The 115,584-nt window shown below is 37.6% G+C and overlaps 2 protein-coding genes across 4 annotated transcripts; both read left to right on the top strand.

The window, feature by feature from the left end:
• Positions 1-40,760: 40,760 nt before the first annotated feature.
• Positions 40,761-46,353, top strand: slc35g2a (solute carrier family 35 member G2a). Of its 2 annotated transcripts, none has more exons than XM_066708900.1 (2): positions 40,761-41,020; positions 44,533-46,353. In XM_066708900.1, the coding sequence occupies exon 2, from the start codon at positions 44,570-44,572 to the stop codon at positions 45,821-45,823; it is 1,254 nt and encodes a 417-aa protein (XP_066564997.1). In that variant the 5' UTR covers positions 40,761-41,020; positions 44,533-44,569; the 3' UTR covers positions 45,824-46,353. The 2 variants fall into 2 exon arrangements, with proteins under 2 accessions (XP_066564997.1, XP_066564998.1); XM_066708901.1 differs by lacking the exon at positions 40,761-41,020 and adding an exon at positions 41,829-41,889.
• Positions 46,354-54,099: 7,746 nt separating this feature from the next.
• Positions 54,100-115,255, top strand: LOC136753077 (SH2/SH3 adapter protein Nck1). 2 transcript variants are annotated; one of them, XM_066708898.1, is made up of 5 exons: positions 54,100-54,303; positions 85,607-85,657; positions 91,059-91,302; positions 109,916-110,634; positions 111,487-115,255. In XM_066708898.1, the coding sequence occupies exons 3-5, from the start codon at positions 91,077-91,079 to the stop codon at positions 111,679-111,681; spliced, it is 1,140 nt and encodes a 379-aa protein (XP_066564995.1). In that variant the 5' UTR covers positions 54,100-54,303; positions 85,607-85,657; positions 91,059-91,076; the 3' UTR covers positions 111,682-115,255. The 2 variants fall into 2 exon arrangements, with proteins under 2 accessions (XP_066564995.1, XP_066564996.1); XM_066708899.1 differs by lacking the exons at positions 54,100-54,303; positions 85,607-85,657; positions 91,059-91,302 and adding an exon at positions 98,266-98,374.
• Positions 115,256-115,584: the final 329 nt, after the last annotated feature.

Genomic DNA, 115,584 nt, shown 5'->3' with positions numbered 1-115,584 from the left:
TAAGCTGACATTAAATAGACACATACATTTTACATATGGCTTCCGAAATGAAAACACTTGCTTTTTTGTAAAAGGGGTAGGGGTGGGGGGTTAAAATATACTTATTTACTTTTGTGTGTATGTTCTGATAACCCCTTGCCTTGTAAAGTAGGCCTCAAGTTGAATAGGAGCCAAGATTGAGCGTATTCATGAGCAGGCCCCTATAGGTTTCCTTGGTTACCAGGCTATCAGGCTAGGCTTTAGGCTGCAAGCTTCCTTTTCTTGGTAGTTCCTGGAAACCTGAGCCTCTGATTGTTTTCCCCAGCAGGCTCTAGGGACAATAATGGTCTGATATAAACAGCATCCCATTATCTATTTGTGTACCCAAAGCCCTAGTATGCTTACTTTTAGCAAGATGGAAATGGTGTTTGAAGAACTCAGTGATAAAAGGTTGAACACCATTAGGTTTAATTAAGCTTTATTTATTTTAATGCACTCATGATCTTCAGAAATATTAGTTGCCTTAATACATTATGTCAAATTAACACACAGGACATATCAAATGCAAATAAAGGCAGGGATTAGGTCAAAATGAATAAATTGTACTTTAAAAAAAAAACAGTTGTATCAGTCATCATTTTGTGATACAGTGCATGTTTACTTGAATAGCCAGGAAAGATCCCCCCACAAATTAGTTTTTCTGACTTGCTTCCTCACCCCTTTTTTTCAAATTCAGAGATGTTCAATGGCACATGTAGCTTGCATGTGAGTTCCTAGTGAGAGCTGGGTAGTGTGTGCTGTCATTTCCAATCTCCTGCCCAACTCACTCCAGAGTGTGGGGGCATGTTGAGTCATCGGGACAGGTGTGGAGCTGAATAGCAATCCAGGCTCACAGACACACTGCAGTCTGGCCATCTCCCTCCACCCTCCTCCTCCTCCGCCTGCTGTTGCAGCTACACAAGGGACAGCAGTCGGAGGCCATTGAATGGCAGCCACTCTGCCATCCATCACAAACAGTTTTTGGCTTCCTTTCTCTCCTGTTCACATATGCACAGGTGATGGCCACTTTAGTACAACAAAGGGCAGACACCCTTTTTGGGTGACAGGGAGGGATTTTGTTATATAATGATGTCTAGTGACCGGTACAAGCACCAGATGACTCAGGCTTTGAGAAAAGAAAGGTCAAGGAAACTTTTTTAGAGGGCAAACAGCCCCAGAACAGTTTGTTTCCTTGAAATTAACCAACACATCATTTATTGTGGAGGAACCCTGAATTAAATGGTATTTAGAGATCTCCCTGTAGGCTTCCGTACATCTTTTGTCCTGTACAAATTGCTGTAACACAATGCTGCACTTAACATCTTTCTAAACATTTTATTAGTTTATGTCCCTTTAAAGCTCTTTTTATATTAACTTAGCAGGTACCGTTTTATTACAGCTGTATGTTCAGAGTTTCATTTGCTTGTAAAGATCTGTCGAAAACACGTTAGAATAAAGCATTTAAACAGAAACGGGAATTTCAGAGTCATACTAATGTGTTTATCTTTCTACAACAATTAATTGAAAACAACACATTGTACAGTGACAGTTTGCATCTTGTTGTTTTCTGTTTTCTGAATGCTATAGAGAGAAATGAGAAAAATGTTAGGGAACATTATATGAGCCAGACACTTGTCTAGAAATAGCAGGAAAACCTGTCTCTCTGTGGTCTTTGTCTATTCCGATGTGCTGTTGTAAAAGAGTAGTGTCTCAGTGGGGGGTGGGGGGACAGACATTGATCAGCATCACAAAGACTCACAGTCAGATAACAGGAAGCACAAGAGTCAAAACATTTGCATGCTCTGCTGCCCTGAGCACAACACTTGGGGACATACAATAAAAGCAAGAAGAAAGGAAAAAAAAAAATATATATATATATATATATATATATATATATCTACTCCTTTTGATTTTCTCCTCTAAATTCCAAGAAGATAATTTATTACAAATTAAAGATCAATATTAATTTTAAATAAAATTCCTCACATGCAGTGTTTTATTAGGAAATGATCCACAGTTGTTTGAACCACGATCATGATATGAATTGATTCTCTTTTTTTCTCTTTGATTTCGAAGCCTAAGCTGTCTTCTTTTTGTCACTGGGTTTTGTGACCCAAGCTCCATTAAAAAAAAAAAAAAAAAAAACAACAACAACAATGATACACATATACATCCATCTGGTCATGTTCCCAATTAAATATAATATTCTGGATAACAATGTATTATATTGGCTTACCTATTTATTTTTCCCACAAATGCCGAATCCCCATCTACATTCATTGCTTTCTTAAACCACCTGCCTGTTCTCTCCTCGTGCCTTGTGAAGTGTTGTGTTCAATTTAGTGCCTGCAGCCATTGGCCATGGTTGATAATAATGCAATTCCAGCATGTGACTGATCGCGTTTTAACACCTGGAGTTTGACACATGCAGGCACAGTTTATGAATGGGAAAGCCATTTTAAGGAGGCATTTTGTTTTAGTGTAGAAGACTAGAAGAGTTGTATGTCTGTTTGGTGTGTGTGTTGGGGGGGGGTTACGGTTACCACAAGAGGGCCTTAAGGTTTCTAATCTGACATGTCAGTTATGAGCTGCAAGTCTCAATGAGGCATAGCATCTGCAGGCTTTCTTTCATCAGCATGAATTGCACTTCCTGTATTAATATTATGGTACATTAGAAACAACAAGAATTAATTTTTATTTACTAATAGTGATGGTGATGATTCAACTTTGCTGTCTTTTACACTACATTAGATTGTGGTAGGACCCTGGTGTTCACTTCAGCAGTCCCATTATCAGGAAATGTGCACTTCGGGCAGGGTAACACATTTAATTATTTCATTTAACTTACTGTGCTACTTGAAAAAGCTGAACTGTTCAGCTGGTATAATTCTGTGAAAGGGAACATGACCTGTTCATAATGCAGATTTTCGGCTTCAACACAGAAATTAGGATACATATTTCTAGGGACAATTTTGTTTCACAAGTTTTGAGTCATCCATTCAAGTCATGAACATAGCACAATCTAAGAAAATTATTTAATAAATATACAAAATACATGTAATTGCTTAGAAGTAAATTATTTGTCCCCTGTGGGTCCTAATTACAACACTGCTATTTTTGAAAGTCAGTATATATTTGAGTTACTATTATGACACTGGTCCAACAGCTTAATTATGGAAGAGCAGGCAGGGATAAACACTACTTGCTAATGTATCTTTCACATACAGGATGCTGCAGTAAAACCTGACATTATCAGATAGGTTGACTGTCCCCAAATGCAATGTAAGCAGCTGCATTTGTTTGCTTGGTGTACAGTGGAGACAGCTGCCTGTAGAGAGGGAGGTAATTGAGAAAATTCAAACCTTGATTTTTTCTACTGAGGCACTGACAGAGGCAACTGGATTATATTAACATTACAACCAAACAAACAAAAGGAGCACCCCCCCACCCCCAATTCCCGGACAAATTTGTTCATCAAGACAAAGCCACTGACGTCTTTCCTCTCCACAGCTGCAAAAGGGCAGTGACTCACTCCTGCTACCTGATGTGTGCAATGTGCTCACTAGAATTATGAACTATAATAATTCATAATTAAACCATTGGCGAAAGCATGCAGATCCATTTTTTCCCCATGAGAAAGCAACAATAAAATTCAAAACCATATGCCAGTGAGAAAAAGGTGTGACAACAGCATCTTTTGACACCTAATGTGCATCATACAGCCTTAGTTGGTAAAGCTGCCTGATAACGCAGATTTCTATTGCTGTTTTGTTTGTATGTAAAAGAACATTCAGGAAGCATGTTAAAACAGTACATGATATGTCCAACTGATTGTTTCAGTAGTATATTATTATTACTTGATTTCTTAGCAGACACCCTTATCTAGGGTGACTTACAATTGTTACAATATATCACATTATTTTTTACATTTATACTGCTGGGCATTAACTGGAGTAAAGTACCTTGCTCAAGGGTACAACAGCAGTGCCTCCACCTGGGATCAAACCCATACCCCTGTACTCTGGAGTCCAGAGCCCTAACCACTACTACACAGTATATTATGGACCTCTGTGTCCCTGGGTACATGAATTTTCATCTTTAGGATTACATAATACCAAGTATATTGTATCACACAGACTGGAAGGTCAGTTATTTTTAACTACATTTACAAAGATTTCCTTCTGGGTTTATTTGTTTGTTTATTTTCTGTCCTATATTTGCTATGGTTTTAGAGCCAGACCTCAACTGACTTGCTTTTCTGTGACTGCTTGGGGCAATTCACTTTCAGTCAGCATTAACTTTACAAAGCCCATTGGCAGTGGGCATGAGTTGATTGCTTTCAGCACTGTGAAGCAATGGAGACAAGCTCAATGTATGACTGGGCAGACAAATGACACTGCTCTCCTGCTGTGCTTTAGCATTGAATCAAACTATTGGGCAGCAAGGTGAAGTAGTGCTTAGTGCTTCAGACTTGAAACTGGAAGAGTGAGTTCATTTCTCTGAGCTACTATTTTGTTTCCTGGTATTATGAAACCTGGACACTACACACATTATATTTGAAATACACAAACACACATATATACAGTATATACAGCATATGCCCTTGTACTGGAAATTAATTATCTCAGTATTTTGTTTTTGGTATTATAGAAGAATGTTTTGAAACATTTGCAAAAGGAAAACTAAATAAAAAAACACAATTTCTGTCTTCACAAAAAGCCTAGGAAAGTTTCACTTCACTTACTGTGAAGTGAAATCGTAGCCAGGATGTCTGTACATGACAAAGTGTGCTTTTAACATATTGGGCTCTACCATGCATTGGTGTTACCAATGAGGCATAGCATCTGCAGGCTTTCTTTCATCAGCATGAATTGCACTTCCTGTATTAATATTATGGTACATTAGAAACAACAGGAATTCATTTTTATTTACTAATAGTGATGGTGATGCTTCAACTTTCCTGTCTTTTACACTACATTAGATTGTGGCAGGACCCTGGTGTTCACTGTGCTGATGTCTTCAGCAGTCCCATTATCAGGAAATGTGCACTTCGGGCAGGGTAACACACTTAATTGTTTTATTTAACTGACTGTGCTACTTGAAAAAGCTGAACTGTTCAGCTGGTATAATTCTGTGAAAGGGAACATGACCTGTTCATAATGCAGAAATTGGCATACGTATTTCCAGGGACAGTTTTGTTTCACAGGTTTTGAGTAATTAATTCAAGTCATGAACATATTTTCAAGCATATTTAGACATTGACATTAGTCTAGATTACCTGGAGCTTATAATATTAACTTGACCTGAATTTCTGTCATCATAAAAAGCCTAGGAAAGAAGTCGTAGCCATGATGGTACATGACAAAGTGTGCTGTTAACATATTGGGCTGTACCATACATTGGTGTTATCCAGGGGCATGTTAGCACTTAACGTACGCAGATCAAAGTACAAAAGATGGTGCAAATGTGATTCACCATGTGGGGCGGCAAAGCTGTGTGTATCATTCCAACATAAACAAAGAGGGATTAGTTTCCCAGAGACAGGGAAAGTGGAGGGCCGCCCAGAAGGCATTAGTATGAAATGAAGGCCATTCTCCACCAAACTGTGGGAAGGAGAGATTACTGCACACACAATACCAAAAAAAAATGTCCACCTGATTTCTGGTCTTACTGTACCCATTGCATTTCCACACAACTATAGAGACAGTCTACCAGCTTTAAACCTGGACAAAGGGGAAACAAAGGTTTTTTCAGCGTTGGGATCAACTCTTCCTCTGCAATGTATCTCAAAGTGTTAAAATCTTAATATTGTTCATACCTCACATTGAGTTAATCACTCTCACCAGTGGTAAGCTACCTCTCATTTACAATACAGAAGCAACCAATCAGCAACTTATAATACTAGTTCAAATGTTTAAAAAAATCATTATGAAGAGACAAATTTATGTTGTGCATAAAAATCTTTAAATTAATCTCAGACGATGTGTTAATATAGATATCTTGCTAATTGACATCATCAGTCAACTATTTAACAGCGCCGGAGGTCTATCTATCATTTCCTCCTCCTCAAATCAAGGATTTTACTTTCACATAACAATCTTTATTGAAAATCAAAGGATTTTTCTCCTCAGATACACACACTTCAAATTCAGAAATTCATGTGAACCACCTGAGTAAATCACTTTTTAAACACTGAATAATCTTGGTTTGGGTTCAAATGCAACATTATATATTTTCTGCCATTTCTGAACACCTTACATCCCTATTCCTTCGAGGACTGTTTCACTTCATAGCCCAGTTTGGAACTTCTTCTTTCCATGCAGAGCTGTGGATAACATGCTGATGGCTGCAAGTTTTTTTTCTTCTATTTCTTTTTTCTTTTGGATGGGAGCTCATCTAAGTAGGAAGCCGTGAAGTAGAAGGAAAAAAAAGAGCAAATCAGGTTCGTTATTGTTATCAGTTGAGCCCAGACTGCGCTCAGAGGCAGCTTAGCAGAAGTAGTATATATCTCCACCTCCTCGGCTTTAATTAACAAGCATTTCGCACACTGCCAGAGAGATGAAATGCTTTATCAAGGCAGAGAGAGAGAGAGAGACAGAGAGAGAGAGAGAGAGAGAGAGAGAGAGAGAGACAGCTTTATATTTTCTGTCTCAAAATATTATTCCTTTATTTTTTGTGTGTGTGGCTATTTCTAATTGTAAACTCCAATACTTGAAAGAGGACAGTGCATTCAGGATACAGTACTGCACGCCCTCTGCAGAACATGACATGAGCACATACTTTTGCTTTCTAAGCTCATAGAATTGCCCAGTGTAAGTATTAGTTTAATAAGTATTTTAATTTTATTTTCTGATGCTGTGCATTAATGTGTGGAGTAGTGGTAATGGGCCCAATCCCTAGGGGTGCACTGGTTGTCGTACCCTTGAGCAAGGTACCTAGATTGCTCCAGTAAATGATCACCTGTAAAAATAATGTGATATGTTGTAACAATTGTAAGTTACCCTGGATAAGGGTATCTGCTAAGAAATCAAGTATTCATTTATAAGTATTCATTCTTAGAGGGAGTGGGAATGTTTAAATGTAATTTTGTATTATATCCTTTTTGTATTAGTAAATGTTATGGGGCAAGATTCCCCTTGTCAGGAATGGATTGAACCAGAGGTCATATTCTATGCAGATGTTGTTTTTGTAAACCATTGGTATCTGTTGAGGATATTTTGGACAAGGGTGTTTTAATTTTAGGATGCTGATTTGTACACCTACCAACAAAAAAGCTCCATATCAGAATCAATCACCCCAAATACCTCTTGGATGAAGTAGCTCAACAAATCAATCATAGATCTCAAAGACCAGCTTCTCTCTATGCTTTGGAAGTAGTAGAACAGTATCACTATCAAATAGATAGAAAACAGCACTCATTAAGAGAAGGTCTACACACCCAATTAAATAGATTGTCAACAACTATCGTTTGGTATTATATTTACTTATATTTTTACACAACAATTATGAAAGTACATACATACATTTATACATACATACATACATAACACTATTATAAAAATATAATATAATATAATATAATATAATATAATATAATATAACAATAAGGCAGTTTACTTCACCGCTTGGGAATATTCTGTGTGATTTTCAAAAAAGGGTAAAGTTGGCTACATATAATGTCTAAAACATAATTCTGATCACTTTATAAACTGATTTCAAATCATTTATTAAAGGTATATCCTTCACTTTAGCGCCTGTAAAAAATATAAATGAAGCAATTCACTACAAGGCATCAAAATTCACTTTCCACCCAACGCCTTTGTTTGTCTCTTTTGACAATCATGCTGATAATGTCAAAGTGGTGATCACAGTACTTTAAGTGGATGAGTCATGGATGATATAGTCAATATGCTCAACGCGTCAGAGGCCATCAACTCTCAAGCATGGCTTCAGGCACAAAATAGCTTTTATACTAGTTCTGACGTATTGGAGAGCTCCAAGAGATTAAACACGTCAACATAATCTCACTCACTTAAGCTCACTTAAAATTCTTGCACAGAAAGAATAAAATTTCCTAAAGAAAATGGAGCTTTGGCAGATTTAGCAGTATGTTACACAACTAGGTTGATAAACCAGATGACAGTCTTGTATGTTCTGTATGGTTTGGCAATGTGACTATAGCAAGAATACCCCTGCATAATATAGACACTGTAATGGTTTTTTGGGATAAGCATACAACGGTAGCACGTCAGTTAGTTCCTGACAATTCATCCCTGTGACAATTGGTGCCCACAACAATTCGTCATGGACCCCATACAACAGCAACACATATATTATACAGAATATCTTATTTGTTCTAAGCAAAATGCAATGCAATGCATCTCACAAAGTGTTCATTACCATTAGCATGCAAAATGCCCTGGGCTTATGGATTGTATAAAATAACATTACCTCTGAGAAAATAAGTTGTAGAGACTGGTGCAGTGTCCAGGGTAAACTTCTCCTAGTAACATTTCATTTTGTCTTTGACATTAAGCCCCACGCCCCTTGTTCACATCCACTTTTGTTTTTGTGTGTGTGTGTGTGTGTGTTTTGTTTTGTTTTTTCGCATAGACCAATGTTGAGAAATAAGATTTATACTTTTTGTTATTCCTGACACACATGTTCTTGGCGTGACAAATTACAGGTAAATGAGGCCATAGTTTCAGCCTGGAGATCATTGTATGAGCCAATTCCTGAATGTTTGGTGATTTACAATGGAGAGTGTTGCACACTGTTATGGTCATCAATTGATTTATTTATAGGTGCGTCTTTTGTAATATTAGAGAAAAAACATTTCATTGTTACCTGTTTTGTGCTACATTGCATCCTTTGTTTGAGGTGTTGAAAAATGTGTTCTTAGGGTTGAACATAACAATGTGATATTAAAGGCATTTGACATGTAATTGTTAATTATTGAATAAAGAAGATTAAAATCTAAATCTATCAATCTATCTATCAAATATATTCATTAATTTATTCAGGGATAGCAGTCTAAAAGACTAAAGAATGAGATCATGTTTGAGCTATTTATGTATTTATAAAATATATTGAAAATAAACAGGAAAAACATTTGGCAGAAATTTTGGTAGTGTATAAGTTGTACACACCTGACATTGCCTAGATTCTCAACACAGAGATGTGTCCAATGTGGATTTGGACAAAGTCCTGTAGATCAAATATTTATTTATTTTATGCAAAAACCTGTACAAAATGTCTTATACACTATTTGTGTTGTACAATAAACAATGAGATAAAATATTAATTATGCTTTATAATAAGCTTTCTATATGCCAAGCATTAATCTTCAGGCCTTTTTTCCTCAGAGGCCATAATGGCTGTTAAAATTGATTGCTGTTCAGCTGTCTCCATGGCAACCTGACATCCCCCACTGAAGGATATAATTACAGCCACGAATTGTCCATTTAAAAAAAATGCCTTTGAACTTGTTTTTATTTTGGGGGGACACACTTTACCTGAAGTAAAAGCAGGCACTTAACTTTCAATTTAATATCAACTGCAGTGCAAACAGAAGCTCACAAACAGATAAATACACACACACACACACACACACACACACGTATGTATATTTATTTTTCTTTGTTTATTTATTCAATGGATCCCAAGAGGTTACAATCAACTAAGAAGGAGATCACATGAAATACGTGAACACAAGATCAGAAGCTTTGCTGGAATAACCTGAAAAAAAGAGACACAAGAACACAAGGAAAACTCTTCGGGTGGCTTTATCTAGCAGTGGATCAACAAAGACTGATGATGAAGATGATGTTGATGATAAATATGTTATTAACACATGGTGAATGGTATTACATTGTAAGGAACAATTGTATCATATGAACAGAATCCTCCTGAGTAAAAAACAATCAAACACATTTTATATTTCTTATGGTGTTTGTAGTGCACCAATAGATTTAATAGTGAACCACCGCGGCTTTTTGACACAATAACAGGCATTTGCTTGGCTTGCTTTACTGCTTTAAATCATTACCAGAAAGCTCAGTTGTACATAGACATCTACCTCTGGGAAATGTTTGTAAAATAGACACTTGTCCAAAAAAAGCATGATCAAGGCTCTGATTATGCAGCTTCTAAAATTTCAGGTCAGGGACAGCAGAACAAAAGCTTGCACGCTGTTTGCAGAACACCAGGGGCTAAGAACATTTGTTCATTTAAAAGAAAAGAAAAAAATACCCAATACCACACTTCCAGCAAATGTGTGAGGTATTAGTTTGCATCTATTGTAGTTTGAATTAATATGACGCTTTGCAGAAACGTGTTACCCTACCACACAGTGGTTTTGAAATGATTCACGGAATGTGTTAATCCAATGTTCTTTAATTGTTGCACAGTAACAGTAAACACAATTGTATATTTTGGCATGTGTGTATATACTGTATATTTTGTTTAAATATAATTTGAATAAACTTTTCATTTTCTGTTTTTTGATAATTGTATATTTATAAATTGAATCCTGTAATGGTTTGACAATATCCCCTGGAGTCTAAATCCTTGTGTTGCCACATCATTATATTGCACTACAGATATTTTTGGAAGGGCCTCAGAGCAGGTTGAGAACCAGCAGGCTGTAACAAAGCCCTGAAGACCAAAACAGAAAAGGAACAAAATTAAGGCCTGTATTCAACAGTGGAGTGTCTGAATGAATGGTGCCTCACATTTCTCCCATCCTTCCATGTGGAATAGAGAGTCTCCTTATTACCTGTTCCTTGTTTTCGTTTCCTGTATGGTTTTATGCTCTGTATACAGACATGCTCTGTATGTCTGATTAGAAGTAGCAGCCGTTGTGTAACTTTCACCAGATGGAGAATAGCCACAGATGTGCTTTTATGCACTCTTACCACAGTGAAAGCAACTAATTTGCTTTATTAAACAAGACATGTTATCTCTTTTTCCACTCTGAAGGGACAAAATGGAAATTGTATTACCTTTTCCATTTCATATCCTGCTTGAGTAGGTGTTATTAATACAATTATTTAAAGAAGATACTCCAGTGGCAGTGGCAATTTTGGGATTCAAAATTGAGTCTTACCCCTCTATTCCACACACCCTTGGCTATCCATATTGGAATACTGATACATAATTAGCTCACAGTGTGGCTACTCTGCTATTCATTCATTGATTGACTTCAATAGCTTGTTCATATATTTGTAGTACCAAAATAATAATAGTGTTTGCTCGCTTTGCCACTAAATTGCAAATTTCAGTTATTTCACCCGTGTGCTTTTGAGTTTATCCAAGGTAACGAAACATGTAATTCTGTTTTTACAGTCCAGTGGCTCCTTTCTATGTGGCTTTAAGGGACATTAAGGCTTTCATATGTGCGGTAGAGAGACTGTTTGGTGCAGTGAATCAGATTAACTCAGCTTTCAGATCAAAGTTTCATGAGGAGAATGGCTTTGTGTGATTGTGTGTGTGTGGCGAATACATGTACATCACCTTAGTCCTCACAAAACTGCAACCCTGCAGTGCTGTATTTTAAATATTTTATGACCCGGAGGGTACACTAAATGTATAAATAGTAATATAATATAAACTTAAATATTCAATGTCATATTTGAGGATGCTCATACTCTAAATCCATGGAATATATTTGTTGTTATATTTATCTATAGATACAGTTAGGTCCATAAATATTTGGACAGTGACACAATTGTCATCTTGTTGGCTCTGTACACCACCACAATGGATTGGAAAGGAAGCAATCAAGTGCAGACTTTCATCTTTAATTTGAGGGTAGTTGCATCCAAATTGGGTGAATGGTGTAGGAATTACACCCATTTTTAAATGTGGTCCCCCCAGTTTTAGGGGCTCAAAAATAATTGGACAAACTAACATAATCATGAATTAAATTGTGAGTTTCATTACTTGTTTGCAATTCCTTTGCAGTCAATGACTGCCTGAAGTCTGGAACCCATAGACGTCACCAGATGCTGGGTTTCTTCCCTGGTGATGCTCTGCCAGGCCTGTACTGCAGCTGGCTTTCGTTCCTGTTTGTTCTTGGGGCGTTTTGCCTTCAGTTTTGCCTTCAGTTGCCTTCAGGCACTGGTCTACAGAGATGTGGAAAAAAGTGATATGGTCAGATGAGTCATCCTTCACCATATTCTCAACAAGTGTGTGAGTGCATGTGTGGTGTACACCAAGAGAACGGTACAGGCCTGACTGCTTGACCCCTACAGTGAGCAGGTCTGGAGGCTCTGTTATGCTGTTGGGGGCATTTTCCTGGCATGGTCTGGGTCCACTTGTCCCCTTAGAGGGAAGGGTCACTGCAAATCATTACAAAGTTATTCTGAGTGATCACTATGGGAAACATTTCTATCCTGATGGGAGTGGTCTCTTCCAGGATGACAATGCCCTCATCCACAGGGCACGAGGGGTCACTGATTGGTTTGATGAGTATGAAAATTATGTGATTCATGTGTTATGGCCTTTGCCATCACCAGATCTCAACCCAATTGAACACCTATGGGAGATTTTGGACTAACGTATTAGACAGCGCTCTCCACCACCATCATCAAAACACCAAATGTGGGAATATCTTTTGGGAGAATGGTATTCCATCCCTCCAGTAGAGTTCAGAGACTTGTAGAACCTGTGCCAAGAGCATTGAAGCTGTTCTGGCAGCTCGTGGTGCCCAACACCTTACTGAGACACTTTATGTTGGTTTTTCCTTTAATTTGTCACTCGATTGTAGATTAATAGATTTGATAGATATCAGGTTAGATACCAATATGTATTAAAATCACCATCAGATTTATTAATTGTTAAATGCTGTAAAAATACCCCACCCCCTCTCTTTCTCTTTCTCTTTCTCTTTCTCTTTCTCTCTCTCTCTCTCTCTCTCTCTCTTTATATACACTCACCTAAAGGATTATTAGGAACACCTGTTCAATTTCTCATTAATGCAATTATCTAACCAACCAATCACATGGCAGTTGCTTCAATGCATTTAGGGGTGTGGTCCTGGTCAAGACAATCTCCTGAACTCCAAACTGAATGTCTGAATGGGAAAGAAAGGTGATTTAAGCAATTTTGAGCGTGGCATGGTTGTTGGTGCCAGACGGGCCGGTCTGAGTATTTCACAATCTGCTCAGTTACTGGGATTTTCACGCACAACCATTTCTAGGGTTTACAAAGAATGGTGTGAAAAGGGAAAAACATCCAGTATGCGGCAGTCCTGTGGGCGAAAATGCCTTGTTGATGCTAGAGGTCAGAGGAGAATGGGCCGACTGATTCAAGCTGATAGAAGAGCAACTTTGACTGAAATAACCACTCGTTACAACCGAGGTATGCAGCAAAGCATTTGTGAAGCCACAACACGTACAACCTTGAGGCGGATGGGCTACAACAGCAGAAGACCCCACCGGGTACCACTCATCTCCACTACAAATAGGAAAAAGAGGCTACAATTTGCACAAGCTCACCAAAATTGGACAGTTGAAGACTGGAAAAATGTTGCCTGGTCTGATGAGTCTCGATTTCTGTTGAGACATTCAGATGGTAGAGTCAGAATTTGGCATAAACAGAATGAGAACATGGATCCATCATGCCTTGTTACCACTGTGCAGGCTGGTGGTGGTGGTGTAACGGTGTGGGGGATGTTTTCTTGGCACACTTTAGGCCCCTTAGTGCCAATTGGGCATCGTTTAAATGCCACGGCCTACCTGAGCATTGTTTCTGACCATGTCCATCCCTTTATGACCACCATGTACCCATCCTCTGATGGCTACTTCCAGCAGGATAATGCACCATGTCACAAAGGTCGAATCATTTCAAATTGGTTTCTTGAACATGACAATGAGTTCACTGTACTAAACTGGCCCCCACAGTCACCAGATCTCAACCCAATAGAGCCTCTTTGGGATGTGGTGGAACGGGAGCTTCGTGCCCTGGATGTGCATCCCACAAATCTCCATCAACTGCAAGATGCTATCCTATCAATATGGCCCAACATTTCTAAAGAATGCTTTCAGCACCTTGTTGAATCAATGCCACGTAGAATTAAGGCAGTTCTGAAGGTGAAAGGGGGTCAAACACAGTATTAGTATGGTGTTCCTAATAATCCTTTAGGTGAGATATATATATATATATATATACACTCACCTAAAGGATTATTAGGAACACCATACTAATACTGTGTTTGACCCCCTTTCGCCTTCAGAACTGCCTTAATTCTACGTGGCATTGATTCAACAAGGTGCTGAAAGCATTCTTTAGAAATGTTGGCCCATATTGATAGGATAGCATCTTGCAGTTGATGGAGATTTGTGGGATGCACATCCAGGGCACGAAGCTCCCGTTCCACCACATCCCAAAGATGCTCTATTGGGTTGAGATCTGGTGACTGTGGGGGCCAGTTTAGTACAGTGAACTCATTGTCATGTTCAAGAAACCAATTTGAAATGATTCGACCTTTGTGACATGGTGCATTATCCTGCTGGAAGTAGCCATCAGAGGATGGGTACATGGTGGTCATAAAGGGATGGACATGGTCAGAAACAATGCTCAGGTAGGCCGTGGCATTTAAACGATGCCCAATTGGCACTAAGGGGCCTAAAGTGTGCCAAGAAAACATCCCCCACACCATTACACCACCACCACCAGCCTGCACAGTGGTAACAAGGCATGATGGATCCATGTTCTCATTCTGTTTACGCCAAATTCTGACTCTACCATCTGAATGTCTCAACAGAAATCGAGACTCATCAGACCAGGCAACATTTTTCCAGTCTTCAACTGTCCAATTTTGGTGAGCTTGTGCAAATTGTAGCCTCTTTTTCCTATTTGTAGTGGAGATGAGTGGTACCCGGTGGGGTCTTCTGCTGTTGTAGCCCATCCGCCTCAAGGTTGTACGTGTTGTGGCTTCACAAATGCTTTGCTGCATACCTCGGTTGTAACGAGTGGTTATTTCAGTCAAAGTTGCTCTTCTATCAGCTTGAATCAGTCGGCCCATTCTCCTCTGACCTCTAGCATCAACAAGGCATTTTCGCCCACAGGACTGCCACATACTGGATGTTTTTCCCTTTTCACACCATTCTTTGTAAACCCTAGAAATGGTTGTGCGTGAAAATCCCAGTAACTGAGCAGATTGTGAAATACTCAGACCGGCCCGTCTGGCACCAACAACCATGCCACGCTCAAAATTGCTTAAATCACCTTTCTTTCCCATTCAGACATTCAGTTTGGAGTTCAGGAGATTGTCTTGACCAGGACCACACCCCTAAATGCATTGAAGCAACTGCCATGTGATTGGTTGGTTAGATAATTGCATTAATGAGAAACTGAACAGGTGTTCCTAATAATCCTTTAGGTGAGTGTATATATATATATATATATATATATATATATATATATATATAGATAGATAGATAGATAGATAGATAGATAGATACAGTCCATTTATTATGTGTTGCAGAAAACATATGTTTAAATACATAATCATAAGATTGCCTTTATCCATTGGAAGAAAGGTTCTGTTAACAGTTTCAAGGTTACATTCCAGGGTGGTTAGTAATATATTTTGCCACATTTGTCATATGCTGCACATAGGAAATCTAATGTTACAGCTTGCATGCCTCTGTGTTTAGCAGTGTTTTGATGTCACTTTAGAGCGACACTTCCAGACTGAATCATAATATCTTGAGAACTGCCTATGGTACACAGACAGGTTCAGCTTCCCTCACACACCAGCCACTGACAATCCCAGCAGAGCAAAGTGAAATACATAAATAATACTTGTTGATGTTGAGTTACACAGCCCTGTGATTCAAGTGTACATTTAGAGCACTCTGCAGCCTGTCTTGTCATGTTAGTCACTGCTGTGGTAAGAGACAATTCTCTCTCCACTAGTAAACATACTAGATCTTCCATTTACCATTTTATTATATTTTTCAGTTCTATCTAAGGATATAATGTTGAAATTCAAAATCTCAAGTACCTTGGTTTAATTTCTATTTCTACTTGCATTCTATTCAAGCCACTATATTTCTTTAATAGTATTGACATTCACATTTTGAATTACGCTTTTAAGAATGAAAGCATATATAGCAATCAATAATGATCAGCATTTCTAATTGAATCTACACTGTATGTAAAGCCAATATACTCCACTCCTGTTCATTTAAAGCCAAAGGGTATTCTAATCTATTGATGACTTAACTGAATCAATTAATTTTTAAATTATCTAATTTAAATCTAAATTACCACAATTTTAACCATGATGGATTTTAAGATACCTGTAAAACCTCCAAGGGTGACTCTCCAATACTAGGAGTGAGAATCCTGGTTAAATAGTTATATTACCATGAATAACAGTCGTGATCTAAGGTCCTGTCTCCAAGTGGCTACAATTTGCCTGGCCTAGAGCTTTCTTACAATCACAATAAAGACACTGCAACAGTGTCTCTGTTTGGATGCTCCTGTCACAGCCCATTATACCCAGAGAACTCACGTCAGAGCACATTTAAGAGGTGATGTCAGTTATAATAATAAGAACACATGTCTTGAAATGGCCACTGAATTTGGAAGGTTAACTGATAAATCCCTTTTTCTTACTCACTCACTCAGACACTCATACTCTGATGTTTCTCATTCTTTGGCATTTTCCTCATAACTTACTGCTGTATCTTCAGTTCGGATCTTTACAGGAGGAATGATTTTCAAAACATGATTGTGGGGCAGATTTTCATAAGACGTAGCAACCTTTTTTCCTGGTCCAAAACCATGAAAACAATCTAATGATAATTAAAATCCGACTTGAGACCTTCAGGACCTGTTAGCATTTCATTTTGGCCAGGTGAAAACTGTGGGAGCCTATATGTAATGTCGTGTGGTTAAGTCTCCCTCCATTTTTTTGAATGAAAACATATAATTAATCAAGACAGCAGTGAGTCATCCACTGTTAATATCTCTCCCCATGTCTTATCCCTTCTCTTGCAAAAACAGACATTTGGGAACGAATCGTGTTCATTTTCCACTGGGACAGCATCATAAAACACAGAATTTCTGTGCAAAGCATGTCTGTTTTGTTATGTTTGTGTTTGCTTAATTTTCCATTAAACAAATTGCTCTTTGGCCCAGAGTGAAAATCGTTATTATTAGTAGTACTTGCTTTCCAACATACTTTCACTCAGAAAGAACACAGATAATCACTAGTGCTGAGTGACTGAACCCTGGCAAAAATAAACTGGACAAGACATCCAGCTTTGAAAGCTCTGTCAATGCAAAGAAAAGTGATTTATTTTTAATGGTGTGACTCTCATAATATTTTGCATGTCTCCTAAATGTCCTTAGCACTGTAACTAATGTTATTAAACTGTGGAGGTAGAATACAAAAATGTGTGTGATTAATACAAATTTTCAACAATAAATATACCAGATGAAGAAAAACAAAAATGCTGTTATGAGCTATAGGTGCATTGTCATTGCACAAAACCACCATGTGTGTGCATGGCAGTTCAATTTTACTGCAATTTAAAGAAGCAGCACTGATTTTTCCTTCTTCTTGAGGTTACTTTACCAACAGATAATTTGGCTTCAGCCCAATTTGATTAAAGCTGCCCAGACATATGAATGAACAGCAGGAAATCCCCCGAGAGAAAGATCTGGGAGTCGGAGGAGAGGAATGTTCTCTCCAAAAATCTGGCATAGCCTGCAAGATAGAATTTTCTACCTGGAACGCAAATAGCCAAACAGCGAATCGTATGGCTGCAACTCAATATATAAAGCATGCAGAACATTTCAAGAGGTTTAGTTGTTGTTCGACCCAAGATTAGAATGGGGAAGACATGTGACTTTGACCATGGTATGATTATTGTTGCCAGACGTGGTAGTTCCAGCATCTCAGAAACAGGGGACCTCCCGGGATTTTCACAGACAGTCACAGTTTACAGAGCATGGTGCGATAAACAAAAAACATCCAGTGAGCGGGAATTCTGTGGGCAAAAACACCTAATTAATGAGAGAGTTCAGAGGAGAATGACCAGACTCATTCAAGCTAACAGAAAGGCCACAAATACTCAAATAACCACTCTTTACAACAGTGGTGTTATAATAACTTATAATAGTTATGTTAGACACAACTAACTGATCACTTTTTGATAATCAATGGCAGAGTTTACATGTGTGTTTTTAACTTATTCGAGACAATAAGCTTGAGTCAAAGATAAAATGAACCTTTCAGGGTTTAAAGTTTAGTGCACTGCTGTTCATCCGACATCATGCAAATTAGGGGCAAAGGAGTGAATTAATATGAAAATTATCTATACGTATAGTTCTCGTGCTGTTCTTGCAGAAATACATGTGTGTGGAGAACAATACCAGAGAGAACAATACTCGAGAAAAAAGCATTGCCGTTACCTGACATACACCATTGCTGATCATGAAACTTCCATCATCAACTTACTTTACCTTTAAACCCACAATAAACTGACTGGTTATCTTGCACTTTTAAAATATGATTAATTAAGGATATGTACAATTATCACAGTTGAATTTACACATTAAACGAAGGTTTATATTTGGAGATATGCACGGTATGTAATCATATAATCGGGTATTTGGGATTGACCCCGTCCTTCACTGTAGCCCTTTTTTGGCAACAAACCTGACTGTCCCGAGTTTTTGGGATTAACGTGCACATGCATCATCACTTCACGAGTTAAAAACACTGCATGTAAACTCCCTATGACTGTAATCAGTGGGAAATATTACATTATTTAAAAGTATATGCTATGTAACCTAGCAGTAATGTTCTACTGCAAATACTACCACTACTACTAATAAAAACAATGCATTGGTTAAAATAAAATGTTGGCCTTTGCTTGAGGATTTGGCATACTAGTAACAGCAAACCATGTGTTAACTGAGCCTCTTTACATTTGCAGAGTCTTTCTATTATATTCACAGGAAGTGAATTCTACAGAAGACTAGAACACAAATGACTCTGCACTGTGCGCTGTAAAAACTGTCATTTGTGTGAGAAAATGTATCAAAGGACTTTTTTAATAGCGAACCCTGTGTCATAGGACAAATACAGTTAAAAGATATTCGGGAGTAAACGGCTTTATTAATGCATTTAAATACCATAATACAGTTGCAATAACTGCAATGTCCTGTGTTAAAACATAATCATTAATCATCTGTTGGTTTGGTTGTTGTGGTCTAGAAGATATGTCTTTGCGATAAGAGATAATTAGCTCACCCTGAGTTCAGAGAATCTCCCAGGCAATGTATTGACTCTGGCTGGGAAAGCAGAACTGCTAAGATGGCACTATAAATGAGTCACAGAGACTTACTATTTGTCGCTTGTCAATGCTACAGAGAGGGCTGGCTATTATGTTGAGTTGGCAAGAAACAACAACAAAAAACAGGTTAATAAAAGTATGTGTTTATTTATTGTGCAAATTAAATAACTTATTTTACTGTTGATGCATCATGGGTAAATAAAGCTTTACATTATCTCAGGGGAAGATTAACACATTTGAACGGTATGTGATTTTTTTTTTCAGACACTGTTTTTGTAAAAGCACATTAGATTTATGCAAATTATAACAAATTCTGAACAAGATGCATAGTTTAGAACAAAGTTTACAAACGAGAGGAGGCCATTCGACCCATTGTGTTCATTTGGTGTCCATTAATAACTAAGTGATCCAAGGATCACGTGCAGTCTATTTTTGAATGTTCCCACATTGTCAGCTTCAACCACATCGCTGGGGAGTTTGTTCCAGATTGTAACATCTATCTGTGTGAAGAAGTGTCTGCTGTTTTCTGTCTTGAATACCTTTAAGACCAGTTTCCATTTGCGCCATTTCTCTGCTGATTTGGAAAAGCTCCTCTGGTTTGATGTGGTCGATGCCTTTCATGATTTTGAAGACTTCAATCAAGTCCCCACGTTGTCTTCTCTGTGAAAAGGTTCAGTTCCCTCAGTCTCTCAGTAGGACATTCCTTTCATACCTGGAATAAGTCTGGTTGCTCTCCTCTGATCTGCCTCTATAGCAGTGATATCTTTCTTGAAGTGTGGAGCCCAGAACTGTACACAGTATTCCAGATGAGGTCTAACTAACATTGTTTGGATGGGGAAAATTATGAGTCCACATTAACTCCTAGATCTTTCTCATGCGTTACTTCTTCCAATTCTATTCCTCCCATAGTGTAATTATAGTGGACATTTTTGTTACTGCATGTAATTCCTTGCACTTGTCCACATTGAATTTCATCTGCCAGGTGTCAGCCCACAACTGAATATTATCTAAGTCCCTTTGAATAACCTGTGCTGCCGAGATTGTATCTGCTGAGCCACCTATTTTGGTATTGCTAAATATTCCAGTGTCCAGATCACAATCACAAAAAAGCACAAGCCCTAATAATGATCCTTGTGGAACAACCTCCTCTGATTGACACCCTCTGTTTCCTATACATCAACCAGTTCATAATCCATCTACTTACATTACCCTGAATACCTACAGTTTCCAATTTTATATATTAAGTTTGGACACATTATTATAATGAGAGTTCAACAGTGAAAAACAATACAAAATTATAAATGTATGCTTTAAAAAAAAGAAAATTTGTCATCAAGGAATGTATTTTGTCATAATTATGTATTTTGTAAAATAAAAAGTGATGCCCTTAGGAAAAACTAATAACATCAAAATATTTAATAGATAGTTATATCAAAACCAGTTACAGGTGTTTATGTATTTATTACTTATTTATTTATTTACAATTTCTTTATTAAATTGGAAACCTAATCAAAAGGTCCAAATGTATTTAATATGGAATACCTTTTCCTAGAAAGGCTGGCTTTTTAATGAGGACATCAATAACATAGTGATGAGAGGAGGTATATACATAATGGGCCATATATTATTTGAAGAGAGAATTTTGTGGTCACATTAACATTCATCCCACCCTTAATGGCAATGTTTCAGGTGTGCCACCCACAATTAATTAAAGCACTCTATCCAATCACTCCTTTCCTAATTGACAAGAGAGTGCACATACCTAGTTATATCTAAATCTAAAGCAGCCCATACAAAGTAAGGGCACTCACACAATGCTAGTGTTGTAATGTTTTGAACTGGAATTGGAAAGCTGCTGGTTAGCTTTAGAGCTTGACAATAATATTTTCTCTATATTCATACATTGCAAAATTCCTGATTGTTTTTTATCTTCACAAAGCAACTTATTGGTCAAGCAATATAGTTTTCCATAACACAGTACTATTAGTAATTTATCAGAGGTATTATATTGTAGGCAATGCACAAAGAACAGTGTATTTTATTCTGGACTATATATATATATATATATATATATATATATATATATATATATATATATATATATATATATATATATAATGTGCAAGTTAGGAATTAATAAATAAATACAAATATTGATATTTTGTAATACAGAGCTCAGTTCACTGTAGTACTGCTGACTGTTCGGGAGTTTTTGTTTTTGTTATTTTTGTAATATTGTAAATGTGTTTTTATGTAAAACTGTGTTAGTAATTGTTAACTCATTTGTGCTGCATTGCATAAAGTTGTCTATCAATGTAATCAAAATAATAATGTATTATACATGATCAATTAATGTTTCTATTGATAAGGCATGTGTAAAGTGGGTTTAAAGGTTGGCTTTTCCACTTTCTGATATCCTGCTGATTTGATTGATGACTTCTGCAGCGGGGTTTGTTTTTAGTATCATGGCGTCACTGCTGTGTGTCATATCTGCCATTAAATGTAAATTAATTGTATTATTTAATTATTATTCCTTAACTGGTTCTTCTTCTATTTGGAACACTACTGATATATTTCATGTTTCTATAATTCATACAGAGATAAAAACTAATGGACTAGAAAAGGCAGCCCCATTAATCTTTTTTCTCCGTGTGCGCTGATGTGTGACAGCATCGTCTTCTGCTTAGCTCGGGTAATGAAAGACCTGAGTAGCTGTCAAAGGTCACACCTTTCACATATCTTGCCAATACCGCATCCATTGAAAAAGGTAATCGTGATCAAGAAAGCGAGGGCTCGGATATCTGCACTGTATCATCTTGTATATAAATAGCATATGGAATTCAATAATTCTGCAACCAGATTCATTATATTATAGTTTGCTACCGGGACAAATTGGAACTACAAATTGTAGCACTCTTTTAACAAAGGAAGGACAAATATTTAATGCAAATATATTACAGAAAAAATAAATGGCTCCCAGCTCCTCATTTTGTGTCAAGCGATATATGGAATATTCAATGAAGAGCCACCTTCTTAGATATCTACCATAAATAATACATACATAAACAAATAACTTATAACCCTCACTCCACCAATGAATACAAATTACCTGTTTTGACATGATTGGTTGCAATCTACTTCTGAGTATCATTCGAATTGCAATAAATTGAACAGTGTTTACAAAGACAGCAGGTTGATTAGTAAAACCACCACCACTGCATATAAACATCTTTATACACCTAACTGACTGTTATTGTTCTGTTTGTCTGTTACAAGCAGAATACAGGATTAATTTGGTTTCAGCCCGGCATAATATTTTATGACCTAAAGCACTTTTATTATTACCTTTTAAATAATAATGGACTGTACTTGGCTACATCTTTGATAACTGCAGGAGAAAATGGACATTTATCATCTTCTAGATTCAAACACAGCCTTGTGTGTTATGATAATTTTGGCTGTGGAATGTATTTTTTGCAGATCTGCAAGAAAGTGTCTCTTCGTTAGTCACACTTTCATTTGTGAGTCCTTAGAGAGCGAGAAATGTAACAGTTACTGCATTGTGTACTGCAGGAATACCAGATAAATACACACACACACACACACTAAAACAGACGTTGCAAATTGTACTTCCCAAAGCCTAAAGCAATTCAGTTGACCTTTTCTGCAGATTTTTTTAACCAAACAATTAATATATGGCCAGCTAATGTCAACTGAATGTGTGTAAATCAGACAAGCAGTAAAAGGAGAATAGGTTATTGATCTGTTAATACAAAGCAGAACATCCCCTGTGCATTTAATCTTTTCCTATCCAATGTCTATTTTTCTTTTCTTTTCTTGTCCCTTTTTCTTCTTCTCCTCCTTCTTCTTCCTCTTCTTCTTCTTTCTTTTGAAACATCTTCAGATCCTCCACACATTCTCTAGAGATACAGAGCTGTGGTATTGTTGTGGAGACACTCATATTCCTGGAGGTGTTATTTCTGTGATAGCTGTATAGCAAACTAGAACAAACATTTTAAAACAAAAGATCTCTAAGAAACCCACAAAATGATTTGTTATAAAACCTCACATCACATCCACAGTTATACAGCATTTAACAGGAGTGGGGGAAGATGTACTGTGAAGCAGAATTGATGGAAACCTTTACTAGATTCACTTTATTTAATATGGAATGCATGTGCATAGTTGCTGCAACAAATATCCTTAGGCTCCCTTTTTTGTTTGCATCAGTCACATTCCACCAGCAAATGACGGATTGTAAACCCTGAGTGAAAGAATAATATCACTCATGAGAGACATTCAGACGGATTGCTCTGGCTCTAAATAATTTCAGTTTCAGCTGTCAGGATGTATTACGATTGACATTATATTAAATAGGGAAGCATCAGAAGTATTTTTAAAAATATATGGCTCGATCTTTTGGGAGTATTTAAGGAACCAGTGGATTTGGAATGTGTCAGGTACATTTTATGTACTCTGATATAATTCTTTAACCTCCAGTTTTTCATTTTTTCTTTCCCATGATCATATACATTTTATTGATAAGGAGTCCCAGTTCAAATAAAATACCAAAGTGACTGAAGTGACTTCAAAAGGATCTTGCAATAAACTGAGCCAGCTCAGTAATCATTTTCTAAACACTGTTTAATGGCATGCAATGTGATTTATACGATGGCTTAAGACACTTGGACAAATCTATATTCTGGCTTGCCCATCTATCTACATTAGCTTGTTACTCCATAGGGAAGCATTTTGCTATCTAGAATTGAAAGGATCTGTGATTTGTACAGTCTGGTGTGACCACCCCAATGATCATGGCGTTGATGTTGACAACTGAAACACATGGCAGGGTAGAAAATGCAGGGTTAAAGGTACAGGAGCATGGGTCACTTCCCAACAAAATCAGGAAGAATGATGCAAACATAATGTGCTGTACAGAATAGCAGTTAATCATCTATTAGTGTGCAGATACACAGTATTAAACCCATGCTGAGTAAAACATTGTCCAGAGTAACACTTTGCACAGAGATGAATAGTGCCAGTATCTTTAAAATTCTGCTTTCTTCCTTCATTGTTTGGTTAAGACAGAATCTAGGAGAAATGACAGTCTATGAAAGGAATTTGAATTGGCTGAGAAATAAGTGAGTAGGTATTTAACAGGAAAGGCTTGCTCACCTTGAGCAATGGAAAATTAATCAATCTTTATACCTTTCCAGATGAAAAATAAACAAATCTCTGAAACCAATACACATGCATTCAAGCAGTAAAATGGTATTTTGTCATAGAAACAACCACACCAGCATTTTCTAATTAATCAACCGGTCAATAGCCAGAATGTGTCAGATAGCATTTATAGTAACATTTCCCAGAAACACCTCCACATTTCTTGATGGAAAACAAAATAACAGCATGTATTGTTACACTGTGCATTTTGCAAATATGATCTGCATGGATAGACATTTTACATTATACATGTTTTCTGTTGTGAAAGGGAAACAAAAGTAGTGGTGTTTCTTCTTATGGCAAAACATATATTAATATGGTCTGGTTTGATTGTATTACTGAGGATTTAGAAGTTACAGGGAAACTATACAAGGAAAGGTTAAAAGGGCAAATGGATGACACTAGGTGTCTGTTCAAATGTTTATATCTAAAATGTATAATCTAAAGCTCATTTTTGTGTGTGTGTACAAAACATGAGAAGCATAGACATTTTCTATAAACAGATTTGATAATAAATAAGTAAAGATTAAATCACATACAGGGATTATTTTTCACTTAAATTTGGACGGAAGTATTGGGATGTTTTTCTGTAAATGTTTTACAATGTTAAAGCGTAAAAAGTAAAAAGTATCAGTTACTTAAAAAAATGCAAAAAGTGGCATTTTTTTCATTTACTTTATTCTTTTAGAATTATTCAATTAGCCTCCACTGTTCTATAAAGTAGTGGAACAGAGATTATACACAGTAAACCAGCTGAGCCAACAGACTTTGAAAGAAAGCAAACAATCAAACACATCTACAGAATCATGTTTTCATGACTCACTGCTTCAATTAATAGGAAAACACAAGGAAACTGTCTGGAAAGTATGTTCTAATTACCAAGCCAGATGTTCTTTGATTAAAAAAAAAGTCATTTAAGATTTACTAATGTTCTTAAGCATTTTGAACAATCTTATAACCATTTTGCCATATATGTTGTAGCCGAATCACTTATTTAAAAAGAGGGAGGTGAATAGGGCACAGAAGAACACCATGGGTGTAAAAAGGAACAATTGACACTGACTGGGAGTAAACATAGAGTCTCGACAGGTCCCTCTCAGTGATAGAGGCTGTACTGGAGTGCTGTCCTCATGAAACCCTAGCTCTTTAGGGAGCTTTAGGGGCATTGTAGCTCAAATGTATCCCCTTGCTCATTACGCAAAGAGCCGAGCTGACTCCATACACAGCCATGGTTATAAATCATGCCAGCACACTGCTCCAGGCATGACTCATCATGCACAATGTGTGGTTGCTTGGAAACTTTTATTGGAAAAAGATACAAAAAATGACCAGTCCAGTGGTGTGAAAAGGCCAGGAGCATACACATCGGGCAGCTGTGTGTATTTACAACAGATCATCTGAATAACACTGTTATATATCGGCCCAGGACTCTTTTATGCCATTATTAAATGCATATTGAATGAAAAAAAAACATGCTTGGAAACATACACTCACCTAAAGGATTATTAGGAACACCATACTAATACTGTGTTTGACCCCCTTTCGCCTTCAGAACTGCCTTAATTCTACGTGGCATTGATTCAACAAGGTGCTGAAAGCATTCTTTAGAAATGTTGGCCCATATTGATAGGATAGCATCTTGCAATTGATGGAGATTTGTGGGATGCACATCCAGGGCACGAAGCTCCCGTTCCACCACATCCCAAAGATGCTCTATTGGGTTGAGATCTGGTGACTGTGGGGGCCAGTTTAGTACAGTGAACTCATTGTCATGTTCAAGAAACCAATTTGAAATGATTCGACCTTTGTGACATGGTGCATTATCCCGCTGGAAGTAGCCATCAGAGGATGGGTACATGGTGGTCATAAAGGGATGGACATGGTCAGAAACAATGCTCAGGTAGGCCGTGGCATTTAAACGATGCCCAATTGGCACTAAGGGGCCTAAAGTGTGCCAAGAAAACATCCCCCACACCATTACACCACCACCACCAGCCTGCACAGTGGTAACAAGGCATGATGGATCCATGTTCTCATTCTGTTTACGCCAAATTCTGACTCTACCATCTGAATGTCTCAACAGAAATCGAGACTCATCAGACCAGGCAACATTTTTCCAGTCTTCAACTGTCCAATTTTGGTGAGCTTGTGCAAATTGTAGCCTCTTTTTCCTATTTGTAGTGGAGATGAGTGGTACCCGGTGGGGTCTTCTGCTGTTGTAGCCCATCCGCCTCAAGGTTGTACGTGTTGTGGCTTCACAAATGCTTTGCTGCATACCTCGGTTGTAACGAGTGGTTATTTCAGTCAAAGTTGCTCTTCTATCAGCTTGAATCAGTCGGCCCATTCTCCTCTGACCTCTAGCATCAACAAGGCATTTTCGCCCACAGGACTGCCGCATACTGGATGTTTTTCCCTTTTCACACCATTCTTTGTAAACCCTAGAAATGGTTGTGCGTGAAAATCCCAGTAACTGAGCAGATTGTGAAATACTCAGACCGGCCCGTCTGGCACCAACAACCATGCCACGCTCAAAATTGCTTAAATCACCTTTCTTTCCCATTCAGACATTCAGTTTGGAGTTCAGGAGATTGTCTTGACCAGGACCACACCCCTAAATGCATTGAAGCAACTGCCATGTGATTGGTTGGTTAGATAATTGCATTAAGAGAAATTGAACAGGTGTTCCTAATAATCCTTTAGGTGAGTGTATATACAATAACAACACATTCCATAAAACAAACCATCATACTAGCAACCACATTTCAGTACAGTTTCAGTCTTTAAAAAAATTATCATAATAAAATGGTGATGAGGGGGTCACTGGTGATTCGTGATGAGACATGGCAAAAGACATTCATCATCCATTTACAGTATGTCTCCCTTTAATAGCAGAGCAATGTCTTTATTGATGCAGAGAAACAGGACTATATACCTCAGGGGGAAATAGTGCCTGAGAAGCTCATTAGTTTGCAGTTGCATCTTATGTCTCTCAGTCTCAAGTGAGGCCTTTAATGCAGCTACTGTATATGTATATCTTTGTTAAAACTGATCTACTTTCATGTCCAATGTCCAGACTGTAGAGTTCAGTACTTCTAATTGAATTATTATTCTTACAGTCTACTCAGTTTCCAGCAAACTATAAAGGCTGTTGAAAGATTTTTCCATTTAACATACATCAGACCAAACTGTATGCTACTTCCCTGTGGAAAAAGTATTATTTGCTTTTCTTTTTCCTTTTTGTAAATGTCACCACTTCTCATATTGTGTCTTCATATATAACAAGGTCAATCCTTTAGCCCGTTTTTAAAACTCCTGTTATAGTCTGATTACTTGGTTTATTGTGTATGTAAGTATGACAGAATCGGTCACCAATATTTGCAGTTAAAAAGGCTTACTGCTACTGTATAAACAACACTGGACACTGGTTTAAACGTTATTACTGTTATTGTGTGTGCATTTCATATATCCTTCAAATTGATTGAAATATTGTTTTCGATTTAATTTGTATTTTTACTATAGAGCTGTTAGAACTGCTGTACATGACAGCTTTAGGTACTGAAACTGCACTCTCTCAGTGTGTGACTGCAAGTAGGGAACTTTTTCCAGAGCAGACATGACACTGTTAATTTTAGCTCTCCAGCCAGACACATTTGCCTATTTATAAATCATTCAAAACTTGTTCCCCAAAGCACAATATTTTACACACAGGGGCACAATGAACACACATAGAACCTCACATATTAGTACAAAAGTGGTATATTTTGAGTAGAGACAGTAGCAGGACTTTAATACCTCAGAGATTTTCTGGACCTAATTCAATTAAAGTAAGCGTGGGTTCAGTGCAATGCTGATGAATGGTCACCATTGTCTCCATACTCAAACACTGAGACATTTGTTAACTTCATGTTGTCAGCTGTGAGGCAGCAGGTGTCTTAGAACCAGACCTCTACTCCCACGACCTGTGGTGTCTCTAATTGGAATTTAATACCAATATACCACATTGGAAAGGCTATGGCATGATGGTAGGCCCTCCGGTAAGAGGGGAGAATTAAATTAAAGTGCAGTTATATCATTCACGGCTAACAGTTCTTGTATGTTTAGTTTATATATATATATATATATATATATATATATATATATATATATATATATATATATATATATACATTTTTTAGCAGGTTTTCCCATTTGTATAAGATATTTCCACATAAAGCACTACAATAAATCTGAGCATTGACTTTACATTTTTACTAAAATAATAATCTCTTACTTTTAGTAAGAAGATTAGGAGGGTCTGTTTTGCTTTTTCCCACAAGTCCACAACCTAAATTGTTAACAATTAATGTTTCCAAAAACGTAATAAGTCCCGTATTTTCAGAGAGAAAATTGTAAAATGTGCATTTTAAGTTGCTACATCATATGACAATCTGAAATATTATTGCCTAGGTCAGATGGGCCAGATTAAATCAAAACTTTGACCACCAGCTAATAGAAAACTACAGAACTGTACTCAGTTGCGGCTTCATTTTAGTGAGCTGACACTTTCTTCTAATCAGAAATGTAAGCACTATGATGTACAGGTTTGTAGTTTTCTACTAGCGGGTGGGTCAAAGTTTTGATTTAATCTGGTCCTATGTCTAGTTCTTCTTTGAAGATAACAGGGGTCCCTTTTTTCTATCTCATGAATAATACTCTTCACAATTACTTAGCAGGAGAGATGCAAAACAGATCCATTCTTGTTTTCTCCAGCGGGACTTCCTCGTTAATTGAAGCAAAGCTGGGGTAATTCTGTAAGCTGCGATGGATCTACCTGATCTCACTGAGGCAGGAAATTGTATTACAGTTTTACTTTCTTCAGTTTTAATTTAAAAGGTTGTAAACTGGATTTTAAAGCTTATCATTGTCCTCAGTCAGATACTGCAAAATCCATAACTTTAGTTTTTTGGAAGATTTGGAAGGCTTGATTGTTATTAAAAAAAAATCATCATATGGAGGTAATTTGATATGAGTGCGTATGAACTTAAGGAAGAAAAAAATGGCAATTATACATGTAAATGTATAATTTAATTTGATTGTTAAGACATTATTATAATAGGGCATTTGAATTTCCAAAATCCCTTGCAAAAAATATAGCAAGAAATGGTTGTCCTTTTTAAAGCAATGCATATGATTGGTAGCTAATTTTAGTGAGATGCAGAATATACCAGCCTATTTATATAATTTCATGCTGCTTTACATTATAAAATCAGAACACTTTAGAGTCTGCTCCTGCATAGTGCTATGATGGCTGTATTATGTCAGCAAATCCACATTTTCTTCTATGAAACTGTCATTTCCATGGAAGAACAAAATTTGAGTGAATCACATTGGCTTTCTCATCTAAGCATACTAAACTAAGCTATTCTAAGCCAAGTACTCAACTAAAGCTATTTACAGTTATGCAGACAGGTCACAGCCCACAGAAATATATATGCTTCAGTATGAAGGACCTCTCAGAATAATGATTACTGTCTCCAGTATTCTTTGAAATGGCACCTTATTTCACATTTTTTTCAATTTTTTAAAATATATTTTAAAAGTACTTAAATCGTGTCTACTTATCTACTGTACTTATACACCAATCAGCCATAACATTATGACCACCTGCCTAATATTGTATAGGTCCCCCTTTTGCCACCAAAACAGCCCTGATCTGTCGTGGCATGGACTCCACTAGACCTCTGAAGGTGTGCTGTGGTATCTGGCACCAAGACGTTAGCAACAGATCCTTTAAGTCCGAGGTGGGGACTCCATGGATCGGACTTGTTTGTCCAGCACATCCCACAGATGCTCGATTGGATTGAGATCTGGGGAATTTGGAGGCCAAGTCAACACCTTGAACTCGTGATTCATCAGACCAGGCCACCTTCCTCCATTGATCCGTGGTCCAGTTCTGATGCTCACATGCCCATTGTAGGCACTTTCAGCAGTGGACAGGGGTCAGCATGGGCACCATGACTGGTCTGCGGCTATGCAGCCAGATACACAACAAACTGCGATGTACTGTGTGTTCTGACACCTTTCTATCAGAACCAGCATTAACTTTTTCAGCAATTTGAGCTACAGTAGCTCGTCTGTTGGATCGGACCACATGGGCCAGCCTTCACTCCCCACGTGCATCAATGAGGCTTGGCCACCCATGACCCTGTCGCCGGTTCACCGCTTTTCCTTCCTTGGACCACTTTTGATAGGTACTGACCACTGCAGACCGGGAACACCCCACAAGAACTGCAGTTTTGGAGATGCTCCGGCCCAGTCGTCTAGCCATCACAATTTGGCCCTTGTCAAAGTCACTCAGATCCTTACGCTTGCCCATTTTTCCTGCTTCAAACACATCAACTTTGAGGACAAAATGTTCACTTGCTGCCTAATATATCCCATCCACTGACAGGTGCCACGATAACGAGATTATCAGTGTTATTCACTTCACCTGTCAGTGGTCATAACGTTATGGCTGATCGGTGTATATCTATCTATCTATCTATTATGGTGGAAAAAGAAAAATGCAATTGCAAAAACAAAAACAGAATTGCAAAAAGAAAAACACAAATGCAAACAAGAAACACAAATGCAAAAAGAAAAACACAAAAACAAAAAGGAGAATGCAAATGCAAAGGAAGAATGCAAATGCAAAACGAGAAACACAGAAACAAAAAGAATGCAAATGCAAAACGAGAAACACAAAAACAAAACGAGAAACACAAAAACAAGAAGATTTTTTTGTAGTTGCTTCATCTACCAGCCACATTATTTCGAAGGCCACTGCTGTTATGGGCAAGCTACATGCCCACACTGGACTGAAGCGCTGCTATTGGTCAGTGTCTCTGTTCTCTGCTCTATGCACGAGAGAAATGCTCGATTTCAAGTATAAGTGTTGATGCAGGTTATATACAAAGGTTAGAAAGTGATGTTAACCTAGTTAAGTTTTTCTTAACAACTAAACACAGATGTTTAGCTTTATTAGTTGAACACTAAACCATTACAGTTCACACAATTCTGTCTGTGTGTATGTGAGTCTCTGCGTGTGTGCGCACGTACATTTAATACATATGAGGACAGTGTTCACTGCAAACACTACAGGGAACACACACATAATTGGTGCAATGAATGTGAGTTAAGCTCTCTGTTTACACAGTGTTTAATTCTGATATTACAGTTTTTTACGATTGCTTACACACTAAAATTAAAAATATCGCACAATTAGTGAAACCAGACACTCAAGAAGCAAAACCTCAGCCCAGATCTATAAGCACATTCTCAGCCTCACACTTTTTGCAAAACACTACACATAGTGTTTTGCAAAACACTGAACACTTCTCTACATTAGACACAGAAATTTAACATTCATCAATCAGGTGTTAGTACTATAAAAAGGCAACAGGTGAGTTTACCTGTCTTCAACAAAAATGGAAGTTAATGTTGCAGTAAGAGGAAGAGGAAGAGGGAGAATGAGGATGAGAGGGGGAGCCCGCGGAGGAAGAGGGGTAGGGAGAGGAAGAAGTAGAGGTAGACCTGGAGGAGGACGTGGACAAAGAAGACAAGGACCACATTTATCAGATGAGATTTGAGCAACATTGGTTGACCATGTTGTAAACCATGGGTTGACATTGAGAGAGGCTGGACAGAGAGTTCAGCCCAATCTCAGCAGATATACTGTTGCAACAGTAATTCTGACATTTCAACAAGAGCACAGATGAAAAACAGCTTTTCTCTATTGTCTACAGTAAAATCAGTACAATATAGCCTACTATATGCACTACATCGGTACTTTGTGGTACCCATTCACTGCATTCCATGTTTGAAACAATGCCTTGTACGCTGTCCTGTGACAGTTTACATGTATTTTGATTGGTCTGCATAGGATTGAGGGTTGAGAATGTCAAGGAGGAAGGGGCCCCATATTCCCAGAGGAACAAAAGAGAGCTATCGTAAACATGATTTTGGCCAATAATGTGATACGACTCAGACAAATAAATTCAAACAAACATCCTCAATGACCACGGAGTTTTCAATAATGTCCATCAGGTCTCTCTATCAACACTGGGGCAAATCCTTAAAAAGCATCACATACAGATGAAACAACTCTACCGAGTGCCATTTGAAAGACATTGTGAGAGAGTAAAAGACCTGTGGCATGAATATGTGGAGGTAAGTAATGTACACTTCAGTATTGTACACTGCACACAGAACCTTTTTACATATAAATTTATGGTAGGCCTATACTGAACTACACACATGTTGTATTTTTTTCCAGAGAGTTTTGCTAATGGATGCTGATGCACTCCCGCATGAATGTATCTTCATAGATGAGGCTGGGTTTAACCTGACAAAAGTAAGAAGAAGAGGGAGAAACATCATTGGCCACAGAGCTATTTTGAATGTCCCGGGCCAACATGGTGGTAACATCACAATGTGTGCTGCAATCACGCAGAATGGGGTCCTCCACCGCCATGCCAACTTACAACACAGCCCACATACTCACATTTTTAGACAGACTACACAACATGGTCACAGCAGAAGACCAAATGGATGCAGAGCAGATGAGATACACTGTCATACCTCCCACCATACTCTCCCTTCCTTAACCCCATTGAGGAGTTTTTTTCCGGCATGGCGGTGGAAGGTTTACGATCTCCAGACCTACGTCAGGATACCCCTCATTCAAGCCATGGAGGAGGCCTGCAACCAATTTGATGCAGGGTCTGTGCAAGGATGCATTTGCCATTCAAGAAGATTCTTCCATCGCGAGAGAGGACATAGCCTGTGATGTGGACAAAGTGCTATGGCCAGATCCAACTAGGCGAAATTGTTCAATTGTGTTTTTCTTTTTGCATTTATGTTTCTCTATTTGCAAATGCGTTTTTCTTTTTGTTTTGCACTTCAGGGCCACCGTAATTTATCTATCTATATCTATCTGTCTATATTTCTGTGTGTGTCTGTAATGTAAAAGAAGCCTATTTTAATTCCAAAACAGAACATTTCCATTAAAATTTATTCCATAAAAAGTGTTCTTGAGCAACAAGTTATGAAGAGACTAATAAACAAAATTTTCATAAAATAAATTGATGCACGGCAAGTAAATAACCCAGTCTAAATATTGTTTTTGATGGCAGCTTAGATCCTTTCTACTGTTCTGTTATGAAACTCTGGGTTTGTTATTTGTATTTTTGATTTAATCTAGGCCTGATTCATTCCTGTCAAGCAAAATATATACACCATTCCATACCTGCTGTCTTTTTCATTTAAGCTAATGCTCTTTTCCTTTTGCATGAAGCCATTGGTAATGAATAAATCTTGGGATATGAAATTTGATTACTTAAGTAGGACTTCATCAAACACAATCTAAGGCCTCCCATAGTTTACACTGAGAGCTGCTGGAGCAAATAACACCAGTCTGTATGCAGCCCACAATAATCACTGAAGCACAGGAGCTGAACAACAGGAACAATAATTAGATTGCTTTGTGGCTCAGTTAACAATATATTCGTTGGAAAAACACAAAATAAAGGAAAGATAAGGTAACAGTAGCACACAGTGTTTTTTGCCTTTGATACGCTTGTGAAATAAGAACATTTTGAGTGGGGTTTAAGTGACAATGGTCAAATGTAACTAAAAGCAATGTTTATGTCTTCTTCCAAGTGAACATACCAAAATATATAGTATGAATATTACAAAATGCCCACAGCTCTAATAATGTCACTGTGGAGAACAACAATCCAATATATATGTATATATATTTAAATGTGCCTTGCTGGCAGAAAAAGTCTCTTTGAATAAATAAAGTGGTATTGATTCCCTAGGGAATCACGGCATTATGTTCTTCATGAAACCAGCAGCTTTTTAACTATGTTGCATTATTTACACCAGGGTTCAAACACAGGCAATGCTAGCTGTGACTGGGCCTCCTTCAGAAGTGAAGTCCTGAAGTTATCTGATTAAAATAAGGGATCAGCTTATATGTCTGATATGGTTTACCAGATAAGCCTTCTTACTTAGCAAGATAATGTAGCAAAGGAATTGCAGGGATAAGGTGTGAATGTAGAACTAAATGTCCAACTATGGCAGTTGTGATCTGAGACTATTGGTTGGTTCAGAAAAAGTGTGTACGACTGGCCTAAAATGGATTTAAACAATAAAGGCACAGTTAAAGCAATACATAATTAAATGCATCATCATAAACACTTTTTTAAACAATAAAAGATGTGAAAACTGCAAGTGAACTGCATAACTATTTCCATGAATTACCACTGTATTGGTCTGAGAACGGAGAATGGTCTTGAGTTCTCATTAGGTGTTTTAATTCACTGCACAGCCTGGTCCCTAAACGCATCAGTGCATGAGTAAGTGTGTAACGTGTATAATGGAGCTTATTAACCTGAACGCGTATTCCCAAAGAGGGAGCACAGGCACGAGGCATGAGCTTGCATAGTAAGAATAAGAGTAAGAGTCAGTCAGATTAGTAAGGCTGTCTCGTCCAAAGAGAAACATTAAAGATTAGAAAAACATTGGTAACAACACAAAAGACAAAAGACCAAAACGTGGCACAGTTTTATATACTGCACCATTTAGATAGGTACTTTTTGGTTTAAACATTATATCATGACACCAGCTGGCCTCCTCCTGTGCCACATTACAATTACAAATGTGTCTCAGTGCCTTTTTTTAATCCCAGGATTACACAGTGCACACAGTGAGAGAATTTAAAGGTGGAACACACAGCAAATTTGGAAGAGAAATTGGTGTTTTCAGCTTCCAGATATAGTTACTTTTTCTCATTTTGACATGACAGTGGTCTTGGTAATCGAACACTGATTGTTAATTTCAGTAGTCCCCTAGTTACCATGAGGATGAGGACAGCTATTTGTTTTGGGGAAGAAATATTAAATGTTTGTGGAAATGCAGCATGTTGAGATGAGATCCTTCTCATACAAATACAGCAAAACAATCTAGTCATACCACACAAAATCTAGCCAAACTTTTAAAATAACAGCCCAGGACTGAGCTCTCTTCTGTGTTCCTTTCTAGATTTCAAGAGTTACCATAGAAACTGGTTCTGCACATTTCCAAAACCTCAAACCTCCAACCCCCAACCCCAATAAAGTCCCTTCCCCGCCTATGCACCCTACTAATGGACGTGTGTGTTTAGAACAGGGCTGTTAACGAATGGTGCACTGATAATCATAATGTAATCAGCTTTTGGAACTAAAATACAGCAGTAAATATTGAAGTATGATGTCTTTCACCATGATGGGTGGTGGGAGGAAAACAAAACGTCCTGATTTTAACTTCAGCCTAGTGTCAAGAAAAGATGTACAAATTATTAAAACTTCATGTCTAGTTTTTCTGGCCAGTTGTATTTCTGGACAGTGGTATTTAAATCATAAATCTGCTCCTGCTGTCTCAAACCATAAATCATGATATGCGTGTGGCTAATACAAGGCATGGAAATACAGAACAATACATGGTTGATTCCACTCACTTTAGTGTGTTACTTCCAGGAAGTGAATCTGTGTTTAATGGTGTCTGTATTGATCAAGGCAGTATGACTCCAGGTCTCTTATGAGCAAACTATGCTACATTAGAGAAAGCTTAGCTGCATTTATGCATTGAAAATCTTCCTGGTGAAAACTGTAGGTTGCCCTCACTAAGGGCATCTGCTAATACATAAATAAGTACTTTTACGCACTACCTTGCTGTCAGCTTGAGTGAATGTTAGACCCAAAAATGCCAAATTCAAACAGCACCCAGGCAAACAAGTAGATTATCTTGGTGTATTGAATCAAAGGAGAGAGAGAGAGAGAGAGAGAGAGAGAGAGAGAGAGAGAGAGAGAGAGAGAGAGAGAGAGAGAGAGAAAGAGATACTTAAATCCCTTCTGCTAATATCACTTAAATATATTCACAAATTAAATAACATTCATGAAGGAACAATTTATGATCATGTCCTAAGGAACTAGTCAATTGTACCATACTGCACACAAACATACTGTGTATTATGTGATCAAACTTACGCCACACTCAATTATGTGTTTAAAATTCAGATATTGGTAATAATGGAAGACAATATATGGGAAGTGACTATAGTAGAATAGTGGTTAGGGCTCTGTCCTCCTGATTGAGGGGTCATGGGTTCAATCTCAGGTTTTGGACATTGTGGTTGTACCCTTGAGCAAAGTACTTTACCTAGATTGCTCCAGTAAAAACTCAGTTATATACATGGATAATTGTATGTAAAAATAATGTGATATATTGAAAATTGCGTGAATAAATGCTGTAAAGTAAGAATGCTTAAATCAAATCCATATTTGGTGTGACCACCCTTTGACTTAAAAACAGCAAGTATAGTGTAAGAATTGTTGCTGTTTTGAAGGCAAAGGGTGGTCACGCCAAATATGGATTTGATGTAGATTTTTCTTCTGTTCACTCACTTTGCATTTAGTTAATTGATAAATATAATCTATTAACATGTCTATTTTTGAAAGCATTCTTACTTTACAGCATTTTTTCACACCTGCCTAAAATTTTTGCACAGCACTGTATATCATAATATTAAATTATGCCTTTTCTCTTGCTGTAACAGATTGAACAGATCAGTGCTTTGACCATTAAATTACTTGTCTCTTGTCACCTACATTTCCAGAAGCAGTTTAACAGGAATGCTTCAGATGTTCGGCATGTTGTAGTTCTTTGCTCAGTAGATGCTGAGCTCCAGGATGTAATAAAGCTAACAAAGAACATATAATCCTATTACCAACAAGGAAATAGACTGATTAGTATGTCTGATACAAATCTCCTACCAATGTCAAAGAACGTAGAATTAACATTGATGTGATTTCCTTTTTCTGCAGTGAAACCATGAAGCAATGCTACATTACATGCTACGTTACATTGGGTTCTTCCTGTTGTGAAAATATTAAATAAAGAAGAAAAGAAAGAACAAAAATAGCATCAATTATGGGTTATTATCCTCTGTCATGGAACAGAAACAGAAAAAGGATGCAGAAGACCTAGTGTAATGCTGTGGTGTAAGCAAATACTATTAAAATAATTTCTAAAATATGTGAAAGCTGCAGTCTAATGAAAAGACAAGCTTGTACACTGTACTTAACAACTAAAGAGCAGAGCATTAAGATAATGAATATCTGAAATATCATCTCACATTTGCTTATTACCATTTTCTGTTAGCATGTTACTTATGAATCTCCCTTCCAATGCAACACAGTGATGAGTCATTTCTTCAATTTTCAAATGTAAGGTTTGAGCAGAAAACAGTTATCTTTTCTGCAGAGTTGGAAGACACTTTTGTGTCTTGATCTGACAGACATTCATGATTAATAACTTCCCCAGAGTCTCACTATAACTAGAATTTCTTGACTGTAATTTAACAGTCAGAGAAATTGCAAATACTATCAAAGAAGTTATAGTAAAATGTATTAATTTATTAATGTGATTTCTCTATCAATGTCTTAAAGAGGAACTATCACAGTCCCTAAAATGATTGGTTTATACACTCACCTAAAGGATTATTAGGAACACCATACTAATACTGTGTTTGACCCCCTTTCGCCTTCAGAACTGCCTTAATTCTACGTGGCATTGATTCAACAAGGTGCTGAAAGCATTCTTTAGAAATGTTGGCCCATATTGATAGGATAGCATCTTGCAGTTGATGGAGATTTGTGGGATGCACATCCAGGGCACGAAGCTCCCGTTCCACCACATCCCAAAGATGCTCTATTGGGTTGAGATCTGGTGACTGTGTGGGGCCAGTTTAGTACAGTGAACTCATTGTCACGTTCAAGAAACCAATTTGAAATGATTCGACCTTTGTGACATGGTGCATTATCCTGCTGGAAGTAGCCATCAGAGGATGGGTACATGGTGGTCATAAAGGGATGGACATGGTCAGAAACAATGCTCAGGTAGGCCGTGGCATTTAAACGATGCCCAATTGGCACTAAGGGGCCTAAAGTGTGCCAAGAAAACATCCCCCACACCATTACACCACCACCACCAGCCTGCACAGTGGTAACAAGGCATGATGGATCCATGTTCTCATTCTGTTTATGCCAAATTCTGACTCTAACATCTGAATGTCTCAACAGAAATCGAGACTCATCAGACCAGGCAACATTTTTCCAGTCTTCAACTGTCCAATTTTGGTGAGCTTGTGCAAATTGTAGCCTCTTTTTCCTATTTGTAGTGGAGATGAGTGGTACCCGGTGGGGTCTTCTGCTGTTGTAGCCCATCCGCCTCAAGGTTGTACGTGTTGTGGCTTCACAAATGCTTTGCTGCATACCTCGGTTGTAACGAGTGGTTATTTCAGTCAAAGTTGCTCTTCTATCAGCTTGAATCAGTCGGCCCATTCTCCTCTGACCTCTAGCATCAACAAGGCATTTTCGCCCACAGGACTCCCGCATACTGGATGTTTTTCCCTTTTCACACCATTCTTTGTAAACCCTAGAAATGGTTGTGCGTGAAAATGCCAGTAACTGAGCAGATTGTGAAATACTCAGACCGGCCCGTCTGGCACCAACAACCATGCCACGCTCAAAATTGCTTAAATCACCTTTCTTTCCCATTCAGACATTCAGTTTGGAGTTCAGGAGATTGTCTTGACCAGGACCACACCCCTAAATGCATTGAAGCAACTGCCATGTGATTGGTTGGTTAGATAATTGCATTAATGAGAAATTGAACAGGTGTTCCTAATAATCCTTTAGGTGAGTGTATGTGCTCATGTGTTAGAAGGAGTATATTAGTAAAGTATCAGTGATTTCTCTGTTTAATCCTATAATTTTAGTAACTTTTAAGTTTTACACGCAACCAAAAAGTGTCATACATCACATGCATCATAGGTGACCAAATAAAGCCAAGAGTATCAGGCATAATCTGCAGGTTGGATGAGGTGTGAGGTGATACTGTGTTAATTCAGTAGTGTTTTATCAATCATGCCTATGACTCCAAGCAAGTTTAACTCACAAGTGAATCTAATTTTGAGGGTTCTTTATTAGCCCCCACTTAATATGAATTAAGCCCTCAGAATTAACCAGGTAATCCAGTCTCCCTCTGGGGCTGTTGTTTTAGGGACAGAAAAGGCTGGGCTTGGAGACACATCTGTGTTCTCAGCTCCGGCAATTCAGTTTTGAAGGATATATTTATTGACAGGACAGTAACAGGAAGTTTGATCATTAACAAACAGTATTCCAACTATTAATTTGATCTTGAATTCAGTTTAATGCATATTGTTAATTTAACTATAGTAATTAGATTTATTCAGAGTTTTTGAACACAGATTCAGCCTAGTGAAAACTCTGAAAATTCCATACAGTTCAAGTGAGCAATGGGTGTGTAAACCTTTGCCTGCCCCACCATTGTATTTATTTAACAATGGATTGCAAAGAAAGTTTGTTGAACACTTTCAGCTATAACTTTGCATACTTACATATATTCTTAATTATGATTATATCACATCTACATATTTATGAGTGACTGGTAGCCAAATGAATCCTCATTTATGCCACGTAGACACCTAGTGTCCCTATGTATGTTTATAGTCTAATCTGACATTAGTCCAGGCACTTTCAGCACTAAATCAATTATACATGTATTGTACTGGAATCACATGTAAGGGAAATGGTTCATCCTGCTTTCTAAAATTAGTGCTGAAAGGAATTACCAATCCAAAATAGAATATAAAAGCGGTCAGGGAAAATAAGATACAAGACAAAGCAGGATGGGGTGCTAAATTAACTTTTTATTTCTAAAGATGGGGGGATGGGGTAAGATGTATGCTCTATCATCTACCATTTTAAGAATATATTATTGTTCATGGTTTAAGTTGTTAGGAATTAAATGTAACCCATAATAATAATCATAGTCATAATCATCATCATCATCATCATCATCATAATGGTATCGTTGGTCTTGCTTTGTTTATGGTCCTGTACAGTTTAGGCAGTTATATATATTCTTTCTTTGTTCTTTGTTTTTTTTAATGCCCGAGGAACAGAACTGAACTTATTTTACATTCAGCAAGGTGACAGATGCTAGCATGCGTTAAAAGAAGGGGGGGGGGAAATGACTCGGGGCGCATGCTCAGAAGGAAGAGCATCTTTGTCACCCCCCTCCGTGTGGCACATTTGAATTTGAGGTTGGGAAGAATGAGAAGGCAGGGGTGAAACCTGAGCATCGGCTGCTTTTCCCCACCAACTGGGCACACGCAGAAGCTAGGGGGCTTTGTGGCCATAGCACATTTTCCTCTGTCTTGGAGACGCTGACTATAAATCAGTCGACGAAAAGATGGGGAAAAGGCAGACGGAATTCCCTATATCTGGAAAAGAATATTTTGGCATCTTTCATTGATGATATAATATTTTACCCTTTTTCCCACACTGGAGGACTGTTTTGTTCTGGAACAATAGGTGAGAATTGTATATGTTTCTATGTGTTTAATTATTGTATGGAAATGCAATTGAGGTTGTTGGTGTAGATTGGGGAGATGTTGGTCACATTAATAAAACACAGCAGGACGACTGCATACACCTGGACAAATCTGGGCTCTTACGCACTGACGGTCTAATGGATGGGGCTTTATACTAACGCACCTGTCTGAACAATGTAGCTTATATTCTTTTCTATGTCATATGGTGGACAAACACACACACACACACACACACACACACACACACACACACACACACATATATATATATATATATATATATATATATATATATATAAGCAGACCGTTACCAATGCTGTTTAACTAGTCACGTGTTTGACGGGCTAAATTCAATGTTTGCTAATGTCCAAAATTAGGCTATACTAACACCTATTAATAAACATTGTATGGCGATGACAGCTCGATTACTTTATTCATCGATTTAATTGCGCGAGTGATATATATCACCAGGAGACAAAGATGCAAAACCAAGGCATCTATTAAGGGATATGATTGTGACATTTCTTAATCAGTCTTCAGTGCTGTAGGTATCTGTCAACTAAATGGTCTGTTACATGACCTTTTTATAGTTTTCTATGGGGAACGTAATTGGGTCTTTTGGAGACTTAATTAAAAAACTGAGTTCATTGTCAATCTTAATAATAATAAGAATTATTATTATTATTATTATTATTATTATTATTATTATTATTATTATTATTATCTGGCTATAACTGACTGTGTGTTTGTGCACTGTATCTCAGAAAGTCTCTATTGATTGCATTGACAGAACGATGATGAAAACATAAGGATCTATCCAACAACCAACATTAAGACTGTGTAAAGCAGGTGAACATTTTGTTATTTATTGTGACAAACATTAACAACGGAAACAATTCCATGTGTTAGAAAAACTTTAAAATATAACCATATTGAAATGCTTCTGTGTTTATGTCATTATTAGTGCAATCTGATATTTATATGTGCAACCAAATGAAAAAACTAATAAATTGGAATCCACTTATTACTGCCCTCTTGTGGCTTTCTATATATAACCAATTTATTTTAAATATTTAGTAAAATTCTGTTGTGAAACTGTATTACTTAATATCTCATAAGCATGTAATAAGTAAATCAAACATTTTAATTATATTGTTAAGATGTACCAGCTGATTGTTTTAATTTCCTGTAAAATAAAATATTCAGCTTGGTACAGAACTAAGATGATTAATTTAGTGTGAATCTCAGTTGTTGAATTGGTAATTGTAGAAGAATAATGGTGATCTGATATGTGCTAGTAAAAATGTTCTTAGCAGTGCCTCAGATTTCAGTTCACAATATCGGATATTCCACAAGAAGCCAATGTAACACAATTTCTTCAACATGTAGTTCACCATATTCTTTGCCTCCATCATCAGACAGATGTTGAATTCAGACACTGTTTGTGACCTGTACATCTTAGCTTTGTTAGAGGGGCTTGTTTGTTGCATAACATCTAACAGCGGAACGGTGACAGACAGCCAGACAGATGCAGTGTGTCACGTCACCTTGCAGTCCTGTGCTCGCACTAGTGATGGGAGAACATTTGAGGTTGGGCTCTGGTGGACATGATGCAGAATTCAGAATGTGTTTTCTGGCATGTGCTCCAAGCAGGCTGCACATGAATGAATTGCTCTGATTTAATATTATTATCGTATACCTTTTAGTTTTTTTGTAGATGATCATCCCCTTGACTACAGTCTTGTTTCAGAATTAAATGTATTGGATGCAGGTAATTTAACCTGTTAAGATATAACACACTCTGTCGGAAGTGGTGATTTAGTTTGGTTACGTGACAGCTGCTCAGATCTGCAGAACACAGCTCCTAATTCTGCCATCTGCAGTTCACAGACCTTAGCTACGTACACTGCAGCTTGGAGCAATTACCTGCTGCAGCTAGGGCACTTACTGTAGCTCTGCTGCTTACCAATCTTAGGGGCACTTAACCTTTTTATACTGCTGGTACAGCTGGGAATGACTGACTGTCTTCTACAACTTTTAAGAGTTTGTTGCCTGTGGCTCAGAGCACTCAAAATGTGTTGCCTATAACTGGAGGAACTCTGTCACACCTTTCACTTTAATTGCTACATAAACGTGGGGCAGATCTTCCAGTTTTTCACTGAGAATATGATTTGAGGTACTGGAAAACATACCCTTTCATTCGTCAGATTCATGAAGGTGGTTATAAAAAAGGTTTTTGAATTTATGTAAAGAATTAATAAAACATTGAGAGTTTCCTTCAATGTCTTATTGTAAATGCCATACAACAGTATTTAAGTGATTCTTTAATTTACCATGCCAATTTCTGTTTTACATTATTATCACATATTTAAAAACATTTTTATAAAATAATGTTAGTTATTTTTATTGTTCAACCTTCAATTGAAAATACCATTGTATTCCATTAGCTGTGTACTAAGCTTGATGCCATTAAGTGACCTGTAACTGTATGGAAATAGAAAAATACAAAACAATTCTGAAAGGACACATTGATTAGAACCATTGATTCATTATGTTGTCTGTAAAAAACAAAACATGTATTTTAAGGCTGAAGTTAAATACCAGATTTTGCATATTTTACTTTGATTGAAATTGATTGAATTGATTTTAAATACTCACAATTATTTATTTAAAAGAAAACATTGGGCAGTATAAATATCAATATTATTTCCTGCAATATTTTACATATATTGTTGCTATAATGCAGTGTAGTGCAATATGAATATGCCCAAAACACTGCATGACACTGCAGAAATTGAGCTATTTAACATTACTTCTATTAAACATTTAGTTTATCTTCAGTGTGCGATTTTCCAGCCCAGTTCTCTAGTTATGGGCATATCCAATTGGATCAGTTGTCATAGTGTTGGCTCTTGTGCACTTGCAGAGGAGACAACGTAACTGTAGAGATTGTGTAATACATCTCAGAACTTTCAGTGTGGCAGTAACCATTTAATTATGTAACAGCTACATCCATATTTGACCCAATGTATTTTATTTTGTCACTTGAGTAGACCAAACTTTACTGTCTCTTTTTGATATTACTGTCATCTATTCAAATATTTTTTTTTCACACTGCATTTTTCTTTCAGTGAATAACAAAATTGATTTTGATACTTGGGTTCATCTTATTATCTTATCTTGCCATTACTGTATATTAATACTTTGCATTTTACTTAATGCATGTCAATGCAAGACTTACTTGTTTTACAGAGTACTTACATTATTGTAAATCATGTTTCTGTGTGATTTACATTGCTAGTTTTAATCAATTAAAATAAAAAAATAATAGATAAAATACCATATTGGGAAATGGATGGGATTTTCAATACCACTGTTCGTAAATTGATTAATTGAGGAAACCACAGTAAAATGGCTTTTGTTGAATGCTCTTTGATCATGGATGTGTTATGAAACCTGTAAAATCTAACTATGATCTGTGATTCTTTCTAGATCTTTCTCTCACTTGAAGAGTGAAAAATAAATAAAAATGGATACATCTCCTTCGAAGCAGCAGTACGGTCCAAAGAAGCGTGTTAAAATCCATCCCAATACTGTCACAGTCAAGTACACCACTCATTACCCCCAGCCGGGAGATGAAGGCTATGACGACGCTCCTTCTTTCGAAGACTTTGGACAGTTTGTTGATGATAACCCCAATAAGAAACTGTTGACTGACAGCAAGAAATATGGGCAAACGTTCTTCGGTACCATGGACGCTCGCAGTAGGCCTTCAACCGGGGCAAAGGACAACGGAGTGGGTGAGCAGCTCCAGAGCTTTGCAGATTCGTCCGTATTCACCTCCAGGGTGACCTGGGCAGCACTTTTTGGTGCAGCTTTGGCCCACGGGTGTGTGGCACTGATCACCAGACTGGCAGCTGATCGCTCCAAAGTGCCCTCCTTGGAACTCCTCTTCATCCGCTCCGTCATCCAGGTGCTGTCTGTGGTGGTGGTGTACTACTACCAGGAGCCCCCATTCGGGCCTAAGGGATACAGGTTGCGTCTATTCTTCTACGGAGTGTGCAACGTCATCTCCATCACCTGCGCTTACACCTCATTCGCCATCGTGCCCCCCAGTAATGGGACCATCATGTGGAGAGCCACCACCACGGTTTTCAGTGCCATCCTGGCATTCCTCCTCATCGATGAGCGGCTGGCCTACACAGACATTGTGACCGTAGTGACCAGCGTCTTCGGCCTGTGTTTGGTCATGATCCCCAACATCGTGGGTGAGGACAAGACTCTGCTGGGCTTCTGGAAGGAGGCCTTTGGTTACACCATGACGGTGATGGCTGGCTTAACTGCTGCCCTCTCCATGATCGTTTACCGAGCCATCAAGGAGAAGGTCAGCATGTGGACTGCACTCTTCACCTTTGGCTGGACAGGCACCATCTGGGGAGCTTCCACTATGTTCGTCCTGCAAGAGCCCATCATTCCCCTGGATGGGGAAACCTGGGGCTATCTCATTGGCATCTGCATTTGCTCAACAGTGGCATTCTTAGGTGTATACTATGCTTTAAACAAGTTCCACCCAGCTCTGGTCAGCACGGTCCAGCATTTAGAAATTGTTGTTGCCATGATCCTCCAGCTTCTAGTGTTACGTATGATGCCATCTGTCTATGATGTAATTGGTGGCTTGATCATTATTGTCAGTGTTTTTGTTCTTACGGCAGTTAAGCTTTACTGGGTGGGGAGGGGGAGAAGGCAAGACTATCAAGAGATTCTAGACTCACCCATTAAATGAGTGTTAGGTTTCAGTGTACAGTATTCTAAGTCCCTGATGTGCAATTGAACAGTCTTATGAATGTCTGAATCAAGATCTATTTATTTTGTATTGTGTTGTTGAAAGTGTGCCAATTGTGTTATGTCTTTGCTAACTATGATGTGTTAAGTAATAACAACAACAATAATAGTAATAATAATTATAGTAATTATAATACATTATAATAAAACAGTCGGCATTGGTTTGCTCTCAGACAAAATTGGTTTTTAAATTGATTCTACTGAATACCAACAAAGCAGCTTAATTTTTTCTGTCGACTTCTGTTGGGTCATGTTTAGATTTGGGGTTAAAGAAATGCCACTTGAATGCCACTGTTACTTTACTGTGTTCTACATAAATGCAAGAATTGTGCACAAATAAGCCAGATTCTGTAAGAAACACAAGAATTTCAGATTATGGTGTAAAACGTATTATTTTAATCAAGCTTTTCTTGTGGCTAGATTAATTCTTACTGAAAAGAATGATTAAAAAAATATGACTTATGAAGTAAATCTGGCTCCACTGCTGTGTCTTTGTGTTGGCTTGGCTTGGAGTACTGATCAATACTTCTCAGTTACTGTCATCAAGAGGTAGAAAGATAGGTCACTGAAAAGATTGGCTTACCTGAAGCTCCATTCACTGTTCCCCGCTTTCCACTTGGACGGGTACCAAAAGTTGTCTTTCTCTTGCCCTCTGAAGACTCTGGGAAGTGAAGGGAAGCCAATCACATTTCAAACAAAAAGAAGAACATGAAAAATTGTAGGTAGGTGTTTCCTTCTGACAATGACATATCCTTTGAGAGGCTCCAGTGATAGAGTGAAACTGATTTGGTCTGCCTCCAGTATAGTTACAACAGATGGCTAAAATAAAAGAATATTTATGCAGTGTGTTGGTGAAGTGTGCCAAAATATGATGTGGAATCCTAATCTCCAGAGAACTTCAGAACTACTGTAAGAAATGTAAACCTCACTGCCAGACTGTTCAGGTGAGTCTCAAGGTTACAGAAAGGATGAACTGTCCTAATAAAAGGTAAATAAACAACTGAATAACACATGGAATGGACTACTCTCAATATAGCCTACAGAACACATTAATTTAATATGTGTGGGTTCACACAAATGTAACAGGGCTCATAGCGTATAATATGGGCCTGGTGACACCATTCTCTCTAAACTTGGGAGAGCATTTGAATGCTCCAGTGGGGCTGCGAGGACCAGGTGCTCAGGGATGTGCCTGAGATTGCAGTTTGAATCCAAGCAAGGGTGGGACCAGTACGGACTTGTTGCCTCAACATAGTTACAGACAAGACATCACTCTAGGAGGGCTGCCAATGAAAATTACAGTATAAGAATTCAAATCAGGATTAGAGTGTTTATCTTTCAATAGCAAAACATAAAATGCTTTTGATTCTCATTGTATTTTTTAAGTGTCTTAGCATTTATTGATTTATTATTTACTTATTACTCACAATGGCAAAATCCTACTGCACATCCTACTACTTAAAATGGCATGTGTTGTTATCATTTAAGTACAATTGACAGCAAGCTGCACTTTAATAAGGCCAGTCCAAACATACATCAGATTATATTTGGAATATGTCATTGATTATTTTTTTTCAATTGACTCTTCTGCAGTTGTCTGCTGATACGTGGCATTGACACTTCTCCACATCTGTTCCCTTCCCAACCCTTTTCATGGTTTCTCCCACTGTAATAGATCCCTCTATTAAACTGAGAAGCAGGCACTTTATTGTGTGGTAAAATGACTGACTATGTTAACTTTCCAAATCAGATTGTTAACTATGTATACATCAATGCAAGTTACAGAAAATGAACTTTGTTTGGCACATCACCGTCCTGTCACTCAGTGTAAGTGAATAATTTACGAAGCTGCCACAGGGGGGCGATCTTGATTAACAACCTATGCTACTTGATAGGTTCTGTATCAGAAAATAAAATAAAAAGTCTTAGTATAAACAAATGTAAAAGCATGAAATGACAAGACAAATATAAAATATCTGAATTATTGTTGTTTATTTCAGCCAATATTACTATAATATCACTATACAGAGACTGATGATTGACAGTTTCTCCATGCAGCCTGTGGTACTGAGGCAAAATTACAAGCTTCCCACACACCTATGATACATGCTTAAAAGTGTATTTTATAAATGCTATAGGGCCAGTTTATGTGCTATCATGTAAATATAACATTTAGTTGTTCTTTTCTAATTAACTGCTTTACTACTTTTATTAAAAACAATCTTTATTTTCTGCACTAGGTGGCAGGCTGTTACCATCCATCTCCTTTATTACAGTATTTGAGTGTGCGCCAAAGTTTTAAATGGTTTTAAAGATTAAACATAGTAAATAATTGTTATGAAATATGTAATGTTTCTGTTGACAATATTTGACTTTTCTTCCATTTCAAATTAGTCCTTATTTCATTCAGGTTATGTTATGCGTGTTTTCCATGCAGAATTCGTTTTTTGTTGCTTTGTTTTCAGCTTAATTGATTAATTAATTAATGTTTGCATGCATTCATTCATTGGGAGGGGGGTCTCAGGCATTACCATTATATAAAGGTTTGTGACCACAGATACATACCATTGCAATTTGTTCACAGTGTCATGAATATGGTACATAGAAAGGCACTCCCCTGGCCTGAAAGACTGTTGCAATTGTTTTGATACGAATGGTAGCTTTGCTAACTATATTCCATTTCTGTCTCCTTTACTTTACTCAGTCACATATTGGATGTTTGCCTGTGACCCTAAGGTACATATCCAAGTACTAATAGACTGTCTTCACTGATTCCATTAGCTCTGGACCATAAATATAATGGACATATTTTGCTGGTGTAACAGTATTACTATTATACTTACTAAAGAATAAGTAAGAAAACAAGTTTATGTCAGTGAGGATTGGATTTTTTTGACTTCTTGTAAACAGGGAATCAAGTTTGTCATAATATCCTCTTAAAATGCAAATGTATTCTACAAATAAATCAACCAACAAACAAACAAACACACAGCAAGGGTACACATTGCACTATTACTCTTGAGTTTCTCTCTACTTAAATAATACATTTTCCACCAAAAATGAAATAAAAAACATGTTTACCTTTGTGTTTGTGGTTCCACATGAGTATATTTCTGTGTGTGTTTACGTCTCGTTAGCCATGCGTGTAGATTAAAGAGAGGGGAAACAGGCGCTTGGATGAGTGTGTGCATCTGCTTGTACAGGAAACAGATTGTATCCTGCAGCTCTCCATCGCCATTCCAGAGGGGCTGCTCTCTGTGGTCTCACAGCACCAACCCGCAGGCTGATTCCCAGGAAAACCATCACATCCTGTCCCCAAGAAGACACAGAGGAATACAAGCAAGCTAGCTAGGTCCCCTGTCTCTCTGACCTGAACCACTGAACCTGGGAAATTATGTAACATTCTATTAGATAAACATATAGACTGCTGTGTATTTGGTGAGAACTGTATTGTTGTGTAGTTTAATGAACAAAGAAAACATAATAACTTTAAAGGTTTGGCTCTCCTTGCTCATGTGGTTTCTGGAGTCTAATTGTTCCCAGGATGTCATCCAGCTGTTTCTAGTAGGAACCCAGATTGTCACCTTCAACTGTCCAACTGGGTAGTTTGTTCCAGAGCCCCACAACTCTTTGTGTAAAGAAATGTCTCCTGCTTTAAGTCCTGTTCTTCCTTTCTAAGTCCCATTATTTTAATACATTTTTGTAGGACATGGCTTTGGGAGCAGGAATTATGCTAGTGAATCTTCTGTGCTCTTTGGACTTCAAGGCAGATTATCCAATTGTACATTAATTAAGTTCTCTAGGATATCTTTTCCATACATTTGGGAATACGTGACATTTTCTCAGTGGATTATCTTTTAAAGTGTTAATGACTTAAAACTACAGCATGGTAAATGTACCTTCTCACAAATCACACACAGCTGGGTAAGTCCTGGGCATTCTGCCTAATCAAACACTTATAGGTAAACTTAGTACTATTACTATATATAATATGCCGGGCTCCCTACAGAATAATGTTCCTGATTTGCTATATTGATATGACATTTACTGCTCACAGTTTCTTTGACAATAAAGCTACAGTTGAGTGAAATCTTAATAAATGTATTCTCTGATGTCTTTCTGCTAGCTTTGTTTTTAAAGTGGTGAGTTGGGATTTAAACGCATGCTTCTCATTTATAGGATCGCAAGTTTCAGAGCCTGTGTTTTTTATGTGTTTTTCTAAATGAAACTTCAGAAATACACGGCATCATTATTCCCAGGGCAAGAGCAAATCATTACAAAAAGTCCTACCAGCATAACTCAAAACTATCTGAATAAGTTAAAATAACAATTAAAGATCACAATGAGACATTGCTCACTAAAGGGGATGTAAGGTATTGTATTCAATGGTGCAAGATGATCAATGTTTCAGGTCACCTACTATCATGGTTGTTGATTTCTGTAGCACAAAAATACAGAAGGGACTGCAACATAATATTAAAGGTAATATGTTGCATTATATGATTTTTGAACCCCCCTTATAGCAGCATATATTTCTATATGGTTGAATTACACATTGGAAAATACAAATATTTGAAAAATCCAGGATTGTGTCCAAATTGATCATGAAAATGGGGACAGAGCACTTTACAGAGCTGTATAGTTGGGTGGAAAGCCATTATTCTCTTTGGGTAGAATTAAAATAACCTTATTGCAAACTGTATCCACATTTTAAATATGAATATACAGACATGCTCAAATTTGTTGGTACCCTTACAGCTCATTGAAATAATGCTTCATTCCTCCTGAAATGTGATGAAATTAAAAGCTATTCCATCATGTATACTTGAATGCCTTTGGTACGTCATAGAATAAAGCAAAGAAGCTGTGAAAAGAGATTAATTACTGCTCATTCTACAAAGATATTCTAAAATGACCTGGACACATTTGTTGGTACCCCTTAGAAAAGATAATACATTGGATTATAGTGATATTCCAAACTAATCAGTTTCTTTAATTAGTATCACACATGTCTCCAATCTTGTAATCAGTCATTCAGCCTATTTAAATGGAAGAAAGTAGTCACTGTGCTGTTTGGTATCATTGTGTGCACCACACTGAACATGGACCAGAGAAAACAAAGGAGAGAGCTATCTGAGGAGATCAGAAAGAAAATAATAGACAAGCATGGTACAGGTAAAGGCTACAAGGCCATCTCCAAGCAGCTTGATGTTCCTGTGACAACAGTTGCAAATATTATGAAGAAGTTCAAGGTCCATGGAACTGTAGCCAACCTCTCTGGGCGTGGCCGCAAGAGGCAAATCAGCCCCAGATTGAACAGAAGGATAGTGTGAATGGCAGAAAAAGAACCAAGGATAACTTCCAAACAGATACAAGCTGAACTCCAAGGTGAAGTTTCTGATCACACCATCCGTCACCTTTTGATCGAAAGTGGTCTTCATGGAAGAAGACCCAGGAGGACTCCACTTTTGAAAGAAAAATGTAAAAAAGCCAGCCTGGAATTTGCTAAAATGCATATTGACAAACCACAATCCTTCTGGGAGAATGTCCTTTGGACAGATGAGTCAAAACTGGAACTTTTTGGCAAGTCATATCAGTCTTGTTTGCAGATGAAAAAATGAAGGTTTCAAAGAAAAGAACACCATACCTACAGTGAAACATGAAGGAAGCTCGGTTATGTTGTGGGGCTGCTTTGCTGCGCCTGGCACAGGGTGCCTTGAATCTGTGCAGGACACAATGAAATCAAGACTATCAAGGCATTCTGGAGTGAAACGTACTGCCCAGTGTCCGAAAGCTCTGTCTCAGTTGCAGGTCAGGGGTCCTCCAACAGGATAATGAGCCAAAACACACCGCTAACAGCACCCATGAATGGATAAGAATAAAATATCGGACTGTTCTGAAGTGGCCTTCTATGATTCCTGATCTGAATCCTGATCTGAATCCTACTGAATATCTATGGAAAGAGCTGAAACTTGCAGTCAGGAGAAGGCACCCATCAAACCTGAGACCGCTGGAGCAGTTTACTCCGCAAGAGTGGGCCAAACTACCTGTTAACAGGTGTAGAAGTCTCATTGAGAGCTTCAGAAACCATTTGATTGCAGTGATTGCCTCTAAAGGTTGTGCAACAAAGTATAAGGTTGAGGATCCCATTTTTGTCCATGCCATTTTAATTTGTTTTATTATTTACAATATTATGTTGAAAAGCAAAAGCAAAATCTGATTTTAGAGGAAATTGTGCATTCTTAGTATTTTTTTTGTGGAGGGGTACCAACAAAATTGTGCACGTCTGTATCTTTAAATTTGCAACTTTTGTTTAAAATGAAGGTATATATGAATTTCAATTTAAGTGTTTTAGATAGGAGCTGATTCAGGGCAAGGGTTGTCTTTTCCTTTAAGGAGCGGCCTTCTTAATTAACGATTTTAAAAAGGAAGTACTTTTTTGCCATTCATTAGTGGTAGAGTAGAAGCCAAAAACCATTTTACAATGAAAGGCGTCATTATCATTGGACAAAATTCTATGGGACAGAAATAGTCCACAGATCTTAACTATGATTTTAAGGTAGCTATTAAATCCCACCACAACATCAGACCAAATAAACTAAGCTGTATTTATAGATTAAATTTTGCCTGTTTTTTTGTTTTGTTTTTACATTCAAAGAAAATGTATTCCCACATCACTGATTTCAATAAAATTAGTATAATGTAGATGCTACTTTTTAATGCAGACCATGAGGATTTACTTTAAAGGCATTGGAGGAGTAAAGGAGTTGTGAAGGGGGTTCTTTCATGATATGTGCTGTTTACCTCCTATTCATAACTTAATTGGCGTTTTAAGTAAGTAAAAGAGAACACACCAGACGCACATAAGTTTGCAGTCTTTATTAGTCCATATTTCATATTGTCATGATCATGGATTAAAGGTTTAGGTAGTTTTCTGTCCTGTTCATTGGCTGCTTTCTTTTGCTGTTGCAACTAGATTTCAATAGCGTGACTGACAGGACCTCCATCTGAACAAACATAAATAATCACTTAAACCATTAGGTTTTCACATTGGTTACATACAGAGGAACGCTTCATAGACAACAACATGCCATTTACACAGATAACTTTCCACAAAACTAAAAAGAAAGAACAAAAATAAGTGAAATCAAATAAAAACACATTTGTTTTCCCCTTTCTGGTAACAATTAGAATATTTGGAAAAATGTGCCTCATTTCTATATACTGTTTTCCAACTAAGAAATGGTGCATCTGAAATAGTCCTTAACCATCTCAAAAGAAAATGCACTAAAGCACATTTCACATTTTCCCTATTGTTAACAAAAACAGCTTAACCAATGTAAAACAATGTTTGTCCATTTAGCCCAAATGCTGTTTTTCTGTCAAGGTCATCCTACTCAGGCTGGAGAATCGGGGAGGCCCATATACCAGTTTCCAAACTTTCTTTCTGTCTAATTAAGATTTTTGACTTCAAGAAATCAAAACTTTTGATCCACCTGCTTCTAGCAAACGCCAAACATACTTGATAGCTGTTAAATTAAAGAGCAGAACATATATCCCCTCCAGAAAAAAACGTTGTGTACTGAAGTGCAGTAGTTATTCCTGCTTGCCGTCGGCTGTGTATAAAAGGACAAAAGAACCAGAAGCCAGTTGCATACAGAACCAAAGGGAGGGGACCCCCAGGCTGGTTTAATCATTCAACTTAGTGAATGATTAAAAGAACAAGGAAGGAACAAGGAATCATACTACAGAAGAATTTCCTATAGAATCACCGTAAGGCACTTCAAGTTTGGTCCAAACTATTTTATCAATCAAATGTATTGCTTGGGATTTCCCTAAACTGATCCATCCTAATCTCATGGACTTCTACATTTTGTCCAGTATATTTGTACAGCTGAAGTAATTCAGATCCTCTTTTTTATGAATGAATTTTCTGAATGTCCCAGCAATATAGCAATGATCTCAGTCCCAGTACAGGACAAAGTGCAGCCAGGCAGAAAGATGAGTTTAAAAATAACACAAACGATCCAGCAATATATAATGAACAATTATCCGTGATGCCTTTTCAAAGTTGGTCTGTAAATCTTGACTTGTTCACCAGACTCTTTAAGTGCTGCCCCTTGTGCAGTCGACCCACACAACGGGGGTACCCTTGACGGACGGAGACTTTGTCAAATGAAAAGAGGAAGTTGGCTCACGAACAGCCAATCGAAGCAAACCAGGGAAGGCCTCTGGAAACAAGTTAGATTGTAGAGAACATTTAATGTTGCAAGGAGTTAGCCAATTGCAAGACACACTGGTGGAAAACAGAAAGGGTCGTATCACTTGTATATTTTTGTCAGCTTTGGCAACGCTTTCGAGAGAACATTTTGTTTTTGTATTTTCCGAAAGCGGGAGCTGCTTTTCAACATCAGTGCTCAGGTAGGAAGATGCAGTGCCCGTTTGTGTCTTTGTTCGTGCTGAGGCAGCGGCCAGCGATGCGCGGTGTGCAATGGAAACGCTGCTCCTGGAGATGGCAAAGTGTTACAAATGGAAACTTGGGGGAACTTACACGAATCAGTTCGGGGTTGCATTCAAAATCAGTCCCAATATAACCAGGTTCATCATTTCATTCGCATTTCGCGTCGGTTCGGCGTATCTCCCCGCTGCATTTTTCTCCGTTAAAGATTCTGTTGTACAAGTTTGGATGTTTTATTTGCTTTAACGGATTTGCAACTAACGTTGGCGGATTTATTTGGATGCAAACCGGCTGAAACACAATACTTGCCGTTTGAGCAAGCTTTCGTTGGAGAACGGCGCATTTGGGCAGTTGCTTTTGTTTCTCTGTGAAATATAACGAAATTTATTTGAATCCAAGGTGTTTTTTTATTTTTTATTGTATTACCCAGAGATGACGTTAGAGTTTGAGTGGCTTTCGGGAAAAAAAAATAACAGTCCCGTGTGAAGCTTGTTGCGTCTCCCACGTCCCCGTCACGCACGCTGTCCAGTGGAATTGGAGGCTGTGCACTATAGCCGTCGTTACTACAAGCATTTCTTCTTAAAGAATACAAACTATTTTAAATACGTTTCGGCGAAGAAGATAGGTTATCTTTTAGTACGTGAATCGTTAAGTTTATTTTGTCTTTTCCATGGCCTTGTCTTTTTTGTTGTTGTTGTTGGTGAGGAAAAGTACATTGGTCGTCTTATATATTGAACGCAGGCCATCAACACAATGCATTGAACGGCGGTTTTAATAGTGGTGATTTCTAGGAGAATAACGGATTCAGTTATTTTTACTTTTTTGTTATTAATAATGTAATCAGGAGCACACGTTGGCAGTTATAACTCGAATACACTGAATCAAAGCGCTTAAAAAAAGGCCCTATTGTACTGAAACTGTGATTGACTCTAGCTGATGTGAAAAGGCAGGAAGGACTAAGGTCTTTTGCCCTGACTATACTCATGTGTTTGTAAAACAAGCCAAAAAGCTAAGCTAGGCCACCAGCCTCCTTCTCTTCAGTCAGATGGTGTAAACAGGAAACAAATGTGGGAATTGTAGGGAGAAGGGAGGAGACCTCTTTCGTGCCTCCTAAATTTTGCATTTTCTGATTAATAGCTTGAGGTACAGAGAAGTGAGCTTCATGCTACCATGCAGGAAAGGTAGAATTTGATTGAAACTGATCTTCAGTCCAGTGAGATCAGACAATGGCGAACCAAACGTGATTGCCTGGTTGCAAGAAAAACAAACTGTCAAAACTGCTTCAGTTACAGAAATTACTTGATGTAGTTTGCATTCCTCCTAGTAAATACACACACGAAAGAAACTGCAACAATAAAGCACTAACATAAAAGTTTTTCTTATTTGTGATGTCACATTAATATAGAATTGTTAGTGTTTTATTGTTCCACAGGGCTTATTTTGTAACGGTGTCAGCAGGGATTGCAGTATGGGTTTCTTGACTGGAACGTGGATGTCAGAATGGGAGTGGTTGAGCTGTTGTGGTATGAAAACATCCCTCACAGCTCACACTGTAATGCACTCTTCATTAGAGTGCCAGTGGTCTAAGAGGCCAGGAGGAGCAGTAGTTCATAATTACGAGGTTTCACTCCCACTGCAGATGAAGCCTTCTCAATAGTGAGAGTCCATTTGTGAAACCTACTAGCCAGCTTTAGAAAAAATCTATTTGAAATCAAAACAAATCCCCAAAACAACAATCTTAATAGTTTTGAGTAGAAAGGGTGGGCTGGATGTTCTTGACTCACCTGCGGATTGTGTATTACAAACGCAATGACTGATCGGTGGGTTCCAGTTCAGTGGAAGAGAGATGCCCCAGACAAACAAAAAAACTACCATCAATTAAAGGTTATACAATTTGTGGTTGGAGGGCAGTTCAAAGGTTTCATTTAATCTGGGCATTTTTTTAAACAAATCTATTATAGTTGAATGCACTTATCAATAGGTTAAAGAGCAATTTGAGTCAAGGCCTACCTATGCTACCAGCTATCTACTAAAAAAAAAGGCCACCTCTGAGGTTGAATACAGTACCTGTTTTGTTTCCCAAGACCTTGCAAAAGCTAATTACACTATAAGTATAGCTCAGATGATTAGTTGGTCATGAAACCTATTTTTAATCTGAAATGAAGGAGAAAGTGCAGATCTTTATAACCAGTATTGTATGTGGACATATTAGTAGGGTTAACACCCATGTTCTTTTAAAATAATCCATGATATGTTTGCTTCTGAAAAGATTGAACCTCCTTTAAGGTCTCATGTGAAAGATGGGGGTGGGGGGAAACGACTGGGAGCAGGAGAAAATGGCGGTATTTGCATGGGCAAGTAATGATGGTTTTTCTCATGATTTCTTGGCCATACATTTAAGGAAATGCTTTGCTCTGAATTCCAAATTATGAAGAAAAAACATACTAATACAATTTGTCAATTCATAGTAATATACAAGAGGGCTTATTGAAATGTCTGTGACTTCCTACTAATATACGAAGGAATGAGCTTCCTGCATTCTCATGAAGAATCCAACATTTTCTAGTTTCTTATGTGTGGCTTTGCTATGACTTTTGTGCTTGAGATTACATGGCAGGTAAATGGAATCTTGACCTCTGAAGTCTTGTAAAATCCAAACTCGGTTCCAGCTCTGGTCTACAAGCTACAACTGACCCTGCCCTTTAAGACGTTCCACATAAGTGATTTGCTTTTGTTTTATCTTGAGGAAAGTGTGACAGTGTGCATGCTATGTCAAAAAGATGTGACTGGAGGCGATTTTAATTTCCATATTAACCCAGCCAATGATTATAAGTTGTAATTGCTTGCTGTCAGTTTAATAAAAACAACAACAAAAATGAGCCTTGAAAATTGTTCTGCCTTGTGATTTCTATTGGCCTTGAAAATAACTTACAAATTCAATGCATTGCGAAGGTCTGTGTGACTCCAAAATGTTGCAACCTGTCAGATTATTTGTCGAATGAGCACTGCCTGTGGCAGTGCACTGAAGCTTAAGATTTTATATGTTCATTAGTTTTTCTAAGGAGTTACTTTTTCTGGACGGAATTTACCTCCAACTGACAGTCACCCTGTCATGGGCATTAAGGAACGAGGAGGGGGCAAACCACTAGGAAATTCTCAAAGTGCTTTACTACTAGAAGGGGATTTTCTTTGGAATTTTATTTTACCCAAAAAGCTACATTGAAGGAAATGTCTGTTAAAGCATAATGGAGTCAGATAAGGACATATTCCTCCACATGATTAGCAGTTACAAATGTTGACCCAATGTCTCTTTTTCTTTTAATTGGGCTGTGGGAGTGAAAGTGGAAACGGAGTATCTTATGAAGAGGCCTTTAACGATTTGGGTTCCTAAGACCTTGCCTTTTTTCTTTTGCTAAAGCAGGCTGTGCTCAGCTTAAATACCTTTGGTGGTCTCATTTCTTTGCTGAAAGTTCACTGTTTACATGGCCGAGAAAGCAACCAAATATTCTGACTTTTACACAATTGACAAGCAAGTTCTGATCAAAGTTAAGTGGAGGTAACAATGTCTGGAAACGTTTTTGTAAACCTTTTTACATTGTCAGAGGAGACATTCCCCTCAGTAAAGCATGTGGTTTATGGAGTTTGTTTTAATTTTGACTGTTATTTTCTTTCCCCCCTGAAGTCAATAAACACAATTTTATATCAACAAACTTCACTTAAATTTGCCATGAAGTTCCCTTGCTGTCTTTAAAAGCCCTTATTACAAAAGGTCTGGGTGCTCTGGAGAGGAGTCAGTTTGTTGCTGCTGAGATACTGGTGTATACCAGTGTCTTTCCTCCCCTACATTTGCATTCCAGTCGCAAAATGCAAAAATATCTTGTGACTGTTCTAATGCTTGAGATTTGTCTATCCAGAATTGGTTAGTTTTCAGTAAAAGGAGAAGCAATTGGAGAAGCTGAATTTGTTGGGGAAAAAGTCACTGCTGGATCATTTTGGTTTGAATGCACTATGTCAATTATTGAAGATGTCATCTTAATTGTTGAATGCATCATACTGCAACTTAAGGTTTTACAAAGCAGAGGTGCTAATGAGTGGAAGGTTGTGGGCTTGAAATAGGATTCGTTTCTCACTTACAGCTTTTCTGGTTAGAAAATAACGACAAGTTTTAAGCCATTACACTACAGTTATTCATCTGTACTTCCTGTAGGTTTTATATCTTACTTTAATTCTCTATTAGAATCCAAATATGTAATTGGTTGAGACATGTACTGATACTTTCAGGAAAACTTGGCTTTGTAACTATAATGTTCCTTCGTCTCTTTGAATATTTTATTTGCCCAGTGTAAGTCAAGAAATGTAGCTAAGACTTTGTTGTTAATGATAGTCATCCTCAAAAGGCCTTTAATTGTGAACTCCAGCACAAACAATGTAGGTAGACCTTTGTTTTGAGGTAAAGGTGAATGAAAAGTGTATAGTATGGTTTTCCCAGTTTAAGGAAAGAGAAAACAAAGCTTGAAAGTGTGTTATGAGTTCTGGGTGAATTAAAAATAATACTTTCCCTTATTCGTATCTGTACACTACCTAAAGTATAAGTGAACAAAATCCATCACCCATAATTAACCAGAGTTTTCTTACTATAGTTTTCTTGCTATAGTTGATTTCGATCAGGGATGTTGGGCGGCAGTATTCAGGGTAACACTGTCTGAAAGTAAAACCTGACTAATAGGGGACTATTAAAGGGCCCCTGCACTAGTCTGGAAAATGGAAAGGCTGAATGTCATGCATTTGGGAAAAAAAAATAAAAAAAATCCATCCATTCTTCCCCCTCGTTTGTTTAGTTGACAGCAGGAGTGGATAAGGTATAATTGTAGTGGAATGGGCAGTCTGCCTTTATTTTTAGGCAGAATGTGCCATTTATGTTGAATCCTGGAGTTGACTGTACACAATAATTTTCTTGCTAGTCAGGGTCTTGCTGTGCTCCCTATGAATCACTAAATTACACCCCCCCCTTGGCCTCTGTTGTGGTGAAGAGGCTTTCTTTTCTGTTGTGTTTTCAGTCTCCTTCTTGTGCAAGCATGTTCAGGATTAGCTTTGTAGTGCAGAGCCTTCCCTCGCACCAGACTAGGGAATAATGACCTGAAATTGTTTTTGTTTTTTTCAAATTACAGGGATTAATACCTGCAGTAATTTGAGGCCTCGTCACTTCGAAAACGTCAGGAATGAGATTTCTGCTTCAGTGGAAACTGCAGGCAGTGTTGATAAATAATAATTTGTATATTATGGCATGCAAAAGTAGTGTGGATTTGATGAGTGATTGCAGTGGTGGAGATTCTATAAGATTGTGTCAATAACAGTCCTTCCTTAAGAAAGTTTGAGGTGGAGAGGCATTTCAATTTGTAGTGCACTCTTACCAAGAAAGGAGAGAGTGGTAGGGGCATTGGTAATTATAAAGCATAATTTCCTTTGAGAGTTGAAGTCAGCATGCTTGCCTGAGCACGATTTATCAGCTTTAAAGAATGGGGCCAACAATGCTGTGGAGTAGTCTGATCCTAACACCTTCTTCTCCTTCCATGGAAACCTTCCTTGGACCCTGTTGTTAAAACTCCCAGGCTGCAGTTACAGGGTCCTGTCTGAAGTGTTGGGAGTGTCATTAGGAAGAAATTGAGTACTGCGGTATATTTGGTTCACAGTATTCTTTCTTGGAATCTGGTATGTGATCACCTAGATGGTGAAAGTATTAGGCAGAACAAAAAAAAGACTGGGTGTGTTAGTGGTGCAGTTTTCAAAACCGTTAGGCCTACAAAATCAAACTAGGTAATGAAAGGGGTCATGTGGTTGTTGGGGTGTGTTTTCATAAGATGCAACATTGCTGAAAGCCAAATTCCCCCTCACCACTCTCGTGTATCCTTCCTCCACTGATTAACTGCAGGTTGTGGTTTCCCTTTATCAGTCTGATTGACCTGCAGATCTTTAGTCGAGTCAGGCTTGTGGTTTATTTCACCCTCCTATATTCAGCGAGGCTGTTTTTTCTTGCCTGAACTCATTTGGATGACATGTTTAAGGAAAATGTCAAATCCTGGCTGATTTCAGTACAGTGAGAGCGGCTCAATATTTAAGTTTGTGACCAGTTTTCTGTGCCTGAATTAGATCCAGGATGCAGGATCCCAAAATGTTTTCATGTTTTGCACTCATTTTCATTGTAGATAAAGGTCAGAATTGCTTGAAGGCATAGTCTCAACACTGAGAGCTATTAAGTTAAATTCAGCTGTAGCACCACCCCCAAGCAGTAGAACATTGAAGCTGTCAGAATGGTGTACGTTAAAATGGAGCTTGAGTAATGCATTTACAAAGCTGAGGCTTGGCGGTTTTTGAGTTAAGAGAACTCGATTTAAGTGGATTTGAGAGCTATGTGTAGTGGTTTATCACGTTGTCTATACAATCATAATATAAATCGGTTTAAAATGGCTACCTGTAGAATTGTATTCCTTGCAAATGAGCTCAGTTAGGATCAAGTCATTTTAAAAAGGTAAATAATTAGTCATCTTTGTTTGGAAGCACAGATGGGCCAAGTTATTTTCTGTGAAATGATGATGCATGTGCACATTTGAGAGACCCACGAGGCCCTTTTCAGTTTCAGAAATCAACGGCCCAAGAGAGAGTAAACCTCATGGTGTGAGTTTGAAATCCAAAACGTGAAATCCACATACATTTTTTTTATTTGTTTTTGCTACACCATTTCAGTTTGGAATCTCTGAATGTCAGTCACCTCGGCTCACCTGCTATGCCTCCTGTACTGTTGTGGTAGAGAGGTGAGCAGCTTGCACTTGTCTTCCTTTATGTGCATCATCAAATGCAAACCAGTTTACTTTTTTCTTTTTTTTTGTAAACTGTGAGTCCACAGCACAGCTTTTGATTGATGCACAATATTCAAACTGAGGGCTCACAGGTGCTTTGTAAGCTTCAGGAGTCACTATTGAATAGCAAGCAGGGCCCTGATGAAGGCAAGCCCACCTTACCCTGACAGTTCTGTGCTGCCCTTTGGGGAATCCTGATTCATTACAGTGATGTCTGGCTCTGCCTGCTCTCCCATACTAATGGATAACTAATCATTTTTTTCTTAAAGATTCCATTGTGAAAACTCATATGTGAAAGATGCATGAAATGTCGGAATAAATGTTGCAGAATTAAGGTCATATACAGTAATGTCTCCAAACTGCAATGCCTGTACCCAGTTCAAGCAAGCGGTGGAGTGCACATGGAATGTACTGAAAATGTTACATCTTTTGATGGTTTTTCCGCCCTGCTAATATGAGAGACCTGAAGTAAATGAGCTCAAATGTTACATGTTACCTACGACTTGTCCTCCACCATAATGTTTTAAGAACGCACTATAACATATTCAACACTTATATCCCAGGTTTTCGAACTCTGTGACCTGATCGGTGAGATTGTCATGTTTAAAAATGTTCTGTGCTAATTTAAACACGCATCCATGCATAACCTTTTCCATAATTAAAAGACCTTCTGAGAAAAGCATTTGATAGCAGGGCAAATAAGCTACTGCTATAGAAAAGGGAAGATCTGTCAAAAAAAATATATATAATCCATGTGAAAACAAATGCAGTCTTAAAGAAGGGACCAGACAAGTTTCCCCCCCCCACTCTCATGCTCTAGTATTTTTTTTTTTTTTTCCCTTTCTCATGTCACTTGATCCAGTGACAAAATCAGAAAGGGCATTTACATTTTTATTCAGTCTCTCCCATTCACAGTTCCCCTTTTCCATTTGTCTTAGTTGTTCAGTCAAATAATTGGTGATTGTTTGTGATTTCAATAGTTGGTTTAAAGCCTTGGAGTCAACGACTTCTGTTAAAATACATTGTCACTACTCTGCTGTTACCAGGGTTACCTGTCATGGATGACACAATTTTAAATGCCCGTGACCTGAATGTAAAATATATACCATAAGCCTTTAAGTTCTGGTATAGACATAATTGGTCAGGGGTAGATTTAAACCATTTAGACCGCAGATCACAAACTGGTTACCACTCTTTCTGAAAATATCAATTTTTACCTACAACGTCTTATTATACAGTGAGGGGAAAAACGTATTTGATTCCCTGCTGATTTTGTACGTTTGCCCACTGACAAAGAAATGATCAGTCTATAATTTTAATGGTAGGTGTATTTTAACAGTGAGAGACAGAATAACAACCCAAAAAATCCGGAAAAACACATTTCAAAAAAGTTATACATTGATTTGCATGTTAATGAGGGAAATAAGTATTTGACCCCTTCGACTTAGTACTTGGTGGCAAAACCCTTGTTGGCAATCACAGAGGTCAGATGTTTCTTGTAGTTGGCCACCAGGTTTGCACACATCTCAGGAGGGATTTTGTCCCACTCCTCTTTGCAGATCCTCTCCAAGTCATTAAGGTTTCGAGGCTGACGTTTGGCAACTCGAACCTTCAGCTCCCTCCACATATTTTCTATGGGATGAAGATCTGGAGACTGGCTAGGCCACTCCAGGACCTTAATGTGCTTCTTCTTGAGCCACTCCTTTGTTGCCTTGGCTGTGTGTTTTGGGTCATTATCATGCTGGAATACCCATTCACGACCCATTTTCAATGCCCTGGCTGAGGGAAGGAGGTTCTCACCCAAGATTTGACGGTACATGACCCCGTCCATCATCCCTTTGATGTGGTGCAGTTGTCCAGTCCCCTTAGCAGAAAAACACCCCCAAAGCATAATGTTTCCACCTCCATGTTTGACGGTGGGGATGGTGTTCTAGGGGTCATTCCTCCTCCTCCAAACACGGCGAGTTGAGTTGATGCCAAAGAGCTCGATATTGGTCTCATCTGACCACAACACTTTCACCCAGTTCTCCTCTGAATCATTCAGATGTTCATTGGCAAACTTCAGACGAGCCTGTACATGTGCTTTCTTGAGCAGGGGGACCTTGCGGGCGCTGCAGGATTTCAATCCTTCACAGCGTAGTGTGTTACCAATTGTTTGCTTGGTGACTATGGTCCCAGCTGCTTTGAGATAATTAACAAGATCCTCCCGTGTAGTTCTGGGCTGATTCCTCACCGTTCTCATGATCATTGAAACTCCACGAGGTGAGATCTTGCATGGAGCCCCAGACCGAGGGAGACTGACAGTTATTTTATGTTTCTTCCATTTGTGAATAATCGCACCAACTGTTGTCACCTTCTCACCAAGCTGCTTGGCGATGGTCTTGTAGCCCATTCCAGCCTTGTGTAGGTAACATGCAAATCAATTTATAACTTTTTTTGAAATGTGTTTTTCTGGATTTTTGTTGTTGTTATTCTGTCTCTCACTGTTAAAATACACCTACCATTCAAATTATAGACTGATCATTTCTTTGTCAGTGGGCAAACGTACAAAATCAGCAGGGGATCAAATACTTTTTTCCCTCACTGTACCTCCCCAGTAAATCTGAAATTGTCTTTTAACGTGTCTTTATTTCATTATCAGGTTAAAGGACATATTCAAATAAAATGCATTGCAGCGCTCGTATGTCACAGAATTATGAAATGTATATTTTGGGGTTTACACGTTGACCTATTTGGAAGGTAATCTGCTTTTTGCTGCAGTTTAGTTGTGCCAAAATATACAGTAGATGTTAGTATTTCCAGCCTATATTTGAAATGTTATTCATGCTTTCTTTGTTTAGTTTAACAAATATTGTTTGTTAATGTATACTTGTGTATGAAATCTTCTAATACACTAATACACTGTAATACACTGTAATTCAGCCTAGAGAAAACTACAGATTCCAGTTCATTGAACCAAGATTAGAACAGGGTGAACTTCAGTCAGCCACTCAATGGTAATCTGTTCAATCAGCTGTAATCTTTATGGTCTTCCCATAGGGTGAATTGAAGCAAACTTAAACTATATGATACAATATGAACTGTATTAAACTAAATTAATTGCAAAATAACTATTTCAAGTGAGAGATGTAACTCTACCAAAGTTAGTGTCAAACAGATCTTTAACTTACCCAAGTGTAGTATCACTCTTATTTCTTCAGCATGTACTTTAGTCTATATTAAAATAGAGAAATCAAATGCCATCACTGATGGAAATTCCTCAAAGTTTTCCCTTCATTGTTATTCTCTTAGGTTTTAATAATGAAACCATATCAATTTAATTTACTTCCCTTTTGAAAAAAATATAGTATACATTTACTGAAATTAAATATTTAGTGTTTCTATAAACTGAAGTCTCTTATGTTGCAACTTTCACCAGAACAGAAAGAGGATGTAACCTTATATAAGTTTTCTCTTTTTATAAAACAATGTAATAAGAAATGTTGAATGCATTTGTTCTCTATTTCCCCTTTTTTATTTCGAAGACCACTTTCTTGTTCTGTTTAGTTAGCTTTAAAGACTAGGGCTAGAGCTTATCCTAAGGTTTATGGTTATATTTAAACTTTAAGGTTAATGAATATCAATAATCTGGAAACAGAGTAATTCATTGCAATACATTTATGTGCTTCCAGTTTTTTATTATTCTTTTTTGTAGTGTTTACTTTTTTTTTTTTTTAAGCTTTGTTTAATGTACTTTTTTGAAGCTGTCAGCTTGGTGCTAGTGGATGTTACTATATACTTTCTGAAACTCCACTCCCTGCACTTTAAGGCTTGGTTAAGGGTAGGGTCAGGTTTAGGATTAAGGCTAGATTTTGGATTGGAGTCAAAGCAAGGGTTACCGCTAAGCATAGTTTTAGGGGAAGGATTACAGTTAAGACTGGTAAGAGTAATTTGTAGGTTTATGGCTACTATAAGGTTCAGTTTTCACAAAACATTTCACTTAATTTTCAGATGTCTGTGCTGTTCTTGTTAGTGATTTCTTACAAAAAATATATATTTACAGTTTCAAATTATGGTAAAATCTATAACCTGCATTAGAAAATCTAGAAGAATTAGTGAAAATACAATTGAATACCATAAGAAATCCAATATTGGTGTAATAGAACTAAATAAACTTAAAAATAATGAGGAAAGAGCAATGAGAATGATTGCATTTTATTTAAAAAAAAAAAAATGTCCGGCAATTCCAAAGTCACTCTACCGGCTGGCAATCATTAAAACAAGCTGGCAGTATACTAACACATAGTGTAGTGTTATAATAAGGAAGTTATTTGGACCGCACTGTTATAAGAAAGGGAAGAGTGTGACAGTTTTTTCATAATAGCTTTTGTAATCAAACTAATGAAATGATATAAGTAGAAGTTACCATCCACTTTATATTTATTTTAGTTTCAAGTATCCGATTTAATACAGTATCATTTCAGCATTTCCCTTATCTATTTACTACTTTGTAATAAGTACAGCGCTGGACTAAAACTATTTGCACCCTTGGTAGTTTAAATATGGGTAAACATTGTATATTTTTCTGGTTTAATAACTTGTCTTGCTCTTCTTGATTTCCACTGTGCAGTTCAACATATCAACGTGCAATTACAATTTGTAGAAGTAGATTGAAAGATGTGTAATTAGAATTGTAGCCAAAGCATAATTATAACTGATTGTAATTCAACACAGTATAATTGTACATTTCCAATTTGTATTTTTAATTTTAGTTTTAATGGACTCCAGGATGCCAGTGTAGTATGAGAAATTGGTGCTTTGCTTGGTAACTAAGAGGAGGATGTCTGTATAACTGGGTTTAGATTTTTGTAAATGTGAAGAAAGAAAGGCCTAGGCACAGACAATGTGTGCTGGTGCATGGCTGGCTGTCTACTTTAGTTTACAGTCTGCTCTTCACATTGCCCTCAAAGTGAAAAGCAGTGAACACTGTTTTCATTGCCTGAAGTGGTGCTTACCACAGAACAGGTGCGGATCTCTTAAAGGATCTGTTTCCCTTCAATGAAACTTCTTTGCAACTTTTTTATTTTCTTTCTTTCTGCTGCTGTTGAATTTGTGCAGCATTATGTAACTGTTGGAATGTATCCCTGCCTTCTACAAGTTTCAGCACATCTTACAGTAAATTAGATCTGGTTCTATGTGTATTATTGAACGCCTTTGCGGATACTTACAATCTATTGCCCCTCTATGGTGGTTTCAGTGTCGGAGGTCTGTACTTGCATCTTTATTTGCTTTTTTCAATAGACAGCGCTACTCATGGTGCTGTCTGTCTGGGACAAAGATTATCTGGTGTGTCGACTGCTGTATTGATGTGCCTAGGCACTGTTAGGTAGCGAGGCTAAATAAATGTGACCTGATACGTGTATCGCCAAACTCAAGGTTATTGGTGTGTCATCACCATCTTTCCACCTACATGCACTGGGACAGTTCCTTTGCAGTCTTCCTAGGAGTCCGATTGAACTGTAAAAGATCGTTCTTAACGCTGTCTTTAAATTCTAATTTTAAATGTTAGGAATCTATGCATTGAGAATTACATTACATGTTAAGCCTTGGTTATTGGTGTTTCTTTTATCAATCCCATAATTCTACACTCAACTGAATTTCAGACAAGGAAAAGGGGGGGGGTGGGGTGTCTTTTATGTAGTAATCGCCACATTTAGCCATAATCGGGGCATATTATTTGAACATGTTTAAGACTGCACATCAAATGCAGCCTTACACTTCCACCACATGAAGCCTTTAATTAAGAGCTCAAAAGCAAAAATTAAATGAAAGGGTCTTATTATTTTAGCACTGCTTAAGACCCATAAAAAAAAGAAAAGCGAGAGAATATCTGTGAAGTTTCCTGAAAAGAATCTCAGCTTGTAGCCTGGAAAGATTCATTAATGAAACGGTAATTGATGTAACCCTGTGCATCTGCTCCTCAGTCCTGGTTAGTGCTGTAAGCTACAAAACAGAAACTGATTAAAAAAAAAAAAAAAAAAAAAAAAAGAGGGGGAGGTGCTTTAAAAGAAAAGATGAAAATCTCCCTTGATAGATGAAATGCTAAGAACATCAAAATTAGATTGCTTTTCTTTTCACCATCACTGGATGAATTTGATTTTGATTTTGGTTTTGATCAGTGAAAAGAGAGCTGCACAAATGATTGCCGGGAATATTTCTCAGGAAGGACATGGGGAATACTGTCATTCTGAATTGTTTCTTTCTCTCTCTCTCTCGCCCCCCCATCCTTTTTCTTTTTTTCTTTCGATGAAAGACTGTTAACAGTGTGATGAGTTGGCATTCTCATCTGAATCCCAAGGGGCATGCTAATGTGAAAACCCCCTTCCTGCTTGCGTCTGAATGGCAGTTGTCAAAAGGTACATGAAGAGGATTTTGGCTACTGTTCATGTTCTGGAAATTCCTGGGGCTCTTTCTATGTACAGCACTACCATGCATGACCCAAGATCGGCAGACATTTAAGTGTTAAGTCTTTAACCTCTGATCTTATTCAACATTGATAGCTGTTGGTAAGCAGGGCTCAAATACTCACTATGACCTACTGAGGGCGTTTATACCAAATTGTTGGAAAAGAGTCACAGGATCTGTGTTTGTAGACCTTTTACAAGATGGCAGAATAATGTGTGCAATTCATCCAGTAGAGACGTTGCTAGTCTAGTAATAGATTCCAGTTTGTCCAAGATTTTTTTTTTTGTTTGATTAGTATTTAACCTCTTCAACTCCAGAATATAAACCCTTCCCAGGTACCAGATTTTGAAAATAATGGTAATGTTTTAATACCTGAAATTGCTTTAAAATATTAATAAGATGAATGAAATACAAAACTAAAAATATCCAAAATGTTTTTTCATTAACCCTTTACGCTCCCGTGTACTACATATCATTTTCAGTAAATTTGATCAATGAAAATAATGCAATATAAATTACTTTTTAGTTTAGATTTATAATTTATAATAATGAAGTTTTGTAGTAATTAAAAACTATAAACGGTGCACTAAAGTGCAAATAATATAAACAAAACACTGAAACCCAAATACAAATAATATGCAATACACTGGAACTCTTATGAAAATAATAACCTAAACAATAGACTGAAATGCAAATGATACACTGAAATGCTATAATAAACAATGAACTGTAATTATAAATAAAAACTGTCACTATCAAAATATGTGCCATCACTGTTTTGCTCTTTGCCATTTATTTAAATGTACTATTCAGTAAGCTACTCTGCACAGCATTGTGATGTATCTGGCAGCTGCAGACGCTGCTTCATTGCCTTGTATTCAGCACTGTTTTCTGAATGTATCTCGTCACAGCACTATGTACTTTTTAGGAAAAGCTATACAAACTGCAACTAAACCAGTACAACTAACAACAAAACTAGCACTAATAATATAAAACTATTTATATACTTGTAAAAGCTGAATGGATTGCCCTCATAGACGCAAGACTTCTATATGTGCACAGGTACAGTGGAAGCTCTTGAATACATGCGATTGTATAAAAACGTCACATAATCACCCTCCCCAGCTTTCAATACACATTCTACACTATGAACAATGCCTTTAGGAATGAAACGGGGAACTCGAGACTGAGAAGACGCTAACAGAATAAGAATCTTGATATACGCAGGTACGGCATGGTATTTTGTGAGGGTTTTCATTTGAAGTACATGCTTGCATCAAGATTCTTACTCTATTCTTTTAATGTCTTCTCAGCCTAGAGTTTCCGGTACGCAATAAGATCAGTGATTAATAAGATCAGTAAAATGAGATTAACATAAGAGTTATATACAGTATTGCACTCTCAGCTTGCATGTGGTCATGTTAGTGGAACAATGTGATGTATTAATCATGATGCCAGAAACAACCTCTTCCCAGCTCTGCTAGCATCCATTCACCATACAGGGAGGCTTGTTTCATTATGTTGATAGTGTTAATCTTTTTAGTCCTGAATGTACTTGCCCTTGGTTTACATCTGTGTCTTCTAATCTTGGTGTTCATGTTGAGTTCAGAGTGGTGGTTTGTGTGAACTTTCACTCCGCTTCTCAGGGTTTGGTTTTCTCCGTGTTCCCCTCTGAAGGCTTTCATGGTGCTGTGACCATAACTTAAATGTCAGTTGTTTCTTCTTGAAGTTGCTGAATATGAAATTACAGCTGCTTTGTGGCAGAAGGTGTTTTTTATTCCATTAGGCTGTACCAACAGGAAAGTGAAATCATTAAATTTCCTGGTCTTAATGTTAGAGAAGACCATACCCAGCATAGTGAATACTAAAACACTTACGGCTATTTTCACAGATGAGCACTGGTCTTGGACTACGCAATGTTATTTTAGGTATGGTACTCTAAAAATTGTGCTAATCAAGGTCTGTGAAACCAGCTGTGAATGTTACAGACAGCAGACTCGTGTTGTTGGTGAAATTACTGGGTCTAATTGTAAGTGCCTTTTATACACTATCATTTATCAATGCCATTCAGACCAGTTGTGTTATGAAGACCTATGCATTTTCATATCATTGTCATTTTTGCCTCGGATTAAATTTATTCTATGCATGTTACGGCCATCCTTTAACCCTGTATATGTGAATGAGATGTATATAAATCAAGTTTTTTTTTTATTGTGTTGATTCCTCTATATAGAGTCCAGTTCTGAATCCAAAAATGTACTGTGAAGAAATGAGTCTGTGCTGAGTTGGCATGTTTTACAGGGGTTGGAAAGAGATGTTTTAATTGAAAGGGCAGAACAATCAATCGATGCATGTTTTTATTTTTTTATTTATTCTTTCACCTTGTCTTGTTTTAGTGTTGTTTAAAACTGGCTATGAAGGCAGTGGTTATATGAATTCCCCAGATGCAAGATTTTAGCATCGGTGTCAAAGAGTTGGATAATATCATGATATTTTGTTTATTATATTTTGCTTCATGTTCATATCAAAAGGAAACCTTTGTTGTGATAGGGTCATAATGTACATAGTTTGACCTACATTTGTTTTTTTGAACTAACTTGTACTAGTTTAATGAGAGCTCTCTGGCTTGGTAGACACAATGCTTGTCAGGGCCCTGGGATTTGTATTGTGTGATGCTGGAAGCCACACCATGGATTTAGTTCTCGTTTTAAAAATAACAATGATGAGAGAGCGGCTTTGTGTGCCATTTTTCAGCTTCAGCAATTTTTACAGGCCTGTATTTCATCCTGTACTTACAGCTGTGGATAAATGCAGTTCTGGTGGAGATAGACCCAGGTATTCTTCTGATAGATGGAGCAAACAAGAATACAGCAGGAGCATTCCCTTTTCTGGGAGCTGTGTATTTTTTATTTATTTTTTTGTCAAGTGTTTTTTGTTTTTTCCTTGACTGCTTTTCATGTACACCCCCCAAATAAAACTTAATGCTGCCATTTGGCTGTAATTCTTCTACTGCAGCGGTTTAGTCATCCCTTGTTAATGCTTGGCAGGATCTTTGTACTGCTGATGTTGGGTACTTGGGTTTCCACACTTACCAAAGAAAATAAAAATAGGTCATTTGAATATCTTTACTATTAGCTGATATGTTTAAGGAAAGTGTGTAAAAACAGGACTGCAGAAACTGTTTTCTTGATTTAGTTTTCCTCCCCACCAGCTAATGGTTAACTCAGTTTGGTCCCCAAGTCACTAAACTCTCCTGCCTTTATCCCATGACCTTGCAGTCCTCTGGCATCTGTTCTTCTGTGGTTTGTGTCCTCATGTGAAAATAGGACCAGGAAAAGGAGGAAAGGAGAAAAAAAAAAAAAAAGTCAAATAAGATGTCAGTGCTGAGGAAATTCCAGAGGAGAGAAAGGATGTCTCAGTTCACACAAACTAAGTCAGACGCCATATGGGCCAGCAATTAAAAGATGTGGTGGAGGGAGTTGTTACTGTCATGAGATTTGTCGCTACATGACCTTTTATATTAACAGCATGTTCTTGAATTCTCTTCTTGTCTTCCCATTACGCAATGTTTTGAAGTTTTATTTATTTTAACCCTTCAAACATGAACCATTGTTATCCAGGATGTTCAGATGCTGGAATACGAGAACCAGCTATTTATTCCAAATGTAACTGGAGACCTGTGTGCAGGTCCTATATACAAATCGATTTAAAAACACATTGCTGTCTGAAGTAAATTCAATGCAGGCCTGATTTGAAGTGCTGAGCCTTACTTAAATAGGGGCTTGGGCTTTGGTTTAAAGCACAACTTAAATTCACTCCCTAGTAGCATAGTTCTAGTGTGTCACTTGGTGGCAACACTCCCCTTGTCTGAGGCTGTGCATTTAACAAAGGGAAAGCTGACATTAGGTTTTGGGTTTGGTCTATAGTGTTTTATTTGCGTAGTAATGCAGTGTTTATCAAGTGCATTAAGGAAGGCAAGTGATTGGCTTGCTTGAAAGTGAGTGAAGTATGTCTAAAATAAGCCATTTAATGTAATACTATCTTGAAGGTCTATATACAGTGCCATTGTAACATGTACCCAGACTTCCAGTGGATTTGCGATGCTTGACACACACATTTTATATCACTGCAGCTCTCAATATTGTTTTGGCAATACTAGATTGCTTTGTTATCAGGTGCTATTAATGACAGATAGCATTACACAGTGGGTAAGATTATAATTATTATTGTGAGATGATTTTTGCCTGCAGTGAGCATCTGCAAAAATTCTACTCATGGATTGCTGCAGAGAAACCCCATATTTATTCATCTAAAAATGAAATGAAAATGAAAGTCCACACTTTTGTACACTTGTAATCTGAGTAAAATGTAAGAGAAGTGAAGAAGAGCAGATGATATAAAAGACTCTTGCCAAAATGGAGCAGTTTGACATTTTAAACTTGTTTTCAAATAATATTGGAGAAATGTAAAGGAGGACTAAAGGAAAAAAAATGACTTGGCAAGGTACTATGGTATGCATAAATCTGAAGGACCCCATCCTTGCCATGATGCTTGGGGCAACCATATCTTGCTTATAATTGTGTAACTTGCCAAAATACATTTATTGTCCTACCAAATCAATTATTGTAATGTCCTGTTTTTGTGTTGTCATGATACCAGAATTTTGACTTTGATACCAGGTTTAGTATTGCTATACTTGATACTGAAACATTACTACCAAAACAATGACAATTTTTTTTTTAAATGTGCTACACAGATGCCTTAATCTTTGCATCCTTGTGGCAATGTTTTATGATCATAACCGTGAAATACAAAATGTATTGGATTACCTAGCTACTTAATTTATACAGTTAACGAAACATACCTGTGCCCTCGAGTTCCAGGCAATACAAAATAAATAGCCTATGTAGTCAATAGCTGGCTATGTATAGCTAGTTTAATAATATTAATGGTGGTTGTGGTCCTCTTTCATTTTCTGTTATTGCCAACATCTCAGAAAGGTGTTTGGCTTTTAGGTGGGTTAACATACAAGTTGTAGATTTTTGGTAGTTCAGTTGCACTGCACATATTATACACTATTTTAACCAAGTTAGTTATTCAGTTGTACACTGAATTGTCTGCAGTATTAACAATTTTGATTCTCTTGATGAGGACGATGCAAGAATCATTTGCCCAAGTACTGAAATTAACAAATTAACAAAAATTCTAGAAGCCTGTTGAAACCTTTAGTTTTTTGTGTAACGAAAAAGTCTTGAATTTTCAGTATACTGTGCAACACTAATACATATATAACTTCAAGCGGGACAGCTTTTGCAATGGCAATGATGTAATCTGTCATTGTTGATCACAGAGTAACTGATATATAATTTCTGAGCTGTGCTCTGGGGGGGAAAAATGCATGTGAGGGCACTTGAGTTTATGTATAAAGCTCCTGGGTACATTTGTGACCTCTGCATCCTTTCAAACCCCATTCATTCCACATAGCAGTTAGGGGGCCTGTATGAACTGCAGCCCCACCCCCCCGATCAGTTTTATTATATCAAATCAAAACTATAGCAAAAGTGTGCTGTGCTAATAAGAGACCCAAGAATTCTGCGTAATTCTGCATGGAATCCTCCTCTCCTATAGGTCTTCTGCGCTTGAGTAGTTTTCATCCCACCACAGCCAAGATAACCAATGACAATCTTCCTGGCTTTTGCTAAATAATTGTTTCTGAAATAGCAGAGTTTGAAAGCAAAGGAGAGGAGAGTTCACAAAACAGTCTTGTAGGCATGGTGTCAGAAGGATTTTGTTAGTGTCCACAAGTTCAACAGTGGTCCTTTTCCAAGTTCCCAATTCTACAGTAAAGATGATTTTTCATGTCCCCAGTGCTACTTTAGAATTTAATTTATTATATTTCTTAGCAGACAGCCTTATCCAGAGTGACTCTTCTTTTTACATACAATTACCGATTCATATATTTCATGGAGCAATCTAGGTAAAGTAGTTTGCTGAAGGGTACAAGAGCAGTGTCCCTACCCTGGGACCCATGACCCCATGAACCCCTGACCCTCTGTTCAGGAGTCCAAAACCCTAACCAGTATTCCACACTGCTGAAATAATATACATGTATATTAATTTTCATTATATGCACACATGGTCACTATAGTGCTAGGGAGATGCTGTGAGGTGCTTTTTGGATATGGATAGCTTTTGTTTTTTTGGGTCTGCAAGGCTAATTGTACATAATGCTTTACTGCACTAGTGCATTGCTGAGGATGTGGTGAATAATTTCCTTGTACACTTGTTACTGAAAGAATATGGGTGTCAAGAGGAAATTACACTCTGCATTAGCAAGATTAGGTTAGGTTTACATTGTTCTGGTAAAGCTGAGAAGTTGTTAAGGAAACCGCTGCAAACTTGGCAGCACCCTGTGCATTTTCTCTTCTCTTTCTCTTCATAAGTTTGTACCAAAAAATCTGAGGATTACAATGTATTTATATACACTTTCTCTCACGCACACACACATAAAAAAAAATCTTTGGGGTGAAAGTTCTTTGAGTTTGATTTACTTTTCTCCCTTTTCTTGGATTCCTGCATAAGAAAAGCCTGTGAAGAAATAATCACCTTTCTTTGTCTTTAATGAGCAATACTGGTGTCTTGATGTCACAGGCAGACTTGCACAGGATGACCCAGAGCTGAAGCTCAATTGCTTTTAGTGTCATGGTTTTCTTAATTGTGCTGCAGAATTCTCAAAACTCTCAGGGGCCACTTGTATAACAAATCCCAAATTGCTGTTTTCAGTTAATTTATTTTGGAAATGTTTATTACCGTACCTTATCTAACTCACAATTTATATCTGACCTAGATATATTGCTTGTGACCTTTCTAAAATACTTTATGATGATGCTAAACTAAGAAGCAGCAATACCAAATTTTAAATGACTTCTTCAAAAGTGGTCCTTTAAATGTTTTTAAGCTTAAAAAGTAAGTCTCCCAGTCACTATAAAACCACATCCGTGAAGTGTCCTCTCATTTAATAAGTGGTGTCTACTCGAACTAAAACCATCTTCAGTGGTTTAAAAAGAATCTGAGCCTTATGCTAGTAAAAATAAAAGCTGGGAAGAGACTTTTTTTTTTACCTTTTATTCCCCCCAGATTTTGCATTTTGTTTAATACAGGAGTTTGTTGCGTATAGGGAGCCATTAACAAGTGGCTGAAGAATCATTTCATCTCCCTAGATTCCACGACCATTTCACAGCGGTCGCAATGACCTCTGTTTCCTTCTTGAGAGTTGTAGCATCTGTGATTACAGAAGGCAATCTTTGTGGTTTCAAGTCATATGTAACTTTTTTACACGCCTATCTCCACTTCACGGATACAGCAAATGTTGTAGCTGTACTGTGCACCGTGGGGAGCTTTCGCTTAGTGTGTGATGCACGCACCAGCGTGGGGATTCTCACCTAAGCAAAATACTCATTTGGTGTCAAAAAATCTGTAGTTGACACCCCCACACCCATAATCCATTTCGTAATTACTTTGTGGTGCACTAAGAGCTTGTCATGAGAACTGCACTAACAGTTGCTTAAAATGCACCTGTGAGCCCATTCATTCGCTTGAAAGGATGGTGTCACAAAGGCAGTAGTAAGAGGCACATTTTGTGACTGCAGCTGCTGTACCACTCACTGTGTAGCTTTTTGAGTACTAAAAAGCTAAAAAGGGTTGTAAGTGTAGAGAAGCGGTTCCTGAGCTTGTAGTGGTGAGATGAATGTAGTAATTTTGTAGCAAATCAGGCTATTACATCTGAATATGTGTAACCTAATCGAAATCAGTTAAAATTTAAAGATTGCTTTAAAAAAAGTTGTTACTAAAATGAAGAGCATTAATTAGTTAATAAGCTGATTTTGTTCTAATAGAATTGCTTCCTGACAGTAGAGTTAACATTTCAACAAACACTTTGATTTTTTTTCATATCTTCCAAACCTGGCCTTAGAAATGGTTGCTACACGTGATAGTGATGGGTGAACTTTTTCCTGAAAAGAAGTCCCCCAATGTCTTTGACAGGGACACTACTAGAACATGTTGCCAGCTAACTGGCATTTCAACTTGTGTCCCTAGTTCTTCAGTCCAGGAACAACTTGGAAAAATGCCTTTGGCTAAGTCTTCGAATAAATAACTACAGCCTTTATCAAAACACAAAACCTAACTAGCAGAAGCCTTGGCTTGAACTGCAAGTTTGTTCCTGTAATCCAGGCATAGCCAACCTAGTGAACTTCTTTAAGGGGTGTTGCACCATTGGCTAGCTTATGCCAGGACTGGATCTGTGCTAATGGGAGCCCTGTGAGCTTATAGTGGTATAATTGAGCTGCTTTAGCCTTCCCTACAATGCCTTTGCTCTGTTTGGTGTGGGCTTGCAGTGTGAATGGAGCAGATGGCCTGACAGTGCACATTTTGGAGGACAGGTGTGGGGCTCAACTGCTACTGTGAGGGTTGTAGCTCGGAGTTAATTTGAACAGTAACAGTTAAAATTGGGATGGTGTTAATGTAACAATTATAATATGCAAATAAATTGGCCATTCAAAGAAATTTGGAAAATTGAAGAATAATGGGAATGTGAAACCTCATGTTACAGGTTGTCATTTGTCCATGGCTGTGTCTCTATGATAATAAACGATTGTTAAACTATGTGCATCAATAAGGATCAGGAGAAGCTCATAATATTCTTGTACCATCAGAGGTTGATATCTGTAAACAAAGCCGATATTACAATAAGCGATGGAATGAACAGTATTTTTACACCTGTATTGTGTAGGTCCTCCTCCTTGGTTTAAAAATACTGCTTTTCCTTTTCCTCTTTCAATAGCTCTACAGGAAATCATTTCATGTGGTTTTGTAGCATACAGTATTTGATGTGAAACCTTCCTTTTAACGTGGCTGACTAAATGTCATCCTAAAATGTTTCTGGGGCAATAGTTTCAATTTTACCCATCTTGTCAGTTCTCCCAGAGCAAAGCAGGCAGATTGTAAAGGCATTTGACGCTGTCTGACAGGTGTCCGGCTGTGCCTGTACAGATGCAGATGGTGTGGTTAGCAATGCTGAATGATGCTGGTTGCAGTGATGGTTATCTTTCTTGCATTTTTATTCTGCCATGCTGAAGCTGAACAGCACATGTGAACTAGTTTACTGTCTGACGAAATTAAAGCTGCTCTGATGTGTATTGACTGTTTTAAAGTAGAATGACATCAAGGGGCTGTTGTCATCCAAACCTCTTTGTGCTGGATCCAGTGGGAATGGCTTGGGAATCGGGAGATGTTTGTCCTGTCAATTTCCCATGAGAAACCCAGGCAAATCCCCTTCAATTACTGCAATGCTGTAAAATTAATTTCAAGTGTGAATTAGTCACATTGTGCATGTAGAGCCAGGCGTTTGACTTGCTGTGTGCTGTAATGAAGGGGTCTGGTTCAAGTCTCCATTATAGCTTAAAATGAGGTACTCCACCCTTGCTGTTCATGTTGTGCATGATATTCTAGATTTTGTTAGAATATACTTACATGTTTGGTGGCTTTGGAAGGTTTGTTTATAGAGTCAATAGCTTTTCATACAGTATTTCATGGTGTTATTTTTGTATATTTTTAATTAGTTGGTGTAAAAGTATTAGGAGTGTATTGGACACATTTTTGACTGAATTGGTGAGCCTTAATATTTCCTCTTCAATGTACATTTAGATTGCCTTGTGTGTTAGTGCCTTCACTACACCACTAAATATTTGTCCATATAAGAAAGTTTCTAACCAGACCTTTTCTTAAAAATCAAGAGTATTGTTTTGTAATCCTTCACTGCATTTACTGTAGATGTTATATCTTGTACTGTATTTTTGCATCACCTTTTAACTAGGCCTAAACACAGTTTTATATAATGTGGTTCAATATCTCAACACAATGTATTGATTTATGAGAAAAAAAAATAACGCTGCCGTAAATGCATAATTTGTTTCTCTGTAACAATTTTGCTTTCGATAAAGATGTCTGCCAGACTGATAAAAGTAATCTCAGTTTTGGCTTGCTTTTTTCCTTTTGTACATTTGTAATCTGACTTTTGTTACTAGAGTTCAATGTACTAAGTGTATCTTTTGTGTAAATAAACCCGAAAAGACTTTTTTTTTTTTTTTAAATGTACTTTTGTTGTAGATGTTACAAAAGCGATCGCTTGAGTAGTTGTTTGATGCACTCTGGTTCTTTGAAAGTCAAAGAATTTCAAGTACATGCAGACTGTTTGAGTTTGAAGAAAACCACATATGTTCTTTTTCAAATAAGTTCTGCTTTCACCTTAAGATGCAGAGAGAGTTCATTAACAGTGGGTGATCTCATAGAATAATGCGGTGGAGGTAATAAATAGCCATTTATCGCACTTCTGCAATATGCATTTCCATGAAGATTAAATGAAGGACCTTCAGATGCATTTATTTTTCTTAATATGCTGAAACCACAAATGGTGGGAGGCTTACATTGTGCTAAAGATCAACATTAATAAAATAAAATTGCACAACAAATTGTGGAAACCTATTTCTACGCTGAATTTAAATGAGATTTCCTAAATATTTTCTTGTCCAGTCACAGTGTATGTCGGTTGATAAGATTGAATACTGTTTGAGTGTGTTTATGGGGGGAATCCCTTTATCAGCTTTTTGGGTTTCAGCATCAAGTTCTAAAATATAAATAAACATAAGAAAAAAAATAGTTCAGTTGGACATTTTGAGCATGCTTGTGGAGCAATGCACTCACTTCTGTTTAGATTCTGACTCTCCTTCCATAGGTTATATTTTATGCTTTTTTCACTCAGCATATTTCTCAGTATTTTAAGTTGAACTTTTTTTTAATCTAATCTAAATTGATAACATTTTTAAATGTATTAAGTTGTTGCCCAGGTTGACGGGTAGTGAGAAAATATTAAAGATAAACAATTACATTATGATACTCGGGGGCAGATCCGGGGTGGGGGGAGGGCTCAGGGGGCTCAAGCTTAGCATTGCACTGATAGGAAAATGTATACTGTTCCTCGAAATAATAAACCATGTATTTTTTTTTTATGGGTTAGGATGCACAATTTTTCGATTTTTGCCCCTCCTAGAAATATGCGTTTTCATTGGAAATCAGCTGTTTCCGCTGCTGATGTAAGTGTTCCTAGGTGAATTTAAGTCTCCTGTTGTGATGCCTAAATTCATCAAGAACATCTCCATAAATTAGTTTGAGGTCCTTATTTATGTACAGGTGCGTGTGAATCTCAGGGTCTCAATCTGATGCTTTACAGAGGAAAGTTTGCAAAAAAAAAAAAAAAAAAAATTCTGCTCCAGTTTCACTTTCACTATTAAAGCTGGATATCAGTCAAATTGAGGTAAAGACGATAATGGAGATGGTTTAGCCACTCCCAGAAACTACTCGGTTTCTCTCATTACTGCAACCCATTACCCAAATATGAAGTAATTGAATTACCTTAACTGCACCTTTCTACAATATAGACCAACACTTAGAGTTGAGCTGTTGTAGGAACACAACAAAATGTTAAGGTAAGTAATTAAACATTAATTATCCCAAATGTAATGATTGCATTCTTGAGGTATATTTCAGTAAGAATCTTGAAAATAAAATATATATTAATAAAGTAAAGAATTCTATTTTGTCCATTACTATAGCTAGCTTAGAGCTTTTTATCATAGCATTTAAATAAACGTGGAAAAAATAATCTAATTTCCCTACTCTTGTGCTTGTGAAATGTTATTGCGGAAATTTCATTCACTTGGTACAAAAGAAGCACTAAAATGCATAAAAATAAGTAAATCGTCTCTTTGAAATCAACATTTATAGTGACTTTAAATTTTAGAAATTAGAAATTTAAAAATAAAAAATTTAATGAGAAATCACCCTTATACATAGTAGAATAACTTATTTAAATACTGAGGTTCAGTACCTAAATAAAATTACCCTATACAGTGGCAGCTTTGATATGGAATGAATAATGTAGCTTTTTTGAATGCTGAAAGTCGTGTGTGTGCGTTCGTTACCCCCCCCCCCCCCCCCCCCCTAGGGAAATTGAAGTAGCAGTTATGTTGTGACAGTGCAGTTCTTGATTTACAATGTGACTTATGCTTTTAATGGACAAAACGAAAAGGAAAATATGAAATGTAATCCATAACCACCAAATGAAAACTAGTTCAGGAGGTGTTTGTGTAGTTTTTGGCCTTGTATCCTACTGCGTGTTGTATTGGTAGAATGTCAAACTAGTTTTTCACCAGCAAAGTAAATAAACGCTGGAGCTTTTAAAGACTTTTTGCAGCACTGCTGAGTTTTAGTAAGTGGAGTGCGCGCTCCATTGTTTTGAAAAGGGAGGGACATTTTGCATATTATAAACCGTTTCTTTATTTTGCTGTTGGATTCCTTTTGTTGCCGCCTAGTATTTAATTTAATTAGAGAATCTTGACCAAATGCCAGGGGAAAGTCAGCCGTAGGAAAATGATGATCTCAGACCCTACACAGGACTCTTTACAACATGAAACAAAAACCAAGTGACAAGTCAGACCCATTACAAAGATCAAAACAAGCAAACGAGAAATTGTCTCCAAAAGTTTTTTTTTATTATTTTTATAATGTTTTTTTTTCTTCTCAGGGTTTAAATGGTGAACTAGAGTCACAAATTGAAATGGTTCTCTTGTGAATATGAGCCAAGTGGCAGACATTAAAGAAGTCAAAGGTCAGCAGTTGTTAAAGTTGCACTCAGATTCTTGATAGTGTACATGGTAACATGCCAGACTCCCTAACATTAAACTGTGGATGTTTTGCAAACTGTTAAGACTCACAGTGGATCAGTTGCATGGTAGTAATTCACTACAGGTAACTGTATGTTTTCAGTTGATCAACTTCTTAATGTTTTTCTAAGATTTGTATTTCTTCAACCACAGCTGGTAAGAGCTCAGGCATTTAAAAACACTTTTACTTTTAAAATTTAAACAAATCTGTATATCTCTATTTCAGCAAATCTTGAATTTCAGTTTCTGATTTTAGGTAGACTGAAATACCAGAGTGAAAGGAAATAGATGGATCTCTGAGAAATTTTAGATGCATCCCCCTTCAAGATGGTCACAGGGAGACCCATCATTGAATCCAGTTACAGTAATTTAATTCCCAAGCAGACTGGCCATTTGGTGCATGTTTGCAGTACAAGTCGGGTCATGTAAAACCCATCCTTACAGTTCGCATAGGGTGAGTGTTATTTTAGGTAAATCTGTAGGCTGATTGAGCTATCACTAAGGGAGGTTTAAGCTGTGCATCCCCTAGACCAGGGATGGCGAACCTGTGACACGTGTGCCCAGAGTGGCACGCAGAGCCATATATGTTGGCACGCAAAGTGATTTTTTTTTTTTTTGCCTGCCTGCTAATTGAGCAATGGTCATGTTATATTCATGTAGGTTGGGTTCTTGTTCGCAGATTTTTGCAGTTATGCACAGAACTTGCAGAATCCTCAGCTCCCATTGGTGGAGCTCCACAGAACTGCGAAAATCTGTACGAACGAGATGTTAATGTTATGATGACTGTTTATGCTGTGGTGCGGCACTCTGGGAGCATGTTTAACACTTTATTAGGTACAACTCCCCTTTCCATGAAATAATGTGCAATCAGTGATGGCATCATGTGTTCAGACTATGCTGTTTAAAGCAGGCAAGCAGGGATTCTGGGTGTGTGTAATTCATAGTGACAATGGGCAACACAAATATTTAAATGACTTAGAACTGTGCATGGTAGTTGGCGCCAGACTTGCCCGTATGAGTATCTCTGAAATGGCAACCCTGCTGGGGTTTTCAGGCATTGTCATAGGTATATCGAGAATTGGTCGGAAACTGCTCCTTGATGAAAGAGGCAGACTGAGGCTGACATGACTTGCAGAGTAAAAGGTGAGCTATAGTCAAAAGGCTGAGTACAATAATGCAGAATTCACGGTTATGGCACCTGATGACCTCAGAGATTTCCTGTCAGTGAAAAATTAGAAACCGCTTGCAGTAAGCTAAGGAACAAAAACACTGGACAATAGGACAATTTGGATAAACATCACTTTGTCTGATGAATCTTGGTTCCTGCTGTTGCATGCTGATGGGAGCACCAGGATATGGTGAATAAAGCAGGAGTCCATGGATCCATCCTGCTGGGTGTCAACAGTGCAGGGTGGTGGCCTCCCCAGTCACCAGATCTCAATCCAGTTGAGCATCTGTGGGATGAAATGGAATGAGCTATTCACAGTAGAGATCTATCATCAGCCAATAAGCAACAACTATGGGAAGCAATGGAGCTGACATGGGCCAGCATCCCATCACTTTGTCGAGTCCATGCCCCACTGAGTTCCAGCTGGTCTGGGGGCAAAAGGGGGAGCAACTGGCTATTAGGTTGGGGTACCTAATAAAGTGGCCACTCAATGTACACTCACCTAAAGGATTATTAGGAACACCATACTAATACTGTGTTTGACCCCCTTTCGCCTTCAGAACTGCCTTAATTCTACATGGCATTGATTCAACAAGGTGCTGAAAGCATTCTTTAGAAATGTTGGCCCATATTGATAGGATAGCATCTTGCAGTTGATGGAGATTTGTGGGATGCACATCCAGGGCACGAAGCTCCCGTTCCACCACATCCCAAAGATGCTCTATTGGGTTGAGATCTGGTGACTGTGGGGGCCAGTTTAGTACAGTGAACTCATTGTCATGGTCAAGAAACCAATTTGAAATGATTCGACCTTTGTGACATGGTGCATTATCCTGCTGGAAGTAGCCATCAGAGGATGGGTACATGGTGGTCATAAAGGGATGGACATGGTCAGAAACATTGCTCAGGTAGGCCGTGGCATTTAAACGATGCCCAATTGGCACTAAGGGGCCTAAAGTGTGCCAAGAAAACATCCCCCACACCATTACACCACCACCAGCCTGCACAGTGGTAACAAGGCATGATGGATCCATGTTCTCATTCTGTTTACGCCAAATTCTGACTCTACCATCTGAATGTCTCGACAGAAATCGAGACTCATCAGACCAGGCAACATTTTTCCAGTCTTCAACTGTCCAATTTTGGTGAGCTTGTGCAAATTGTAGCCTCTTTTTCCTATTTGTAGTGGAGATGAGTGGTACCCGGTGGGGTCTTCTGCTGTTGTAGCCCATCCGCCTCAAGGTTGTACGTGTTGTGGCTTCACAAATGCTTTGCTGCATACCTCGGTTGTAACGAGTGGTTATTTCAGTCAAAGTTGCTCTTCTATCAGCTTGAATCAGTCGGCCCATTCTCCTCTGACCTCTAGCATCAACAAGGCATTTTCGCCCACAGGACTGCCGCATACTGGATGTTTTTCCCTTTTCACACCATTCTTTGTAAACCCTAGAAATGGTTGTGCGTGAAAATCCCAGTAACTGAGCAGATTGTGAAATACTCAGACCGGCCCGTCTGACACCCCAACCATGCCACACTCAAAATTGCTTAAATCACCTTTCTTTCCCATTAAGACATTCAGTTTGGAGTTCAGGAGATTGTCTTGACCAGGACCACACCCCTAAATGCATTGAAGCAACTGCCATGTGATTGGTTGGTTAGATAATTGCATTAATGAGAAATTGAACAGGTGTTCCTAATAATCCTTTAGGTGAGTGTATAGTAGGGATGAGAGTTGAACATTCGACTTTGACAAAGTAGATGAAAACCCCATTAAGTGTATAATATGTGCAGTGCAATTGAACTACCACAAATCTACAACTGGAATGCTAACCCACCTAAAAGCCAAATACCCTTCTGAGACACTAGCAATGACACAGAAAAGGAAGAAGGACCACAACAAACATTTAATATTATTAAATGAGCTATATATAGCCAGATATTGCCTACATAAGCTATTTATTTTGTATTGTCTGGAACTCGAACGCACAGGTTTGTTTCCGTCTATATGTAGTCATTCTGTATGTTGGCTGTGGTTTAGAAACATGGGAAAAGTAAATTTGTTCAGTTAAGTTGATCTGTATAAATTAAGTAGCTAAATCATTTAATACATTTTGTATTTCGCTGTTATGACCATAAAAACATTGCCACAAGGATGCTTATGTGAAGGCATTTGCGTCGCAGATTGTTAAAAATTAAAAAAAAAAAAAAAAAAAAAAGTTTCTTATGAACTTATTGGGAGACGATCATATTGTAGGTGATAATATAAGCAAGTGTTCCTTTTTTTAAAAGATTTGTCACAACCTTTTCCATTTAATTACAATTTCAAATTAATCAAGGTCTTGAAAATATCTGGGAAAATAAAACCCGCTTTAAATAAAATAAATGAGTCTGACAGAAGACGAGTGGGAGTTGATAGGTTATTGCTGCTGTCATTATGCCATTTCTGTACATGTCCTAATAGGAAGGTATTTTACATTGCCTAATGTTTAACAGTTTTTACATTTGTAGTGTTAGCCAAGTATTTTTAAAGTTCAGAAATGATCACAATAGCAGTATTTCTCACATTGCATTATTTCACATTTCATTTGGTCTCATTTTCAGTGGGGGGGCTGTGGAATTATCGATAGTCAAAATATTTGTCATGACATCGCTACTGTGTGTTAAGGACATCTTATCACCTTTTATTACCTTCTTAAAGAGAAGTTTCCGTTTCCATGTATTAGAGTATTGTTTGCAAAAAGGTGATTGAAAGACTGTCTTGATTATGAACTCTGGCAAGAGAAGACTTACCACTGTAGCCGTTTTAATAATTCTCAATCAGGAGCACCTTCTCTTCCCTCTCCCTCTTGTATGATTAGAGTTTTTTCCCAGCCTCTTTTTGACATCTGTTTTTAATATGCCTCTTCCACTGATATCTTCAGTACTATTAAAAAAACAAGTCAATGTCCTCTCTGTGTTTGAAATCAGAACCAAGGCTGTGTGTTGCTGTAATCTGTCACTTTGCTATCTTTTTTGTTTCCTGATTTATTTTTTGGGTAACAATAGTATTCTTCAAACACACGGTTATAACGGAAGCCCGGCCTATTTCTGAATATAGAATAATGAAGTAATAATACGTTTAATATAAACTGTCCTTTTAGAATTCCCTAGGCTACTGCAATGCATTCCTTTTGTAAATTATCACTTAACTAAGATGCAGGATGGCTTAGACTTGTTTGTGGAGAATTGTATTGTGACCACATAACATTGGTGAAAAATAAATAAATTCCTCCGTATTTCTTAAACATTTTTTAATCTTAAATATCTAAAGCGGTCTCTCCAGTGACCATGCAGATAGCCATTTTAATCTTGAAATTGAACACAGGTCATGCAGTGATGTGGCAGTGTCAATTCCTGCTTTATGCTTTCCTTTAAGAAAATATTTGAAATTAAATGTTTTGTGGGAATATTTTCTTTCGTTCTTGCAATTTGTATTGCTCCAGACTTTCAGAATGTTTTCCTGGAAACATTGACTTGGACTTGTGGAAAATAAACATTTCATTTGACTTCATAGGTGTCACTTTAGATCAACCTTATAATTACTGAGGTTCATAAATGTTTTTTTGTACTTGTACTATACAAATGTTAATCACGTTTTAATAAGGTGCAGGGGCCGGCATTAAAAGAACAACACTTTAATCTTCACCTTGGCTAAGGGCATCTGCTAATACAGAAATTAATAAAACTCACAATTTACTGTAATATATATTGGTATAGGCTATTACAGGAATGAATTTCACAATATGCAGTTTTGTGATTTTCTATAAATGAACTGAAAGAGGGATTTTTTTTTTTTAATTTGTGTTTTTTGGAATATATTTTATGAATGACGTCAACGTCTTGTAATGCATTTAAATAATTTGACCAACATAAAGGTGCTGTTGTGGTGTGAAGCCTAGGTATAGACTTTCACAACTTTTGAAAATGTCTCATTCTTCACTTCTCCCCTGTTATGCTTATGTAGTTATTTTTCTTTGTTTTGCAGGACAACATTGAGCAATATAACTTCAAATTTGACAGCTTTGATGTGGCACAGGTAAGGACAACTTCTTGTTTTTCATTTCATGATCAAGGTAGAATTCGTAGACCAAATGGGCCTCATAGCTACTGCCATCTCAAAATTAAGGCATTTGTTTTGTTTAGTTTTTTTTCTTAATAAATAAATTGATGTGCAACAGCAGTCTAGAAGTTCTGGAACATTCTAGAAGTTCTGTCAGCTGTCCAAGACCAAAGCCATGTGTGATTTCTGATTATCCCCCTTGTTTCTTAAAGTCTTCGAATAGTAATTCATTTTTGCAGGCTTTTGATCTCTGAATGATCAGTAGCAAGCAAAGGACAAGAACAGTAAACAAAATCTGAGAAAGCTTAGGAAGAGGAGGATGTTATACAACAAGTTTTTTCCAAATGATACCAAAAAAGCTTGTTACACTTATTTATACGAATAGAGAGAGGAGGGGTATTTTTTAACAGGAGGTATTGTGTGCAGGGAACTATTTCTACAATGAGGTGTGTCATTAGCTTACTGTTCAGATCATCTTTGGGGCTCATGTCCATAACTTTGCTGAACTTCACCAGGTTTGAGTGGAATTTATATATTCCAGGGGTTTCCTCCTCTTGCCGTGCTATAGCGACCCCTATGGCTGACTGGGCTCTTGAGCTATTTATTAGTCCTCCAACCAATGCTCTGTTTCTGTTGTGCTCAATCATTATGAAAAGAAGCAGATGTCTTCCTAGTACACATTTGGAAGGGGCTGTTATGGTTTTTTAATCTCTGTCATGATGTTGCAATGTATGGTTAAGCCGAGTGGACTAGCCAAGTGGAAGCTCCAAACATTGCTTGTAACAGTAATCTGTACTTCCACATTAGTGTGCTCATTTCCAGATCCAACTCCACCAATTAATATCTCAAATTGAGTGAGTTTGCCTAACAGCGATTTATTACAGTGGCTGTTAATCTTTAAAATGTAATGGTCATCTTGTGACTTGCACGTTGAGTTGAGGTCTCAATTCTTTACTTGGTTAGTCAACTACTTTAGGAAACTGCTTTTCAGTTCATGCCCCATTTGCCTTTCTCTGAATGAAAATGTGTTCTCTGTGCAAGTCACAGGACTGTATGGCTGAGAAAATGTATTGAATATTCAATATTTTAGGTTGTTAACTTTAAATAGTCAAGACTGCATTAACTTAATTTCTGTGTGAAGGTTTTAGGAAAGGATAGCATTTTGTGTGCGCTCAATACATTTTTAAATGAATGTATTGGTTTTTGGTCTTGAGCAGTGGATTTTTGCTAACTGTCCCTTTGTATCCCCAAATATACAGACAAAACTGAAATAACTGGAGCGTGTGGCTTTAATTTAGTTCTAACATGGTCTTTTTATGGGGGTATGTGGAAAGGTGAAAATAATGCATTTTACCCAGGTTATTTTCAAAATTTTAAAGTTGTATATCAACTTTTGCCTGTGAACAAAACCATACGCACCTTTGCGAGATACTTTACTGATATTATTCTTTTTAGTGATAATGTGGGCTATTTGTGCTTTCTTTGCAAATTACTTCCTATTCCACTTGATTTGAATCCCTTTTTTGAATGTGGAACTCTCTGCTTGTCTTAATGCCAAAGTGTGGTGGGAAGATTAGGAGGAGAGCCAGTGAATGAGTCTGAAAGTTTAGACATGAGTCATGGCCTGTGAGAATTTTTAACCAAATTGTTTCTGGTTAATTCCATATATGCCCTTTATTTTAAACCTCATTTTTATGCATTATATCTAATTCATCTATGAAAGCTTCAAGTAGTTATTAGAGTTGTTTAAATTATATTGTAATTTAAGTTGTAAACCCACATTAACAGCTTTTCTTAAGATGCCAATCCCCTACAAAAATAGTTCTGCTGTTGTGGAAAATGCTACATCAGTGATTTTGTGCAGTTTTGAAAGAATATTTCTCTTACACTTTCATGATACTATGGCTGGAGGCACTTTAAACCTTGCATAGGTATACATTTACTGTACTGATAACTGCAATCCAGCTCCCACAGTTCTGTGTTAATGTGCTGAAAAGGGAATTGCAGTGTCCTCTGTTGAGTCTAGGATGATTCCCTTTATGAGGGCACTGAGGTTGATTCTCCTGCAGTACCAGTCACGCACTGATACACAAGCTGCCTGGAGATGCAACATATACAGTATTGTGATGGCAATTGGTAGTGACAGCTGGGTCAGATGAGGAGGGCAAAGGCCCCTTGGGTAAACAATGGGAAATATCACAGCCAATCTGCTCCCAGCAGTGCAGAAGGCTACCGATCAAGGGACATTTTGAAGGAGGGTGGCATATCAGCGTCACTTGAGACGAACAACATACACACAGAAGGAAAGGTCATCTGTGGAAAACTTGCTGCACTTTGTTCTCACCATGTCTTGGTTCACCTCACCTTTAAATGCATGTGGGGGTTTAAACAGGCCTTCTGTCTCTTAAAAAGATATTTAAAATGCTGGTGGTTGGGGGGATTCATTAGTGAATAGATCTTTGCATCATCCCCATTATTTAGACCAAAGTGAATCTCAAGATGCTCACAAGTGGTGTAGGGATAATCCAATTTGCATTAATTTTGTTGCCTGGAATATGTCTCTTCCTCTCTTTACTTTGATGTTGAAAACAAAGAGGTGTGCATCTTAAAATATTACTATACACACTGCACTACCACACTATTGACCAGTCTCCAAAAGCACCCAGTATGTGAAAATCTTATGTCACTTGTAAAATGATTTGAAATATTTATTGTAAAATTAAAAATTACAGAATTGCTGAATACACATAATGTGAACAGGATCCTTTCAAAAAGGTTGTTTATTCTCCCACCTATTTTTATTTTTTCATCTTTGGCGGAAGTATGATATTCTGATACAATTGTTGGAAGGAAAATGTCATTCCTGCATCAAATCTTTTGCTTTCAGTTTGAGCCACCTTTCTTGATTTCGAGTATAACATGTCCAGGCTTTAAAAATAATGACAACTTGTTCTGAAATCACTCAGTCACAGTCACCACATTGGTGTTGGGTATCTTCAATAGTCATTCACTAAAGATGACAGCCAGTTGAAAATGTGGTGGTTTCTGTGGTGTACAAAGCAGTCTTTTTAAGAAAACAAGAAAAAAAAAAAAAAAAACACTGTGCCAAGACCACTAAAGCCCTGAAGAGAAGAAGGGAAAAAAAGTACTCCTCAGCAGTCAGGTTGAAATGATTGCCAAGAAAGTGTTTGAATACTATAGGTAATGTAATGATGCATGCAGCCTGTTTCCATAAAGAATACAAGAGCATTTCTGTAATGAGGTAAAACCAGAAGATTTTAGTGACTTGTCAAAACGTGCGTAATAAATGTTAATGAGGTTCTCTAATCTCCAGGGGGAGAAAACTGCAATTTTTTTTCAAAATGATTGTCAAAACAGATGTCAAATGGTGTTAAATAGTGAAGTTTCCATTTGTTTATTTTATTGTTTAAGGAATGTAGCTAGTGGATCAGAATAGATACTGGTATTTTGGACAGTGATAATGGGGGGGGGGGTCTCTTCACACTAGAAGAAAGTAATGTGGGAAGCTATCCAATTTGAAATGTCATTCAAATGCTTGGGAGAGGAGAGTTGGAAGAGAAGGTGAAACTGATTTCTTAATCGCAAACCTGAGAAATCTCCACATGTCAAAGTACAGTTTCCCCTCATTAAAGCAGGGTTGATGTTGGTCAGGGTTGTAGTAGTTTATGTGGAAGCTCAACAATGAGGTTAATATAGTAGAAAAATGTATATCTTTTTTGTTTTGTATTTATTGTTAGTGATTTAAACTCCTTTTGAGCACAACTTGGAACCCTACATAACTGCTGAACATTCTCACAGGAGTTGGCAGCTGAAACTGTACACCCATGGGTTAAAACAATGTAGCCTAAAAATACAGTACTCCACTTTGTAAAGGATACTTTAAGCAGATTACTTTTGTCACGGTTTTAGAATTTAACACTCTGTAATGGTCTGGAATCTTACAGTATTTATATATGTATGCATTTATTTTCAAGAAATGTTTAATATGTACTTTCTTGATTATGTGAAAAATCCATGAAGTTCAAATGTATGGTTCAGTAGTTTGTTTAACAAACTCCCTTGTGGCTTAAAGTACTCTGCTGTGTATTTAGACTCCTTGGAAGCAGCACAAACAGAAAGCATTTTTACATTTTAAGGAATTCTTCTGCCAAGAGAGATTTTGAGGACATTCCATGGCATTCTGAAGAGAAATGTGCAAAATGAATTATGGGTTAAAGGCTATTAAAGGAATTATTTCTATGCAAGTCCTGGTTTTCTTATTTGGACCCTGAAACAGTCATCTTACCCACAAGGCTTGAGCTATAGGGTTTGGATGTTCAATTAAGATCCAGATGCCACATTATTTAATTTTTTTCTCTGACCCAATTTTTTTTTTTTTGCTTTTCCATGATTTTACTATTTAATGTTATATTCACTAGGAATCAGCTGCTCAGGTTTATTTTTTTTAAGCATGTCCAGTTTCTATCTTTAGGGGATTATCATTATCAAGATCATTATCACTTGGTTTAAGATTTCTTGACGCCCCAGAAGGGGATATAGGAGAGTGCGGATGCATCCAGTGGATTGATGGGTCCCTCTCTGTGCTGTTTGCTTCTGGTTATGAAGTGGCATGCTGGTAGCTTAGGGCAGAGGTTCCCAAACTGGCATCCGTGACCCACAAGGGGTCCGCGGCAAATATTATATATATATATATATATAATTAAAAAAAAAAAAAAAAAAGTCTGGCACTCCATCAAAAATACCATCAGTCCCCACCTAAACACCCCCCCCCCCCTCACTTTTTTTACCCACCGCTTCCCCCCCACCAACGGCCATCCTTTGGTAGGTGGGGGTCCTCAGCCAAATTCCAAATTCTGGGTGGCAAAGGGGTCCCTGGGTCAAAAAAGTTTGGGATTCCCTGGCTTAGGGAATGCTTTGATCTTCAGCGCATTGTTTTGAGTGGCCACTACAAATGTGGCAGTGTCGCAGGGTGGACACATTTATTTTTCGGTAATAAAAGTATAGATCAAATGAGTATGTTTAGATTGTAAATAGCTCCATCTGGTGGTTCCACAGATTGAGCATTACACCACAATCAGAACATTGTATCAATCACTTTTTTTTTCCATATATACTTATGTTGAGTGAAGTGAATTCTCATATATGCCAGTTAAGCAACGTGTGCTGCAAAGATGGGACATGGGTGAAGTAAGAGTGCAGTAGCAGTCTTGCGTGCCAACTTTTTTTTTTTGGCTTGGTCAGCTCTAACTTTTACTTAATGTACTTTTTAGTCTTTAATGTATGTATACATGTCTGTATTATATATCATAATTTAATGTCTATAAATTATATTGTAATTATTTTCTTTCTCTGCCAGTGCTGAGACCAGTCAAAGATGACGGAAGAGGTGATTGTCATCGCCAAGTTTGACTACATGGCACAGCAAGACCAGGAGCTGGATATAAAAAAGAATGAGAGACTGTGGCTTCTTGATGACTCTAAATCATGGTGGCGAGTGCGAAACGCAACTAACAAAACGGGCTTTGTGCCCTCAAATTACGTGGAGAGGAAGAACAGTGCAAGAAAGGCATCCATTGTGAAGAACTTAAAGGACACCTTAGGTAAGACCTTTGCTTTTCAGTATTTCTTGTCTGAATTGTAAAGGATCTATATATATATATTTTAAATGCATAGCTTACTGAATTCAGTCAGTCTTTTTGGATTAAGAAAAAAAACAAAACAAAAGCTCTTGACATAATCTCTCCAGACCAAATCAAGACCTGACCCAGCAGCCACTTAGACTACAATTCCAATATATGGCAACAGAGGATTAGACCGCAAACCCTCTGAAAGTTTTGATGTGGTATAGACACTGTCTTGTTGGCTCCTTGTGCAAGAGTTTCTGAGGTTCCAGAGCTAAATGTGTTCCCTTTATTTTAGAAGCTACTGTCAAACTCTAATGGTGCTAATCTAATAAGAGGCAACTAAGGTATGAAAAAAAGAAATGCAACAAATGCCTTGTATATTCATGGATTGTGGAAACTCTGCTGGACTGGTGCCACAAAAATCTTTGAGCCACTACTTTAACGTTCTGGAAGTGACTGCTTCAGCTTTTAAATTAAGGAATGTAAATTTAGTAGTTCATGATGAGCTGAACATTGGAAGTGTCCCCTCCCCTACCCTTTACATCATATCCCCTTTCTTTGTTTCACATCTTCTCTGCCTGTCCGCAAGTTGCCGGGGGAGGAGTTCCTGCTTTTAGGAATGACTACATTTGTGTTGTAATAGTCAATTTGGTAAATCTGACACACACAATTCTTTCTACAAAGATATCTTGGAGTTTTGTTAATGAAAATGGCTTACCATTTGTTGAACGTTTTTTCCCCTCCACTCTTTAATTTTGTATTAATGACCATCTTTGAGTCTTGTGGATTAAAATAGCATACCCTTTTTTGCACTTGAGTTAACAATGATAAATTAATAGATTGACTAATTTTTGGTGGGGCATAAAATAAAGAAAAGTAATTAGAAGAATGCCAAACAAAGATATAATACAAAGTTGAGTATTCAATTTTTTTCATGGTTCTGTATTGTATGAAAAATTGGGGGGGGGTAGGGTGGTAAACATCTGAAGCGAGCTAATCAGTGATGTTTTGACAGCCCCTTTGTTTTTTTTAGTTTAGATAAAACCACAGTGTAATGATCAGATCTGATACAGGAAGAATCGCTTGTCATGCGTAAATAGATGTGTGGTTGCAGTTCAAACGTGTACCATTTACTTTGCAAGTCTTTCTCACTGAGACTGCCCATAGACAACTGCCACTTTCCTGTCTTAAGTGGGCTTCCTGTTACTTGCAACTGTTATAATATTCAGATACTACTTTGAGACCTAGTTAAGGTAAGTAATTATCTTTGATTTTCTTTGAGCTTTAGTCTGATGGAGGATTGAATTCCATCCACTTAATTAAGTAAAATAAAGTTGGTAATATGACTCCTGCATTTATAAGCAGCAGCAAAAGCTTTAATTTTATATTTAAATCCAGGTAATACTGGTGCAACTATAGTATTGTTTTAATAAGCTGTATAAAGTGTTAACATTTTCTATTCAGTGCTGATAAAATTTGTTAAAATTGCTGCGGTCACATTTGACAGTGTTGGTTGTAAACTCAGCTTTAAAAAAATGTGATCCTTTCCATATTTTATGAAGGGAGTATTTGTCCCATTGTGTTTGAGGGTTTTTAATCCTGTGGGTGGGAACAAATCAATGGAATTTATTTTTCCATCCAAGAACTATTATTTATTAAAACAACAACAAACTTAAATGTGGATTACAGACCTTATTTTAATGTATTTGTGTTTGGATTTTTTAATGTGATTTCACAATTTTGGTTTCTATTGGCGGCAAAGAAATTAAATACATTAAATCTAATCTAAATCTTTAAGCAAATGGTCACTGTTTTAGGAGAAAGGAATTTGAGGTGTTCAGTATGAAATTGGACTCATTGCTTTTGTTTTTACTCGGTTAACTCCTATATTGGCAAAAGTGAGCTAATGGTTGTACTTTTTTCAGATTTCCTCATTTATATTTTGATTTGCTTCAAAACCAAAGAAATGCAGAATGTTAATTTAACGTCTGTGTGCCTCTTTAACTTTGCGAAACATTTCTAGCTTTATATTCGGCTCTGGAGAAAAAAGTTCAGAGAACCTGGCTGGACCTCGAAACAACTTTGTCTTTGTTTTACAGCATTACAGTGTAGTGCATTGTTGCAGTCTTGGCTACTCAACTATTTCAAACAGAGGAGAGCTAGCAGTTCGTAGGGTTGAATTAGGAGCAAAGCTATACATATAGAAAACCAGGTGATGTTTCTCTTGTTTTTCTATGCCATTTTTTTGTTTATGGAACTATGAGGAAATGAGAAATTAGATGTTGCACTTGCAACTATTACGGTCTAAAGCTATGAACTAGTCTGCATGGATAACAGTAAGGCAAGTTCAGTCATTTTACTTATGACTAGAATCTGCTTATCCATGATTAGTTGGAATTTGAACTATGATGGATAGTTTTTCTGTTGCCCGAGGAAGTTTTCTTTTCTTTGTTTAAAAAAAAAAAAAAAAAAAAAAAATATGAACCATGCAAGTCAGCCCTCTGTGCAAACAAATCACCTGCCACTGCAGCAAAATATTAGTGAGGTCATCATAGTTAGCTTGAAAGAATTTGTGTAATTTAGCCTCCAGTGTCTAACTTTTGTCCTTGTGTGTGCATAAAGAGTCTTTGTGCAAACCTATGGTATTTTTATTATTCTATAGGCTATAAAAATGTATTAAACAATTTTTTAGAAATATGAAGGCCAAAACATACTGCACCAAAACCACCATATGAACACAATCGCTTTTTACTGGGGAAACTGTATAATACTATATAAATACAACTCTAAGTACAATATATAAATACAAAAATGTATCATTATGTAACAATCTGTTTATTTTAAAATTATAGCCTTTTGAAACTGGATGTGGTGGTTTAGCCTTTCATCACATTTGCCTGTAGAAGAGAGTGAAATGCCCAGGAAACTCTAAATGTTTATCTGATTAATTTAAAATCGATATTATAAAGCGAGTGGCTGTGTACCCCAAGTTGCTTCTGTTTTGTCTTCTAAGGAATCCTGGGCCCAGATATAGGGATGCACTGATATGGGCCGATACTGTGCTCAGGTACTCGTACTCAGAAATTTTCCGATACCACTTAATGGTGGGACGCGTCGTTTCGTCATGCAGTTCATCAGCAATATGCATATTCAGTTACAAATTACACACGGTCTGTCTCTTTTGATTTAGATTGAATATTCCTTAATGTCTAAATGATCTTGTTGCAAACCCAGGTCTCTGGATCAGTGCCTTGATCAGTCAGCTGTTTGATCATGATGCTAATTTTTGTATTAGTGTAAGGCACTGTAGATTTGAAAAGTGTGTTTTCTGCATTGATACACAGCTGTAAGACGTAGCCATTTCAAAGCGCTCTCGTTTTGTGCTATTTTCTGGTTAGTTTATATTGTAAAAGTCTGCTAAGATATGTGCATACCGATTTATACACCAGTTTTCACAGTTTATTGCTAAAAGTTAATTTTTATTTATTTTATTATGTAGCCTTTATGCGCACATTTTGATAAATTGAAGAATTGCAGGTGATCTAGCTCGTTTGCCTGTCCTCTGATGGGACAGATTTGTGTCGGTGCAGGGCAGGCGACAGGCTTGCTGGTGTGGTGTTTAGACTGCTGTTGCCTTCAGCATCGATACAGGACTGAAGGAGCCTCTCGCCTTCAGCCTGCTGCCCCTGGGCACACGGAATAAAGACACTTCCAGGCTGCTAGTGCCACACATAGCCCTATTGAAAAGCATGTTTTTGGCATTGATGTATGCAGCTGTAATAGACAGGTGGATCCATTTCAAAGCACTTCACTTTGTATAAAGTAAACAGTAAAATATGTATTTCATATTTTGAGTTAATAAAATATGTATAAATGGTTCTATTTTGTAGAATATAACTCGTCAATTGTGCTATAGCCCGATTTTAAACACCCCCTCCTCCCCGTCTGTCTCTCTTGACTAGTTAATAATATTATTATTATTATTATTATTATTATTCCCTCCTCCCCGTCTCTCTCCTGACTAATTATTATTATTTAATAATAGTTACAAAATAACATTAAGAAGTAAAAATAAATGCAGCATGTACATTGACAACAAAAACTTTGAGTGACCACAAACTACAAATATTCACCTGGTGTACTGCACATTATACATTCATGCTGGTTCATATGTAAGCTCACAGCTGATCATTCTGAGATTATTCTATTTATCAAAAAGAACCTGCCTCTTCACCGTTCCGGCACTAATGTATGATGACTATTTTAGTTGCTCTGTTACAGTAGGCTTTGTGGTGTATTCAGTGAGTTAGATATTTCTTTGAAATGTGGAGACAGTGCCAGTGTGGAGGCTGTGTTTGTTTACACAAAGTTGTATGTTCATTTTTGAATGTCAGAAATAGCCTCCTGTTATACATTTGATTTAATACTCAGATATTTATATTTTATTTTGTATCAACTAGAGGGCATCTGACAAATAAATACTTTCTTCAAATGCATTGCGCTTTGATGGTAATTCATTCTTATGGGGAAAAATACTTACTTATTAAGTACTTGGTTTCGGTTCTCGGTATTGGCAAGTACCCAAATGTACTCGGTCTGAAAAAAAGTGGTATCGGTGCATCCCTACCCAGATATCAAGTGCGACATCTTTCCACTGGCCACATGTGGCTACATATTTACACATTTACTTTGTGTTTCCATGCTTTGTTTTTGTAACGAACAACCTGAAATAATGCAAAAGCCTTCTAATATTTTCCTGTTGGTTATGTGAGGGCTAATTTGCAACTGTGGGGGAAGTGTTAAGGCCTTCCTTGTATTTGGACACTTATTTTATTCATCCCCTCTTTGGGATACTCCAAAGCACTAATCAGGCTGTGTGTGTTCAAGTTATACCATTCTGTTTCTTTACAAGGCACTTGCTGTGACTGATTCTCACTCTGATTAGTTTTGTTCAACTCTGAAAGAACCTGAAATACGTGCTCTAATTTTGGAATGGCTGATGTAGAGCTTTGAGCCATAGGGAGTTGGTGTGGGTGCTGCTCAGTCCTGTCTGAACAAACCAATCAGTGGTGACAGCAGGGCCAAATGGGTTGCCTCTGGAAAGTGAGTGACTAATATATGTTAACAACACCTCTGTATGTGCATGTGTACCCATTTTACCTGCACTATACACCCTGAAGACACAGTGCTGTTACTCTGTCATCTTAGCAGACACCTGTAACAGCCCTCCGAAATTACACACTAGCTGAGGTTTCCAGCTGCTGTCAGCTGCAAATATGTACCGCAGCATTTTCAAAACGTCAGAGCTGCTATTATGGTTAGACAGACCTTGCGATTAAGAAACCTTTAGAGGAACTTATTTTCTTTTTTTCTCAAATAGTAGTTTTATTGTATTTTCTATGCAAAAGATATTTAATTTTTACATTAAACATCTTGGCAATTTTGTGGTCTGTTGCCTCAATCGGATGCATCACCGGGACGCTGGCCGTGCAATGCTTCTCACAGCAGGTTGATTAATATTGTGCTCTGGTCTCCGCCATTATCGCCATCTTCAGGGACAGAGAGAGGTCTGTGCACTGCCTTAACCATCAGTGACCTACATAATTACATGCCAGTTGTTCTACAAAGGTTAGGGGATTAGATTTACCCCGTTTCCTGACACATTTTGTGTCAGGAAACTGTTGAAAATAAGAGAAAAAAATGTTATGCTATGTTTATGTTATGCATTATTCTCCCACAATATGCTTTAAGAAAGAAAAGAACCTCATAATTTGCCAAGCTGTGAATATACTGTGGTGCAACTGCATAAAATACATTTGCTGGCCTCGCTATGGACAACGTCTTCATATCAACTAATGTTCACGTTTCACAGCAAGTAATAACTAGATCTGTAATCTATATGCACATTATTATACATACCATCCTGCAGCTCAACACTGGAAATCCACTGAAGCTAAGCAGGTCTGGGCCTGGCCAGTACTTGGATGGCAGACCTCCTGGGGAAAAAAATAAGGTTTCTGCTGGAAGAGGTGTTGGTGAGACCAGTAGGGGGCATTCTGTGGATCCCAATGCCCCAGTACAGGGATGGGGACACTGTCCTGTGAATAGGTGCTGTCCTTCAGATGAGATGTAATACAGAGATCCTGACTCTCTGTGGTCAAAATCCCAGGGCATTTCTCTAAAAGAGTAGGGGTTTACCCTGGTCTCCTGGCCAAATTTCCTACTCTGGCCCCAATTTATTAAGGCCTCCTAGAATTTGTAAAATTGCAAAACATAAATAGGGTTTAAATAATAGGTTGCTCATGAGAAACTTGAGTTTAAGTATGAATGGCTTTGCTTCAAATCTGGGGCACATTCTCACACAGATTTGCTTTCAATTACAGGGTTTCTGCAGTATTTAACTATGTATGCATAAGACCTGCATCTAGAGTAAACCATAGACGCCTTGGGTGTTAAGCAATGGTGATTAGAATACATATTATAAAAGTATTGTTGTTTTTGTTTATTTTATCTTTGCAAAGCACAATACATAGTACATTGTCATACTAAACTGTAGCTGCTGCAGATGTGGGTGAATAATGTTTTCCAATGGTCTGATGAACAGTAAGAGACGCACAGGGCAGAGCAGTACATGCATGGTTCCTTGTTTGTACAGGCAGTTTGATTTGAGTCACTTTTTCTTTCCTTTTTAGTGTTTGATATAACGTTTATCCAGTGAAAAGGTCACATCCAGCTGTTAGGCCTTCTTTGGAGGTGAGAAAATTCGCTGGTTGCCGTGGCAGCACAGCCGAGCCTGGTTTGACAGGTTCTAAGTTGGGAGCTTGCAGGGACAGGACAGCCCAGCAGCTGGAAAGTTTCAAGGGAGGCCCTCTTGCTTCCCATTTGTCTGTGCCAGTCACATGTATAGGGTGGGGAAGTTGCACTCTTCATAGCAGAAAATTTTCAGGAAGTTCTCATGGAATAACTCTGCACTGCTTTGGAAGAGCGCAGACGTAAAGAGAGGAAAGACACAAAATGGATATGACAAACCTATTTAAACACTTCTTCAGTGAGTTCAGTCTTTTCTATTGTTTCTTTTAATTGATTTTTGTTTTAACTGTAGATGTACTATGAGGGCTGAAAATTGAATTTATTTGTACTTCATAGCTGGAGTGGTTTTTTTTTTGTTTGTTTGTTTAACTGCTCAAAGTTGTACAATAAGGCATTGATCCTTTCAAGGTTGCCTCAGCAGAATTCTGTGTTTTAGCTGTTCAGTGTCAGATTTATGCGAAGGAAGATGTAAGAGGTTTATGAAAACAGGCTCTGGATCTTTGGTTGCCTTTCTAGTGGCTTTGACAAAAGGGTGGAAATTAATTTGAAGAGACTGCTTTCCATTTGTACAGATTTCTCTTACCTTCAGGGAGTACAAATGTTTGCTGGGCTATACTTGTAGTAAAGATACAGCATGTTATACAGCATTAAGAATGCAATTTATATTATTATTATTTTTTTTTACATATATATATATATATATATATATATATATATATATATATATATATATATATATATTTTCCCCCCCTTTCCCTGTTAGCGGAAGCTTTCTAATTCAATGCAGATTTCTTGTTGCTCCCTTGAGAAGTTTAACTGAAGGAAGTGAAGAGGCAGGGGCTGTGGAATCATGTGTGTCTGTGCCTCTCCACTCTGATATTTTTGTTTTTTTCTTCTGCAGAGCAAAGGGAAGGGCGTTAGGGTGTTGTAACTTGGCAGAGAAAAATATATGGAATTCTAAAGACAAAAGCAGAACTTGTGGAGATTTTCTTCTCAGTATTAGTGTTTGCTTTTAAGTAAGCTAAGCATTATTCTTTTTGGACTTTCGTTTTTTGAGCAATTGACTGGAAAATGCATCAACCAGATTATTGCATAAAAGGAAATTACAGCTGCCTTTTTTTTTTTTTTAAGTAGTGTGGAAAACCCTTTGTTTGTAGTGCATGTGTGTAGTGTCTGTGTATATGAATAGTGCTGCATTTCAAACATAACTGGTGTGTGTTTTTGTCCTGTCTTTAACAGATTTATTGTGGAAGATAAACTTGCCTACAGTATAGATCTAGCGAGTGAATACACTTATGCTTAACTAGCCTAAATTTGAAGCAGCACATCACTTCTATACTTCAGTGGGAAAACTTTTACAATCTTATGAATAAATATAGGCCTTGGATCAAAGCATTTTATATACTTACAGAGGGAGGGGTTTCCACCTGTTTGACCATGCTGAACGTCTGGAGCAAAGGCCAATTATTCACTACTGCATTGCTTCAATTATTTAAGTAGCTAACTCGCACATTACACTTTTGTAATCTGAGGTACAAAGGAAATCTACAGATGTCATTGTTCTTGTTGCATTTAGCAAGAATTTCCACTCAGGTAAGGTATAAAAATATGTTTGGCGTACACTGCATTTTGTATCTGGGTGAAATGAATCCAAGCTGTTAATTCCCTGTAACAATAAACTTCAGTACAGAATCTAGCTGGCTGGTTCTACACAAACAGTTTATTTCAGACCCTTTGATGTCTTTAGTTGAAAGAGATGCTTTTTTTTTTTTTTGCTTTTTTTTCAGCAATACCGGGGGATAACCGAGGAAAATACATATATATATATATAACACACACTTTCTTTATACCTCCCACACAGTCTGGTTCTTGGTTTCCTTACAGAATATCTTAATGAATGTACATTGTCACATTCGTGTTTGTTTTTAGATTGTTTAAACTTGCTATGTATGCTCTTCAATATTTTCTGCCTGGGAATTCTGGGCGTTGACATAACTGTCTTTCAGCCTCATGATTCCATTGTGATTTTTGGTCTGCTATAGACTGAAATATCGTCTGTTTTTATTCAAACTCGCCTTTTTTTTTTTTATACACTTGATTACCCTTTTCTGTATGTACTGTGTTTTAATTAGGGGGGGCAGAGCCAAGCACAGCTTTGTGATATTTGCCAAACATTCAGTGGGATAATCTTTGCTCATGATTTACCTGTGCCCCCAAGTCTCAAACTAAAGATAGGATTCCAGAAGGCTAGACACTTCAGAGATATATTTTAAATCCTTTAACTATTGTTACTTAGTTTACTAGTGGAGAATGGTGAAGAATGTTGTACACAGGCTGCACCGTTGTGGGGAAAAAACAAACTAGACTTACTTGGGCTCATGCTATTTTTAGTGTGCATATTCTTTTCAAATAGTGCATCACCTTCCTGCCATATTAATACTGTTTACCGGGTTTGCTTTAATACTGTTTACCGGGTTTGCTGTATTGGGGGGGAACATGTTTACCTCTTCCTAGTACATATGTAAATGGTAACTAACAGTCTGCAACTTGATGGTGAGCTCTTAAGAGGCAACACACCCAGTTATTACATATTGTTATCACATATTGGCCCTGAGAACTGTGTTTATTCAGCTAGTTTGCGTTATGATGTCATTTGCTAATTGACCTCGGTTGAATCGGTAAACATCAATAGCATTGATGTTTCCAAATAAATGTGTAGCCTAACATGGAAAACCAACAATCCTCAACAAAGACAACAATAGTGTCTATAAATCGTAAATCAGTGATACATATCCAAGTATTTTGTGTAAAAATAGTTTGTTAACTTATGTATTACCCCCCCTAATATGCATATCCATTTCTATTTTCATTTTTTCTTCAGTAGAGATAACTGATCCTGAGGCTAATGGCAGGTTTTATCTTTAGCCTCCACTTCAGGTATATTAGAGTTACAAGTATAGAGAAGAAAAGCGGTAGATTTGCAAGTGTCTTGGAATGGAATGAGACAATAGGATGTTCTTGTATGCGGGAAGTAGCAGAGGCCTGACTCATGTTGTTCAATGGACAGCTCGGAAATTATGGGAAGTCGACTGAGACAGAGAGCCTGTCCGCTGGACAAAGGAAATGCAGCAAAAACAAGACTCTGGTATTAATAGTTGTGTTGACCTTGAGTGGTCACACTGTAGCATAATGCAGAAATTAGTCTAAAGTGCTGTAATAAAATCTGCTTGGGCCAGAGTCAAGAAAGCTGCTGTTTTTTTCATTAGTACTGCTGGATTCTGGGAATTCCTGACAATTTAACATTTCAAAGTGCTTTTTAGCTTGTCCTTTTTCTTTTGTGTTGTCAGAATAAATGCCCTTTTTGATGGCACAGGGAGGATCAGGGAAGGATCTCAACAGAGCAGCTTTTACCATATTTTTCCAACCATGTTATTTCTCCAAATATTAGGCACTGTCATATTCTATTACCTAGTATCAGTCACTGGCATTTTGTAGTGATGTTTCAATAGGCCACTCATCACCTAGGACACCTGTTACCAAAAGCAGAATGAATGTGTGAACAATCCTCTAATTTGAATTCTGTAGACTGCTGTTAATCAATTTTTTCCAAGTTTTCCAGGAGCTCCACTCTGTGGTCTTGACCATTCCTAATTACTAGGAGCACTGGGGATTGTAGCAATATTGTTTCAAGTTGAAAGTAACATGGCATATACAGTAACTGTATTTTTGCACTTTGTTCTGCACTTATGTTGTAAGTCACCCTGGATAAGGGTGTCTGCCAAGAAATAAAAAAAAAAAAAAATATATATATATATATATATATATATATATATATATATATATATATATATATATATATTATTATTATTATTGATTAATTAAATTCAAGTTGTCAAAGTTTTTAAATCCTATAATGTTCTGGGGTGTTTACCATAATATTTAAGCTTGGTATGAGAGAAAGTAATACTAGTTTTGCAAGCCACGGGATTAGGATTATGATAACTGGTGGATGCAATATTACTTTTTGGAATGCATTTTTTCCATCAGAGCTTAATTAGGATATGTTGGATTTCTATGTAAATTCAAATCTAAATATTCCACTTTTGAACATTTTAGTTTTGTGAAGGATTTTGTTCAATCGTATCATTTAATAAAAGACTGTCCAGAGATTACATAATGTTAATTACTGTTTCCAGGTTTTTTAGTATAATACCAAAGGTAATGCATTATGTATGCTGGTACATCTGCCGCTAAGCATGTCAGTTACTCCAAAAGAGCTGCAATGTCCTTTTAATCTTATTTATCTAACTTATTGTATGCTCTCAGTTTAGAAATGCCACGCATTACTAGAAACTCATTAAATGTGACAAGTTTTAAAAAAATCCATTCATTCATTTAGAAAAAGTGAACAAAAAAACTGATAAGATAAAGCAACTACAGCAAAAGAGGCAAGTAATTGAATTACATTTGCAATTTGCTATAATAGTGAGCAAGTGGTACAACTTAGATTAAACAATGTGCTAGTGTGCTGATGTTCGCAATGAGTCATGTGAAGTAGTACTGCGCCGGTGATAACAGTTTAAATGTTGCTAAGCAGAGGGATCATTTGAATAGTCTGAAATTGTGAGATTTAAATAGCTGCTGAAAGATGGTAAGAGAATACAGTGAGGGGAAAAAAGTATTTGATCCCCTCCTGATTTTGTACGTTTGCCCACTGACAAAGAAATGATCAGTCTATAATTTTAATGGTAGGTGTATTTTAACAGTGAGAGACAGAATAACAACAACAAAATCCAGAAAAACGCATTTCAAAAAAGTTATAAATTGATTTGCATGTTAATGAGGGAAATAAGTATTTGACCCCTTCAACTTAGTACTTGGTGGTAAAACCCTTGTTGGCAATCACAGAGGTCAGACGTTTCTTGTAGTTGGCCATCAGGTTTGCACACATCTCAGGAGGGATTTTGTCCCACTCCTCTTTGCAGATCCTCTCCAAATCATTAAGGTTTCGAGGCTGACGTTTGGCAACTTGAACCTTTAGCTCTCTCCACAGATTTTCTATGGGATTAAGGTCTGGAGACTGGCTAGGCCACTCCAGGACCTTAATGTGCTTCTTCTTGAGCCACTCCTTTGTTGCCTTGGCTGTGTGTTTTGGGTCATTGTCATGCTGGAATACCCATCCACGACCCATTTTCAATGCCCTGGCTGAGGGAAAGAGGTTCTCACCCAAGATTTGACAGTACATGGCCCCGTCCATCGTCCCTTTGATGCAGTGCAGTTGTCCTATCCCCTTAGCAGAAAAACACCCCCAAAGCATAATGTTTCCACCTCCATGTTTGATGGTGGGGATGGTGTTCTTGGGGTCATTCCTCCTCCTCCAAACACGGCGAGTTGAGTTGATGCCAAAGAGCTTGATTTTGGTCTCATCTGACCACAACACTTTCACCCAGTTCTCCTCTGAATCTTTCAGATGTTCATTGGCAAACTTCAGACGGGCCTGTACATGTGCTTTCTTGAGCAGGGGGACCTTGCGGGCGCTGCAGGATTTCAGTCCTTCACGGCGTAGTGTGTTACTAATTGTTTTCTTGGTGACTATGGTCCCAGCTGCCTTGAGATCATTAACAAGATCCTCCCGTGTAGTTCTGGGCTGATTCCTCACCATTCTCATGATCATTGAAACTCCACGAGGTGAGATCTCGCATGGAGCCCCAGACCGAGGGAGACTGACAGTTATTTTGTGTTTCTTCCATTTGTGAATAATCGCACCAACTGTTGTCACCTTCTCACCAAGCTGCTTGGCGATGGTCTTGTAGCCCATTCCAGCCTTGTGTAGATCTATAATCTTGTCCCTGACATCCTTGGACAGCTCTTTGGTCTAGGCCATGGTGGAGAGTTTGGAATCTGATTGATTGATTACTTCTGTGGACAGGTGTCTTTTATACAGGTAACGAGCTGAGATTAGGAGCACTCCCTTTAAGAGAGTGCTCCTAATTTCGGCTTGTTACCTGTATAAAAGGACACCTGGGAGCCAGAAATCTTGCTGATTTGATAGGGGATTATTATTTCCCTCATTAACATGCAAATCAATTCATAACTTTTTTGAAATTTTTGGATTTTGGATTTTTTTGTTGTTATTCTGTCTCTCACTGTTAAACTACACCTACCATTAAAATTATAGACTGATCGTTTCTTTGTCAGTGGACAAACGTACAAAATCAGCAGGGGATCAAATACTTTTTTCCCTCACTGTATGTCCATATGTTCCTAGGTAACCTGTACCACTGATTCACATTTGTAGTTTGCACATTGTTTTCCTGTCTCCCTCTTTCCTTATGGCAATTTACATACCTACTTATAAAAAGATTATGCAGATTTGAGGTCATGTGGCTTATCTTCATAAATTTGAGAGTCAAATAGTCACCTGTCCTGTTAACCTTCAGAATAACCCTATACACACAGATGGGGACAATTATGGACACGTCTTTATTCACGCGCAAATGTTTTCATAATCTCATCACCAGCTTTTATTTTGATTTACATTTTCGGTTTTGTGACTTGATTTTGAAAGTCAATAAATTCACTGAAGGGAGCCGTCAGTAGTCCTTAGGGCAAAACGTAAAATGGTGGTCTTGCCTTACAACACCTTGCAAATTCCCTCAGTCCCTTTTATTCACCCCCACCTTCTTCCTCCTTTGGTATCTAAAGACTTTGTGTTACTTTCTCAACAATGGAAGGAGACCTAGCAGGCTACTGTTCAGCAATCCATTCTCCAAAGCTAAAGTTGTGCTGCGTCACATTAGCCTCACTATTCTGGCTTTCTCAGTTGTTGCACTGCATGCATGCCTGTCTGTCGCGTTAACGAGCATCAGGCAGCCCCTGCAAAATGGTAATGGCATATCAGAAAGCAAGAAGAGCAATAACAGTTTTATTCTGATGTGAAGTAATAAGATGTATGCATTCAGTGTCTTTAAAGAAATAGGCCCCTGGTATGATTTTGAAATGTTGCTTAACAAAAATACACTCAAGGCTGAGGAGGTTTTTGTATGCCGGCCATCTCTTGCTTTACATGCTTATTTTCAAAGTGGGGTGTTAGTAGTGCATTGTATTCTTTTGATTGAACTTTTACACTTCTATAATTCTTACTGTATATCCAAGCATTTTTAGCCTTTTTTGTATTGCATTGCATTGCCTAGAAGGAAATGAGGATTAGACTCTTAAATAAAGGTTTCTCCTTAAAGTTCAGTGCTACCATTTTATAATGGGAATTTATTTTGCAATATACTTCACTATATATCCGAGACTTTCCAGTGAGTTTCTATTTGGCTTGCGCAAGGATGCTTTTAGTTTATTTTGTTCTAAAACCCTTTTTCATATGGCCAATATGCATTTTCTTGATTTTGTTTTACTTAGTTGATGGGTGGGTCCAGTGATTCAGGCTAGGCTATAAAATGAGACAATGAATTTAAAAAGGGGGCAGAAGAACAAGGTGCAAAAAACCTTCCCTCACTAAAAAATGATGAAGCCTTGCACAACAGCCTTCTGTCCTGGAAAATACTCATTCAGTGACCACATTATGCAAACCCTGAATTAAACTGCCAGCTTTTTGTCTCTACAGTCCTTTATTTGATTATTCTCCATTAGTTTGATGTTTTCAAAGGTCATGGTGGGTGCAGAGGAAATAGTCCTTTACTGGCTCTGGGATATGGCCCTTAAAATGGAAAGAATATAAAGCCTGGAGATATGGTTTCTCCCTGTAAATGAATTGACTGCATTTGAAAAAGGGTTAAATGGTTCTAACAAATACAAGTATTGGAAGAGCTGTTGCACAGATTTTCTTTCACATTTCCTGTCTTAACTTCATTTGAGTGTTTTATTTGATGAATAGTTATCCCAGTAAAGCCTTGATCATGGGTGATTGAGTCTCCCATTTCAAACCTGGTAGAGATACTTGACAAAGAAAATGCATGCATTACAAGAAGAAATGGATGTGCCATTATATCGTATGTGAAAACTCTTACAATTTTTTTTCCTGCTAGTATTTTTTTATTTTTTTTTAATGGAACCAGTGCTGACTTTGTTTCAACTTGGCCAAACATGTTCGCTGTTTCCAGTCGGTGTAGAACAATTGGCATGGTTAACAAACTGATGAATTACAATACATTCTGCTGACACATCTTTGTGTCTTGGGAGAGAGATGACACCTCCCAGACTAGAGGTCAAGGTGTGGTTTGTAAGGACAGAAACGCACACAAAAAAAAGACACTTAAAACAGTGAAGAGCTGATGGCTTGATGTTTTGAAGAACATGCAATCGGAGGTAAACATAATTCCTTGAAAGGTCAAGTTTTTAATTCCCACACAAATTGCATTAGAGGCTGTGACTGAAAAGGAATGGACAAATATTGCAAGGATGGAGGTCGAATGTGCACTGTGTCTGGCTTGGCTAGATTCTGGCCTACACACACACACACACACACACACACAAGAGCCCTGGCATGTCTAGAGCTTAGACAAAAGCAGACTTTACGGTTTCCATTTCCTTCTCTGAACAATAGGGAATTAAACATGTAAAATACTTTTTTTTTTTTTTTTTTTTTTTCGTGTGTCTCCTCTTCTAGAAAGATCTGCACTGGGGAGATTGCCCTTCATACTTATCAAAGCATTTATGTTGAAACTTTTCAATGTGTAATGAGAGCAGGCAGGGCAAGAGACACTGGGTTTGGATGCAGTCCTAATCGCAATTGCTCAGCCCAGGCATTTTCTCCTTGAGGCCTGGCTTGCAATGTCACTGCTACTGTAGCTCTCCAAATCCCAGTGTAATTATAGTCGTCCCATGAATCGGCATCACCGAGATGTTCAGCTCTGGGTATATGCAGATTCTGTCTCCTAAATGCCAGGAGCTTTGATTCTGAAGAATGGTGCTTCACCCAGGAGACCTTTGAGATTTAAAATTCTAAAGCATTAAAAATGACTTACTTCAATGCTATCCTGATGGCACCCTAGTGGTAGCAGCTTTAAAGTGTTCAAAATGTTGGATTAGGCAGTAAATTGAGGTGATATTCAAAGGCTATTAAGAAGGCACGCAAACCACTAAAAAATTGAGAGAGAGGGCCAGCAGTCTTTTTTAACAAAAATAAAAATGCATTTGCCGTAGTTTTCTGATAAGAGTCTTGTTCAAGAAGCTTAAACCAGCATGGCAGTAATACACAGTTTGTACCCCCTATATCAGAAACCTCACTGCGTTTCATTCAGTTCATTTTGAGAAGTCATCTTCCAGCGGATTCCTTTGCAGAGCACAAGCCAGTGACACCTATAAAAAGACACAAACTTCACACTGGGTTAGGGAATAAGCCTTTCTCCTGGATAACTGTATAGCTGGGCAGCAAGTGTGCTATTTGTTTTAACTCCCATTTTCTTTTGGACTGCCAAAGTAATATCATAGGCCAGGAATGCTGACTTCACAGTTCACTAAACCGTACAATGCCATAATCCTGATGAATGCAAATATCAGGGTGGGATCCCTGTAAAGGTGTGGCGATGAGCGCCTGACTCAGATTTTTGGATTCATCCCTCAGTGAGGCGCATGTCAGAAAACCCTGAACATGAAAACACCCGTGTACATTCTGTATGACTTACCCTGGCAAACACAAGGCCAACCTGTTGGCCCAATGTGTGTCTGTGAGGAGGGATAGCGGTCTAATTTCAAAGCTAAAGAGGTCTCTCTCTTTAACTGCAGTTACAGTCTCCTGTAGTGTCAGTATTATCATATTGGGGAAGAACAATGAGTTAAGTGTTCGGTTCTATAATTTAATCAGTTTTTCTTTTGGGGTGGGGGGGAGGGGATTCAAGCATGTTGATGTCAATGTATACATGAACTGTCTGCTTGTGAGTTGTCATATTGCAGAATTTTAAGATGACAGGCTTGTCAATACATAGTTACCTTTCCTTGTACAATTTGTGCGTGTTGTCATTTTATGGTTGCTTTGGCAAACATCGATCACAGAAATTGGCTGAATGAAACAATGCAGTTTTTGGATTGACGGCCTATAATATTGAAGAGATTGATAATCTTTTAATTTACAATGTAATGTTATATTTTACAATTAAAAACTCACCACTTCCTGTCCAGAAGGATAAGTGTGAGTCTTCTTAGACAAAACATTGAATCTGAGGGGCAGTGCTTTGTTAGTTATTTCTGTAAAAAAAAAAAAAAAAAAAAACTATATATGATCTGAGATTGCAGGCCAATTTATGTGTGGGGAAAGAATGTCTTGAGCCTTCTAATATTCCATCGGGGGGGAACAAACCTTGTGTGTTTTGAATCCAGTGTTCTGATGAGTGATATACAGGTAAAACTATAAACTTGTCTTATTATGCTTTGCCTAGATTGTTGGAAAGTATGTTCCACTGTAACAGCAGCTTTTAAGCACTATAAAAGCTTGTGGCTGCCTAGGGGAGTGGGAGTGGTCAGTAAACACTGAAAGATTAGTACTGTTATGCAAAAAGGTATTTGGACAAGTTATGAATTGATATTTCCTTGGCCTGTTTGTACCTGTGTTTAATGTATAGACCCTATGGTTTTATAAATTAATGTCCTGGGGTGGAAGTCCTCTAATAATAAACCTTGTGTGTTAATCTTTCAATCAACCAGTTCTGCATCTATCTGAAAACATTTCAATTTATTTAATGAAATAAGGGCCTGTCTTGCATAATTGATAAGTGTGTGTGTGAGAGAGTATTTTATTTTCCTAGACTGGAAAGAAATACTTAATACCTTATCCTGCATGCAACATCAGATCTAATCTCAATATAAATCTGCCAGGTGTTAAAGCTTGCCAACCAAAGAAGGCTGTACTATTCTTTACACACCTAGCAGTTACTTGTTGATGCATATGCCTTGCCTGACCATATTAAAGTAAAATTGATGTCACAAATGCTGTGCAGTAGCTTCTTTGGCTACACCTATTCCACTGTGAACTGGTGCTTTATATGTAGTCAGACTCATCAGGGTGGTACTAACTCCAAGGCACTTTATAGGCGGATGGTCCCTCCTGAGCTGTGCTCATTACCCAATAATGATTTGGAATAAAAGGTCTGCTCGCTTGTGCTATGAACAAACTGTTTCAGTTCACGGTGGGACTGGGTTTATTCTATTTATTTTGAACATCAATTTGATACATTTAGTGAAAGCCCACAGAAAACAACAATGCAAATGTTGTGTTGTCATTCTTAATAAGCATAAATGAGTAAACATTGATCTTTGTTTTTAGGTGTGTAGTGTAAATGTGCAGTTGAATGGAATGGTCTGTAGCATAATTTATTTGTATTATAGTAAACAAAGGTGTTAATATCTTGCTATAATCATAATTACTCGTTTTTTTTTGGAACTCCAGTAAGCAGAGAGTAACTGAGTAAGCAGTTGCTGGAATGTGTTACTCGAGGATCTATTAGACATGGGAAGTTTGATTATGCAGAACATTTAATTAAATATGCTGTGTCTGAACCTGGTTCTGCAGAGCCCCGAGCCCAGTGAGTTTTACAGGTCAGGTTAAATCTCTATTTTCTGAGATGTTCATTTTTAATTTATTAAAAAAGACGCTTGTTCCATGAAAGTAAATCTGGTCCTTGGGGGTTGGAGGTTTTTCAGTCCCCTTCAAATCTTTAAAATTCCCAAAATGCCTGTAAAACATTAGAATGTAGAGTTTCCAAGATCTAAGGTTTAACTATAAAACTTGTAGGCTCTCCCAAAATAATAACCAATCCCTGCTGTGATTTTTCAGGAATCGGGAAGGTGAAGCGGAAAACGAGCATGCGAGACACCGCCTCAAATGCAGATGCCGATTCCTATTCGGATAATGTTGAGCGACTATACGACCTCAACCTGCCGGCACTGGTGAAGTTTAGCTACGCAGCAGAGAGAGAGGATGAGCTGTCTCTAGTGAAAGGCACCAAAGTTATAGTCATGGAGAAGTGCAGCGATGGCTGGTGGCGTGGCAGCTACAACGGACACTCGGGTTGGTTTCCTTCCAACTATGTGGTGGAGGACTCTGAATGCCAGTCTGCTGACCCTGTGGGCTCCCTCACTGAGAAGCTCGCGGCAGTGGTGCAAAGCGCCAACAGCAACAGAGTCCTCCACGTGGTCCAAGCCTTGTACCCATTCGGCTCCAGCAACGATGAGGAGCTCAACTTTGAAAAGGGTGAGATCATGGACGTCATCGAGAAGCCCGAGAACGACCCTGAATGGTGGAAGTGCAGGAAAAGCGATGGTCAGGTGGGCCTAGTGCCCAAGAACTACGTCAACGTGCTGCAGAACTCGCACAACAGCCCAGGGAATGCTGGGCCACCCACCCCCGACTGCGACTACATAGGCCCAGCTGCCATTGGGAAGTTTGCGGGAAGGCAGTGGTACTATGGCAAAGTCACCCGACATCAAGCTGAAGTGGCCCTCAATCAGAGAGGAGAGGAGGGCGATTTCCTCATCCGGGACAGTGAGTCTTCGGTAAGTTAGGAGGGGCTAGGGGGGGATTTGAGTTTATGTATATATTTTTTATCAGTTTAAGCAACAACAAATCATAAATCTGAAACAACACTGTATCCAGCATGTAATTTGTCTTTTGGTTTGATTTGCACAAGATAGCTAGGCCAGTGTCCCAATCCTTATAATACTCTTCCAAGCTTTTGTGGGACATCATTTTAATGAATACTTAGAAATGGATTGCTTCTTATGAGAAGGAATACTTCAAAAATATATATTTTTTAACATTTACTGTACATTTCTATAATCCGTAATCAGTAATCCGTAGCGGACTGTTTTTACCATTCGTTCTAAAGCCTCATAAACTTCAGGAATTTGAAAAGACTCTTACCTTCCTATCAGGTAGATGTCTACAGTATACATAGCTCATCTGACAACATTTTAGTACACAATTACTTTAAAATGTAAACCAGATTAACCTTTTCTTTATAAGAGGCAGTCATGGAGGAACCCCTTATCTGTCATAATTTCATTAATTTGAAAGTCTTTATTTGGCTTTTTCCTTGACCAGTAACTGCCAGACTGCACTTTTCACTTTCAAATGTCTCGGTTTCATAGGAAGTCTGATCTCTGTCCTCAGGATTACATCACTACTTTTGAAGCCTTTGATCACTGGCTGAATTTCAGCCCGAATGAGTGAATTCCTCTCATTCCACACTCTGAAGCTTTAACGCATCAGATCAGATGAGACACGTTACAGAATGTTATCTGAAAGGCAAAAGTAACCATGTCAGCCATATAAAAGTGTATTATTGGGATGAATGTACACTTTTTTTCCCCCCCCATGTATTAATGCTGTTTTTATTTGTTTTATAGCCAAATGATTTCTCAATTTCCCTGAAAGCCCAAGGCAAAAACAAGCATTTCAAGGTGCAGCTAAAAGATGAGCTATACTGCATTGGACAGCGTAAATTCAGCTCCATGGAAGAGTTGGTGGAACATTACAAAAAAGCTCCCATTTTCACAAGCGAACAAGGAGACAAACTTTACCTTGTCAAACCTTTGTCTTGATTTCCCTGGACCCTGGATTATTGACCAGCTGGTGGAAATAATAACCATTTCAAAAGTGGGGTGAGTGGTGGGAGAAAGACAGAATATCAATAAAAAGACTGTGGACGCAAAAAAAGACTTGGATAACTTTCAAAATGTATTGAATTCATGACTCTTGTTTAGGTCATAGGTATGTATGTATATTGACTACAACATTTATTTAGCTATACTTTAGTTTTGTTAATATATATTCATTTTAAAGCTTGCGTTTGCCAATGTGATTTGTTTTATACACACCCCCTCCCCCCTTCCCAAACTGAAAGTGAACCTGTGATGTATTTCAAAGCTATATTATCTGTGCAAAAAAATCCATACAGCAAAATGTTTCATGTTTCAAACAACTAATGGGAATGTGGGATTTAAATTCACATAAAGATGCAGTAAGGCTGCTACTGTGTGCACACAATACTTCTGACTTTTTTGTGGATTATACTTACAATTGTAAAACAAGTAAAGCAGTGTCTAAAACAAACAGGCTTGTAATTAAATGTAAAGGTATATTAAGCTCCATACCGTGATTTTTTTTGGGGGGGAACTAAACACATTTTTGCCCAAATTGCTTATATGGGTTGCTGTACAGAAGCAGTGCTACCTTGATTTCTGAACTTCTGCTCTCGAAATTAATATCTACTTGGTTCCTGCAAGAGGCCAACTGAAATGGTGGAGACAGCGCAACTTTTAAATATCTATAAAGATGAGTGATGGTTTAAACTACAGGCTTTGTCTATTCTTGATTTGAATAGTAAGGCAGTGCAGGTCCAGGTTATGTGTGCACCACAGTCTGGATTTCCTTTTCATTTGTACCTACCACACATCTGCATCCGTTACTTCAGATATGTAGAATATATATGTATGTATTTTTTTTTTTTTTAAGAGTAGCAGTGATGTGTTGCTGGTGGAGCAAGTGAATGGTGTATTACTGAGCTTGCAGGCAGTGCTCTGTTTTTTCTCTAACCCCCAACAGCTTACTTGGGTTAAATGTGTATGCGCTCTCAATTTCTCATTTCTTTTTAAAAAGAAGTGTGCAATTATAGTGTCCGCAGGGATCAGGGTAGAGAATATTTAATTTTTTTACATTTGAATTCAGTGATTTAAGTGAAGCTTCCAGTATGAGAGCGCAAGCTTTTTATATAAGGTGATATATATAAATATTTATATATCTATATATAAATATTTATAAAGTTGTTGACTGGTGAAGAAAAAAATAACACAAGTAGCAAATGCTGAGTTCAAGTGATTAAGAAATCACCTTTTGTGGCAGAGTGGGCGGAAGAAAAATCCAAGGAATCCAACAATCGGTCTTTGTCGAATGATGAATGAGTAGAATCTTAGTCGCTCTTGTCTTCCCTTTCCCGGACTATTCTGGCTGAGTATGCCGAACATGCTTTGGTTTGTTTCAGAATGTGTAACCACCCAGTGTTGTTTACAGCAGAATATTGTTTTCCCCTGCAAGCGTTTTGAGGATATTCGTAGATTAGGAGATCTCGAAAAACGTTGCCTTATTCAGATATTCCACAAATGGCCTGGCTCAGATATCTGACTGGCAGTTAGCATGGAAGCTGTATGGAACCACAATCAAGAGTTTGAAAGGTGTTTTGTCAGCATCCCAGAAATAAATCAGATGACAGATGGTTAAGTGATTGCTGAATAAGACTGATGATGGTTAGCTGAAGGGAACAATGCAGAACTGAGGATGTATTGCACAAGGCAGGGGAGAGATTGCTAAACTGAGAAGAAATATCTAGATCCTCTTGTTGCAACAGTTATGTTCTTTTTCTCATGCCTAGTATTAGTCGAGTTAATGAATTGTTTCTTGTAGAAGTGTATAATCTGAAACCATTAGGATTGGCAGAAATATAATCTTAATAATAATCTATGGCTCAGTTCTGTCTACCTCCCTTTTTTTTTTTTTTTTTTTATGGTGTTGGATTGCTTCACGTTGATCGCCAGTCAAATTATTCACTTCCCCCCAAAGTCGATCTCCAATTGTTGCTTGGCCTAAAGCTTTGTTAAGTGTTGTGCTTCCTGTCTCTGTATATATGGTTGTAATGTAACAACCAGTAAACTGTATACTATTGCAGTTCAAAATAGTAGGCCTGAAGCTGACATTTGGTGCTGATAGCCAGCTTACCATTTTATATAGATAAAGTAGGCCCATGGGAACCTCACATTGCAACATTGTATTACTGAATGTCCTCATGACGAAAAAATAAATCTAATCCATAAACAAGTCCGCCAAATATGAGCATTCAGAGAGTTGGACTTATTGCAGTTATGTTTGGGTGAGAAAAATGACCTGAAAGATAAGAGACCAGTAAACAGTGGAGTCCAGACTTCCAGGTATTGAATATTGAATTGTAGAGAACAGGGTGGATTGAATGTTTAGGCATATCAATGAAACGAAGCTAGCAGTATTAGGCAATCCCTGTTTTGAGTCAAATAACAACAGGCAAAAGAACAACCTATTAGTTTTGAACAAGGGAATGAATCGCAATGTCTTAATTAATTTTTCAGCTGTTTTGAGTTGGAGATGGTGGGAGGGATTTGGAAATTAAATCCTATCACAATTAGAAAGCCAGGGATTGAGAGTGTTGGTTAGAAGGGAATTGGTCTGGGATATGAATCAAACAATATCAAATGAGCCCAAAAGAAAACGAAACAAACAACTTGGGATATTTAAACTTTTTTTTTTTTTTTTTTTTTTTTAAGAAGCACTGTGGGCAAATAAACTGAGAGTAACAGGGCCGTTATTAACATGTGCCTTAGCTGCTGTCTAAACCAAATCTTGGTTGTCAGCGTGATACACACTATACATTTGTATTCTGCATGAGCACCAGGCCATTATCTTTAATTGTTTGTTTTTATTTTCATGTGTGTTTGTATGTTCAAGACAAGTGTTTGTGTCCTTAATACGTACTGACACTTCATTGTGAAGATTACCCTTGTTTTAAAGGCAGGTGTACTTTATTATGGTCCTAGTGGTGGGGAAGAGTAACACTTGATTTTATATTTTTATTATTATTTTGGGTTTTAAAAGCAGGATCAAATGACCTTAATTTGTGTAAATGCTCAGATAATTATTGCCATATGTGTGACTGCAGAAGAAATGTTGTGCAATGACCCTAAGTAAGAAGCATAGTTTCAGGATCCGCACATTATCAAATCATTCATCACCTCCGTCAATTGATTCCAATGATTTTGTGATGCTACAAAAATCAAATCAAAAGGCTTTTCTGGTAAGTTAGTGCTCCTCAGACCAATGCCAGTTGTTTTATAATAGTCTTTTTAAGAAGTGGTTTCCCCAAAGTTAAATATTCAGTATACAACATAGATTAAGTCTGATTGATAGTTCAACTGGATTAGTTTGAAATTTCAAAGCAGAGCACTCTTTGTGAGCAATGGAAAGGAGTAGCCTATACTGTGAAAATTAATGTATTGTACTCTTGCTGTTGTTTATGGAGGGGCATCTGCTTAAATTGTGATATTTTTTAAGGAGTTTATTAGACTGTTAAAAGTAATAAAATTGTTAACTATAGAGTCAATGTGGTCTCTTTCTTTGGAACGGTAGGTCCACATATTGTTTTGATTACATGTATAATTTTGTACATAAATGTATTATTTTTCCCAGTACTACCATAACAGTATTTATAGACTGCTCTTTAAATGTGGCTTGAATTGTGACATTGTATAAAGTTATGCAAACTGCCTCATTACTCAAGCCTAATAGCTGGACTTTACTCTTTAAAGACAGGCTGAACAATAACTAACATTTAATGATCTGCAATAGAAAGGCATCTTAAGGCTATAATGTTGTATCACATTCCTGAATGAGGTCTCCATGTTAAATTGGTATCTGAACTAAGT

The sequence above is a fragment of the Amia ocellicauda genome, chromosome 7, assembly GCF_036373705.1.
Source record: "Amia ocellicauda isolate fAmiCal2 chromosome 7, fAmiCal2.hap1, whole genome shotgun sequence".
Taxonomy (NCBI): domain Eukaryota; kingdom Metazoa; phylum Chordata; class Actinopteri; order Amiiformes; family Amiidae; genus Amia; species Amia ocellicauda.
Note: the sequence above shows the minus strand (reverse complement) of the source record. Positions and strands in the feature narration are given on the sequence as shown.

Excerpts from the sequence above, each read along its gene's own strand:
- slc35g2a (XM_066708900.1), top strand. The coding sequence starts at position 44,570 with ATGGATACATCTCCTTCGAAGCAGCAGTACGGTCCAAAGAAGCGTGTT.
- LOC136753077 (XM_066708898.1), top strand. The coding sequence starts at position 91,077 with ATGACGGAAGAGGTGATTGTCATCGCCAAGTTTGACTACATGGCACAG. Across the intron at positions 91,303-109,915 it reads GAACTTAAAGGACACCTTAG|GAATCGGGAAGGTGAAGCGG; the intron begins GTAAGACCTTTG and ends GTGATTTTTCAG. Across the intron at positions 110,635-111,486 it reads TCCGGGACAGTGAGTCTTCG|CCAAATGATTTCTCAATTTC; the intron begins GTAAGTTAGGAG and ends TTTGTTTTATAG.